Source organism: Pongo pygmaeus, chromosome 5 (assembly GCF_028885625.2).
Source record: "Pongo pygmaeus isolate AG05252 chromosome 5, NHGRI_mPonPyg2-v2.0_pri, whole genome shotgun sequence".
Lineage (NCBI taxonomy): Eukaryota > Metazoa > Chordata > Mammalia > Primates > Hominidae > Pongo > Pongo pygmaeus.
This window is the reverse complement of record NC_072378.2, coordinates 14445434-14589612: the sequence shown is the minus strand read 5'-3', so window position 1 is coordinate 14589612 and position 144179 is coordinate 14445434. Positions and strand designations below refer to the sequence as shown.

Below are 144179 nucleotides of genomic sequence, written 5' to 3'. Positions count from 1 at the left end.
ATATAGATGCTCATCATGAGAATGATCTGGCGTCAGCATAATCAACTATTTGTAGGAAAAACATGAGAGAGAGGAAAACAGGTGAGCCAACACACCGGTTAGAATGTACACACACTGAATTTGGACATGCTCCATACTCTTCTTCACTCAGGTATCCATCAGAGTGCTCACCTTGTCAGTGGCTGTTGCTGTAAGTATGTGTCTTACATCCAGCGTCTTCTCTAGGTCTCAGATGCAATGAGGTGTTTCCAGGCTACTCAGTTAAGTCCCACAATGCTGATAGGGCTATTGGAACAGTCAATCAAAGTAAAAGAAAACAGAAAAAGTGATGGGAATCAGAAGCAAAGAGACATGCCCAAAGGCAAAGAGCTCTGTAGAGGTGGTGGATTTGGACTTGTGGCACATGACTCAAATATCTTCTTCCCACGGGCCCCCCAAATTATTTGTACAAAAGACCTTTTGACCCATCAAGGAGAGGTCCCTGCAAGCTTCACTTTTCTGAAAGGCAGTGCAGCATGGTGCTTCACAGCATGAGCTCTGGAGTTAAGCCAACTTCAGTTGTAATCCTGGATCCACCATTTACTAGGTTTGTAAGTTATTTTTAACATCTTGGGTCTCAGTATTCTTAAGCTTAAACCTTAACCTTAAACTTTAACCTTAACCTTCAAATGGTCGTAAACCCATCATCAGTAAAATAGAAAAAATAAATTGTGGTGTGTTTCTATAATGGACTATTCTACAACTATAAGGATTAATAATCTATAACTACACACAATCCACAATACAACAGCACAATACAACTACTCGCAAGAATATGGCTGAATCTACAAGCATAATGTTGAGTGAAGGAAGCCGGATATGAAAGGGGAAGTTGTAAAATGGCATTTATTTAAAGTTGAAAGTTTGGGGAAGCGACTTTATGTGATTAGATGTTGGGATAGTGCTTGCCCCTGAGGGGTGCAGCTGGATGGAGGCGTGAGAGGCCTGGAGGTAGGTATTCTGTGTCTTGTTCTGGGTGATGGTTACTCGGGCCATTTCAGTGTGTGAAATTCATTGAGTTTCATACTTAAAATATGTGTAACTTTCTGTATGTATGGTATACTTTAATAACATTTTTTTAAAAGTAGATAATTTTGGTGCCCAACTCATAGAGATATGAGGATTAAATGAAATAATGAATGTATAATAAAACACCTAGTGATAGAAAATGCTTAATATATGTTAGGCACTTCTTATTGTTATTATTCTCATTACCCTGATGCAGGAATTGGTGACAAATATCGTTCATTTCTAAGCGACCTGTCTCATCTGAGTAAGCCTGTGACACTCTGGGGTTTTAAAATAGGACAGTAAGAGGCCACTTCCTTATGAGAAGCAAACCCCTTTCATCCATTGGGTGTCATATACCAGAGGCATATATTCTATGGGGAAAAGGATAAGAAAAACATTCAGCTCTGAGTACTCTGATTTGAGATAAGATAGCTCTCTAAGTATTTTCTTCAAATTGATTAAAAACAAAACAAAAACCCATCCTGTGTCTTCCTGAATGTGCAAAAATAACTTGGCAGAAAAAAGTAGGCTAGTTTCTGCTGTTCTTAAACTGGTTTACACTTCCTCTAGTTTCCTCCATAGATGAAAATAGCAGTTTAATCTCTTGACAGATAAATGCCTTTCAAAGTACTAGCTCCATTTGGAGCTGTTGCTCTTCATTGTTGATTTTCTATAATACAGATGTTTTTGGCATAATGTATTATATTCTCCAGAATGTCCTCTGTCAGCTCCGTAAAGAAGACAAACAGCAGCCTAATCTTGAAAACAGGGCCTCTCCATGAACTAGCTGACATAAGCTCATTTGAGCTTCACCCCACATAAGAATTTTAGTAAACAAACCTCACTGGTCAGCATATTGCTCTAGCATATTTAAACATACCACATGCTTTCGGCTCTTCTTCACAGTTCTGCAGCTTTTGCATGAAACAAGTTCTGGTTAACAGAATTTAATGAGTCTGAGCGGGGGAAAAAGTCTCTTCTCTACATGCAATGATAAAGCCACAGCGGGACAGCGTTAAACAGCAGGGCTGCAGCGGGAACCAAGGTTTGAGGTTCGAGTCTTGGCGCTCAGAACCACTATTTCTCAACTGCGTTGGCATAAAGAACCCTGAGGAATCCAGTGTGAACTGTATTCCTGACTCACGGGACCTGCTCCATGTGTATCTCTACCTAGTTCTCCTTTTCTCCTTTCTTTTACGTTTTGTGTTGGAACCTTATCTGTTTTTCTGGCTTTTCATTCATCTACCCAGTCTGTTCTTCCGGCTCTTGAGTCAGACTGCCTGATTTCCAATCCTGGCTGAGTCCCTAAAGACCTCTGGGACTTTGTACATGTTGTTTAACCTTCTTAGCCTTGGCTCTCCCATCTGTAATATGAGGATGACAGTAGACCTACCTCTTAGGGCTGTTAGGAGGATTACCTATGGTAAGGTGCTTGGCTGGCTTGGAGTAAATACTCAGCAAATAACGGCTGTTACTCAGTTTCTTTCTGATTTCATCTCCATCTCTATGAGCATAGTCACTTACGCCACCCCAATTAGGAAAATCTATGATAGGGTTTGGATGTTTGTCCCCTCCAAATCTCATGTTGAAATGTGACTCCTGATGTTGGAGGTGGGGTCTGGTGGGAGGTGTTTGGGTCATTGGGGGCAGATTCCTCATGAATGTCTTGGTGCTGTCCTCCCAAAAATGGGTGAGCTCTCACTCTGAGTTCAAGAGTAGGGTGTGGGTAGGATCTGGTTGTTTAAAAGAATGTGGCACCCCCTGCCCTTTGGTCTCTCTTACTCCTGCTCTTGCCATGTGATGCACCAGCTCTCTCTTCACCTTCCGCCATGACTGGAAGCTTCCTGAGGCCCTCACCAGGAGCACATGCCTGCAGCATGCTTCCTGTACAGCCTGCAGAACATGAGCCAATGAAACCTCTTTTATTTATAAAATGCCCAGCCTCAGGTGTGTCTTTATAGTGATGCAATAGACTAATACAACCCATGATCCAGAGAGATGTGAGTCAGTTGGATTCAAGGAATTTTAAAATAGAAATTAAAAGCAGAGTTTAGGAGCTAGTGGTTTCTTTTGTTTGTTTGTTTTTTCAACTGTGGCAGCACTAGTGACATTTTGGACCAGATAATTCACTGTGGTAGGGGGCTGCATCCCTAGCTGATGCCTGCTAACCCCCAGGAATAATCCCCGTTATTTGTGACCATCAAAAATGCCTCCAGACATTGCCAAATGTCTCCTTGGGGCAAAAGTGTTCCTGAAAAAGAACCACTGGACTAGACCAAAGCACTAATTGTAGAACTACAGCAGGAAGGCATGATGAATGAATTATAAAATTTGGGGGTAGGAGAGTTAGCCCAAGGAAAGTGCCTTCCTGACCTTATCCTGAAGCTTCAGAAACTCATAGGAGTGGAAGCCTGTGTCAAGATCCTACCCACACCTGTACTGACCATGGCAGGTCACTACCTTAATAGGCAAAGACTTCCTGAAAACTTCCAGCTCGTAGGAATGTGTGAAAGCAGAACAATAGAAGAGGAAGGAATTCCCTTCCTAAAAGGCTGTAAAAAAGATCAAATCCCTAATCATACCTCAGCTTTTTAGATCTAGTCTATCAAGGAATAGTTATAGCATCTCATAAAAGTTTCTTAGTTTTGTTATTTTCCTTCGCAGGTTTAAATCCACATTAGATTGCTCAACTTTCAGCTTTATCTTGATGGTGTTAAGTTCATAAGAATTAAATTTCAGAGCTTTTCCATTTCTCCACTTATTTTTATAAAACCATAGGGGGAAAACGCAATAAAAATTTTCAAATAATTGCAGAAACATTGCTGTTCAGACAAAAATGGCAACATCACCCAAACTCAACTGTTGGCTGACAGCACCATCATGCAATAGCTCTGAATGTTCATTTTCCAGCTGATTCATACAGATCTGGATTTGGCATACAAGAACTGGTTGAGAGGTGTCAATGTACAATGTGTGAATGGATGGAGTATACAGAAATTTTCAGTGTTCAAAGGTTGAAAACTACTAGTAATTATGACAAGGTGAGATATGGAGCACTAGGTCACAGTGTATATTTTATCTTAATTAGAATATAAAGACTTCAAGGGGAAGAAAGGACTTTCAAAAAATTCTTCAGAATCATCCTTAGTATGCATGCAATAAACACCTATTAATTTCTAATTTAGTGGGTAATGGGTGGAATAAAATTAAGAGTTTCTTTGAAACAAGGATGCAAGGCTTAAGAGTTCCTTAAGTGTTTAGATTCAAAATTATTTTGTGCCTGGTTAAGAAATGTCATATGTATTACATATAAGTATAGATATATAGCTATCTTTAGACATATGAAGGCAGATAAATAGATATACCTGTCACTCAAACAGAAGGGGTAGGAAGGACGTTGGTGTGTGGCACAGAATCTTAGTGCTGTAGGGCTTTTTGAGAGACTATAATGAGGGCTTGGGGAGTAATGAGGGACCCAGAGAGGACCTTCTTTTTGTCTCTGATCTTTGTTTTTCTCTGGCATTTGTCCTATTCTTTTCTCTCCAGAGTGATTTTCTGCATCTGTAAAAATGCAGGAGATGGCCTCCTTTAAGCTGCTGAGTTCACTTGTCCTCTAGCACCCAACCAGCCCCATTAGCCTAACTACCTTCATTCCAATTTCCAGGAGAGAAAATGTAATTGGTCCAGCGTGGGTCAAGGTACACCCCTGATCCATTCCATTATAACCAGTCTAGTGGGGAGCGAGGAGGGGGTCAAGTATTCAAACTTGTCTTAGGGCTCAATCCTACGAAGGTAAGGTATGATTTTCAGAGAAAGGAGATTAAATTGTTGAGGACAGACAACCCCAAAGATGTATTACTTGTATGTTAATAATGTATTGTAGTGAAAACCTTAAGGACATGTTTAGAGATCTTTTCTGGTTCCATTTTCTTTTCCTTGCTAGACCAGTTTGGTAGGTTTTAAGCATGGTTGTTGACCAATTGATTAATCAGAGGTATGACTCATGAGAAAATAAAAGAAACCTGTGAGAAAGTTTGATAATGGTATGATTTGGCTCTCTGGATCATAAGGATGTAATTTGTCCTTGAAAATGAGTTAAGGTATATTTGTCTTGTAGAGCTTTTGTAACAAATCAACACAAACTAGGTGGCTTAAAACAACAGAAATTTATTCTCTCACAGTTCTGGAGGACAGAGATCTGCAATCAAGGTTTTAGCAGGACCTGGCGCTCCCTCAGAGGTTTCCAGGGGAGAATCCTTCCTTGCTTCTTCCAGCTTCTGGAGGCTCCCAATGTTCCTTGGCTCATGGCTGCCCCACTCCCATCTGTGCTTCTGTCCTCACATGGCCTTCTGCTCTCCATCAGTCTCTCCTCTTTGGGTCTTTGATAAGGACACTTGTCTTTGGATTTAGGGTTTACCTGTATAATTGAGGATGATCTCATGTCCACATTCTTAATTATATTTGCAAGGATCCTTTCTTCAAATAAAGTTAGATTCAGGGTTTGGGGATGTGGACATATCTTTGGGAGGCTGCCATTCAACCTGCTACATAAGGTGAAAATGGACTGACCAGTGGGGCCTTCTTGCAGTTTGTTCTTGCTGTGCCCATATCTTGCTCAGGGCAGGGCAGCTGCACTGGTGTAACTGAAATTTGGAACCCTTGTCTTGGGGCAGGCCTGGATGGTGGAGAGGACACAGTTGGCTCAGCTTAGAGCAGCAGGGACATGTAGGCTGGTCACAGGCCCCAGGCTGGTCCTTTCTGGCTGTACACATCCTCCACATTTTCATCAGTGTGTCTTACAGATATTTTTCCCCCTGTATTTGCTATGTCCTGAATACAAGATTGAGAAGCATTGGTTAGGAAGCCACTTCATTTGGTTAGGAAGCCACTTCATTTTATTCTCCCTCTTGTTTATAGTCTATTTGATCTTTCGTTTAATTCATTTTTGAAATGTCTTCTAGTTGCAATTGATAGTTGTTGACTGAATAAGACACCCTTAAATTTTCCTTCCAGTGGTTTCTTTTAGTCTGCTATAGAGAAGAGCTATAGTGCCAATGGGTGGGAGTTCTCAGGAAGGAAAGTCTGGTTTGATGTCATAAAGAAGATTTTAATCACTAGGGCTGGCCAACGATGAAGCAGGCTGCCACATAAAGCCCTGAGCACTCCATTGCAAGTGGGAAAATAGATGTGGCAGATCATCCACCAGGGGTATTGTTGAAGGAGTTGTCCATCAGTGGAGAGGGTGGACATGCGACCTCTAAGGGGCTCTAATTGGTATTCTTCTGAACAATCATCTGATACGGGTATGGATACAGAATGCGATCGGTTCAAACTGCGAGGCGGGAAAGATTTGGCTTTTACTTTCCAGGAATTTTAAACAGGAGGTTTGGATTATATTGGCTTTTCCTGCACATAAAGACTGCTAAATTTAAACAGTTTGCCATTTAAGAGCTGGGCGATAGGAGATGACTTTAGAAGCTATGGAAACTAAAAAGAGCTCACTCTAATCAGGAACAAAAGGGAAGGAACTTTTCACAGACGTTTAGAATGTCTGGACCAAGAGATCTGGCTCCTTCAGTCAACAGCTTAGAGTGCTTATATTTTAATCTTTATTTCTATTTTATTTCTCTGTCATATAAATTTAAGGAACATCTTACTAGATTTTTCTCTGACAGTACTTTGCATGTTCTCCTGTAATATCGATTATCACATTATATTCTAATTTATTCAGTATTCTGTATTCCCCATCTCTAATCCTTAGCACAATATCTGGCACATAGTAGGCCCTCATGAAATGTTTGTTATTAAAACATTGTGAAAAAATCAATCCTGGAAGAACAAAGGGGACTGTATATGCTTAATAGTGCATCAAAGCACTGGCTTCTTAAATGAGATCTGTAGACAGAATTTACCCATGCATTTCTCTCTCTCTCTATTTTTTGAAGGATAGAGTTTCTTGATTTTTCTAATAGACTGAATTAGGAAGGATAAATGAATCAGAACCTTTTGTGTGTGTGTGTGGTAGACTCACTTGTATAACGTAATGCCCGTGTCTCACTGGAGTCACCCTGAACTTCAAGGACTAGATAGGGTCAGCACAAATTGCCCTCTTTTGGCTAAAGTGTAGGCAGAGAGAACCTAGCAGTTGGCTAGGTCAGCTGCTCACTCCCTTCATAATATTTTTCAGCAGTAAAATCAGGTAGATGGAGGTATTATCCTTTATAGTACTGGGGACGGTATAACAATTATGATTATTATTGTTCTTATTTCTCAAAATGTTACACTCAGAACTTAACAGAAGTCATTTTGAAGAGCAGAGATTAGAACTGGCAACATGGTATTTTTCAACTGCCATGTGTCTCATGCAGAAAAAGTTCTTTACTGGGCAGAGTCACCAAAGCCTGGCTTTCTAGACAATTTTGTAGCTGTGCTTTGAACTTTCTTTGATGGGTTCTTGCTAATTATTTTGAAACTCTCTTCCAGGATGCAATTCTTTTTTGAAAGATAATAGCAGGACACAAGACAAGGGCTCGTTTCAGATGATTCATCTAAATCTTATTCAATGACTCTCAACTATGAAAATAATCATAAGAAAATTCATTTTACTACAAGATACCATGTATGTTTTTAAAAAGTAGAGTGTAGGACTCACTGTAGTAAACAACATTGAGTTATATTTTTGAATCGCACTATTCCAGCTAATTTGCACATTGTCTTCTTACCCAGCTCCCTGATGCCTGTAGGCACCAGCTTTCAAGGCTGAACATTATCCACAGTTTGCCCCCTGGATTATGGAAGACTTTAGCCTCAGAAAGGAATCTCTGTTGTGAGATAGGAATCTTATAGAATCACTACACAAAGTATTGTTTGATTTCTCTCCACCCGGTATCCTTAGCATCCTGAATAGTGTCCTACACGACCCCACCCTCCTTGCTACATAGAACATTTGGGAAAGGGTCCTAGGATGACTGGTCTTGAAGTGAAGCGCTGGCCTTATTTCCCTGTCTTTAAACCAAGCCATCTCCTATCTGGAGTACTAAACATGCAAGGTTTCACACAGGTCTCAGATACAGCCCCGCATGAGTAAAGTATTAAAATGCTTAAACAACTCAAGAGTGAAGGAGTGAGGCTGCTTCTTGGCGTCCATCCAAGTGGTCGATTTGTGCTCAAATCCATGGAGGCCTTTTCAGGGAGCCATCACTTCTGGCCATGTGTGAGCTGTTTCTGACTCTGAGATGCTCTCTGCTCAGACCTCAGAAGCATTATACCCCCAGTGCAGTGTTTTTGCCAAACGTCTACTCTTATTCCTAATATTCAGACAGACATATGTGGCCTAGAGAGACTTCTCCAGGGAATAAATCTCCCTTGTCCCCCTTCCCACCCCCCTTTCCCCATCAGTATTCATTTTTCTGATTAAGCAGATTCAGTGACATATGAACAAAAAGGAAGGTGACACTGCTTGGTATATGAGAATTCTCAGGGAAATGGGACATATAATTCATGAGTGATGGGATTTTTCCTGTTCAAAAATAGCATCTGTTATGTTGTAGTATAATGACCTATTTGCACTTCTGTCTGATTTACCTGATGAAGAACTTCTGTAGGGTGGGAAGCATGCCTCATTCATCTTGTACCTCCAATGCCAACCAAATATCCAGCATCCAATATCCAAACTACAATAATTCAACTTCTGCGTAGAGGTGAACAGCATTACTAGAAGAGAGCATAGTGAACTGAATGGTGGCTACCCCCAAAAGACATGTCCAGATCTTTACCCCCAGAATCTGTGAGTGTGGCCTTATTTGGGAAGTGGGTCTTTGTAGAGATAACTAAGTTAAGGATCTCAAGATGAGTTTACTCTGGATTATCTGGATGGGCTCTGAATCCAATGACAACTGTCCTTAAAGAGACAGAAGAGGAGAACACTCAGAGAGAAGAGGAGAGGACCACGTGAAGATGGAAGCAGCGATTGGAATGGTGCAGCCACAAGCCAAGGAACACCTGAGGCCACCAGAAGCTTGAAGAGGCAGGAAGAACTCTCCCCAGGGTCTTCCAAGGGAGCATGGTCCTGCCAACACCTTGATTTCAGACTTTGGACCTCCAGAACTGTGAAGGAGCACATTTCTATTGTTTTTAAGCCCCCAGATTTATGGTAGTTTATTATAGTAGCCACAGGAAACTAGTACAGCGGGTGACTTGCCCTTGAGAACAGCCATTAAAACTAACACACAGGGTGGCTCATGGCACTGAAAAGAAGAGACCAAGAAAAAGGCTACCTGGACTCTGGTTGGCAGAGCACAGGTAACATGGACTGAATTGTTAAAAGAGGCCAGAAGGGGTGGATCTTGAGTTCTAGGAGCCTTGAAGAGCTAAAAGAAGTTTCAACCTAGGCTGAAGAAATAGAGTAACAGGAGCTTATAATTCACCAGACTGCATGCATGATTTAGATCTGGAGTACGCACTGCAGTATGCAGTTGAGTTGACCAGAAAAATACTTGAAGGCTTTGCCAATGGGGAGAGAGAAGCACCTTGGAGAAGAATGGGGTTTGGGTAGCGGGAGGATGGCCATTTCTCAAGCCAGGCCTTTGAGAAACCATTTTGCCAGTATCAGGGGCTAAAAGAAAAGGATCCAGGCATGGAAGGATTTTACTCCCAAGTAAGCAATGAAAATAAGCCAGTTTGGGGGCCAGGCGCGGTGGCTCATGCCTGTAATCCCAGCACTTTGGGAGGCTGAGGAGGGTGGATCACGAGGTCAGGAGATCGAGACCATCCTGGCCAACATGGTGAAACCCCGTCTCTGCTAAAAATACAATTAGCTGGGCGTGGTGGTGGGCGCCTGTAATCCCAGCTACTTGGGAGGTTGAGCCAGGAGAATGGCTTGAACCCGGGAGGCGGAGGTTACAGTGAGCCAAGATCATGCCACTGCACTCCAGCCTGGTGACAGAGGAAGACTCTGTCTCAAAAACAAACAAACAAACAAAGGCCAGTTTGGCCCGTCTGTTCCTGGCATGTCTTGTGCTGCTCCAGCCTGAGGCCCCTCTGCCTCACAGGGACTCAGTCCTCATGCACACAGATGGGGCAGGGGAGCTGATAGCACTGTGAGGAGCCAAGCATCCTCCTTCAGAGATGAGAGTGGCAGGGATGTCAGAGATGTCCTCAGCACCAGGGCCAAGTTGGAGAGAGCAGACTGTATTTTGTTATAAGATAAATGCAAGACACTGGAATTCCCAGCAGTGTAAAGGAGCGGAACGTATGCTGAATCGACTGCCAGGAGACCTGGGCTATTGCTCCAGCTCCATGATGTAGCAGCTGGATTACTTTGCAGGGAGTAAGGTAACTTTCTTTTTTTCTTTTTTTTTTTTTTTGAGACAGAGTCTTACTATGTCGCCTAGGCTGGAGTGCAGTGGCGCGATCTCGGCTCACTGCAACCTCTGCCTCCCAGGTTCAAGCGATTCCCCTGCCTCAGCCTCCCAAGTAGCTGGGAGTACAGGGGCATGCCACTGCACCAGGCTAATTTTTTGTATTTTTAGTAGAGATGGGGTTTCACCGTGTTAGCCAGGATGGACTCAATCTCCTGACCTCATGATCCCCCCACCTCGGCCTCCCAAAGTGCTGGGATTACAGGTGTGAGCCACCACGTCGGGCCCATAACTTCTTTGTCTTTCCTGCAAGGAGCTTGGGGAGATCACTTCCAAGATCTGTATAACCCTAAGAGTCTACAATCGCTGCCTGGCTATTGAATGAAATGGATTCAGCCTGTGGAAGTGTCTTCTTGCTAAGTCACTCAAACCAACATGAAAAGTTTTCTGATATACACCATCCTCCCCACCACCAAAAGCAAAACAAAATAAAATAAAATATCATATGATCTATAGGAAAAGTATATTCCTAAGAAAGGACTACATGATTATAGCATGGCTTGAGGTGGGAAGTGAATGAATGAATGTTGAATGATAAATGGATAAGGGTTGATTCCCCTTTTTGCCAAAAATATAATATAATATAGTCATACAAAGTATGTTCTTAGGAAAAGGACTGCATGATCATAACATGACACAATGGGAACATGAATGTTAAATGAATGGGTGAGGGATTTAAAAGGATTTTTTTTAAAAACATAGAATGCTTCATGACTTTGCATGTCATCCGTGTGCAGGCCCTATGCTAATCTCTGTTTCATTCCAATTTTAGTACATATGCTGCCAAAGTGAGCACTGTAAAAGGATCTTAAGGATTTTTGCTAAGTAATACACCAAGTCTATTTCTGCCCGTTATCTGTATGGTGACGTTTAATTTGTTTAGCTCTACCTGTCCTTTTATTTTTATTTTTTTGAGACAGAGTCTTGCTCTGTCACCCAGACTGGAGTGCAGTAGCGCAATCTCGACTCACTGCGGCTTCCACCTCCCAGGTTAAAGTGATTTCCCTGCCTCGGCCTCTCGAGTAGCTGGGACTACAGGCACCTGCTACCACGCCGGGCACAAATTTTTGTATTTTTAGTAGAGACAGGGTTTCGCCATTTTGGCCAGGCTAGTCTCAAACTCCTGACCTCAGGTGATCTGCTCACCTCAGCCTCCCAAAGTGCTGGGATTATAGGTGTGATCTTACTCTTTAAGTGAGAAGTGAAGTGACTTGTACGTAACACCCATATCAACTCTTCCCTCTTGGTGCCCTGAATCAGCTAGACAGTCTTTGGCTACATTGGTGGTCAATAAGTGTTGGTGACTCATTGAGCATGGATTTCTCTCACCTGTGCTTTGGAATATACAGAAAACCAAAGATAAAGAGCTGTCTTGAATCTATTCAGGATCCTGTGTTTTGCTCTTCAATGCTTTCCACCTTCTTTCCTTGGACAAGTGTGCCACCTGACCTTATTATTCATGCCTTGTTGACTGACCTCATCGAAAGAGTTGTAACAAACTGTTTTTAAACTGTTCTTATTTCTGGGGTAAAACATCTTTATTCCACTTGTAAGAACAAACAAAAATTATGGCACTATGCACATTATAATGGAGATGACTGGCCTTCTCTTAAAAGAAATAGGCTACAAAACAGAGAAAGCTCAAAATGATGGCAGGAGGCCAGGCCAGGTAGCATTGAAAATCCCTGTCTCCCTGGCCTGCAGTGTGACACTGCCTGGTAGGAGGTGATTTGGAGCCAGGTGTGCCGTGCTGTGGCTGTAGCCAGTGTAATTTTTGTGGAAAAGTCTCAACTATCACATTAACAGGCCATTTGACAGACGCTGTAAGCACCCTGACGCTGGGGTGTTGGTCCAATTTCTCCTCCTGTGGCTGAGTGTGCGTTCAGATTTAATCAATTGGTTGAATTGATTTGATGATTGGTTTTGGCAGGCTTCTTCTCCCTATGTCCCTGCTTTCCCCCTCCATGCCCTCTGTCACCACTGAGCCCTATTGGAGGGACACCTGTTATTGAAGACACTGCCGAATTATGTGCAGGACAAATACACACCCACATGCACATGCACTTTCATTACACTCCTGGAAAAACAAAAGCAAAGACAAGAAAATAGCACTTTTGGCTAAGTGAGATGAGGCTTTCATTGCTCCAAATTCTGTGAGTTTGGGTAATGAGCAGGAAACAACCACAGTTCATGTGTTCTGAAGCCATGAGGATATTTACCTCCTGTTTGGACTGGTGGATACATATTTGGATCAAGGAAATCTATGTAGAGGACAAAAGAGCTTGAACATTCATTCATTCATTCATTCATTCACCCATTCATCCATTCATTCACTTGTCTTAAAAGTCCCAGATACTCTGGGTGTTTGGAGATGTTGAATAATAGCTTCTGCCTTTCTTCCCTCCACCCTCTCCCTTTTTCATACAGTTTAAAGAATGACACACAGGAGCACAGAAGTAATTTTAACAACACGAGAAATGCTATCGTTGAGGAACAAACCAAATATCATCAGGGCACAGAAGAATCACCATGTAACTGCCTGTAGATGGCCAGGAAACCTTTTGAAGGAGATGATAATTGATCTGAGTCATAAAGAATAAAGAGGAGTTTGTCTATCTGGGTATAAATTAACTTGGCTTTCTGTCATTTGTCCCTGTCTTTCTGATTTCCCATCAGCTTGTTGAGGGCAGGAGCTGTGTGATTGGCTTCTTTATGCAGTGGGAACCTGGCCCAGTGCCTTGTGTATGGGAACCACTTGCCATATTTTAGCTGAATGAACAAATCTATAAATGACAGGTACTGAGATTCTTTATGGAGTGCACATTGACTAGTCATGGTCAAGATCTTCTTTTGGATTCAGGTGACAGCAGGAAGGTTTGTGCTGGAAAATATACAGGGTACACAAGGACTGGGGGGCCTAGATGCTGTCTAGGTGGGCCTGGATACCTAGAAGGTGACCCCAGGACTAACCATGGGTACAGAGTCAACTAACTGTTGCACTCCACCTCTGGATAAGAGAAGATCACCACTGCTTCATTCCTCTGGTTGGGGGCGGTGGTGGACTCCCAGCTGCAAGACTCTGCCTAAGGGGTGCTTCGTGAGGAAGCTCCTTGGAAGTCCTGCCTCTCTCTAGGTCCTGGACAGCATGTGGGTGGCCAGGGATTGACCACACTGAGTGTGATATGGATCAGAAGGATGGAAAAGGCAACGACGACAAGTGATTGTCTCTTCCTAAGTTTTCCTGTCTTTTGTTGCCCTTTTATCTGCAGAGCATGGTCTAATAAACAGAGAAGGCTCAGGAGGGTCAGAAACATGGTGTTCGCTGAGTCAGCCTCATTTCTCAGCCTACTTGCCAAGAATTCCCAAAAAGGAAGCATTGGAGGATCATTCCAAGGCTTGAGGTAATCAGATCTTTCCAGAACTTGAATTAGGTGGCTTGGGAATAAGACATTGAAACAAAAAGAGCCCAGTCTAGGAATCAGAAACCATTCTTTCTGGTTCGAGCCCTAGTTTACTGACCGGTGAATGACCTGCAGCAGGTTATTTAACTTCTCTGGGATATAGTTTCCTCCTCTGTTTGCAAAATCTAGCACTCAAAATCATTTATACATTTTGATTTATCAGGCACTCAACATATATACTCAATGTCTATGTGTAGCAAATACAGTTTCCCAAGTAGAAATAAAGAATACTGTTTTTCAAAAGCCGTGGGGCTTATGAATATTTTTGTAGACTGCACAATCTCTGCAACCATTCTTACATTTAACTGTGTCTCTGGAAAGTGAGTTCTTTCTAAAGGGATAGAAGTACTAAATGGTGATATTCTATAGCTAATGTGGAAAAATTTATCACAACACTGTGTGATTTGTTCCAGGGACTACCTTTCCCAAAACAGAGAAGCCAGTAGCCTAGATGTCTGATCTAGAGATGACAGACATCAGCTCCTTTATTCATTTGTATGATAAAATGTACCAGCTAATGAATCGGATTTTGAATTAAAATACAAATAGGAACTTTATAACATTGGGATTAGTGATGTTGATTAATTTAATTTATACTAAGGTGTAGATGATTGATACCTACAGCCTATCCTCAGGGTATGTTTTAAGTAATGATAAGGAAAAAAAGCAAAACAGGAAAACTGATGGGAACTCCAAGGGTGGTGGCAAGGTTATAGGAAGAGGGTTAAGGACATGGCAAGGAGAGAATGAATTTTCCAAGGATAAACTTCTTTTTTACTTCCTGCTTTTTTCCTAAGGTCAGACAGAAACCAGCGGTATGGGATCCAATTTCAGAAAATGTCACAGTCTCCTTTCTTTATGACCCAGGCTAATTTTCAAGACCAGAGCACTACTTCCTCAAAAATCAGATAAAGCTGCCAAAGTCGCTCTTGAGGGATTTTATGAAACTAACATTCTTTTCTCCTTTTACATCATGCATTTTTTTGGTGACTATAAAACACACCTTAATCGTAGAACATTTAGATACCACAGCAAAGCATAAAGGAGAAAAACCCATCCTCAATTCCACCATCTTTAATATCATAGTGCATTATGTTTTAAAGGCAAAAGGGAGTTTTCAGGCCTGCATCATGGCAGTTTAAAGCGAGGAGGTAGCAAAGCCACTGCAGCAAAAACAGAGGCAGGGCCTGGGCATGTTATGTTAGCAGAACTTGGGACCAATTTTTTTTTTGGAGGGGGAGTGAAACTACATTGTATACTCTCAATGAGATGTGTGTGTCTATATGATGGAGGGGGCGTGGCATGTTCGGTTACCACTTTTTCCATCTTATATTCTTAGTAACTAGGTTACCTGAAGAGTCCATTTGCCACATTCAAATCAGAATTGATTTTTAAATTAGTTGACGACTGTGTAGGTAACACAGATCAGAGAAATTCTGTGCATATACGTGGCATTGTTTGAGTGTGTGTGTGCACGATTGTGTGCGTGTGTGTGTGTGCACGTTCTTGTACCTGCCCAGAGGTCAAGTAACCAAATTTGGAATGGAGTGGGTTGAGAAAAGCTTCTCTGTTTTCCTGCCTGTTCCCATCACTATGACTTGCAAATGAAGCCTTTCTTCACGAAGTAAGTCAGGTTGTGGGCGAGAGATTCAGAAGACTGGAGAGTTTTTCTGCACCGCCTGCTCAGCACCAGAGAAACCGGAGGACCCTTGGCTGTGCCCACAGTGGGAAAAGCCCAGGCTCCAGGTGAGGCCTCGCCTCCCCCTGGGTGGTTTGAAGAAGGGGCCGATGGCGATCATAAATGTCATTTGCATACACGGAGTCCTGGGGCTGCGCTGACCACAGGAGTCGCGGTCCCCAGGATGCAGGAACTGCTCACAAAGCAGGCATTTATGAACTGGTTGGCTTTGCGTTAATTAATTCCCCATTCACCAACAGTAACAATCCCTTCAATGAGTGTCCAGGCCCCGGAAAGCCCTGGTGTTGATTGGAAGTGACAAGTGCATCGCAAAGTGTGACTGTGTTAATATGGAACAGTGCAAAGGGACCCAGAGCCCCTCTCCTGCCCCGCGCCTTCCTTCCCATGTCATTTTTGAGGAAGAAAGAGGACTTGGCTTCTTAAGGCGTGTTTAATTTGGTTTTTCCTCTTTGGTGGTTTGCTTGTCAGCTGCTGTTTTCTCATCTGCTTCTTCTCTGGGATGGGTTAGTTCTGATGTAGTGAGTTCTGTCATGAGTCCATGGAGTGTCGCAAGGACCTCGAAGGGCCAAGAGCCCTGACAGGTCACAGGGGGCTGATAAGCCAGGGCTGATACACACACACACATACGCATGCGCACACACACATACGCGTGCGCGCGCACACACACACACACACACACACACACACAAAGGGATATGGACTCTCTGGGGAGGCTGAGCAAAGCCTGGCAAATTCGCTCATTGTTAAGAATTTGGGAACCAACAAGAGACTTGGAGTTCCACAGGTCTTAGTAAAAGCTGAAATGGCAGGGAAATTGTAGAAAGTGGAGCTGATTGTCAATTCCCGAAGGCCAGGAAAACATCTCTTCTTTCACAAGCAGCTCTGTGCCATGTGCTTGCAGGCTCTAAATAAACGTTTGTTGGCCGGCTGACTGGCAGTGGGTTAGACACTTGCCCCTGCGATCCTCCAGCTTGTTTAATTGCCCAGTTATTTGGCCTCTTTCTTTCCAGTTCTCTTACTAGCTTGCCAGTTTCTGTGTCAGTTGCTGGTTCTAAGGACTCATGCACTTATCAGGCTGGGCCATTTTAGGTTTTGCTACTTATTTACACATTGGCCAGATCTTTCTGAGTTGATACTGTCCTTTATTACTTTTGAAGATTTTCGGGTTTGTTTCTTTCTGTGTTTTTGCTTGCACTTTTGGGAAGTAGATTTAAAAGACTTCATTCACCCTTTTCTAGGTATACACTGTGCTAGAAGATGCCAAAATGATTAAGAAAGATCTCCCCCTTACCACTAGAAAAGAGGATTAAACATAAGCACATTCACAAATAACTGTAAGGCAGGATTAAGACAGGCCAGCTCTGAAAGAGACGTATAAATAAGGGTGATGGGGCTTCCAAGGAAAGCACATCACAGCTGCCGGATCAGTCAACAAGGGCTTCCTTGGGCATCTGCAATGAGTCAGGAAAGATGGTCAGGGTTTTGTCATGTAAAGGGGGCATTCTTATCAAAGGGAGTGGGAAACATCTGAGGCTGTGTGTTCTGGGAAGGAGTGAGGAGTACACTTTGGGGTAAAGCATAGATTTGGGCAGGAGAAGTGGGAGGGACCAGGGATTGAGGACTTTGTCAGCAAGGGTGAGATGTCTGCAGTAATTTTTGCAGACATGCAAACCAGTTGGGAGATGTTTATTTGGGTAAGTGTGGCTGGGACTAGGGTGAGTCACGTGAGGGGCCTAGGGCACAAAACTTAAGGAGACTCGCTCTCAGGTGCCACCTCTGCCTTTGCAGGATCCTGAGTCAGGTCTTCTTACTGCGCTCCCAGCATGGTCTGGGAGTGGGCTGACCAGTGAGCAGCAGTTTTGCATATTCGCAAGATTGCTGTGAAAGCTCTGCATAGGAGGGACTGGAGATGGTGGGCGCTGTGTGAGACTGTGCAAATAGAGTTAATAGAGACAGAAAAGATGTGCAACCTGGATGGTGTGAATGGTGTGCTCCTTTAAAAGAGTCAACACAGGCCAGGGACAATTCCACATGCTTTTCACATGTTAATTAATTTCCTGATGAAAGATAAAGCTTCTAGCCAGGAGTCCAGAGAGCTGAGTTCTAGTCTAGCTCTTCTTTAAGGAGTCCTGGGAGCCCCTGTGGCCTCAGCTCTTTGACTTGTGAAATGACCGAGTAACAGAACATTTCATAGGTCCCCAAGAGCTCTAGAATCTCATGTCACTCATGGCGTATGTTAGTATCAGCTGACCTGGAAAGAGAACTCAAGCCTTGGGGACCCCAATCTTGGATCTACAAGATCTCTCAGACCAGAAGCCCTGGGGGGTAAATCCCTCCGTCCAGAATCTTGTCTTTCATCGATTCAGTGTAAACTACTTCTTAAATTTCTAGGTTTCTGGTCCCCTTTAAACACTGACATTCCAGTCAGTTTGATGTTAAATTCTGCTTTCCCCTTTCGACCTTGTGTTACCTACCACCACAGCCTGGCCCACATTTTTCTACCCCTCCCTCCTTCTCTCCTGTCATTAACAAAACTCCCGAGACCCTTGCAAAGCCCCTACAGCAGAATTATCCCAAGAGAGAAACAGTGGATTTAATAAGCTTCCCCTTAGATGGCCTCAAATCCCTTCCAGTTGATTAGGGGAAAAAACAACTACACACAGGACAGTTTCCTCATGCAGGAGGTGAGAGAGAGAAAGAATAAAGAAAGTTCCTGAAGTCCTGGGCCTCAGGGACCAAATTAAGAAAGCAGCACCACTTATTCAAAATCAGATGAATGTCAGTGGGATGTTTGTCAAACAAACTTGTCATTATTTGTCACAATTTGAGGAAGTATCAGTCAATAGTCACACTTGAGCGCATAACAGAGTTATTTATAGCTGCCAGTCTAGAGTTTAACTCATGTGGGGCCAAGGTTCGATGTTATAAACAGCTTTGTTTATAATGATTGCGTGGCTATAAATAGTTTGATTCCCCGGGTGTCACAGAGCAGCCCCGGGATGGGCTGCCAAAACCAGCGCCAGGAAGCAGGCTGCAGCAGGGAGGTGAATCCTGGTGGTGTTTTTTTTCCTTCTCCGAGGACCCTCTCTGTGAGTCCTTGGCCAGGGTATTTCATGTTCTTCCTCAATGTCCCTTTTGGAACGGGGAGTCAGGCTCCCTGGTGTTCCTGGGAGATGGTGGAAGTTACTCACTTAATGAATTAACATCTGCCCCAAGATCTGCTGTTGAAAGGGAGCCAGTGTGGGGAGCACCGCCTCTTTTGTGCCTATTCGCGGACAATGAGCTAATTACAGTCTCTCTCCTGCTGGAGGGTGGAGGGAGATATCCTGTTATTCCAGTGAACAGGCAGAGCTCTAAAGGTTTGTTTATAGCTTCAGATTTAATTTGAATGACAGCAGCATCTCTTCTAAAAATAAGAGGTTGTCAGAAATTTAGAAATTTACTAGTTTCTTGTGTCAGCAGAACCTTATCTAAGGAGTGGGGAGCTGGGAGATTTGTGGGGAGCAGAAGAGAGGAAGGGGAATATGTATACATAAATTTTACATGTAAAATACATAGGTATGTCAGCTTAAAAACTGATCATTTTACCGTTTGGCACGGGGCAGTATTCTCAACATCTTCCAGATAACCTCCAACCCCACCCTCCAAAAATGCAAATCTATTTGTCATATGGAAATTTCTTGATCGGTACCTATTTCCATCTCACGCTCAAAATCCTTACAGTCAGTTTTAATACTATTAAGCTAAATCTTCTTTTGCTTTTTTTTTTTTAAGAAAAGGTGTGGCCATGAAAAAAAATTTATTGGATCTTAATTTGCAAGATTAGTTCTGGTTCATTTTATTACAGTAATTTAACACTCATAATGATTTTCTGACACATATGTTTTAGCAGCAAGATCTACCTCCTATTCATTTTTCATTTCAATGCAACTGACTTATATTAGGCAGGATGGTACAGATCTGAGGGAACGGTACCCCGTGAGAAACTGACATCATTCTGCCATCTTGGCATCCTCCCAGACATGTGTTGAGCCCAAGAAGCCTGCACCCAGGTATATCCAGGGATTCAGGACCGAAGGTGATAAGCAAGAAATCCTTCTTTAAAAAGGAGTTACATGTTTTTCATGTATAGGATTATTAACATCATTACCATTATCATTGTTACTGCAACTCTGGCTAAGGAAGTTGTGAGTTGCATCCTATTTGAATGTCTCCCACTGGATGGGAAGGAAGCAATGAGGGCCTCCTAAGTAAACCAACAATCACACTGCAGGGAAGGTGAATCATGGACTCCTAATACCCAACGCCACAGGACCCTGACCTGGGTGCTAGGGAGGGCATCCCGGAGGAGGTGGCCTCCGCATTGAATCCTACAGGTGGTTCCTTAGGGTGGTAATTGTACCTTTTTGTTTCTGTACAGACACCTGCTGGCATAGTAGGCACATGCTAAATCTTTGTAGAGAGAGTTAATGAAGGTATATTCTTTTTAGGAAGTTGACAGTCCCTCTGGAACACTATGTCATACATTAGCAATACATAAAAATAAACATGAATTTAAATGGTTAAAAATGAAAAATAAGAGAGAGGAGAGAGATATTTGTGGAGTGTGTGTGCTGGAGTGTGTGTGCCGTCTGATTGGTGCTCTGGAATTCCTAAACAAAACAATCAACTCCCTGTTGGGAGTCGGCCCTTGCGTGGCAACAGTGTGCAAGGCCAAGGTGTAGGAAATGAAATGGAGCAGTGAGCATGTTGAAGTGAATTGATCTGAGTGGAATGACAGGCATCATCAGCATTTCCTCTCCATTTTTACATGAGGCTTTACCCGTACATGAGGCCAAGACCTCATCCGTCATGGGTTCCAATTCTGTGTTCAGGAAGGACGTGGCATTAAGCTGAAAGGAAGAGGATAAGTACAAGGAGATGGACATTATATTAAGTTTCTCCCTTAGTCTTTCAGTTCTTCTCAAATACTTTTTCTTGTGGTTATACTTAGTTTCATGATTATTTCTACCATTTCTAAAAGAGAGATTCTCAATGTTTATTTTAAAACAAAAAGGACAGATGTTTTTCCACATTGTTATTGGGTGAAGGGGGACTTTTAATATTCACATTATCAAGCATCTAATTTCAGAGAAGATTCTTAGAAGTGGAAATGTGTTTGCCCAGTCACTCATAGCTCCCATCTCAGAGATATTATGACCATATATCCTGGACCTAAATGTTCCCATTTAAAGGAAAAGGAACAGAACAATAAATTTTGCAGCATAACATGTAAATCTGATGACGGTTTATGCTTAATATTTTTGTTTATTTCTGTTTCTAAGAATTTTCCTCAATGCCGAGTACCAGCTGAGGAGGATGTGGTATAAATGTATTAAGCAGCTTAGGGTCTCTGGCCACTAATTCTTAGGATTGTAGATTTTTAGAGCTTCAGGAAACAATTAGAATTTTCTACTTTAGTTCTCTCTTTTTTACAAATGTGGAAGCTGAGCCATTTGACTTCTAAGAGACAGAGTTGGGATAGAATAAATGTCTCTTGGCTCCTAGAAAAGATAACTAGTATTTGTTAGACACAAATAGTTGTGCCCTTTACAAAGGTGCAGTGTGGTGGTTAAGGATGAGGGCTCTGGGGCCAGACAAGCCTAAGTTTGTATGTTGGCTCTGTCACTATTTGTGAGGCAGTGAAATGTTACTTCTCTTCTTTAAGCCTCAACTTTCTTCATCCATAAAATGGGAACACTAATGACACAACAACAGAGGCGTTGGGACGACTGAATGAGATAAAGCAGGTCAAGTGCTTTGCGATGGTTCCTGACACATGGGACATCTTTAACATGTGACACAAACCACAGTGAAAACAAAACCAAAAAGCAAAACAGCCACCCTACAGCTAGGCTTTTTGTTCTTTCAGCCTGGTAGGATCTGTACAGAGATGTTACTGGTGAAGCTTCTTTCTTCTTCACGTCCTTTTGTACATGTTTATTTCCATGGGGGCTGGAGAAGCCCTCTGAGATAGAAACACACGAGTCATGTTCACCATTAGGCTTTGGGTACAGTGACAGATCTGATGGATGGGTGGGTAGGGATGGGGAACAGGGAGGGGAGGTCCTGGTGAGTCATCACTATGAGCAAGAGGGGTCTGATATGCTTAGCTGGTCCAGAGGGGGAGGATCTGGGCAGTGGACCCCACTTTGTAGCTCAGACTGCACCTGCTGGGGGTGCAGCTTTGCCCTGGGCATTGCTTTGATCAGCAATTGGAACTCAAGGTGAATGAGAGCTCCGTGAAAGGGACTGCTATACTGTCTGGCCCTGAGGACTCAGATGATTGGGACCCCACCCCTGGGATGAGAACACGGGCAGCAGGGGCACAGGTTGGCAGCTTTGAGGACCCGAAACTTATTGGAGAGAGTTATTTATTTCTGTAAATACCTGGATCTCTTGTAAGTCAAGCAAGTGGGGACTTAGGCCACTAGAATTTGGAACAGTTGTCTTAATCACACAAGCCACGTGATTTCACTCATATCCTGGGAAATATTATTTGCACATAAAATTATCCCATTTAATCCCTCAGTAGCCTTGCAAAGTTTTTATGGTATTTTGCATATCAGGAAAATGGAGGCTCAGAGAGATGTAAATCACACTGAAGTTCACAGATATCAAAATAAAGCCTAGAATGAAAATAAATATCATTGGTTTTATAGTCTATATCCTGTCCTTGTCCATTGACCCAGCTGAATTTTACTTTTCATGCATTTTCCTTCCACCTCCTACCTTCTTTGGTTTGTGAATGGAGAGGTAGCTGTGACTTCCTGTGGCTGAGAGAAGCAGCAGCCTGTCTGGTTACCTGAGTCAGGTCTGGGGCCAGGCAGCATGCATTCTAGTCCTGCCTGGGACACTCACTGGCTTCAAGACCTTGGGCAAAGCAGCTGACTGCTTTGTACCTCAGTTTCCTCATCTGTAAGGTAAGGTGTATTAGGATTCTCCAGAGAAACAGAACCAACAGGGTGTGGGTGGGGGTGGGGTGGAGAGAGAGAATGAGAGAGAGAGAGAAAAAAGAAGAAGAAGAAAAGAAAGAAGAAGGAGAAGAAGAGGAAGAAGAAGAAGAAAAGAGAAGAGAAAAGAAAAAGAAGAACTAGAGAAGGAGAAGGAGGAGAAGAAGATTTATTTTAAGAAATTGGATTGTGGAGACTAGCAAGTCCAAAACGTTCAGGGCAGGCTGGAGACCCAGGGAGGAGTTGATGGCGTTCCAGTGAGAAGGTATTCTGAAGCAGGTTCTCTCTTCCCCAGGGGACCTCAGTCATTTCTCTTAAGGCCTTCCACTGACTGGATGAGGCCCACCCACATTATTTAGGGTAACCTGCCTTGCTCAAAGACTACTGATGTAAATGTTAATCTCATCTAAAAATTACCTGCACAGCAATACCTACACTGGTGTTTGACCAAATATCTGGGTCCCATGGCCTAGCCAAGTTTGTGCATCAGATTAACCATGGGGTTAATGAGATGTACTACATAAGGTTGCTATGTGGGTTAAGTGAGCTGATATAGGTGAAGAATTTAGAACTGTGCCAGGTACAGATAAATTCTTGATAAGCGTTATCCATCATTCCTTCCAAAAGGAATCATTCATTCCCAGGGCACAGACTCTCCCTCTGTGGCTTGGACATGTCATCCTGGCCACTGGGTCAATGCCCCTGAAGTCAGCAGGCTTTGCTTCTCTTCCATTTACTTCTTGTGGCTGCCAAGAGTCTCTGTGCCTTGAGTGTGGCAGCCTGTGTCTGGGAGGACACTGAGCTTTCCTGGTGCCCACATCAGTGAGGACACTAGGTGCTGCCTCTCAGTAAAGGCCCAACAGGGGAAATGCTGCAAGGAAACGTCTGGGGATGGAATTCTCCTGAGAGGATCTCTGTTGTTGTTTATACTCATGGCAAGAAGCAAACACATTGATCTTTCATCTTCCTTGGCAGGGTGTGCTGCTGCTGCCAGCCCGTCTGCCCCGCTCCTGGATCGCCCCCACCCCCCAGACTCAGGTGGATGGCCCTTCAGCAAATGCCTTTCTTGGAAAAAAATGAGAACTTCTCACCCCTTGCCGCCCACCTCCTTTTCAGTTCAAAACTCTGCTCTATCTCCTTTGCCCAGCCGCACCTTTGGTGGCCCTTTCCTACCTGACAAAGGGAGATACCTTTGAGAGTCAGGCCTGCATTGCAAGCTGAGCGAACGTTCTTTTTGGAAACAGGGGAGTGTTCTTTTGGCTTTGGTTGATGAAAGCAGGTGGATTAAAAACTAGGATAAATGCAAAATATCCTGGAGGACAATGGGGAAGGAAAGCTGCGGGAAGGAGACATGGAAAGGAGGGTGGAATGGGAGATAGGAAGGGGCTGGCAGGACCAGGGAAAAGGGTAAACCACGCTTTCATCTTGGAGTCTGATCTGTTTCTGAACTCTGAAGGGTAAGGCCATGAATTTTAAAAGGTGTCTCTGCAGTATCTCTGCAGCTGACAGCTCCAGTCACAGAACCAGCCCTCTCTGAAGCTCAGGAGTGCCACAGGAGGCAGAACCCAGGGAGTCTGGAGACCAGGAGGCTGGGGGAGCCCAGCTGGCCCTTGTCAGGAAGCAGGACCACTCGCAACTCCAACGCACTGGCCTGGGCAGACTTCTGGATGCACTTGGACGTGGCTGGGGCTGAGTATCCCCTGGCAGCTCCTGGAGGTGTCCACAGGACTGGTATCAGCGGATAACTTTCTGAGCAGATCTCAAGGCACAGCTGGATGTGCTTGTCAATGGCAAAGTCACACAGACACCTGCTGCAGTCCCTGTTCACCTGTGCTGACTGCTGAGAGGACAGCAGGCCTCCCGGGGACTGGCTGTTTTCTCACCAGGGTTTTGAGGAAGGTCGTCTTCTAGAAAGGGCTGGGGGACCCTGCTTTGAGAGCTGCTCCCAGAGGGGAAGCCAGGTAGTTCCAAAGGTCCTGGAGGAGGCTCAGAGTCTGCAAGTCACCCAGTAGAGGGAGGGATGTGAGGGTGGCCTGCTGAGTGCTCTGGGCTGGAAAAGTGGCAGTGACTATTGTCCTTGGAGCTCTGGGAGAAGTGTCAGTGCATCTTACTTTAGGAGAAATGCATGCTCTTGAGAAATGGAATGTGGACATTTGAAAAATATGTATTATATCTTTATCAATATGTCTGATTTTTTTTTTTTTTGAAACCCTGGAGTATTGGAATCATGACTTCTCTGTTTGTGAATTGAGCATTAGGAATATTGAGTTTTCTAAAAGCAGGGATATTGGTAATGGAAGCAAATGGACACTTCTGGAGCTGTCAAGTAGCCCAGAGCAGGACCCCGACAGCCACCAGAGTAGCCCAGAGCAGGACCCTGACAGCCACCAATGACACAGCTCCTTAGCTCGCTGGCTGAGCCAGGAAAACAGAAGCCCAGAGCAGGACCCCGACAGCCACCAGAGTAGCCCAGAGCAGGACCCCGACAGCCACCAATGACACAGCTCCTTAGCTCGCTGGCTGAGGCAGGAAAACAGAGGTAGTAGTCCTGGGCAGAGGGACGCCACACACAGCCAATCCTGTGGAGACACTGGGAGGCATCTGGGAATCCCAAAAGAACCTACCCCTCCTCAGCTCTGTGTCCTGCCTAGTTACATCCTCAGAACTGTGAGGTACCCCTCCAGCAGCTGGAAGCCTGTGGAGGGGACTCGCTGTGTCTCAGCTTTGGGACTCCTGAGCCCCCGTTACGAAGGAGACTCTTTTTAGAGGGTATGCGGGGCAAAACACCTTCTTCCTCATTTATTAAAAATTGTCCATTGGAGTAAAATATACATAACATAAAATTTACCATTTTAACCATTTAAAATGTACATTTCAGTGACATTAAGCACAATCATAACCTTGTGCAACCATCACCACCATCCAGCTCTGGGTATTTTTTCATCATCCTTAACTGAAACTCTATACCTATTAAACACCAACTCCTCATTCTCTTCTTCCCCCAGCCCCTGGCAACCACCATTCCATGTTCTGTCTCTAGAAATATATGACCACTCTAGTTGTTTCACATAAGTGCAGTCACACAGTATTTGTCCTTCTGTGTCTGGCTTATTTCACCTAGCATGATGTCTTTAAGGTTCATCTGTGTTGCAGCATATATCAGATGTGATTTATTTGTCTTTTTATTATGGTAAAAATATCATAAGATGTATGATTTTAAGCATTCATAAAGGCACAGTTCAGTAGCATTAAATCCATTCACAATGCTGGGTAACCATCACTGCTATCTATATCTATCTATCTATCTATATCTATATCTATCTATCTATATCTATCTATCTATATTTATATATATATCTTTATATATATATATATATATATATATATATATATATAAAACTTTTTCATCATCCCCAGTAGAAACTCTGTACCCATTAAACAACAAGTCCCTATTCTCTTCTCCTCCCAGTCTCTGGTAACCTCTATTCTGTTCTCTCTCTATATGAATTGGTCTATTGCTATGGACCTCATATAAGTGGAATCATCCACTATTTCCCACCTTTTGAGCACAGATTAGATTAGAACACAGATTTTCAAAGTCTCCTCAAAGAGACAGAAAGCCAGCACCTAGTGGAACTTAAGGGTTGCACATGGATATGTTGGGGATTTTCCAGCCTGCATCAGGGAAACAGAACAGGGAGCATCCCAAAGCAGCCTGGACAGGACCCCCTGGGCTTGAGAGGGAAGGTGCTGTGAGAGGGATGGCCTGGCAGGTACATCCAGCCACCAAGGGAGGCCCTGAGAGACTCACATCACAGTGCTCCCCTCGTTTGGATTCCAGCCTCAGTGAGCACCCTTCCGAAAATCTGCCTGTGCAGAGAACGCATAGGGTAGGGCTTTTGTCGATGGCTTGGCACTCATGCTTGTCTTGGCAACACAGAGGAATGGCCAAAACATAAATGGAGAAGTTCCTGAGTTTGAAAAATGTCTCTGCCATTTACAATATGTGAGACCTGAAGCTCAGCTTCCACCTCTGAAAAATGAGGACGAGAAGAGTCACCATCTCATAGGTATGGGTAGGCATGAGAAATAAGGAAAATCACACATAATGCAGAAAAGTGTCCTGCTGAATGCCTGACCCACAGTAAGTCTTCAGCCGTGATCATAATCGTAACATTAATTCATTGTGTTGTTACATACCAGTTTCTTACAAGTTTTGCTAGCATGAGTTACTATCCTCAAGTCCAAATAGTTTTAAGACATTGAAATTGAGTTTGGGAAATGCATGCCCCAGGGTCAGGCATTTCTGTGAATTTGTTGGGGTGAATAACCAACCACTTGTGCATCTTGAGAAATCAGTGGTTTGTCTCCCCGGTGACATCTTGATCTCACGGCTCATTTTCCTTCCTAAGCATTGATAGAAATAAAGAATTGGGAAGTGTGAGCTCATTTTTGGGTAATAAATCTTAAACTGCATTCTTATTTTAGTTTATCATATTGCACAAACTGCACATTGGTGGATGGGAGACCTAGTCAAAAAGGTGTAGATGGAACAATTTTAAATCTCCCCAGACAGCCAAGTTCACAGTGACGGGATCCATAGTAAAGCATGCAGTGGGTCTTCGAAGCCCTGTGATTTGAACATGGGTCCCCCATCCTGCACATCTGCCCTGGGTGTCTTCAGGGATTCTGCTCAGGGCTGTAGCTGCTGCCATTACCTCTGCTGGTGGGATCCGGGCAGTGGTCTTCATGGTCTCAGGAGGTAGTTCTCAGGAGGGGTTACCCACGGCAAGGGTTCAGATATACTCACGTGGGGGCAGTCTCTTTGCAGCTTCAGAACCCTGACCCTTTAATACCTGGCCTTTGGAGTAGAAGCCCACCCACTGCTCTTATTTCCCCCGGCCTTAGGGTGGATTCTGTCTCAAAAGCTTCCTGGTTCTTTTGTGCCACCTCTCTTAGGTTATCCGTAGATTTTTATTCATGGCAAATCTCAAAGCCAGAGCCCTGTGGGCTTGGTCCCTCTCCCCTCAGGTGGCCCCTCTGCTCCTGTGTGCATTTGCTCAACCCCCAGGCTCCATTTAGCAGTGGGCGTGTCAGGGCGGGCGGTGAGCGCCCATCTGCCCACCGATCCCAGTTGGGTGGATTAATTAATGATTATAGAGGACTTTGAAGGTTGCAGGGCTAATTATTTAGCCAGTTCCCTCCCTTCCCCCAAGTCCCCTCGACGGCCTTTTGTCTCTTTCCCTCATGGGGTGTCCTTTGAAGTGAATAGGAGAAGATGAATCAGGGGTCAGTTATTAGGGCTGGCCATTACAGATGGCTGGCTGGAGAGTCCCGTCTGGACGCTGCTCCGCTGCAGGAGCTCAGTTTCTCCACGGAGCCCAGCAGCACGGTGGAGCTTTCTTTCTATCAGAACTGGCCCGGGTTCCCAGAACACTGTGGCTTCCCAGTCTCCCAGCTGGGCACAGCAAACAGCAGGTCTTCATTGGCTGTGGTGTAGCCTGATGCCCTTGTGCTTCTGCGGCTTTTTCTCCCAATCTGGACGTGAAATCCTTTACTTACGAATTCATTCTCTCCTCTGTCTCTTATTACTCTTTCCCGGAGCATGGCCCCATAGGAAGAACATGTGAGTTCTGCTCCCATTTCCAGGTTACTTCCAGGTTGCAGAGAACTAATTCTAAGCCATATCATGGGAGCAGTGAGTTTAGGCTGCCTTGCAGAGCCAGAAGACCATAGGGTATCTCTGCCTTTTCTTTCTCCCCACAAACTAAGATATTGAAATAAAGTAGATTCTTCTATTATTGTAAATTCTTGAATTGTGTATACTTTTTTAGTCAGGAAAATCTAAGTGTAAAATAAATATTATAGTTAGTAGGATTACGCTTCCAATATCCCCTGCCTGAGCTCCAGAGTGGGTCCTCTGTGTACCTGTGTATGTATGAAAGGGGAGACATCTGTGGCTGAAAAACCTGAGTTACATTAATTCATGCATTTGTTCATACACATCTATCACATTTATTGAGAAGCTACTCGATTGTAGAGGTGTTAGAGATATAAAGCAGAGACATCACTCAGTTGTAAAGCTATTTCCAGTCCAGTAGGGAGAAGAGTATAAAAACATATCAATATGGCAGAATAATATTTTGAGTTATTGTTTTGTAATTTGCTCTATTTTTACGTTCCCTGTGACCAACAGGTAGACAGGCCCTTTGCCTGTCTTTGCTTTGGGATATTTTCAGGGCTGGAAACAGAAGCTGTTTGAAGTCAAAGGCTTTTGTAGAAGTCCCAAGCTCTTTGAAAAAAATGATGTCAGCAGGCTCTGAGGGCAGCAGGGTGGAAGAGAGGTGACTCCCGGGAAACGAAGCTGAGCATGAGGGCTTTGAGGGTGACCAAGGAAGGGAGGGAGGAGGACAGAAAGGTGAGGCCTCTTGGAAAGGTCACAAAGGTGTGGGTGTAGCAGCCCTGGAGAGGCTGGGGAGGCACTGGGGGTTCCAGCTTCACCCCAGACTCCCTAGATGTGAACCTGAGGCAGAGAGGCCACTGGCCCTGAGGCCCATGTGGGCTGGGACCATGCCGGACTCTGGGGACCAGAAAGGACTGACAATGGCCAGTGAGTGGAGGGGGCTCTCCAGCTCTTTGGTGATCTGCACAGTTCCCCTGGGCCAGTAGGCTTGTTAATGATGGTGCAGGGATGTCTGCTGCCCCAGAAGGGTGGGAGATCAGAGTGGGATCTAAGATTGTTTAAAATAAAAATATGGAAAAATGGACTCTGATATTATACCCATGACACAACTCTGACACAATTTAAAACAGGAGGTGGTGGAGATACAGTCAAATTCATAGAGATAGAAAGTAGACTGGTGGTTTCCAGGGGCTGGGGGAGCGGGGGCACTGGGGGTTAGAGTTTGGTGGATGCAGAGTTTCCATGTGGCAAGATGCAAAGAGTTCTGGAGATGGCATAACGATGGGAATGTACTTATCCTGCTGAACTGCATACTCAACAACAGCTACGATGGTTAGTTTTACGCCATGTGTATTTTATCATGACTCACAAGCTATAGAGTTTGGCCCCAAGAGTGCCAGGAGCAAAGATGGAGGTAGATCTAAGTCAGCTTGGGGGCAGTCATGGAGGGCTTTACTGGTAGGTGCCAAGTGACTGAGACCCAATGGATGGGCTGGCAGGAAAGAGGTGGAGGGGGTGTGGAAACAGAGAGTGGGACTGGGGAGGTCGGAAGGGGGCAAGGGAAAGATGAGCACGCACATACACACATGTGTGTTTTCACACTTAACATCCACCTGCACACACACCCAGCCAGCAGAGCACCCTGGGTGCATCTGAACAGCGTGGCTGGAGTTTAGAACATTAGGTGGGATGGCGAGTAAAGGGGAGGGATCAGCCTGGTTTAGATTTTATCTGTTAGGTGATGGGAACCATTGAGTATTCTTGGTGGTGGCTGGGGGATGGTGACATAATCAGATGGGTGTTCCCACAAGATCACCCTGGCAGCTGTGTAGAAGATGGGTTTGAGTCCAGAGGCTGAGCCCTGCCTGGGACTGTGCCTGCAGAAGAGGAACAGCTTCTGCCTGTCTCAGAAGCCCCCTACTCTCCCAGCTCCCTGGGAGCATGAGAGTTAGCATCACCTGTCTCCTTTCCAGACCCCAGGGGCAGCTCAGCCATCTGTGGCACATCATCTCTGTGTGCTTGACCATTCTGTTGTTTTGAGAATCTCTGCTCTTATCTCATAGCCCTAATAGGGAGAAAGAGTGAGCATCACACACAGATCTTTCCCCAAGCATTGCCATTCATCCATACCCCCCATCCCCGTTCTGTTTCTTTTATGAGCAGAGATTCATTTCTATGCCCTGAAACCTACCCTTCCGAGGTCCGTCTATTGCTGTTTATGGAGGCAGAATAGTGCTTCCGTGGGTTGGGCAGACTCAAAGATCTCACTGCCTTGGTTTGAAGTCCAGCTCTGACAAGTTATTTAAACTTTGTTATCGTGTCTCTAAAATCAGGATGTTGATAGTATCATCTCACTGGACTGTTACGAGGATTCAATGAATTTATCTTTTAAAAGCACTTAGAATGACATCTGGCACAGAGTTGATGCTGTGTTTATTACTAAACATCTATTCCAAGAAGTAATGATGGGGATTACATGGGACGCTATTCCTGAGGGACTTAGCATGGCACCTAGAATACAGTAAGCACACAATACATATTAACTGTTGCTGTTACTGTTAAGACGTTTAGAATTGTGCTGGAGTATGACATGTGCGAGATGAGATGAAAGGAGATGAGATAGGTTTGGGTAGGGGGATTGAATTCATGCAGATGCTTTTGAGGAAACTAAAGCAGTCCCCACAGCCCTCCTGGTGGTCTCTGTCCAGTCTCTCTGACATCCCATCTGTCTCCACACTGCTGCTGTTGCAGATGCCTTCCTGACGAGCTGTGGATCTCAGTCAACTCCCTGACTTACTTAGAAACCTGGTAGCGATCCTTGTTATGGGTTGAACATTGCCCTGGCAAAAGTTGCATTGAAGTCCTAACCCCGAGTAGCTCAGAATGTGGCCTTATTTGGAAATAGAGTCTTTGCCGATGCCATCCGTGAAGGTGAGGTCCTATGGAGGAGGGCAGGACTCTGATCCAATAGGAAGGTCCTTATAGGAGGAAGGCCACGTGAAGACACAGGCCTGGGGAGGGGCCGCAGGAAGGTGGAGGCAGAGATTGGGGTGAAGCATCTCCAAGCCAAGGAATTGTACGAGTTGCCTGCTGCCAGCAGAAGCCAAACAGAGACATGGACCAGAGTATCCTGCAGAACCCTCCAAAGGGGCCAACAACCCTGCCTACATCTTGATTTTGGACTTTGAGCCTCCAGAACTGTGAGACACTCAATTTCTTTTCCTTTAGGCCAGCCAGTCTGTGTTGCCTTCTTACAGCGGCCCCAGGAAACGAACAAGAAACCAGTCCAAACTGCTTAGCATGATACTTAGGGTTCACTCTCCTCTAGGCACACACACACACACACACACACACACACAAAACCACACCAGGCTATTTGTAATTCCACAAATAGGATTTGAAAAGTTATTTGTGGTAGGAAGAAATTATTTGATACCGATGATGACTGCTCCCAGAGTGCTAAGATCCTGGTGCCTGGAGCTCTTTTTGTTTGTGGGGCACCTGCACCCCAGAAGTCAGTGAGTGTGACAGAGTGAGAGGATGCCCTAGAAAAGGAGGAGTGGAGTGGGCCTGGGAAATTCACAGGGCTGGGGATTTGGGCCTTGCAGGCTGTGGAACCCAGGAAAAGAATAACCTGGGGTTGGTGCCCAAGGGACTTTGGCAGAGGTGGGCAAGGGTGTTGAGGGGGGATTTTTGGAAAGAAACACCACCTGCCATGTGTTGTGGGTTGTCCCTGCTCTCTCTCTCTATCACTGGTAAAATCCTTGCCCCCTCCCTACTGGTGGCATTCATTCCCCTCCCCTCCGCCTTACCCCTCCCTCCTCCTTCTTCCTCTCTCCCCACTTTCCTCTCCCTTCTAATGGGTGGTAATGGAGTACCTGCTTGGGGACAGCTGGAAGTGAAATCAGAGGCCGGGTTATCTGAGTGATCCAAGCCCACACTCACATTCCCTAGTTCATGCTGTTCCTCTCTTTTCCCTTGTTCATGCTGTTTTCTACATCTGGGATGCTCCTCCTCTCTTTTCTGCCCAAAACCCCACTTGTCTTTCAAGTGTCCTCACTTTTGTGAAGATTTCTGTAACCCCTCCCCTTTCCCTACTCCTGGGCAGAATTACAATGAACCCTGCCTCTGAAATCCCCTAGAGCTTCTCAGATCTTTCTATGGCACCCCACAAAGAAGAGGAAGCTTGGGTCGTCATTTATCTTTACCAACCCTCCACCCACCCTCACACTAAGCCCAGAGGCCAGCGCCTAGTGGGTCCTCAGTGATGGGTGGGTGTGGGACCTGTGAGTGAACAAAGGGAGGGGCTGTGGGGTGCAGAACCAGAAAGGGATGGGCACTATGAGCCAACAAGGAAAGGAGATAAAAATGAGGAGTGGGGCAGGAGAGAGGAGTTCAATGATGCCCTTCCTTTAAGCGCCCCTCAGAGAAGTCGAATTTGCATCTTTAAAACCCAAATAACCAGGGAATGAATGGTGAGCAAAGCGGGAGATGGAATTGTGGAGATGGAAAGGAAACAGAGCCAAGGACAGGAGAGGAAAGGGGTTAAAAACAGTCTTGCGCTAGAATTTTTTAAAAGGTGGCCGGGTGCAGTGGCTCACGCCTGTAATCCCAGCACTTTGGGAGGCCAAGGCAGGAGGGTCACAAGGTCAGGAGTTCGAGACCAGCCTGGTCAACATGGTGAAACCCCATCTTTACTAAAAATACAAAAAATTAGCCTAGTGTAGTGGCGGGCGACCCTGAACCCAGCTACTTGGGAGGTTGAGGCAGGGGAATCACTTGAACCTGGGAGACGGAGGTTGCAGTGAGCCGAGATTGCATGATTATACTCCAGCCCGGGCATCAGTGCGAGACTCTGTCTTTAAAAAAAAAAAAAAAAAAAAAAGACAAAGATGGAGGTGGGACAAATACAGCAGGAAGAAGAAGGAGTGAGAAGGAGTGCAGGAGGGAGGCTGAGATTTGAGTTAAGAAAAGGTGTTGGGTTATGTTGGGACTAGGACAAACAAAATCCACAGCCTCACTCCACATAAGGCAGGTGGAGAACTGGCTGCGCACAGAAGCTCCAGAGCCCTTTTTGTGGAGCGCAAGGAAACGGTGGATAATAATATGCTGTAGAGATAAATTAGTAATACTAAGCTACCTCACCGGGGTGTTATGAGTGTTAATTAATTAATTATTGTTTGCAAAGCACTTTGAAGGTGGAAAGGCTCTATAATTATTATGAATAAAATGTCAGAGATAATCATCTGGCAGAATGCAATGACCTCATCAGCATCTCATTTGCATGGCATGAGGCAGAGCATTGGTTCTAGGATTCTCTGTCAAAGGGCGTGCCGACAGATACCTGTCTCCACGCCCTGCCTTCTCTTTCTCCCCACCGCATCTCTCTGGCAGCCCCAAAGCTGCGGCCTCCGCTCCCTTGGCGGCGAGTTCACGAGTTACCGTGTAAGGTGATATTTTTATGTGTCAGAAAGCTACATATGCAATAAGCTGGTGGCCGGATGACTTTACGATGGGTAGCATTCTAATGTCACAGGCCCGAGGAACACTCTTCACACTGAGCAGCTTTTGGTTTGGCAAGCTGTTTTGTTTCAGAGGAGATTAAGAACACGGTGGTCTGGGGCTGCCCTTCCAGAATGGGAAGGGCGTGGGCTTTGCAGGCAGGGAGAAGAGGGACTTTATCTGGGAAGAGGTCAGTGCCTGCGATGTGCCAGCTCAGGGTTTGGAGGGAAGGGCAATAAACAGACCACAGTGCTGGCTCATGAAGCTGACATGCTAAATATGGGAAATGGACAATAAACAAACACCTCTGTGTCTCTATATGTAATGTGTCCGGTGGCAGTAAAGGCATAGAAGAAAAACATAATAGAGGAAGGCAAATGGAGGGTGAGGGGAAAAGCTGTATAAGCTGGGTATGTAGGAGACCCATACTAGGTGTACCCACTGGTGTGAGGTCTGCGAGGTGTTCATCTGGGAGGAAAGATGTTTGAGGACGGTTACCTTCAGCCAGTGTCCCCCAACTTGGTTTAGATGACGAGACAAAAGAACTGTGTGGAGTATTGACCAACCCTTGCCCTTGTATTAGAAAAGCAAAACAACCCTGCCAACCAGTTCCCCTTCAAGCCAATATGGAAGAGAGAATGTTATTTTAATATTAGATAGGCATGGTCGGAATTACAAGCATGTAAAGGAACACAAAAGCAACTATCAAGTGTGGACAGGATTTCACACCCATTTATACCCAAAAGACAAAACATTGAAAACTTCTTTTATCTCCTTGAGAGACAAGAGGACTCACTTTATTTTTTGTCTCACGTATTCCCTGTGAGAGATCTCGCAGCTAGTTCTAGAGGTAAGCGTTGACAGTTCCAAGGGTCAGAAAGCCAAGGACCTTGTGTCGTAAAATAAACCCTTGAGCCTTTTTATCAGGCCTAGTGTGTTCACAAGGAGACATCCTACCTAGGGGAGGGTGGGTAGGCAGAGGCCTCCTTCCTCAAAGAAAACATTTCCCCCTTACACTCCTGATGATAGTTATTAATCTTTTTAAACGTCAGCTGAATTAAGCGCTGGAATCGTGCTGTTACTGCTGAGACACCCATTCCTGTATAAACAACTAGCTACTGACTCCAATACTGTGATCTTAGAAAAAACAACACCGGCTTCAGGCCAGCTTTTTTTGTTAAGCGTGGATTTGGAGCAGTGATTCTCAAACCTCAGAATCCCCTGGAGGACTTCTGATAACACAGATCACAAGGCCGCCCTACCCTCTCTAGAGATTGTGACTCACTAGGTCTGGGGCGTGGGGCCTGAGAACGTGCATTTCCAACAACTTCCCAAGTGATGCAGTTGCTGCTGGGCCAGGGACCACGCTTTGAAAACCACTACATGTGAGCAAATGAACCTGTTTTTGGAGAGAGGGACTGGGGAGAAGGTGGTAGATAAAGATGAGAGGAGACAGATGTGGAGGGGAGGTGAAGAGCATGGCATCTGATACAGAGAGCTCAGAGTTATGGACTGATGAGACGCACCAAGCTGTTGGGGACACAGCATGGCTGGGAGCTCCGGAATGGGGGTTATCCTTAGTCAGGACTGCCACTCCCTGCTCTGGCTGTGGGCTACACTCCCTCTCCCTTAATAGTGCCCACCCTTGAGGAGAAGTGCCTTCAAGGATGCATGCTCCTGCCTCTGGGAATGTCAAAAGATAGTTGGCAGGAAGTGCCCGGCACAGAGGCGGGGGCTCAGTTGTTATTGATAATTAGGAGCTCAACAGGAACTCGAACCAAAAAATTGTCCTCAGAGTGCCGAGGTATTTATTTGCACAGAGAGTTTGCCAAGTTCCTTCTGACTTCTCTTTCCCTTGCCATCCCCCACTGTGGCTGGGAACCCTGCAAATCAACGGCTTTGAACTGGGACTTCAAAGAGAAGCCGAGCTCTGTTCTTCAAACAGGTTTATAAAGAGATTTTGATACAAGACAACAATACTTGTCAGCAGTGCCCAGTTATCGTCCTTCCCTTTGTAGTTTTATTAGGAAATAATTTCCCGGCCGGTGAGGCTCCTGCTGGCACGCCTTGTTTCTCTACTTGCGACTGGATCTGCCCACCAGAGGGGCTGCCCCTCGTGCTGCAGCAGTTTTGCCAGCTGGGGTCCTGAGAAAGACGTCACCAAAGGGTCTCCCGGCAGCCAATTTACCATCTGCCCCCCCGCCCCCGCCTCCTCTCGCCCTTTGTAGCAAAAATGCAATTTGTTTGACCTCTGGGGAGGTTTAAAATCCCAGCTTCTCAAGTGCCCCCCCATTACTATTTTTTTTTTTAAGAAGGAAGAGAAAGAGGAAACTGACCAGAAAAGAAAAGAATAATTTAAGTCTCCCTTTCTATCATGTCCTGCATTTTGGGTTGGCAACAGATTTCCCAATAGATGAAAACTAAAGAGCCGAGTTCCTTTGGGAATCAAGCAGGAGCATTTGGAGCCTGCATTTAAGCCTAGGCAGGGTGTGGCTTCCCAGAAGTGACTGTTTCTTCCTCTTTCCCCAGTGCTGTTTCTTTCCCGATATTTTGGCACACAGGACATTGAGTCTACTGTGTGTGGAGCACCTTGGCAGGTTCTGAGCAAGACAGAAATGACGGACACCGGGTCCTTCTGGTCATGTGTCTCTGCATAGGTGTGGTGAGCTGGTGGGACAAGCACGCTCCATAGGGGCTCTGCACAGAGGCCTCTGCTCACAGCAGAGGAAGGGACCCTGGGCTTTGGGGGCACAGCTGTCCAGAGCCATGCACCAGACCTGCTAGAGGTGGCTCTTGATCATCAGCTGAGGGAGAGCCAGTGGTGAGGGAGGGTGTGCTGTGGTGGTGGTTTTAGGATGGGGCCCCTGGGATGCATTTCCACACTAGAAAAGGGTACAGACAGAGAGGGAGGGTGGAGTTGTGGGCGGGAGAAAATAACGGGTGGATTCTGATCCTGGGAGAGGTAGGACAGAATAGAATTGGGGCAGAAGGGGGCACCTAGCCACAGAAAAACCTACATTTCACTTCGTTTTTATGAAATTGGGGAAGAATCGTGAGAGAAGGCGCTGATTGTTGAGGGGGTTAGGGAGCAGAGAATGTGCACATGGTCACATTTTCTGCCCTTTATTCTCGCTGGGAAATAGGAATTAAGGGTAACTGCTGGGCAGGGGAGGGGATTTAGGAAGTTAGAGGCAGAAGCATCTTAGAGATCATTTAGTTCAAAGCCCTCATTTTAGCCAATGAGGTTCAGAGAGATGGAGGCATCTCCCAAGATAACACGTTGATGGGTGGGGGAGCAGGGACTTGAACCCACGTCTGCTGCATCCCAGGTCAGAGGCCACTGCTTTGCAGGGGGCTTGCTGCCTTCCTGAGGGTGCAGCCCTGTTGTGCGTCCACCTGGGAGGCTGGAGGAGCCGTGGCAGCTGGACGAGGCCTTCTGGGATTCTTTGCCACCTCAGTGATGAGGTTGGCTCTAATGCCCTCCCTCAGCTGAGAGGAGAGAGGTCAGTGCACAGGGGAACCTGCTGCAGTCACGGGTCACCCAGGGTCACGTCAGGCCACTGCACAATGCGCAGAGCTCCATGCATGCAGGAGGCACCAACCCGATGCCATTCCTCAGACTCCGAAGAAGTTTGCTGACCTGGTATTACTCACCTTCTCCTCAATAACTTCCTGCTGTTGCCAGAGGAAATAGTCAATTTCTTTCCCCAAGAAACTGCAGCATAGAAAGCAGTCTCAGAACTTGTAGTTTCTGAGGAGAAATGTGCAAGACCACAGGAATAGCAGAGACCTGCTGGTTCCTACCCAGGATCTATGCCCATGTTATTATACCCATCGGACAGATGGGGAAACCTACACAGAAAAATCAGTGATTTCCAAAGCTTCACCCAAAGGCAGTAAGAAAACTTATAGCTTAATGTTGCTGCATTTCTTTCTGAATCTTCCTCCTGCTGATCACTTTATATTTCCATGGAGTGTAAAGCCTTGACGGAGAAGACAGACTGAAGATGAACGATGAGCCCTTTTCCATGGGATCTGGCCAGAGTGGACTCAACCCTAGCCATGAACATCATTTTTGAGGCAACCATTTAAAAAAAAAATTAAGCTATCATGGAATAGAATCACAAAAGTTGTAATATATTTTACATATTTGAATTTAGGGAATGGCAAACTATGGCTTGCAGGCCAAATGTGTTACAGCCTGTTTTTGTACAGCCTGTGAGCTAAGAATGGTTTTTATATTTTAAAAGGACTTTTTTTTTTAAAAAAAAAAAAAAAAGGAAAAACAAAGAACATTCTAGAAAGGCTGTGTGCAGCCCATAAAACCTCATATGTTAACTAACTAGCCCTTTATAGAAAAAGTTTGCTGATCTCCGATAACATATAGTGCTTTTATTACAAAAGATACAACTGTGGAATTGAATTATTCACAAGATAAGCATAAAATGTATTAAAAAAATTCATTTGTTCTATGAGTGGTCGTATGAGCTTATAATAAAATATAAATCCCAAGTCGTTTGGCCACTGCTGTTTATCCCAGTCACATCAGCTAACCTCTTGACCTTCACTTGAACGTAGGTCACAAGTGAGCCTTGGAGGTCTCTGTGACCTTGAGGCTTGGCCGTGCAGTCCTCCTGGCACCCGGCCCAGGTAACATGCTCTGGGTTTCCTTTGAGCTGGAGACGAAAGTGCAGGGCCTGCTACCCCGGTGTGGCATCTTAGTTCGCCTGGCCTGCATCATGGAGGTCATTCACAGTGGGATGAGGGAAGCCCAGTCCTTCTGCATTCTTGGGGCAGCTCAAGCACCGAATGTAGCAGAAGTGGCCGGGGCTGTTGGGGGTGTGACTGATACCCTGGCTCTCTGTCCAGTATATGCAACCAAAGCCTTGTAATGTCTGTTGTAAATTCACAGAAGGGCTGTGTCAATCTGGTCAGGGATAGCTCTGTTTCGGAACTGCCACACCCACTGCACAGAGGGTGCCAGTGTGCTCTGGGGTCTCCCCATGAAGACGGGCGGCCAAATGAACTAACATCTCGTGGCACAGCAGCTGGCCAGGAGGAACCCGGCACAAACACGCTGCACTGGGACAGGATCTGGTCGCCAAGTCAGGGAGGGTGCACACCTAACTCTCCTCTACTCAGAGCCAGAAAGGCAGAGCAGTGGAGATGAAAGGAGGAGGGTGGCCAGTCACAGAGAATGGGGTTCAAACCCTGCCTCTGCCATTGATTAGTCATGCAGTGTCTGGAATCGTCAGTTTCTTCACCTGTGAGACAAGGATAACAATAGGACCCACCCCATGGAGTCACTGGGAGGTTGAGAAGAGATACTGGACGCAAAGACGTTGGGCAAGAAGGCAAAAGCAAGAGTCACCAAGTCTCTCTTTTCCATCCTGTGAATGGTGGGCTTATTTCTGCATAAATGCTTAACTTAAGGTCTAAGGGGAGTCACCAATGAGGAGAAAGAAAGAGAGAGAGAGACAGAGAGGGACAGACAGAGAGAGGGGCAGAGAGTGCACATTTTGGAATGCAGAAATGGTACAGAAAAAAAAATTCTAGAGGGAGAAATTGTAACGAAACCAAAATTAAGCAGCACTTCTTAAATTGTAAGCATCATAGAGAAACAGAGCCAGCAGGCACCTCAGTGATCACACAGTCCAACGTATCTTTAGACCTTTGCAAAGGAAAGGACGCAGACAGCCTGTGCTCAAATCCCAACTTTGCCATTTACTTTGGGCAAGTAGTTGCAGTTTCCTAAGCCTCAACTCCCTTGTTGGTGTGAACATTAATTGTTGGCTTCAGGATCACGCTGTGAGTGAAGTTGAAGGCTGGTGCCTCCAGGTGCCAGGAGTCACTATAAATTGGGCGACCAGGGCGTGTGTCTCCATCCATGTCCCCCATAATCCAGGTTTAGACTTAATAGTGCCCAGAGGAGGCCTGAACAGGCTTTTCTTTGTGCAGGGCAATAGACTTTCAGAGACTGAATTCCATTAAATGACGCCAGCAACAATTCAGAGCTTCTACCCTACGTCACTTAAGTCAAACCCGTGCAGCTCATTTCCTGTTTCTCTTATGGGTTGCTTTTCTTTGCTTTTGGTTGGGGAAAAGTTAGTTTTGAAAACACCCCTTGTAATAGGTGTTGCAAAACACTTGAGCTTCGGGTATGAGCCTATTAAATTCTAATAGCTCTGTTGGCAGGTAAAATGCGCATATAGATTTGAAAAATGCTCATGCCATTTGCCTTTTGGACTGCTGGGGCCATTCTGAAGAGATTTCATGGTTAAGGTCAAGGAGTTTGGAGGGGTGGAGTTGGTCTCTCCAATTCATTTCCCCTCAGGTTGTTTTCCTAGGGAATTATGCATTGCAGGATGGTTTATCTGACTAGCAAGAAGCTAGTCTTGCTAAACATCTATTCCTCTTCAACCAAGAATATCTGTTTTTTCCTTGTCAATACCACTAAGGGATTATGCCACCTCTCAGCTTTTCCTATTCTAACTTTGTTCAAATAGTTTAATTCTAAAAGCTGCTGATTCCAAGAAAAAAAAATCTACCAAGAAATCCTACAGTGTGGGTTTCTGGTACTAACCAAATAAGGCCATTTGATTGTGCAAGTAAATACCCCAGGCCCAAAAGTTTTTGCTAAGGGAGGAAGATCTGGAATAGAAGACAGGCTGCAGCTTTTTGGGAGAAGGAGAGAATGTGCTGGGGGAAAAAAAAAATCCCTTGCAGAGGATTCTGGGTTAGACAGAAGAGAGAAAGGAGTAACAAGATCATCAGTGCTCACTGTTACCTATGATATTTAGCAGAAAGATCCTCTAGGGTGAAGTACTGGAACCAATGCATTCCAGAGCCAGATGTGAAACGGAAAATGTTGGGACTTAGGGAACTGCATCCTAGGAGACTCCTTAAAATGTTTCATCTCATATTTTGGCCTATGGTGAGGCAGCAAGGGTTGAACTGTCCTAATATCCATTGAAGTTTTCAACATGATGTAGAGTCAAAACTTCAGAAAATGTGTTTAGACTAGACTCTTTTACTTTGTGGGAATTCAGTTGAAAGAATCACTAATTTTTTCATATGGCTAGTGTCATTGATTTACAAAGAATTCTTCTCGCAGGCATACGTAAAATACAGGAAACCCCATAATTAAATACCTACTCTGACCACAAAGTCAGACTGTCTTAAGCTATCTCCTTCATGCACATGCACATAGAAAGAAAGATCCATCTCTGAGCATCCATTGAAAACTTGCAGATTTTTTTCTTTACCCCTTCCTAGAATTGCTGTCAAATTAAGCTCCACTTCAGAAGACAAGCAACAGTGGGAGAAACTCTGAGTCAACGGCTTTAACTTTGGCAGCATTCTTCACTGATTCGTGAAGTAGGCTAGCAACCTCATTTCCCCTTTTAACCCACGTCCCATGCCACGTGTGTCTGGAACAAAAGAAATTTTAACATGGACAGCATGAACGAATGGTGAGGATGGAGGTGGGGTGTTCCTTCCTGACTCCACTCCTAGGAGTTAAGCTGCAAATACTGTCACCTTCATGCGTTTGATTCTGAGGCTTATAAAGATTCTAGACTATGAGATTAAATGGGGCCAGTTCAGCTGCCTGAATGGGCTCTTCCATAGATGGCAGAGGGGCAAGCTCTTGCAGACTGGAAAAGCTTCCTAAGAATTGCTTATACTATACTAGTGCCACCCCCAACAAGTCCATTCAGCAGACATCACATCCCCCAAACCTGGTTGTGGAGGGCTGAGTAATGGCACCCAAAGATATTTGCATGTGAACTCTTGGAACCTGCAAATGTTACCTTGTATAGCAAAACGAATTTCGAAGATATGATTACACCAAGAACCCTGAAAAGGGAGCATTATCCTGGATTATCTGGGTGGGCCCTAAAAGTAACCACAAGTATCCTTATAATAGGGAGGCACAGAGACATTTGAATACAGAAGAGGAGAAGTCAATTGGATGATGGTAGCAGACATTACAGTGATGTGGCCACAAGCCAAGCAATGCTGGCAGCCACTGGAAGCTTGAAGAGGCAGGAATGGATGTTCCCCTGGAGCCTCCAGAAGGATTCAGCCCTATCAGCATGTTGATCTTAACCTCATAAGATTCCTTACAGACTTCCATCTCCAAGAACTGCTGGAGAATAAAGTTCTGTTGTTTTAAGTCACTGACTTTATGGTAATTTGTTGCAATTGTAATAGAAAATGAATACATTCTTCTTTTCAGATTTGCTAAAGAATGAGGGAATGCATCCCTCTGGTTCTCACTGGGCTGCTATTGGGACACTAAGGGATACCTGCATAGCCACATCTGCCTGCCTCATGTAGAATACTCTGGCAGCGAGTTCTTAGGGAGATAAATGCACGTTTTCCCAATCTGTCCACTCAGCTTGTTTCTCAGAGCTGAGCTCTTCTGAGAACTTTGGTGGGGTGAGGAGCTGACCTCAAGAGTTGCCACAGTACCTCCCTTTTCTTTTTGCAGTCACTTTTTGCCTCTTCCCCACTTCCACAGTCACTCCCCAGTCATTCCCCAAAATAGCCTGGTTCTGTGTCTTATTCACTGAGAGGCTGGCGCCATTAGCTAACTGAAGGAAGAGATCTGTGTAGTTGAGTCAAGTTTACTCTTCCCTCTTCTCACCTGGCAAGCTTCTTTCTCATCTTGTTAACCATGTACTTTTAACACTTGCCTCTCAGAGAAGGTGTTATCCTCCTTTCTTGACAGAATCATTGAATTTCCAGTTCAGAAGGACCTTTATTAAGCACATTAATTCCAACTCCAGTAAAGTAATTAACTTGGGGCTTGGGCAGTCGGGAGAGGTAGTAATGGGGCTAAGGGACCCACAGTTGTAATACCACCCCAGGTAATTCTGAGACACATGACCTGTGTGCTGCTCTTGGAGAAACAATGGCAAGATTGCTAAGTCAAAAGAGTGGAAGCAAGCAGTGGGGACCTTCATTTTTTGGAACAAATTCTACTTGAAGCCACTGTCGTGTCCCTTTCTTCTTGTTCCTACAGAAGTAGAAAACAGTACCCGGAAGATTGTCCTTCCAATGGCCATGGGCTAATCTGTCTGCTTTGGCACATTCTGGGCAGATTCGTGGCTGAGTTTTGTTAAACCTGGGACCTGTAGGAAACCCTGGACATTTGTTGCACTTGGGCAAAGCTAAATTGCAAGAGCACTTCATTGAGATGCTGAGCTATCTGGGAAAGGAGCAAGCAGTCAGGCGAACCAGAAAGACCCATTGAACCAACTTGGAAGATGGGCATTTTTGATGAGAGCATTAACCTTCTCTGGGCTGGCTGTCATTTCCAAATGACAGCAGCGTGCCTGGCATTTCCATGAAATCTTTCATCTGTAAGAGAAGAAGGGGAAGCAAGGGTCACATCTAAGATACTAAAAGCAGGAAGGAAACCTTTCAGCAATTTGGTACCCTTTGGCCTGTGGATTTTTTCTCCCACTGAGGTGGTGCATATTTAAAAAGCATAACCTAGGAGATGTTTTGAAAGAACAAGTTCAAAAACTGGCTTAGACCTGCTTTTAGAATGTTAGAAATTGCCTGCCCTGGTGGATGGTCAGGACATAAATTCTTCTGGGAGTTGGGCCCTGACAGGATTCTTTTGGTTGCAAGTGACAGAAAGCCAAGTTTGTATTTTCTTAATTAAAAAAGAGGAGCTATAGGTCTCAGGTATCTGAACTGTCTCATTACAGATGAGGCTTCAGGCACAATTGAATACAGAGGCTGAATGATATAATTGAGGATTTAGTCAGTCTCTCTTCCCTGTGTGGATTTAATTTCTATTCAGGCTCTCCCTTTCTGCTTGCAAGAAGGCTGCCCTCAACTGGGGAAGACACATTTCCAAGTTCAAATCCAATCCCTGTGAGAATCTACAGGCTTCCATGACTGCTAATGTGAAAGTCTAGGAATTAGATGCTCTTGGTCATAACTGGCCTGATTTCTCATCTCCAGGACAATTATGTGGAGGGGGTATTGACCTATGCCTCTGAAATTTTAATGTGCATATGAATCATCTGGCAATTTTATTAAAAGCCAGATCCTGACTCTGGAAGTCTCAGGTGGGACTCAAGATTCTGCATTTCTAACAAGCTCCCAGGTGAGGCAAAGCCTGCTGGTCCAAGGACCATCTCTTGAGTAGCAAGGATATAGACTGGGCATGTTGGTTTAATCTAGGAGGTATTTTCCATCTCCATAAGCTGAGGATGGTCTCAGCTTCAACTGAGGACATGAGCTGAGATTTGGGATAGTTAGTGGGGAGTGTATCCTCTCAAAGAAAGATGTAATACTGTCTCCACCCAAAAGACAATTTGTATTCTGATGGCAAAAACAGCGTATTTCCACCATGGGCACTCTGGGCTTTTTTGATGAACTGTAGTATAAAACATCAGCCAGTGATGTCTGGGGATGTACGAATTCTATCTGTGCCTCAGTAGTACCCCTTGCAGCAATGAAAGAAATGACCTTTAGATGAAAGACGAAAAGATAAACACTCTTTAAGCATTTGCACAAGCTTATTATTATTACTATTAATTATTAATTGAGGAAGGACTAACATGAGCTTGATGTGGGTAGAGATTTTGTTTAAGCACTAGCCCAGAGAGGCCTGGAAAGGAAACCAAAGGAAAAGCATGAATTATAAATACAGATCCTGCTATAAGAAGATGATGGAAGCACAGGCGCCTGGAATGGAGAAGGGGTCTCAAGGCTGCAGGCTCCGGAACTGTCATATGGAGTTAATGTGCAGCTCGGGAACTGGTCCACAGTGGCGTGGTAATGTTCATTAGGGGACCAGCATCCAGCCTGCTGGAGAAAGACAATCAATGCGAGAGCAGGACCACAACTTTGAGAATCTTTGAAGGAACTTACATTTCTTTGACACTCATTATGTAGGGAGAAAACAAAAATCAAAGGCCTAGAGTTTTGTATTTTATTTAATTGCTTTGAAGATCATGGTAAAGAGATAGTTAGACCTAGGGTATTCTATATTTAGTTGGTAAATTGTGACAATATGAGCTGGTATTCTGGAAAGCATGCATTTAGAATGTGGCAGATAAAGGAATGAGTTGCGTAATTTAGGTATTTGAGTATCGAAATGTAATAAACAATAGTAATAATAACCATAATAATCCCAGAGTGACAAGGACCTTGCAAGTTATAGAATGTTCTGGTTAGGTTACCAGATGGAGAACTGTAATTAGACTCATTTTTTTGGTAATTTAAGAAATGAAGGCAGCATCATTTTTGGCCTCTCACCACCTTCCCTTTATTTCTCAGCATCTCGATGCCTTCTGGCTGTAGCAAAAAATTTCTCTCTCTTTCCCTGTCTCTGTCTCTCTCTCTCCTTCTTCTCACACCCCTATTTTTATCTCTCCTGGAGCCTGAGGCGTTAGTGTTTTGCTGCTGGGAATCCTGGCATTGTGCATGTTCCTTACATGTTTCTTACACTGAGTGAGCCCTGTGCCATCTCTCTTGAATCTTCTTGGTGGGGGATGTCAAGAAATTAGCTACAGCGGAATGAGTCGTCAAGGAAGTTTCTAAAGCTGTAGATACGTTTTTGTAGTGATCCTCTTCTATCCCTACACATATCCTGGTTTCCATAATAGAACAGTTAAGTCAGGGTAATTTTTTTTTTCTTGCTTGAATTCAGCCAGCTAGGTGGTTCTGGAGTCTTTCTTCTACAAGTTCTGAGTGCCTAGAGATCTGAGCTCTAGAAGACCACCCCCTCCCACCCTCCTCGGGCTGCTACCCTCTGACTTCCTTCAGCAGAGATGTTTCCTGCCTCTGCTAGCATCTGTGAATACAAATTCTCTCTTTATGGATGTTCTACCCACTTCCTCCTTCCCCTTTTATCGTGTATCTTAAAGGACCCAATTCTGCCCAGAATTAAGTCCAGCAGGAGCTATAGAATTAGACCAATTCCCTACATTCCATTTGGAGTGACAAGTTAACAGGAAACAGAACAACCACGAGTCATCACGCTCTGTGGTACTCAGTCCAAGTGCAACTGGTCTTGAAAAATAGTGGGGAGAAATGTGGTCCCAGGGACTTGAGAAGAAATGCCCATTTTGTGGTGCGACGCCCTCACATCCTGATTTTTGCTTATAATGGCGTTTAGCACTGGTTGACAACTACTTTCATCTGGGATTTCCGTTGTTAGATGGCACACTTTCCCAGGCACAAACTGTGCCTGCCTCTTTTGCCTCTGCATTCCAGAGCCAAGTACAGTGCTTGGCTGATGTAGGTGCTCAAAGCTCATATATTGAATAGATTTATTAATTCATATTTTGGGGGCAGGGGTATAAGAATGAGGAGAGTGCACCCTTCCACGTTTAAATTAGCAATCCATTAAAATGAGACTTTTTGGAAAATAACAAATTTTTAATCTGTTCGGTGTCTAGAAATTAAAACTAAAAAAAAAAAAAAAGGGTAATGGTACCTGGAAATAATAAAACATTAAAGGATCCTAAAATTCTACACAAAACATTTAAATTACATAGTTTTGTTTTTCTTAAGTAAATTTCTTACTGAAATACACCAAATAGATAAAAGTGCACAAATCATGTGTTTACATCTTGATGAATTTTCACAAAGAAAACAAATTGGGAGACTACTCCCAGATCAAGAAACAAGCCTGCCAGTATACCAAAAGCCCCCCGGGGTGTGCCCTCCCCTTACTTCCCCTACAAAGATAACTCTTCCTAACTCCTATTGCTCTAGATCAGTTTTGCCTATTTTTGACCATTATATAAATGGAATCATGCACTATATTCTTTTGTGTTTGTTTTCTTTTTATTCATGGTATTATATTTAACAATAGTCCATTCCTTTACATTGCTGTATAGTGTTCCATTGTATGAATATGCTACCATTTGTCTATCTAATTGTTGATGCCATTTGTTTCCTTTTCAGTTTTTGCCTATTAAGAATCATGCTACTGTGATCATTCTGGAATGTCTTTGAGTGTCCATACATTATACTATATACTATATACTCAGGAATATAAATGCTAGGCTAAAGGCTATGTTTATTTTCAGCTTTAGTAGATACTGCCAATTTGTCAACTGGTTATACCCATTTACACATCTGCCACCATTGAATGGAAGTTCCATTTTTCCTGTTTTCTGGCCAAAAATTTGGAATTGTTATTATTTTAACTTAACCATCCCAGCAAGCATGCAGCGAAATCTTGTGCTTTTGATGAGCTCACTTGATGACCAGGGGCCAAACACATTTTCATATGCCTGTTGGCCATTTGGGTGTCCTGTTTTATAATGTGCCTATTCATGCTTCTGTATATCATTTTGGCATGTAGTATTTATTAATTTTTTTAAGAAAGTTGGAAGGATAAATTTTCAACTTTAGGAGGGACTTTAGACCTTATGATGGTAGCTTTCCTACTTAAATAAATTTTTTTTTTTTTTTTTTGAGACAGAGTCTTGCTCTGTTTGCCCAGGCTGGAGTGCCGTGGTGCAATCTTGGCTCACTGTAACCTCTACCTCGCGGTTTCAAGCAATTCTCCTGCCTCAGCCTCCTGAGTAGCTGGGACTATAGTTGCATGCTGCCACGCCTGACTAATCTTTTATATTTTAGTAGAGACGGGGTTTCACCGTGTTGCCCAGGCTGGTTACGAACTCTTGAGCTCAGGCAATCTGTCTGCCTCGGCCTCCCAAAGTGCTGGGATCACAGGCATGAGCCACCATGCCGGGCCAATAAATGTTCTTTTATAGCACCAGAGTCCTTTCTTCAGATGGAATCTTAGGCAGAGGACTAACATGCAAAGAAGGTTAAAGCAGAGAAGTTCTCACAGAAGGAAGGATGAAGAACTCAGATCCTTTCCCATCTGTGACCCCTCGTGTGTTCCACTGAACCTTGAAACCACTGCCTTATGGCAAAGGTAGTTTTTAAGAACCAAGGTAACCAGTGAGCCAATAAAAACCCTCACAGATACTTAAAAAGACCTGCTAGCATGAAACAATAAAGGTAACAGCAGAAATAAGAATATGAAAGGCATTTTTACAACTTGAATGGGTTATAATGAGCATTATGCTATTAATTTCCATTTATGCTTTCTTGCTCAATGGAGGCTTTTCATGGTCTCCTTTCCCATAATCTCAGGATGCTTTCAAATTTGTTTCGATTCATTGAGTGAAATGTGCACACCAAGAGGCTGTGTGTGAATGTATGTGTGTGTGTGAGTTCACATGCGCCTTTCATCCAAATGTTCAATGCTTTTCTGATTTTATAACTTAGACATGTCCTGAATCCTGCCTTAGTCCATAGACACAAAAGTACTTGGATATTTCAGATGGAAAAATTATGTGGTGAGCTTTATTTAACCCAGTTGGGTAGGCACTTTTTGTTTCTGATGCTAGAGTCCAATGCTCGTCACAGTGAAGAATATTTTACTAGCCCTTCTCCACCCACCCACCTCCCTGACTCTAGAGAGCCGTTCAGGGCTCCAGCTTCCTTCTCTTCCTTTCCCTTTATCTCTCCCAGAGCTTCAAGCCCACACTCTATTTCTTTGCTACCATCTGCTTTACCTCTCTTTCCTTTTTTCCAATCCCCAGTTTCCTTTTTTCTAATTATCCCCAACGGGAGTGACTTGCAACCTGTAGATATATGAACCTAAAAGATACATGGAAGCAAATGTGCATACAGTGGAATATGGCAAAGTGAAAGAGTTCAAGGTAGGGAGAGATTGTGGTAGGCTTTCCAAAAGTGGGCAGTCAATGGTGGTCCCTGAAACGATTTTAGGTAGTATACTTGATGAAAAGTTTTGTTTCTGTTTTTGTTTTGTTTGTTTTTTGAGACAGGGTCTCACTCTCCCAGGCTGGAGTGCAGCAGCACAATCATAGATCACTGCAGCCTTGAACTCCTGGGCTCAAGTGATCCTCCCATCTCCGCCTCCCGAGTCACTGGGACTACAGGCACCACCACCATGCCTGGCTAAATACTTTTTTTTTGTAGAGACAGGGTCTCATTTGCCCAGGTCTTTTTGCCCAGGCTGGTCTTGAACTTCTGGCCTCAAGCAATCTTCTCACCTCAGCCTCCCAAAGTGTTGGGATTAGAGGCATGAGCCACTATGACCAGCTGATGAAAATGTTTTTAAAGATTTAAATAGTTATATATTCACTTTAGAGATATTAATAAATTTCTTCTATTTGTGGTAAGATATATTTGTTTTCAGATGGATAAAATGTTCCTTTAAATATTTAAGTTTAGAAAATGATTGTACTTCTCTGGAGAAACTTGTGAATTAGTGATGTTTGGAAAATATTGGCTGGTTCATGCTCATTAAATCAGAACGTCTTATTAGAGGACTGTATTCTCCGATCAAGTCTTCATAAGCAAAATGAGTAAATAGTATATCAAATCCTGCTTCCTCAGTATAACGAGTGTTAGAATTTATATATATATGTAAGAGTTTATAACTGATTATACTTCCCCCAGGAGTCTCTATGACCCACTTTCAATGAGTCCATGAAGTTAAACCATTTTCATAATACTATTATTAAGATGTTACTTGCTTTTTTCCCAGTATGTTGTTGACATTTGCACTGCTGATGCAAAAGCAATGGGGGGTAAAATGCCGGCATCTTAGGATGAGTCCAGGCAGTGGCCCTGGGCTGTGCGAGTGGTCATTGTATACTTCACTACACTCCAGGGAAGTGAAAAGCCAGGATTCCCTATAAATGACCTTGATAAAGCAGTAAAAATGATTAACTTTATAAAATCTCAACACTTTACTCTTTCTCATATTCTGTGTAATCTTTATAAAATCTCAACACTTTACTCTTTGGCATATTCTGTGTAATCAAATGGGAAATATAAATAAACATTCTGCTGTGTACCAGTATACAATGATTGTTTCAAGGATGACACTCACTCGTTGTGTGTGTGTGTGTTTGCTTATTTAATAGAGATGAGGTCTCACTTTGTTGCCCAGGCTGGAGTGCAGTGGCACAATCATAGCTTACTGCAGCCCCGAACTCGTGGGCTCAAGTGATCCTCTTACCTCAGCCTCCAGAATATCTGGGACTATAGATGTGCACCACCGCACCCAGCCGCAAAGACTCATTTTGAGTTGAACTACCCACTTTTGTTCATGGAACACTGTTTTTATTTAAAAGAACAGCTGGCAGACAAACTATAGTTATTTTGACTTGGGTGTTTCGCTGGTATGTTCTCCAAAATGAACGTAATGGGCCTGTTACTTCAAGAAAAATATTGACTATTTATAGCCAATGATAAAATTTAGGCTTTCAAGTGAAAATTAGAATTTCGGAAAACTTGTATTCTCCACCTTGAGCTTGACTATTTTCCACTACATAAAGACGCATGATGAGATTGGTTGTAATATTTGCAAATGTGATTTCTTGATAGTTTGTAACAAAATTTGCCAACATTTGTAAGATTTTAGAATTTCAGTGAATTATTTCTTTTCTTCAAATGGCCAATGCATGATGTTACAAAACCACACGTCGGCAAATGATCCATTTAAAATGTAAGATAGACCAGTGAAATTTAATGTAGTATAATGTAAAAAGAAAAAGTCATTGTTGATGGTTTCAAATTCCACATTTTATAAGTTTTAAGAAAGTACCATTTTCAAGTTTTGGTGTAGCATCAAACAAATATACAATTACATGAAAAGGCTATTAAAATGCTTCTCCTTTTCACAGTGATACATCTATGTGACTGTATGAGGCCAGATTTTCTTCATCTAATTCCACCAAAACAACATATTATAAAGTTTGGGTGCAGAAACAGATATGAGAATCCAGCTGTCTTCTATTAAGCCAGACATTAGAGATTTCTAAAAATGTAAAACATTACCACTGTTGCTAATTTCTTTGTTTTTAAAAAAATATTTTTATTTTGCATGAAAATGTTTATGTTAGTATATAATGAGGTTGTTATTTTTTAAAAATCTAAATATTTTAAACATTCTTCAGTTTTTATTTTTAACACAGATATATCAATAGATATAGCCTACATAAAAATAAGTCTTTTAAGGTCTTTGATAATTTTTAAGAGTATAAAGGGGGCCCTGAAACCAAAAATTATGAGAACCAATGTTCTACAAGACAGATTCTTGTCCTGTTGATCAAAACACTCCATTTCTCATTAGGTGACCATGGTCTAAGATTTGCAAGTGTGTGTGTGTGTGTGTGTGTGTGTGTGTGTGTGTGTGTGTGTGTGTATGTTTGATGGGGGCATGTGATAGCATAGGGTCTTTTCATCATATGTATATAGTGACTGTTTTAAGGGGAAAGTTGACTCTAGCTTCAGTTACAGAGACGTATCTAACAACTTGTTTTCTGAAAATATACCTAGAAGACTTTTTGGGTGAAACTGATGGTTGAGACAGGAACAAATAATATAGATGTTGATTCAGAAATTTAAAGATATGATAAAAGGTATGGGTCCTCTTCCTTTTCAAAATGTATTTGGATAGACAGCCTCTACAGTGGCCCCTAGCGGGCCCTGCCTCCTGAGATTCATACCTCCATGTCATCTCCTCCCCATGAGTGTGGGTGGGGCCTAGTAATGGCTTCTGATCAATAGAATACAGCAAAAGAGATGGGATGTCCCTGCTGAGATTCCATTACAAAAGGACTGTGGCATCTGTCTTGTTTCTTGGCTCCTTCTGGGGAAAGCCAGCTGCCACACTGTGAGCTGCCTGGGGAGAGGCCCATGTGGCAAGGAACCAGTAGGTCCCCAGCTAACAACCTATGAGAAACTGAATCCTGCCAGCAGCCCCATGAAGGAGCTTAGCACTGGGTTTTCCTTCAGCAGAGCTTTCAGATGTGACACAAGTCCCTGACGGACACCTTGATTGCTCTTTGTAAGAGGCAGAGGCATCAGGGGAGCCACACCTGGATTTCCGGCCCACAGAAACTGTGAAATAATAAATGTTGATTGTTTTAAGCTGCTAAATTATAGGGCAATTCATTACACAGCTATTGATAGCTAATATACATACACATGGATTTTCATGTAAAACTTGCATATAATTTCAAGAGACTTTGAGACATCCGTGAAGCCCATTAATGGACAATCTATGCATCTCATTAACTCATTTATGCCTAGTATTCCATTATTGGAACGCTAAGCATGTGGTAGTCATTTATATCCTACTGCTCAAGGTCATTGCCGAGGTCTGATTTTTCACACAAAAAATTTGCAACCTCCAGCATAAATGGGTTAATTACCCCTGCTCTAGGAATACCTTAAAAGAAAAGGCAGCAAAGAAAATAAGAACAGCAGAGTGAGGAATGGAAGGGAAAATCCAGACAGTACATTTAGACCAGGGGAGAGAAGCAAGGACCCAGTGCCTTAATGAAAAGAAACGTTCACAAGAGCATTCTAAGGGGTTTGATCCCTGAGAATGGCAGCTAAATAAGTGAGGAAAACACTTTTATCATGAAATAAAATTGGGTGGATATGTTTCCAAGAGAAGAAAAAATCTATATTCTGTAGGGATTTAGGTATGTAGGAATAACATTTTCAACTCAGCTTTGTGGGTGGGCAAAGTGTTGAGTAACAATTTAAAGGAGACTAAAGGTGGATCTGTCGACTAAAACATAAGCATGTGTTAGACATTTTGTGTTTAAATTACAAAAGTTCTAGTATTGGCCTATGTAATTTTCAAGTCCAGAGCTTGAGTTGGCTTCAGACATGGCTGGATACAGGGATTTAGATGATGCCATTAGGTCTCATCCTCGACTGATGATCTTTTTGGCTGACCTTCAGATGGCCAAGGGTTGGGTAGAGGGAGAGAGCTCCAGGCTTCATAAAGCCAGATAGTGATGCTCAGAGAAAAAGATTACCTTCCTCTCAGTTTCCAGATATAAAATTTAGGGAAGATCTCTGCTGGCCGTTCTTGGGGGGCCATTTTCTCCTTAGGTACCCCAGCAATACAAGGATTGACAGAAGGATAATTATCCAAAGGAAAAAGAGGTACTGTTCTCAGACAAGGAGAAATGATGTTGGGCAGATAAGATGACATGTGTCTCCCGTAGTGAGTGACAATAACTAGGGGCTGGGAAGCTTATTTAATATTTAAAGTTATGCCAACCTAATTCAATAACTTGAGACTTAACACAGCTGTGCAGTGTTTGTGTATCAGCAGTCCCTCATTACAGGAAATTTGGATGGTATATATGAATTGGCTTGGGATGATGGAGTCTAATGAAGAGAGAGTCATGACAGGGACAGCACTGGACAAGGTGTTTCAGAATAAAACCATGAATTCAGAGGTTTAGATTTTATGGAAAAATTCAATCATTTCTGCTTCCTGTGCATCAGCATCTGTTGTTTTTCTTCTAGAACACAAAGTGACTTGCAGAGCCCATATCCATTTGAATAATGTGGGAACAACCACTGTAGCAAGGGCTTAGCTGCCAGGTCCTCTCTGATGTGGCTTGGTAACATTTCTACCACTCTAGAATTTCTGGAAGAGGCCATAGCTTATCGGGGGTCTCCTAGTATTTTCAGAATTGAGAGTTAATTCTTGATTAATTCCACACATGGAAAGAGATGATACAATTATTCAATTTTAATATTCTCAGGTTATAAAGACTTATCATTGACTAAATTAAGAATCATTGTGAAAAAATGACAATTCATTTGAGACCATCAGTAATGTAGAAGTTGGCAGGCGAACCCTTTATGGTGGGCCATCTTTCTTGCCAATTGGCATGCAAAGAAGTGTCACAGTGGGGTTTGGTTGGGGATAGGAAAATGCTAAATAATACCATGATAAATAATTGACATATGATCTAAATTTTGTAAAGTTTTTCAAATTTGATTTGGAATTTGATTTCAAATCATTATGACTTGCAGACAGTATAAATGTTAGAAGCCAATTTAAAAAATTACATTGTACTGAAATTGCTTGTTTTAAGAAGTAAAAATATGATTTTTAATTAGAAAGACATGGTCTCAATTGTATTTTATGCCCCTGTTCTAAGGCCAGTCTCTTACATAAGCTTCTTTTTTTGTTTGTTTGTTTGACATAGAGTTTTACTCTTGTTGACCAGGCTGGAGTGCAGTTGTGAGACCTGGGCTCACAGCAACCTCTGCCTCCCGAGTTCAAGTGATTCTCCTGTCTCAGCTTCCCAAGTAGCTGGGATTACAGGTGCTCGCCACCATGCCCAGCTAATTTTGTATTTTTAATAGAGACAGGGCTTCACCATGTTAGCCAGGCTGTTCTCGAACTCCCGATCTCAGATGATCCACCTGCCTTGGCCTCCCAAAGTGCTGGGATTACAGGCATGAGCCACCACACCTAGCCTTAGGTAAGCTTCTGATAGTTCACTGCTGGCCCTTTTTATGGGTACACTGCCTTTTGGTGGCTAAGATGCTTTGCAGGGACACGGCACTTTTATTAGTCCTCTTCAGACTTGAATTAAGCAGAAGCTCATAGTGTATTTCTGATCCAAACTCAAGGAATCTAACTGAAGTGCTTCCCACTTGATATGTGTATCTTGAGAATCATATCAGATATTAATAACGTCCCTTGCCTAAAAGGTTTGTAAGCTGTGCCCGTCTTCCAACATCTGTGTTCCGTACTCCACTTTTGTATTTTCACCAATGGTCTACCCATAGCTTTTAGTTCTTAAAATAAATATTTGGGAAACCTGTCATATTTATGTTCTCTTCCCTGCCTTACATTTTCCATGCATGGATATCCCCAAAATTTTGAAAGGAAGAAGTACAAGAGAGAAATTTTTTTCAATAACCACACTCTTCAAAGCCAGAAATTATAGGAGAGATTTACTCGTCTGTCCTTGCACTGCTATCAAGAAATACCTGAGGTTGGGTAATTTAAAAAGAAAAGAGGTTTAATTGGCTCATGGTTCTGTAGGCTGTACAAGAAGCATGGCTGGGGAGGCCTCAGGAAACTTATAATCATGGCAGAAGGCAAAGGGGAAGCCAGCATGTCCTACATGGCTGGAGCAGGAGGAAGAGAGAGAAGGGGGAGCTGCTACACACTTTTAAACAACAAGTTCTCCTGAGAACTCACTACTATCATGAGAACAGCAAGGGGGAAATTTGCCCCCATTATCCAATCACCTCCCACCAGTCCCCTCTTCCAACAATGGGGATTACACTTAGACGTGAGATTTGGGTGGAGACACAAATCAAAACCATATCAAGAAATGTGCTCTGGCTCCTCTGAACTATTCCTCTGATTTCTGGAAATTATTTTCTTGGAGATTCTGTCTGATATTGACTTTTGGGAAGGAGGGTAAAGAAACATTTATTTGTCCCCAAAAATATCTTCTCAGTGACTTTTCTGTTGATTCATTTTGGCTCAATTATGAGCTATTGAATAAACTCTGTGCCCCCAAAGTGCCAGGTGCCAAGAGTACAAAGATGCAGAAGATGCAGTTCTTGCTTTCTAGAACATCATAATATATAAAATCAGAATTAAGGGAAGAAGCCGAGAGAACCAGCATCTACTGGCTGTGTGGTTGGAGAGAGACATTCTCCCAAGTGCTCTCATATGTATTACCTCCTATCAATTTCAGAACCACCTATGACCTTGTGCATTACTGTCCTCATCTTGGAGGCTCAGAGATATTAAACAATTAGGATTCAAATCGAGATTTGATCCCATGCTTATTTTTCCTATATTATGTGACTCTTTCCTCCAGTGCTGTTCAGTGCCCTATAATTCAATCTTAGGAATTGCATTTCTGTCTCACTGCTAACAGTGGTTGGAAGAACATGCTTCCTTAGAGCCTAAAAACTGACCAGTTCTTGGGAGGCTGTAAATCTCAACTCTCATATGAACCTTTTGGGAATTGAGTTCATTGAAAGCTTACTGTTTCTGAAGGAAAATTATAATGATAGCACGAACACATGTTGTGGCTTTTAGCAAAATATCTTTTTAAAGGAGATTATGGGGACCTCGAAAGAGCTTCTTGGGCAAAAAATAGGTTTTTACAAGGTAACATTCAGAAGCATTAAGGAATCAGGAATTAAGGACATAGGTGTTTGAAAATATTTCAAACATGTTCCATAAATCTTAAATCACATCTGGATTTGCCCGGCATTATCAACAGACCCTTTATTCAAGCTCAGTTTATCCAATAGATTTTGTCAAATTAAATAACTCAATCACATGCTGTAGAATTAACATTATAGCAACTATCCCTAAATTCAGTAGGCGAACACTGATCTAGTACAGTATTTCAAAGTGTTCCTATAAGGCAGTGTTTGACTTGAATACAGATTAATCAGTGATTTGTGTTAGTAAACACAAACCTAACATTCATTATTTAAACACACAGGAATAATTGTATGAATACAAGTACGTAGCATGATGGGCAATTGGGCTATTACGTGAATAATATATTAGTTAGTGAGCGTTTAGTTTTATTTATCATTCAGGCCTGGGGTGCTGGTCTGCCTCTCTGGGTCCAGCCTGCAGCTGGCACAGAGCCACAGCTGCCACAGAGTCAATGAAAAGGGTGTCAAAGCTGCAGGATGGAGCCTGTGTTTGTTTAAGAAGGAGCCTGATGACATCACGTCGGCCTCCAGCTCCAGAAGGCTCAGGAGCTGTGAAACGGCACAGCCTCCTAGCCCAGTTGTTGCAGACCTCCAGCAGGGATTTCTGTCTTCAGGTCGGGTTTCAAGGTAAACCAGGTTGGAGCATTCAAGGAGAGACTTGGGACATTATAGATTTTTATACTGCCCGAATTGGCTGATTAGCTCCATACGTGGTATTTGATTAATGTCTGAGAGCTCTAATTAGCAATGTCTAATCGGCTCCACATACACTGGGATATCGATTCCTGCCTCCACAAAACTAATCTAATTGTGCTCCTTATCATTAGCAAGTGGTTGGTGTACGGAAATGATGAACCCACCTGGATACTGGAAAAGCCGCCCCATTAAGGCAGATTTGGAAAAGGGTAGAGGGGTTTCTGGAGGTAGGTCAAGAAGCGACCTTCCAGTGGCATCAGGAAAAGCACCACGTTTTATCTCCTCGAGGCTGTTTGGCTTTTCTGAGGGGGAAGAGCCACAGATATCCGGAATAAGTTTTTCTTTTTAATTTTCCCAGAAGGGGAAAATAGGCCTAAGGAATCCAATACATTATTTGGACCACAGAGAAGAAAAAGGAAAATGAAGTTTGCCGACATCTCTTGTCTTCTGGAGCGGTTCTCTGACCATCTGTGCCCACCTTCGTGCTACACTCAAAGGATAGCATTTGCACTACGTGATGAAGACGCCTCTGCTACTCCCTTGGGTGGCTTCTTGTTTTTCAGGGATTGTAATGCAAAATATACTCCTCCCCCCCAAAAGTAATAATAATATTGGCATAACACTAAAAAATATACACAAAGATAATATACCTCGACTTATGTGGATTTTTATTTTCTGTGGTAATAACTGCAAACTCATGCTTTTGTTATAAATAAAGTTTCGGTACTACAAAAGAAATAGCACTTGAATATAAAATTTTCTTTTTAATTCTCAGCAAGGCAAGTTACTTCTATAGAAGGGTGTGCCCTTACAGATGGAGCAATGGTGAGTGCACACTTGGATAAGGGAGAGGAAGGGTTTCTTATCCCTGACGCACTTGGCCTCTGCTTCTGTGTCGTTCCCCTATTGGCTCAGGTTAGACCACACAGGCTAAACTAATTCCGATTGACTAATTTAAAGAAAGTGACGGGGTGAGTGGTTTGGCGGGAAAAATGGTTATGACACAGCAGGTAATCGGAGTAAGTCAGGGTGGAGCAGGTAATCGAAAAAGGTTGCTTTATGAGGAAGTTAAGTTTAAAAGTAGAAGGCAAAGAATTGAACATACTGACATACTGATTCTTGAAAAGAAATTTAGAACTTATATCTAAGACTTTCATGGCACTCTGAAGTCAAAAGCACCATCTAGTAAAGATGGTCTCCTTAATTTCTCTACCCATAGTACTAGTCTTAATTTTTCTGAAAATATTAAAATCTAAAATTTGATCACCTGGAAATTTTCTTGAGAGAAACCCAAATGGGGTCATGCTTTCAGCCACAGGGGAAGAATCCTCCATAGCCCTGTCTGCTTAGTTCCACCTTCTAGTGAGTATTACTCTACAATACCTTTGTGCCATCTTTCCTCTTAGCACCTATTTTTGTGAGAGCACTTCTAATACTGTGTCGTGATTATTTATCTGTCTGCCTCTTTTATTGTACTGGAAAGTCCTTGAGGGTAGAGGCTCTTGAATTCATTGGTGAAAAACACTGGTATGTCTTAGGTACTTGTCACCCAGTGATGAGGTCACATTTCCATTAATACTGCAGATTGTAATGGGTAGGAGCCCCATGTCATTGGTAGCAGCCTCAACCAGCCCCTGATGTCGACTGGCCTCTCTACTGCTCTCGGAGCATCTCATGGTGTCTCATGTTCATGGAGCTCAGTTGAGGTTAAGCCTGTGCTGCGGACCCCCCTCCACCTCCCCACCTCTCCTTCCTCGGAATCCACATTGAGTTCCTGCTGCTGTCTCCCAACAGGTCCAGGACTACCCACTTCCCTTGGAATGGTGTTGCCATCACTGTTCTGGCACTGGGGGTAAGGTGGTGTGGCTTTCCTTCACCCAAAAGAAGACATTATGGCAGGAGTGAGGGGGAGAGTGGGATGAAATGGAACGAGTTTGGGAAGTGAGGTGGGCACTAGATTATGCAGAAGCTTGTGGACATGGTGAGGAGTTTGGTTTTTATTCCTAAGGCAGCAGGAGATATTAACTAAAAGAGGCCATGATTTGATAAAACTGATTTAAAAGTGTACTCCAACTGCTGAAAACATAGTGGAGTAATCCACCAATATAATAAGTAGAGACACCCATAGGCTATTGCGACCGCCCAGGCAATATAATGGTAGCTTATACAATGGTGTTAGAAGCAGAGATGAGAAGAAGTGGATGTGTATTGGAGATAAAACCAATGCAACTTCCTGATCTGTTACGAATGAGGAAGAAAAGGAAGGAATTCCATTTGACTTCCAGTGTTTAGTTGAGCAAACGAGTGGTTAAAGGCACCATTTCCTTAGAAGGGGAATGTTGGTGGAGGAATAGAGTTTGGGACAAATCAAGAGTTCCTCTTAGGTGTTTAATTTGAGAGACCTATTGGGTAGTCAAGTGGCCATGGCAAGAAGGCAGTTGGACATGCAGGTATTGAGTTCAAGGAAAAAATAAGGGCCAGAGATATAACTTTAGGCGTCATCAAAATATAGATGGTAGTTAAAGCCCCGACAATGGATAAGATAGCAGAGAGAGAGAGAGAGAGAGTGAGGCTATAGAAGAGAGAAAGATCCACAACCAGGTCCTGAGAGAAGAGAACTTGGGTGGAGAATGAAGGTTGGAAAAGAAGTTTGAACAAGAGCATCAAGTGATGTAGGAGGAAAACCAAAAAACAGCAGCAACTTAGAACCCAAGAGGGGAGAGAATTTCAAGATGGGGCGAGTAGTCAAGCGGAATGCAGGAAGCCTGAATAAGGAGAGTAATGCTCACTGGTTTCCTCCTCAGCCCAGCCTGAGGTTATTTCTTACGTCCACATTTCACCATCCAAGACAGTGGAAATAACCTCAACAGGGTAAGCACATTAGAACACAGTATTCTAACATTAATGGATTTCCCAAGGGGTATTTTATTTGTTCTTAAATAACACAGTGTGCAGGACACCCACATCCTAGTACAGCCTGAACCACAAAGAGCCCTGTTTACAGTTCTCCTTTTATCCTAAAGTTAGGATGACTCTTGAATGTCTGTCTCTCTTCAAGAGAAACAAAGGTTTACTGGTACAGGGTACCCTAGATTTACATAGAGAAAAGGCATCGTCTTGCCACACATTCTCTAGAAAGATAAGCAGGATGACAACAACAACAACAACAAATCACCAAAAGCTTTGGCTCAACCATAGGTAAAAATTTACAATTAGAGAAGGCTTTTGTTCTCATTCTAAAACAGCATTACTGTCACTTCACAGCTTTGGCTCTGAATAATGGTGGGTGTTTGCTTTGCATTTGGGTAATTAAAAAGCCCACCCAGTTGTTTATCCCAAGCATGGGAATAATCTGACCCAAAGGTGACTGAATTCAGGTCTGTAATTCTTTTGCTAAGTTTCGAAATGACAGTTTTTGTACCTTTAAGCTAAGTTATTTTCTCAAGGCCTAGGATAAGGCCCTGAGTCCATTATATGACCAGTTACTATTTGTTGCATGAATAGATGAACAAGGAGGCTAAGGGACAAAGTGGAAAAAACACTTCAGTTAGAAAATCTGGATTCTTGAGAAGGTCATTTCTACTTTCTGAACCTTAACATTCTCAAATGTGCCACCTTAAAATCCAAAAGCTTTAAAGTCATATGTTGAAAAAGCACAGTTCAACAGGCAAAAATAATTAAAACAGATTCTATTAATTTCTCACATCTCACAAATGAAATTAAAGGAGATGCAAATAAATTGCCCATAGAACACATTAAATTTCTCTTCCCTCATACCCCACTGTTGCTTTGATCTCTCTCTCTCTTTAACACCCTCCTAACTGTAGCTGATGAGACTTTATTATTCTCCAACTTGCCTACTTTAGCATTTCAACCTGTGCCCCTTTCCAGAAAGGATTCTACATTGTTGGGAGAAAAGAAAAAGGCGAATTTGGGCTTGCACTGAGAGGATTACCTTTGGTGGTCTGGAAGTGGTGGTAAGTCCTGGACAATTCTCACATTAATCATTTTTGCCTGTTTAAAATGGGAAAAATAATGCCTACTCTATAGGACTACTAGGAGGCTTAAGTAAGTATGTATGCTTATAAACTCTCCACAGATGCATGATGTCATTATGATCTTTGCTGCACAAGCATTATTTAATGTCCTAAGTGTGATTTTTTAAATCTCACTCTCACAAGAGATAGGTTTCATCTTCATAATAAACATGCATCTGCTTCCCTTTTTGAACATAAGATCCCAAACAAAAAGGAAATTGATGTCCTTATAAAAAGGAGCCAATGCAAGAAGCATCTAGAAGTAACTTTAGATGCAGTGTCAAGAAGTTTATTAGTGACAGTCATGTACATAGCACAGTGTAGAGTAATGCAAATCTGTGCTTATACCACCCATTTAAAAATAATTTTAGTTAGCACATGAATTTGTTGCATATAAACAGCACCTTTGACAAGTTATTTATTTAAAAGGGTCAGATTCAGGCATTGTTTCTAAAGTAGAACTTCAATGATAAAATCTGAAAATGTTATTCTTTCAATTAAAAAAAGTGAGTAGGTGTGTATGTGTGTGTGTTTATCACTGGTTTCATGAGTATTGCTGATTCTCATAATACACAGATTAGAAAATCTGACCAACTCTGTATTAATTATCTATTGTTGCACAACAGATTACTCTAATACTTAGTTAAAACAACAGACCTTTGTTAGTGTGTGGTTTTTCTGGGTCAGGTACATAAAAGAGGTTCAGCTGAGTGGTTCTTGTTTGGAATCTCTTATGAGTTTTCAGCCATGCTATTAACAGGGGTTTTGATCATCTGAAGGTTTAACTGGGGCTGAAGAGCCTGCCCCCAAGATGAGTCACTCTTGTTTAGTGGTTAGCAGGAAACCCCAGCTCCATGCTGGCTATTGGCAGGAGGCCTCGGTGTTTCACAATGTGTACTTCTCCATAGGATTGCTTGAGTATCTTCACAACGTGGCAACCGGCGTCTTCCACGGGGACTGATCTAAGAAAGAACAAGGAAGAAGCCTCAGTGCCTTTTATGTCTTAATCATGAGGTCAAATACCATCCCTTCTTCTATATTCTGTTTGCTAGAAGCAAGTTACTAAGTACAGCCCATACTTCGAGGAAGAAGAATTAGACTCTACTTTTTGAAAGGAAGAGTATCAAATAATTTTTAACATGTTGCAAAACCAACATAAGTTCTTTGGTATAAATTGCACTTTTCTATTGTTGGTATTCCGAACAAAACATTTTTCACAATTGCAATAGCTACCTATATTATTGGATTCTCAGAATACAGCATATAAATCTCTTTATTGGTTATGAAGAAAATGAATTCAGAGGCATAAGTAGCTTTCTCCAGGTACAGAGAAGTTCAGTGTCCAACTCTAGACTTAGATCTAGAATTCCGATATATAATTTCATATGCAGTCAGATTACATCTAAATAATAATAGTAAAAACAGGGCTCTTCCACTGTACTGTAATTTACTTTTCCAACTTTTGGCTACTTACAAGATCACAAACATCTGGATTTAAATTGGAAACATCTCCTCAAAAATCCAGATGTTTCTAAATATAGGTTTTTTTTTTTTTTTAAGCCATCAAAAACCCCTTGGTGAATGAGTAACTATGCATGTTGAATGGTTATCCCATTAAAAATCTAACTCCCTTTCCCAATTTATGTTATTCTAGGTGGAAAGTTTCTAATGTAATCCAATGTTAAATTAGGAGTTTCGACTGACTGAGGCAACAAGATATAAGAGATGTCAGATAGAAAAGTGAGGTGACAGACAGGACACCAAGTTGGAAATTTTGAAAGAAACTCTCCTGAAACCACACAGCTTCTGTGCCTCTCCTCCAACATTCCTCACCTAGGCTGAGGTTAAGAAGGGGGATGTTAGAGTGAGGCATTTGAATGTTAGAAAAGCAATCCCCCCCACCGCAAATAAGGGAACGGCCTCCACGCCAGACTGCTTAGAGTTGATAAAAGACCTCTGTAGGCCAAAGGCACAAGGAACTCGTACCTGGCTCATGACTTATAAGACTTTACCTATAAGAATTAGAAAACTCACGAAGAGTTCTTGAATTTTCACTAAGAGGCAGTGAAATCATAACTTCCACAGAACAGGTTTAAAGGGATAGCGGAAAATGAAAATAAAGATACTTTTATAACTACCCCTCATGCAGCCTCTATATTTAACACATGGATCCACTAAAATATATCACAGACATTTTCTGCCTTTTAAACAAAGTATGGTGAGTTATTAAGAAAAGGTTAAGTTATTTTCAATGTTATCATGACTAATGCAATAATTTAAAAAACCTTGGATTTGAATACTACATTTTCAAAGTAACTCAATACAATGATGTCCCCAAGGCTTATGGAGATCTATGGGGTTATTTACCCCGGACTCATAATTCTTACGTGTGTGTTTCCAATTTTCCTGACACGTCATTGGGTTTCTATATTTTCCATTGTCACTTTCACTAATTTCTTCATGCTTCTGTATATTATCTCCTCTCTCTTCTTTTAATTAATGTTTGGGAGATAAACTTGTTGGGATTGTGAGTGAAATAAGATTAAATAGTACCATGATATTTATTTATGAATTGCTTGCTAACCAACATTCTACATAGAGAAAGGTGCTGGATAACTTATGAATAAGGGAATTCTGACTCAATTTATGTATTAGGTAAAAATTAAAAACCAGAGGTATGTACATACAAGGTATTCATTGACATTAAGTATTTCATAAGTAATTTTGGCTTCATTTTTAATAGGATTTTTCTTTATGTACTTTTAAATTAATTAATTCAGCTAGTACATAGTGAGTACCTATTATGTGCCAGATGCTAAGCTGGTATCCATTAATGCTGCATTGGATTAAATTATTTAGTCAACTGCTTCTATTTGAGTTCCTGAGCTCAATCCTAACTGTGCTCTGTAACTTGGGCCAAGAAATGGATTTTCCATGTCTTTTGAGAATGGCAAATCTCTTATGCCACTTAAGAAGATGAAGAGACAATGCATTTAATACCAGATGGGGAATGAATTCTGATCCAACAAATGGCAGAGGATTTGCTGTGAGGCCTGACAGCAATAAAACTCACACTTTACTTTCATATGATGCTTTAGTTTTCCAGATTTCTTTAACTGTCCTTGTATTATACTTCCACAACAGCTTTCTGAAAGGTAAGAGAACTCTGAATTCTGTTACAAGTGAGGCTAAATGTTCTAATTGCCCAGAGCCAGTAACCAAGCCAGGGCTAGAGTTCATCTTTATTCTGTAAAATCCAGTCTTTTCTTTCTTAAATCAGGGCTCCAGCCTGGGCTTTGGAGGCTTCATTTCTGCTGGTATAATATTTATTGGGCTGATTTTGATGCAATGCAGATCACATATTTAGAGATATAATTGGACATCCTTATAGCCAAGTGGTTTCTCCAGAGCTTGAAATGCACCGTCAGTGCCTGTGTTTGGGAACCTATATATTTCTGACCTCTGCTCTACTTAATAAAAGAGTTGAGTTACCAGAAACAGAACTGAAGGCCAAGAGTGGTTTTCATGCATTGAGCCCTTGGCATAGGTTCCTGGCAGCAAACCTCTGCCCTTCATGCAGCAGGAAGCTGAGGGAAAGGCCTGCTGCCCAGGACTAGATGCTTTGGGAGAAGACATTCCTCACCACCAGGTCAGTGTAGAGGCTTCTGCTGAGGCAACAAGGAAGGACTGAGGCTGGCAAAGGTCCAGGGTGTCCTAACTGCCATTGACTTCGAAGTGCTGCTTCCACTGCAGAGTGAAACTACAAGAGGAAAGAGAAATTGCCTACCCTACTGACCCTCCCCACTTCCAGAAGCTCGGCTTCTACCTATGGAGCTGTCGGGCTCCCTTTTCTGGTCAGCACTGGGGAAGTCAGTGATGAGCAAGCCATTGAGGCTGAAACACACATTCGGGGTTTGCAGCCAACTCCAACGTTTCCCTCATTGCACATATTGTGTTAGGACAATGGTCTGATCAAATGTTTCCTAATTTCATTGTGGACTTCCTCTCTCTAATGAGTCCCTTTCTCCCAGCTCTAAATAAAGAAGATGCTAAAAACGTGACACACACTACAGATGGGTCACCCACATCTGGGCTTTTCATCTTAAAGACGGGGTGGGGGTGGGGAGGACGGTTAAGCAAGATGTGGCTGGCTTTTCTTATAAAAGGGGTGAGTGGGGAAAGGGGGGGTAGAGAGATGAGGGAACGAGGCCGAATCATCCACCATTGTTACTGAATGACAGACGTATCCATTGGGACTAATTATAATAACGATCCCAGTCCATAACTGACTCAGAGCTTGAGTGTCCCTCTCTATGCCACATTCTCAAATGTGGGCACCTGGATTGCACCTATGAAGTTGACGTTTACCGGAGAAACCCATGTACAGATGGATATTTGCATGTGAAAACCGGATAATTGTGTGTGTGAGAGCAAGAGAGTTTCTGTACACAATTACCAGCCTCTCCTCGAGATGTTGGGAGCAGTTTCTCGTCCTTTGGGAAACTGGCCTGCAATTTGCTGGTGCAGATTGGAGTTTGGGAAGTGTATAAGACACGTTCCCAGGTTTTAGGGAAGAAAGTGTGATGAGTTGAGATGGATGTATTGACCATCTGTGATGCACTCAGCACTGTAACATGGTGTGTAAGACCACAGACTGTGCCATCGGATGGACCTGGATTCCAATTCCAACTCCACTACAGCTCTCACTAATGCAAAGTGCAGGACAGTGTAGTTTCTTTGAGAAGCTATAAATAACTATATGTTTGAGCATTGGGTCTGCATGGTATTATAGCAGAATCACGTAGGTCTCTGTATTAGGCAAGGTTCTCTAGAGGGACGGAACTAATAGGATAGATGTATATATGAGGGGGAGTTTATTAAGGAGTATTTACTCACATGATCACAAGGTCAAGTCCCACGATAGGCTGTCTGCAAGCTGAGAAGCCAGTGGTGGGTCAGTCCAAGTCCCAAAACCTCAAAAGTAGGGAAACCGACAGTGCAGCCTTCAGTCTATGGCCAAAGGCCTGAGAGCCCCTGGCCAGCCACTGGTGTAAGTCCAACAGTCCAAAAGCTGAAGAACTTGGAGTCCAATATTCGAAGGCAGGAAGCATCCAGCACAGGAGAAAGGTGAAAGCCAGAAGACTCAGCAAGTCTGCTTTTCCATCTTCTGCTTGCTTTATTCTAGCCAAGCTGGCAGCTGATTAGATGATAACCACTCAGATTGAGGGTGGGTCTGCCTCTCCCATTTCACTGACTCAAATGTTAATCTCCTTTGGTGACACCCTCACAGACACACCCAGGAACAATACTTTGCATCCTTCAATCCAATCAAGTTGATGCTCAGTATTAACCATTGCAGTCTCCAAGGGAACAGAGTTGGCACAGTGAGGTTAAATCGTTGGCAGAACAAGATTTGAACCAAGACTGTCCCTTTTAATTGTCCTGCATTTAGCCATCTCACATGGGTGTTCAGTGAGCACTTGGTGAATAATGGGACTCAGAGCACAAAGATGTTTATCATTCTTTTGCGTGAGAGTTTTCCTTGTCAGTTTGTGAGCCACACTGGGTCCTGTAAAGAAGGAATCTTCAAGCCCAGTTTTAGGGATGCATGTAATTTCCACAGCCAGTGCTTCCTGTGGTCAGTATTGAGGATCACAAAAGCCACAAGATGCCACAAGGAGTCTGTCAATTTTCTTTTTGTGTGTGTATGTGTCGTCCAACCTGGAGTGCAGTGGCACGATCCCGGGTCACTGCAAGCTCCATCTCCCGGGTTCACGCCATTCTCCTGCCTCAGCCTCCTGAGCAGCTGGGACTACAGGCACCTGCCACCAAGCCCAGCTAATTTTTTGTATTTTTAGTAGAGACGGGGTTTCACCATGTTAGCCAGGGTGGTCTCCATTTCCTGACCTCAGGTGATCCGCCTGCCTCAGCCTCCCAAAGTGCTGGGATTACAGGCGTGAGCCACCATGCCCGGCCAGGAGTCTGTCAATTTTCTACCCCCGGCTTTACTGTGTGTTTGGCTGAATCCTCTGCCTAGAGTGAACCACGTCTTTCTCTCTTTCTCTTCTACTCTTCTCTTCTTCAAGCTCAGATGAAGCCGTACCTTTTCTTGGAAAAACAAACCCATGAGAAAGGCACTAATCCTATCCCCGTTGTATGGATGAGGAAACTGAGTTACAGAGAGATTAAGTAACCAATCCAACATCATAGAGCCAATAAGTAGCAGAGGCAGGATTTGAATACTGACAGATTGGTTCCAAAACCAGTGCTCTTAACCATTATACCATGCAACTGCTCAATTAGAATAGCCGTGTGTGTGTGTGTGTGTGTGTGTGTGTGTGTGTGTATATATATATATATACTGAGCTGGACCCTCAGTATATATAGTCAGTGAATTTTTAATGAAGAAGATGAGGAGTTTATTTTGGCCTTGGAGAGATCACCAAGTATTCTTGGGTTTAAGGCACATATTGGTAGTTTTCTAACTTTACCAGCAGAATATAGTCAACAACTGGGAAGAGTGGGCCTTGGTGGCATTTTTATGCCACCAACTGGCTTTAGGTGCACCAGCTAAAAGCAGTTTCTCGCTGGAGGAGCTGCAAGAACCAGGGGAAAGTGGCACTATTCGTGCTGTGGTGTAAGACATGTTGCAGAGTCACATGTTCTGTTGCCAGTTTTGGAGGAACGCCATAATGTATTTACTGTTGCAGCTCTGGGGCTTCTCCTAAACTCCTACTCCAATCCCCAAGGTCTTTTTTCCCCCCCTTCTGCAACAGGCTCTAGGAGATCAATACACTTCCCTCTCCTTCAGAAGCTGCCACCTTCCTTTGGGGTTGGTTTCCTTAACACCTCCCGAAGACAAACACAAAACACCTTTTTGTCTTTAAGGCTTTTACTGCTAATCACAAAGGGAAAACAGAGCATCACAAAAATGGCAATGATGAGAAGCAGTAGGTGGTCCAACATCTTACAAAGTTTGCGTTGTCTGGATCTTTTGTAGTTTTAAATTCCTTCTGAAATCATGAAGGAAAGCCTCAAAGATCTTGTGCCCACTTCTGAAGGTTGAACTCGCTTAATCTTCCCACTGCTTTCTGATTTCTCCTTTAGTGAGGTCATAGGAATAATTTTTTTCATGTGACTCTTCTTCCCAGCTGCAACATGTAGTCTCTGGGTATCCAATAGGTGTTTAACTTCTGTAAAGACTTCCATAGTGAGTTACTCTGGCTGGTTCAATGTACTGCTCTTTCTCTGGGTCTTTCCCTACTCTCACTAAGGTCCCCAAAGGCAGGAACCATTAATTGTTCTTCTGTCTCCCCTCTTGTTGATGGGTTTATGGCCCAAAGCCTGAGCTTATTGTCTACACAAGCAATGTAGAAATAGTTTATGGCTTGACTTGGGTCTTTATCCCTGAAAGTAATTCTCTGATGGTAAATTTGTACTTCTATACTTATCATGAATCGAAGGGCCTTCAGGGGAATGTAATTTTTGTTTAAAACCATCTAGTAGATGTTAGCAAATACAAAAATAGGAGAGTGGGTTGAGCCAGTCTGCTTGGGTGAATGTCTGCTTGGAAATCGCATACTGGGATATGCTGCATTGAGTAATAAAATAAAAGCTGTCTGGAGTCCGATAGATGTGGAGGTGCGAGAAGAGGGTGTACAAATGTTCTTAGAGATAGATGTGGAGATACAAGAAGAAGACGTACAAATGTTCTTACTGTGCTTATACCATTGAATGTACTTTGATGATTTGGTGCCAGAAAAGCAGAGAAACACAACTGCAAAGAAACAAGAAAGGAGAAAGTAGGATCAGAGGACCTGGGGAAGGGGCAGCCAGACCTGAGAGGCAAAGCTTAGAGATCAGACATCATACTTGGGCTAGGAAAGGCAGCATTTGATGAGGCAAGGGAGCAGGGAATGGCTTCACCAAAGTATGACCTGAGATTGAAAGCACGTCAAGAGAAAGCCAAGAGCCATGTGAAGCAAGTAAGAAATATCAGCTCCAAGATCTGTTCTCCCTTCAGTATGGGTGGCCTTTTCCTGTTCTCTTGTCTGCACTTTCTCAGGCAGTTGTGAATGATGAGGCCACCCAACAGAATTGATAAGCCCTCGAAACCTCCGTATTGTTATGCTCTTTTTCCAGCTAAGCAATTTTTTCATGATGTGGGGCAGAGGGTTGGAGCAACGGTTCCCAGCAGACCACCATGAGCTTCTCATGAGAGAAGCTGCCCTAAAAAGATACACGATTGAGAGCAGATGATGATAATCGTTATCATCATTTTGGCAAACTTAGAGGAGAACGCATATAGGATACTAAAATCTTATGGTGCTGGCGATGCATTTTGTGGGAATCTGGCATTGATTCAGAAGACAGTATTTTTTCCCTGAGACTGTTGTAATTTCAACAACTTAAAATACATGCCCACTTTAAGACAATATGTCAAGACTATAGTGAGTGAAATAATAATAATAGCTATTGTAATTTGAATGGAAATTTCTTACAGTAGTCTGATTAGCAGAGAGTCTTTAGTCAAGGACGTGCATTAACATCATCTATTGTACGAATGATAATCTACAAATGCAATACTATTAATACAAGAGTCGCTTTGTAGATTTGTAATCATTACATTACATGTCCATTGAGTGTATGTAAAAGCAGTTAAGTATTTCTCCAGTGTCCTTCTCCTTAAAGTAGCCCATATTTTAAGCTCATCCAGCTCTGCTTCACTTGCATGAGCATCTTCCTCAGGCTCCTGGAGAAAGTCTGATGCTTGGTCTGACATCTCCTATTTCTTTCCTTGGCCAATCTCCTTTTCAACGTAAAGACCCTATCCCTTATTTCAAGATCCTGATTAGTTGTCATATTACTGTGGGTCTCAAGGACCTCACTACCTGTTTTGGATGGATCATCCAACTCCGAAGGGCTATCAGACTCTCTTCCCAGAGGACATCCATCGAAGAACCCCTGTCCTTCATCTCAGCACACTTTCTCTTAATACTCTTCTTACTGAATCAAAGAGCTGGGAGCTTCCACCTCAGCGTGGAAGAGCCATAGGTGCCAGACTCCAACCCATGAGCGCAGCTACAGGGGGCTTCAGCCTGGAATGCCCTAGGGGCAGAGCTGTTCAAAACCTCAGGAGCCTACCTCTTGCACCAGGATGCAGGACATGGAGTCAAAAGAGATGGTTTTGCAGCTTTAAGATTTAATGACTGCCCTGTTGGGTTTCAGACTTGTGTGGGGCTTATTGTCCCTTTCTTTTGGCCAATTTTCCCCTTTTGGAATGGAAGTGATACCCAATGCCTGCACCATCATTGTATCTTCGGAGTAAATGACTTGTTTTTGAACTCACAGGCTTATAGGTAGAAGGAACTTATCTCCAATTGAGACTTCGGACTTGAAACTTTTGAGTTAATGCTGAAATCGGTTAAGACTTTGGGGGACTCTTGTGAAGGCATGATTGTCTTTTGAAATGTGAGAAGGACATGGGATTTGGGGGGCCAGGGGTGGAATGATATGGTGTGGATGTTTGTCCATGTTGAAATGTGATTCACAATGTTGGAGGTTGGATTATGGCAATGTATTCCTCACGAATGGCTTAGCACCATCCCCTTGGTGATGGGTGAGTTCTTGCTCAGTTAGCTGATATGAGAGCCAGATGCTTAATGAGCCCAATTCTTCCTGTACTCTCTCTTGCTCATTTTTTCCATGTCATACACCTGCTACCCCTTCACCTCTCACCATGATTGTAAGCTTCCTGAGGCCTCACTAGAAACTGAGCAGTTGCTGGCACCATGTTTGTATAGCCTGTAGAACCATGAGCCAATTAATCTTGTTTTCTTTATAAGTTACCCAGGTAATTATCAGGATTTTTTTTTTTTTTCAAAGTCTCACTCTTGTCCCCCAGGCTGGAGTGCAATGGCGCGATCTTGGCTGACTGCAACCTCTGCCTCCGGGGCTCAAGCGATTCTCCTGCCTCAGCCTCCTGAGTAGCTGGGATTACAGGCACCTGCCACGACACCCGGCTAATTTTTGTGTTTTTAGTAAAGACAGGGTTCCACCATGTTGGCCAGGCTGGTCTCGAACCCCTGACCTCAGGTGATCCACCCGCCTCGGCCTCCCAAAGTGCTGGGATTACAGTCGTGAACCACCGCACCTGGCCCAGGTATTTCTTTATAGCAATGCAAAAACAGACTATTACAGCGGCCGTTATGCTGCCTGCCACAGCTATGTAAATAGTGCTCACTACATGATATTAATAGTGCATGTTATAGGGAGTCAGAATTATATTTCTTTTCTATACAACTTTTTATTTCTTTGGACCTAATATTCGCCTCTTTTTTCTATTTGCTTGTGTTTTACATGTATCTATTATTAATTCATCCCTAAATCATCTGATAAAGCTGACAATCTTAATTCCTAAACATGCCAACTATTCTTTTAGCTCCATCTCTCTTTTCTTGGCATCATTCCTCAAGAGCTCTCTGTCTTTCTTCTCCAATTTGGGTTTTGCCTTTTTGGGGTGCAGCATAGGTGTTTTCTTGTGGTTTCTCTTCACTACCATCCTGATTTTTTTCTCTCTCTCTTCTGTTTTAGATTGTCTGTTTCCAGGATCCCATGTCTTTGTTGTTGTTGTTTACTCTCCCATTTAACTGAGTCACATCAAAGTCTTTCTACCAGTTCTGTGATCCTGGCCTCCTGTGCGATCTGTAACCCAAACACCTGGGTTTTTCCAGGAATCTTCAAGGAACAAGATCTTGTATTTGTGGCTTTGTCTGGGGCAGGTTTAAATTTCAACAGTCCCTGGTCTGCTAACTCAGCCGCAATTCACCTCTCTTCCAGCTCTCAGCTTTTGTTGATATCAATTGTGTACTGTCATCTTTCAAAGTCTCTTTGGCCGTGTAGGCTTGAGCCACTTTTTATTTCTTGCTGATATTTTAGTGAGATTTCGGCAGGGAGAGGAGAAGAATGGGTGTGTGGACGCCTCTGTGCCGGGAACTGATTACTTGGCTTCCATACTTGGTTCAGCTCTTCCACTGAAGGCATGGGATTGTTTATTTTTCCCACAGATATTTTGGAAATATTCTAAAATGGAAGCTATTGCACTAACTGCCACTACATTATTTATTTTGTCATGTAGTAGGGTATCTGCTGAGATGGCCAGACCCCATTGCTCTATTTTTTTAATAGTATAATTTCTTTTTTGCTTTGCTTCAAAGACTCTAAATTATTTTCATAGGTTTATATATTTTTCTTTTTCTCTTGAATTAAGACAGAAATAATTTTTCCGATGACTCTGTTATCTCTGTTTTGTATTAAAATTCTCCAACTTCACTTAGTGGCTCCAGCAGGACAATCTAAGGTGTGTAATAGGAATGTCTCAGTCTCACTTGCCCGCTCATACAAATGAAACCATGGTTATAAAAATACTCTTGCTGGTTGCAGAAAACTAAACTGCATCCAGGATTCTTTTCTCAATTTTTTTCCATGAATCCCTAGGGATATTAACATGTGTCCACAAATCAGTTCTGGTCATTTATGACTTCACTGCTGTGCTAAGCCAGGACCACACAGTAGCCCCATGCTGGAAATTTCTGCAGGGTTCACTCTGTGGTGAGAACATTGCTGGTACTGCTGGAGGTAGCATTGTCCATGAAAACAGGCTCCTCCTCTCTCTGACGCAGAGGAACTAGGCGTCTCTAGACTCAGCGTCAGTCACCCTTGCAGGTGACAGACAAGCTCCAGTGTTGGGTGCTTGGGAGTGGAGATTCTCAGGCCTTTCTGTGTTATGACTTGCCTCTTAACCCTGGCATGGCTGAGCTTTGGTCTTCCAGCTCAAAGCCTAATAGATCTGCAGGGATGGGGCTCCCATCAAGCAGCAACCTCCACTCACTTGCAGTAGGTCTTTGTTAATCCATCCATGAGATATCTCCATGGTAAGAGGAAGGATATTCTCACCCAGCTTTACTGCCTGGACCCAGTGTAATCTGACTCTATCAACTCACATACTCTCACCACAGCATCCATCTTCCTTAAAACTTCCACCCTTTCCTGGGAATTCTCTCTCTCATTCATTAGGCATGCTTCTATATCCTAGAAACCCAAGGGGTATTAGAGTTCAATCCACCTTTTCCTCCATGAGCTCCTTAGTTCTTATGTGGATTGAAGTACAAATAGAGGCAGGGGAGAATCCACCTTTCCTAGCCGTCTGTCCCAACTCTTCTGGCCAGCCATGTCCACCACACAGTGCAACAGAATAGCTGGAAGGAAATTTTGTTTCGGACAGTGATCTCCAAAGTGAGTTTCACAAGATGGTATGGGAAGGAAAAAGTATATAATTTCTATTTATTGATTGATTCAGAGACAGAGTCTCATACTGTTGCCTGGGCTGGAGAGCAATGGCATGATCTCGGCTCACTGCAACCTCCGCCTCCAGGGTTCAAGCGATTCTTCTGTCTCAGCCTCCCGAGTAGTTGGGATTACAGGTGTCCGCCACCACGCCTGGCTAATTTTTTGTATTTTAGTAGAGACAGGGTTTCACTATGTTGGCCAGGCTGGTCTCAAACTCCTGACCTCGTGACCGGCCTCCCAAAGTGTTGAGATTACAGGCGTGAGCCACAGCGCCCAGCCAATTTCTATTTATTTTTTAATTGCATGCTTTATAAAAATGTGCATTCATGTTTTACGTGCGTGTGTAAACATTACGATCTATGGTCAAGCATTTTTTCTGAGTGGAGTACAGTCTTGTAACAGTAGGTAATCCAGCAGTGTCCACAAGATGGACCTGTGGGGCCCCAGACACCCATTGTGTTGGTTTATTTAATAATTTCACTTGAAGGCTCACTGTTGTAGTGTTTCTGTGTGGATATCAAGACTGCTTACTCGTTTTTACTTATCATTAGGGTGACGAAGGTTTTTGCTTTCCAGTCTCAGGAAATTCACACAATATTTGCCTACCAAGGCTTTTAGGTTCATAAAGCAACATTAAAATTTAAAATAAATCGCATTGAACTTCTTGTATTCCTACTGTTATTACCTAAATTTTGTCACCTGTGGCGAGATAAATTTTCAATTTTTTTTCCACTTGTGAACCAAATGCTTCCTTTAGATTTCTTTACAATTGCTATGTGGCTAATTGCTTTCAGCTACAGAAAACCTAGATATGCATGGGTTTCTCTTTGAATTAGGCCTTCAAAAATTTGAAACAAAAAAATTGACAAACGAATCTATTTACCACAGCAAATGGAACTGCATATATTCCTATTAAGGTCCATTTATGCATTGCTGGTAGACGTTGCTGACTTCCCAGACTATGGGCCTGGCTTATCCAGATGGATTCATGTGAGGCCACGTTGAAGAAGGGTAGCAAATAACTCAATGGCATAAACACTGAGCTGCAATATTCACGTGGCAAGAGGGCATGTGTGGAGAGCATGGTCTGGGTCTGACTTGCTAGTTGCATAGTCTCTAAGGTCAGTGACTCAGGTGCCATAGAGCACTGCATTTGGGATTTATGCTGTCTAGAAGTCATGTGTTTCTTTCCTTACTCCTTTAAGCCATCACCAGCCTCCAAGAGGACCCCTGGTGATCCCCACCTCCTGGTTTTCATACCTGTATGGACTCCTCTCACATTGGACAAGGGGGGTGGTCTGTGTGACCAATAAAATGTGGCAAAAATGATTGCATGTCACTTCCAAGATGAGGTTATAAAAGACACTGTGGCTTTTGTCTTGATCACTTTCCTTCATTCTGTTTCTCTCTTGGATCATTTGATTCTGGGGAACTGAGATGCCATGTCATGAGCAGCCTTGTGGTAGGCCCTGTGCTAAGTGCTGGGTATACAGGGAGTGCACCATAATTGTGCCTGTGAATAGCCACTGCTCTCCAGCCTGGGCAACATAGCGAGACTCTGTCTCTAAAAATTTTTTTAAAAGTTAAAAAATTTTTAAAAATAGAAAAGAGATGTTGACAAAATAAATAATGTGGGAAACTTAATAGGCAGAACAATCTGAAATTCAACTAGAAGAAATAATAGAATTTGTATTGATATTCTGAGGCCATACTTAGCTCCAAGAAGAATTGCTGAGAGTAGAAAGATACCTGCTAGAGGAGTGAGTTGCTTTATGATCAAATCATGTATTCATTTTTTCATCCAATAATTTCTATTGAGTATCTGTTGTGTATTAATTACTGGGGTAAGTCAGAGGTAGCTCTAACCTTTATAAAGCTTAATTGTACAGAGAGAGAGAGAGATACTAATTGTACAAAGAGAATTAAATCACTATTATAAAATTATACTTAAATAAAAAGTTTCCTTTAAATACTGGGTATACAGAGATAAGATACATTCGCATTTAAAAAAAAGTATTCAGTTTTTCAGAGGAGACAGCAATGTTCTCAAGCAGTGCAGTGCACCATAGTATGTGTGACAGCAGAAGAGTGGATAAACCTTCCCTGTGGCTTCAAGGAAACCATGCTTGTCTCAGCTTTGGTTCATTGAAGAATTGCCTTTTAAACTGGAGAAGAAAAAAAATAGATGCCTTGAGGCAAATGGGGAGGTGGTGAGGGGAAAGGAGTCTTTTCAGGCAGACAACTACAGATGTAAGGGCAGGAAATTGAGTTCTATATGAATTTAATGGGAAAAAAAGGAACTTAGAACTTTCTCTCATGGACCCCACTGGTAATATAACAGATGTGTAAGAGAAAATGTCTGTCCTCTGAAATCTTATGCCTTCCCAAAATTGAAGCCATAAGAGATCCCTTGAAACTCTTGAGAATGCTTGAACCTGATGCTGTCCAATATGGCAGCCACTAGACCTATGTGGCTATCTGGTTCTTGAAATGTGGCTGGTTTGAATCAAATGTACTGTTAAGTCTAAAATACCAAAATTTGGAGATGTCACAAAAAAGGTAAATTATCTCATTAATAATTTTGCATTGATTACACATTGAAATGATGTTTTTGGTGTATTAAGTTACATAGAGCACATTGTTAAAATCAATTTTACCTCTTTCCTTTCACTCTTCTCAAAGGGACTGCTACTAAGTTTAAAATGCTATCTGCGGTCTGCCTTGTGGCTGGCATTGCCTCCCTTGTGGACAGTGCTGGTTTATAGGCTGCTGTGGCAATGGCCCAAGAGAGCCTCTGGCACCAGCATTGTGGATGGGAAAGAAGGAAGAGGGCCCAGACATATTGAGAGGACCACAACCCATGTGCTTTCCTCGACACTCACTCTGTGCTGAGGGGGTCTAGTGTAGGGCCTGGGGAAAGCTGAGCTGGAGAAGAGATGGTATTGGGCTCAGATTCAGAGACGGGTGCTGTGTGCAGGCAGCCCTCTGACATGGGTGCCGACACCCATTCCTGGTGACTGGTGCAAAATAATGCATTACTCCACAACCTCCCACCACATCGGACGCTTTTTAGTTCAGAATTCTTTGGAACATTTGCTTCCATTTTGCTTCTAATATTATAGCATGGGTGGAAGAAAAGAGAAGGGCTGTGCTCTTAGAAAGGGAAGGGATACTTGGCAATAGAGGGGAAGCCTATCTAACTTCTTTAAAGGAGTTGAGTCTGGTTCTGGGCACATTCCATTTGCTCTGCTGGAAGGTCTGACAGTCTAACAAGTCTCTATCAGGCTGCATGATTTGGGGTCTTCACTGGGTATATGTTAGGGCAACCCATACCTTATTTTCTTGACTTGTAAAGGCCTGGAACTAGACTTTATTGGGCTGAAAAAGGAAATAGGAATTTCCTGGGTCTAAAGACTTTATGTATTGACCCATAATTGGAGGGACTGACCAGATCAATTGCTGGAGGTCATCTGAGTTGTTGACCAGGCTCTGAAATGGGATGCTGATTCTATTTTAGTCTCTCGTACAAATTGCTCTGCAACCTTGCCAAAGATAGCAGCATCTCCCTGTCTTTATATCCTATTGGTTAACCAATTTCCGGATCTGAATAGCCAGGATGCTCTGTAGATTTACTTTAAAACATTTTTTAAGTGCAGCATCAATAAGAACATCGTGCTTTTTTAGGTAGAAAGCACTTTGGAGGAGAATAATTGATTGTGTTCCAGGACCTCTGAGTGGAACTGTAATATTAATAGAAGAGAACATTGCCCAATTCTGGGAATGTTGAAGCAGGTGGAAATGAACTGGGGGAACAGCATCTTCCACGCCCCTTTCAGGTTACTCTAGACAGTTAAAGCATATGTGGTCTGAACTATCTCCATACAGCAGACCCAGGCTGGCTAGCCCTCCTAATCAAAGACTTCGTGTAGAGTTTTAGGAACTAACTTTGTTTTAGTTTGTTAGGTTGCCATAACAAAGTACCGGAAATTGGGTGGCTTAAACAGCAGAAATGTATTCTTGAATAGTTCTGGAGGCTGGAAGTCTGAGATCAAGGTGTTAGGAGGGTCGGTTTCTTCTGAGCATTTTGAGCGTGACTCTATTTCATGTTTCTCTCCCAAGCTTCTGGTGGTTTGCCGGTAATCTTTGGCATTCCTTGGCTTGCAGGCTCATCATCTAGATCTCTGCCTTCATGTTCACATGAGGTTCTCTCTGTGTGCATGTCTGTGTCTAAATTTCTCCTTATAAGGACACCAGTTATATTGGATAAGAGCCCACTCTGAATCATTGTAACTTGATTACTTTTTATTTCATGGTGGGCAGGTCTATGCAACCCTACTCCCAAAGTCTGAGGAAGCTAAGAGGCTAAAGAAAGAGGCTGACAAATCCAGTTTCTTAGAAAGAACTGGGACTTACGAACAGAAGCCATGTCTGTGTTTCAGGGGATGGCGAGACAAGATGGTGGACCCCTGCACCATTATCCCCCAGACCCAGGGCTTATAGACCATAAAAAAAGGGGTGGTTCAGAACGGGTGTGTGGGACAATGGAAGTATGATAACATCAAGGTTATCTTACCTAAGGGCAAGATTTACAGTAAGTACCTAAGTTTACGCAAGAAACAATAGATGAACTGGAAATCTTAGAGACCTTCCCTGGAACTGTGGTTAATCAGAATCCAGCATGGCTGATTAGCATCCAAGATGGAGTCACTTAAAACTCCACACTTCTGTAAAGAACTTGTCTCCAATAATCTTACATTCTAAGGAACTGGGGATTAGGACTTCAATATAAAAACAACGTAAACTTGGGGGAGAAACAATTTGACCCATAACAAACTCCATTCAAGGAAAGTATTGATCTCTTTTGCCTTATGTTATTTTTATATATACCTGGTGGGCCTATTGAGTAACCTCCCCTTGTTGATGGATCCATGTGAACTGATGTTACTTTTCTATAACTGCTACGTTTGTTTTCTTTTAACATCTTTTACTCTTTAGGTTCTCATTCCTTGAGCACATCCTACACTGATACCATAACTTTTCACTTATTAAAACTGCCTCATTTGGTTATTATGATTCTGATCCATTCTTCCCTAAAGGGGAAAGAATAACAAAGAAGAGGCTTTGTTTCTAGTGGTATAGCTGGTATGATGGATACTGTACAGGACCCTCCCAAATGAAACAACTAAAATACTATTTCTTTAAAGATATAAACACCTTTTTCTTTTTTTTTTTTTTGAGACGGAGTCTCACTCTGTCGCCCAGGCTGGAATGCAGTGGTGCGATCTCGGCCCCCACGCCCGGCTAATTTTTTCTATTTTTAGTAGAGATGGGGTTTCACCATGTTAGCCAGGATGGTCTCGATCTCCTGACCTTGTGATCCGCCTGCCTTGGCCTCCCAAAGTGCTGGGATTACAGGCATAAGCCACCGTGCCAGGCGATAAACGCCTTTTTAAATACACTACTGAGCTGAAATGAAAGTAAGACACCATCAGAGTTTTTCTTTTCCAATACACTTTTTATTTTGGAATAATTTTAGATCTACAGAAAAGTTGCAAAGATAGCACAGAGTTCCAATTTCAGTTTCCCCTAAGGTTATTATCTTACATTAAGATGACATATTTTTCAAAACCTCCATATTGCACCTGTAATCCCAGTTACTCAGGAGGCTGGGGCAGGAGAATCGCTTGAACCCGGGAGGCAGAGGTGGCAGTGAGCTGAGATGGTGCCATTCCACCCCAGCCTGGGTGACAGAGTAAGACTCCATCTCAAAAAAAACAAAAAACAAAAACAAAACCTCCATATTAACATTAGTACATCACTATTAGCTCCAGACTTTCTACAGAGTTCACTCTTTTTCCCACTAATGTCCAGAATCCATTCCAGGGTACTGTCCATGGTGTATTGAGTTGTTCTGTCCCATCAGTCTCCCTTGGCCTGGTCTATGCCAGTTCTTCAGTCTTTCATTGTCTTTCATGATCTGAACAGTTTTGAAGAGTCCTGGTCAGGTATTTTGCTGGATGTCCTTTAATTTGGATTTATCTGATATTTTTCTCAGGATTATAGCATTTTAAACAAAGTAAAAACGAGGACAGGGTACCGAAGTTGGCTTTCTCCCAAGAGCTTGCTGCCAAACCTTGAAGACTTGAGTCCTTGAGCATTCATTTTGACAGCCTCACGGGGCATCTGGGGCAGGACATCTAGATTTCCCAAGGTGAGGAATATAATAGAAAAACACAGCCCACCCCCCACCCCACCACCTCTGTGTCAAGCTGAGAGTGCAAGTCCCTGTTAGATTGATGGGAAATAAATTCCACCATTCAGAAAAGGACATTGAGAACACCTTTCTGCCGCAACCCTAGGAGCTAGGTAGAGGAAAAAGAGATTTTCCTGTGAGGATGTGTAACCATAAACCATAGTTACTTGTGAGCTTTCCATCTGAATTCATGCTTCCTGTGTGGGCTGAAGACACTTCATGCAAAAAAGAAAAAAAGAATAATTTAAAGAGATCCTGGGTTGGTATCACCACAAAGTGTATTTAGTATTTTTTGGTGTGTGTGTGTGTGCATGTGTGTGTTATCTCAAAATATAATATCTAGAAATAACATATATATACACACATATATATAACAGTTGGATTTTTTTAAAAAATTAATGATTGAACAGACTAACAAAATTTTGAGCCAGAAGACTGATCTAGACAAAGCATTCCGCCTGGGTTCCTGTGAGACAAAGAATTAGAAAAGATGAAAGGAAGATTAAAATAAAATAAGAATAGAATGAGGTCTACCAGTCCCGTCCAGTGGAATTTTCTCCAATGATGGAAGTTCCTTAAAATAGCTGCATGTGGATAGTGGCTAGTATATTGGACATCACAAGTTTAAATGTTGTCTAATCAGTGTTTCAGAAGGAAATGATTAGAATGGGGAAGAGGCACTATCCAAGAAGAAAATGGCTGAGAATTTTCCAGAATTATGGTAAAACACCAATATTTTTTCTAGAACCTGCCCCCGCTCCAATCTAAGTAATATAATAAGAAATATACACTTTGGCCCACCACAGCCAGGCTGTAGAATATCAATGGACAAAAGAAGATTTTTTACAAAGCAGCCAGCGAGAAAAGCCAGATCACCCACCGAGGAATCGTGGCCAGGCTGATGGGTGCTTCTCATCAGGAACAGAGGAAACTGGTGCACTGGGGAATAATATCTTCAGTGTGCTCAGAGAAAATTTGTCCACTTATAATAATTTATCTTGCAAAACTACAGTTTAAGAATATGAATAAAATGAAGACGTTTACAGACAAACCACAACTGAAAAAGCTTATCACAGAAGGACCATCGCCAAAGAAAATTCTGGAAGATGACTTTAGGCTGAAGGAAAATTATTCCAAGTGAAAAGTATGATATACAGAAAGAAATAGTGAGGCAAGATGCAGGTAAATCCAAATTAAAACTGGTTAAGCAATAAAAATAAAGTCTAGTTTGTGTAGGAAAAGAGGCTGAAGAAATTAAACTATTATGAAACAATAGCCTGTAATATGGGAGAGGTTTTATCAGAGTTAGACATATAAATATAGTCCTATTAAAAGGAAGAGTAGCACTGACGAATACACCAAAGCTTTTAACTTGCAAACAACCAGAGGCTAAAAATAGAATTTAAAAAATTATAATAATTCAGAAGGGATATAGATGATTTGAATAGTTTAATTAGCAAGCTTGATCAACTGGACCTATATAGAATATGACACCCAGCTCTAGAAAAAATATATGACTTTCAAAACACATGGAATATTAATGAAGATTGCCCCAGTGCTAGGCCATAATGTTAGATTTCAAAAGATTGTAGTCTCAGACCACAAATGAAGTTAGAAATAGTATATTAAATAAAATGTAGAAAACCCTCACTTATTTGGAAATTAAACATATATACACACACATAGACACACATGCTTCCAAACAACTTAAGGGTCAAAAAATATTAATGAAAATTTAAAAATACTTGGAACCGAATGGTATTTAACATATTGTAAATCAAAACTTGGGAAAGCAGTTGAGCCAGTCCTTAGAAAGTTAATGCCTACACTAGAAGAGCAGGAAGGACCAAAATGATTGAGCTAAGCATCAAACTTAAGAAGTGAGAGAAAGACAGCAGAATGAATCTACCAAAAAAGTAGAAAGGAAAGAACAGATATCTGTTAATACAGCCTACAATGGTTATGACATTTTTTTCATCTATTTAACCAATATTTATTGAGCAACCAGTACATAGTAGGAAAAGACAAAGTTCCTAACTCTCAAGCTTCTCTTCTCATGGGGGAACAGACAGTAAACAAACTGAATGAATGAACAAATAGCTTAATTTCAAGTAGTGAGAAGCACATTGAAGCTGAAGTAGGTACGGCAGAACAAAGGAATAGAGTGATGAGAGGTGAGGAGTTGATGGTGGCTATTATTTATTTATTTATTATTATTATTATTTTCCCTTCAACTTTTAACTTCTGGGATACATGTGCAAGATGTGCAGTTTTGTTACATAGGTAACCGTGTATCATGGTGGTTTGCTGCACAAATCATCCCATCACCTAGGTATTAAGCCCAGCATCCATTAGCTATTCTTCCTGATGCTCTCCCTCCCCTTACCCACCCACTACCCACAGGCCCCAGTGTGTGTTGTTCCCCTCCGAGTGTCCATGTGTTCTCATCATTCAGTTCCCATTTATAAGTGAGAACATGTGTTGTTTGGTTTTCTGTTCCTGCGTTAGTTTGCTGAGGATAACAGCTTCCAACTCCATCCATGTCTCTGCAAAGAACATGGTCTTGTTCTTTTTTATGGCTGCATAGTATTCCATGGTGTACATGTACCACAGTTTCTTTATCCAGTCTATCATTGATGGGCATTTCAGTTGATTCCATGTCTTTGCTATTGTGAATAATGCTGCAATGAACATACATGTGCATATATCTTTATAACAGAATGATTTAATATTCCTTTAGATATATACCCAGTAATGGGATTGGTGGGCCAAATGGCATTTCTGCCTCTAGGTCTTTGAGGAATCATCACACTGTTTTCTACAGTGGTTGAACTAATTTACACTTGGTGGTGGCTAGTTTAGACTTTAGGATGTCTTCTGTGGACAGGAACCCATATAGCCATGAGGAAAGGTAAAAGGCCCGCATTCTAAATCATAGAGTGGTGACGGACTCCCTGCTGGATGCCTTCCTGCATGTGGCCATTCCTGGCTGGGCCAGGGCAATAGATGGGGATATTGCCACTCTGGACAAAGGGATGAAGCTGGCAGATCATTTCCCTCCAGGACTTCGAGCGCTTTGCCCAATTCCTTGCCATTCTTCAGACCCATGTCTTCATGTTGCCCTTGACTCTCCTGTTCTCCTGGCTTCCCTGCCAGCCTTCTTGAGAAGGCTTCTGTGCTGTGACCATTGTCCCTCAACCTACTTCTGTCAGGCTTTGTCCTGTTCCCCCAGAAGCCTGGCGGGGTGTACAGAACACTGGGCTGGTGGTCACTGCAGCCCAGTTCTGAGCCTGGCTGAGTGGCATTGGCTGAGTTGCTGCTCCCTGTGTCTCCTTTCTTCATCTGCGAAATGTGCGGGTGAGTACATGATCTCTAGGAACCCTTCCAGCTCTATGGTCTCATGATGCTGGGAAATTAGTCAGTGTTAGGGGTACCCAAAAATGTATCCATGTAGAAAAATGTGTATCCTTCCCAGGTCACTTTTACCATTTCAACACTTTTATATACCCTTAGCCCAAAGAAATGGAGTTCTATCAACTTTTCAGGCAAAGTGAGGATGATAGGGAGGGGAAAGGTAATGTTGCCATTTGGGGAACTCAGTGGCCTCCAGAAGAGCAAAGAATCCAGGGTTTAATTGCAATTGGGAGGATCAGCAAAGAATTTATATACAAGGTGGAATTCAAGTAGGGTTTTGAAGGATGGATAGTACTTCAATAGGTAGGAAAAGGCCTTCCAGAATAAGAGACCAATATAAGCAATACCCAGAAATTAGGGAAGAGGATGGTGCATTCACCCTGTTTATATCGTGTCTGGACAGGAGCAGGCAGCAGGCAAATGTTATAAGTGTGTAGGGTCTGGTTGCTTGTAGAGTGTGTTATAGTAGCAACCTCTTCTTTCATGCCTGGTTTCTGCTATGTGCTTTATATACTTTCAGAGGCTTAATCCTCAAACCAATCTTTTGAGGCTAGGTCCTACTGGAATCCCCATTTTAGGGATGGTGCAACTGAGGCTTAAGGACAATCTATAGTGATAGAGCTGGGATTCAAATGCAGGTCTAACTATAATTTATGCCAGGAGTAGGGGATTCAACAGGGCTGAGGTAAATGAAAAAGCCAAAAGTGTGAGCTGGGAATTTTGGAAAGGGAATCAGCAGATCTGAAGAAATCCTGGGTCTGTGCTTGTGACGAGGGAAGTCGTGAGTCTGTTGACTTTGGTGGTTTAGTGCCTTTTTGGAGTGAAAAGTTCACAATGAAAGTTCTGCTTGACAGATGATAATGGCTCTAGAGGGAATCATGAGGGAAGACAAATGTGTACTCTGCATTATCTTAAATGCAGTTTCTGGAGAAAGAAGAATGGCATGAGGTTTGTCATTCTGTCTCTTGGGGAGACATCCCGTGGTGTGTGCAGTAATGGGCTGATAAGCTGGCTCTCTGACAAACCACACACACACATACACACACTCATGCATGCACGCACACCTTGATTTGTAGCATTTGTTGAGTTCATGGTGTACGTGCTCCTTCCATGGCTAATTTCAAGGTACCAGTGTGATGTCATGGATTTGGGAAGAGAGGCACACAACTAGCTCGAGAGCCTCTGCAAGCAGGGCTCAGCACACCCCTGGGGTTATATCACAGGGTGGACCTGCAGCCTGGGGCGGATGCTGGAAGGATGAGGAAATGCATTGCTCCTCCCTCCAATGTCCTCTTTTCTGACAGATGGTCCTCTTTTCCTCTGCGGAGGTATAAAAAAAGAGACGATGTGAGACTGCAAACAAGAACAAAGGTCTAAGAAATCAACCCCTTGGGGCCACTAAAGGTCCATCTCCTAATGCCTGCATGAGTACACTCAAGAAATAAGAGCTGAAATGAGTGAAAGCATGAACAAATGAACCTGCCTCTAAGAGGCTCCATTTCTCCCTTAATGTGTAGTTGAGCTGAGTCTGCTAATTTCCTTCCAGTGGCCAAGAGGCACATCCAGGAAACTCAGGCCAGGCAGTATGCTGCAGCAGTATAGAGAACAGTCTTGAGAGGGGCCATCTGGTCTACCACTTGTTAGCTGTGTGACCCCAGACAAGTCACCCACCAACTGTCAGCCTCAATGTCCTCACCTATGAAATGGAGGTAAAGTACCTACTTCACAAGGCTAGTGTGAGGCTCAATTATTATGAATAAAGTGCTTAGAACCATGCCAGGCACATAGTAAGTGTCAGATGAGTGTTTGTCATCATCATGATCATTATCATCTGTAATTATTGCTCTCAGTTGCTGGTTTTTCCTTTCTACGTAAATGGTAGCTACAATTAGCATGCACAAGTGACTATTTATTTTTACACTTTAGAAAGTACCCTAGGTTTAAAATACCATCTCAATTTGAATATTCCTCAGTATAACTCTTCCCTGCCTAGGGCTCAGAGTTGGCCATCATAGCCTGGCCATTTGATAAAATGAGACGCTCCACTCATTTGATAAAAACATTTGAGCAGGTGAAAGAGTGATTGATGTTTAGCAAGGAGCATTGAGTTCAGCAGCATTTAATAAATATGCAGCTATGTCCATTTCTTGTGGTAGTAGTGGGGCTTGAGGGGATAATCTGGATAAATTAAATCTACCAATAATTCCCAGGCCTTATTTGGCCAGGGGCTTCACTATCATTCCTCATCTAGGCTTCACAATTTTTTTTCTAACCTAGAGCTACAGATGGGTGTTTTAATGGTTGGCTGGGTAGGGTCCTCCCCTCACCTGCTGTGTTGTCCTGGGGTTTCTGTAATGAGCAGCAGGCAGCCTGGAGGTTCCCCTCCTGGGACAAACAGCCAGTGGGCAATCAAGAGTTAACTCCACTCTGAAGGAAACCGCCTCCTGCCACCCCCCCAACCCCCCCACCCCACCCCCATCTCATTACCAAGATACCTGGAGAACACTCTGATTTAACAAGAACAGGTAGCTGGATCTCAGTCAAACTAGCCAAGGAGTTCTGCCCATGACATCCAGAGGCCCCAGGGAGAGCAAGGGCCACTGTCCTGACTTAGATGGAGCCAAATACAGCAAATCAATTTCATCCATGTTCACCATCTCTTCTGCCCTGATTTCCTACCTGCCACCCACCCTCATTGTTCTAGAAACACCTCTGGGTCACCTCCATGGACAGAAATATGCCTAATGTGTTCTACGAGTATACTTTATATTCCCAGAGTCATAACATAGGAGAATGTAGATGTCCCTCAGAGTCATCCAGTTTTATTTGATGCCTGATTATTCCACACAAGACCCCTTATAGTGAGCACCCAGCCTCTGCCCTAATACATCAAGAAGGGGTGGGCTGGGGTGAGGCAGGTAGGTGGAATTACCTCTGCACTCCACCTCAAAGGCCTTGCAACAGAGCCCAAGCTTGTATCATTTGTTTATCAACAGAATATTTGTTAAACACCGACTTTGTGCCAGGCATGGTTTTAGGCACTGTGGGTTGCGATAATAAACAAGCCAGAGAAAATGCTGGCCTTCATCAAGGTCACATTCTAGAGGGGGAGGCCATAAACAAGCAACAGATGAATATATAAAATGATTTCAGGTCATGAGCCAGGGAAGAAAAAGAAAGGAGAAAAAAGGAGTAGAGAAAAATGGAAGTGGGAGATGGATTGGATGTGGTGGTGGTGGTGGTAGGGTCTGAAACCTGGACAGAGGCATGTAGAGGGCGAAGAAGCAGGTCACATGATGACTGGATAAGCAGGAATAGCTGGTCCAAAGGCCTTGTGGGGTGAGGGAACTTGGCTTTTTGGAGGAAAAGCAGGAGGACCCGCGTGGCTGGAGCAGAGTGAGTGGGCAGGGGCTACTAGGTGGTTGGTTTAGCCTGAGGAAGTGGAGCAGCAGGCAGCACTCAGAGTATGTCGGGTCAGTGGGCATCGGGGACAGTCTGGATGTTATTCTGAGTGTGACTGAAGGGTGCTGGGGGTGATGAGCTCTGATACATGTTTTAGGAAATGCCCTCTGGCTGCTGAGTGGAAAATAAGACAAGAGGAGGGCAAAGTGGAATCAGTGAGTTGGTGTTTTGTTTTGTTTTTGTTTTTGTCTTTTTTTGAGATGGAGTTTTTGTTCTTGTTGCCCAGGCTGGAGTGCAGTGGTGCTATCTCAGCTCACCACAACCTCTGCCTCCTGGGTTCAAGTGATTCTCCTGCCTCAGCCTCCTGAGTAGCTAGGATTACAGGCATGTGCCACCACGCCCAGCTAATTTTGTATTTTTAGTAGAGACTGGGTTTCTCCATGTTAGGCTGTTCTCGAACTCCCCCGCCTCAGCCTCCCAAAGTGCTGGGATTACAGGCATGAGCCACTGCTCCCAGCTGAGTTGGTTGTTTTTGATCAGGTATGGTAGGACACAGAGACACAGAAAGGAATGTTCTGAAGGAAGAAGTTATACCCACAATTCCTTAGAAGCAGGAGGCAGGCCATACAGGGCCAGGCGGGGAAGCACTGGGTCACTTAGGAGCCTGAGGGAACAGAAGACAACAGCCGTGGGCAAGAGCCTTGACCATGGTTTTCCCAGGAGGGACAGGTGAGGCTTAGGATTGGCCAGGGTGAATAATTCCAGCAGGCTCTGCAGCATGGGGGCTGTCCCTAGTTGTCTGGTACCTGGCCCTGGGGTCATTAGGATGGGTAGATGGTGGCCTAGAGTGTGAAAACCCAATAAAGGAGATGGTTGGGGTGTAGGCTCTGGTTTAGTTGGTTTGTATTTGAAAGACACATTGAATGATGAGTTGTTCTCTATTTCTAGGAATTGGCTAGCCCTGGAAGTAACAGTCCCTTCAGGGTAGCAAGACCCCAGATGTCAAAGCATCAGAAAACGAAACTAAAAGACACGGTTAATACAGTAGAACAGTTCTTAAAGTTAGTAGTTCTTAAAGACCCTGCCAGGAGAGAGACAAATGAATGATAAGATTCAAACTTGTGGTCTAGAGGAGAGAGTTTGATTCTTGCAGTGCAAAGTGTATTATCTTCAGAGACTTTTCAGGAAAAATGGCAAGAGCCTAGCTGGTGGAGAGAAATCAACCTGTAAGCAAAGCCACCTCTTCCTCCCCTGCCATGAGCCTCCATAAGAGCTTCCACTTCTACTTCCTTTTGCCTTCTTCCCACCATGGAGCCAGCAGACACCTGAACTCTCAATGGAAGATTCTGCTGGTATCCACCTGAAGCCTAAGGCAGCAGAATGTTCAACCCAGAAGAAGACAGTTCTGGGGCTCTGTTCACCTAAGGGTGCAGGGAGTCTGGGGAGGGGGCTTCAAAAGCACACTGTGAGAGAGTCTTGAGGAAGACTGCAGGAGATAGGAGATGCTGAGGGGGAGGATGTGTTCACGTGGCCTCCCTGGGAAGGCTGAGAGGGTGAGTCCCACCATGTGGCCTAAGGAGAGAAAGTAGCTAATCCAAGGCACAGGTCCCCAGCCCCATCCAGCCCCCCAACTCTGGGATACGGATTCCAATTCTTTTGTAAAGGTCTACTAGAATTCAGTATTTAGTCTGGGCCACGCTGGCCAGGCAGAATTGGGAAAGGGGTAGCCCCTACTCCAAAGCCACCTGGTAGGCAAATGGACTGTCCCATTTTGGATTGCTGTGTAGAGAGAAGCACCAATTTGTGATCAATCTTCCGTCCAAGGGGATGGCTAACCGTCTCTGCCCTGATTTCCTACCTGCCACCCACCCTCGTTGTTCTAGAAACACCTCTTGGCCTCCTCCATGGATAGCAATGTGCCTAATGTGTTCTACGAGTATACTTTATATTCTCAGAGTCATAACATATGAGGATCTAAATGTCCCTCGAAGTCATCCAGTTTTATTTGTTGCCTGATTTTTCTACACAAGATCTCTTATAGTGAGCACTCAGCTTCTGCCCCAATACATCCAGTGTTGAAGAACTCAGCTTCCTGAGAAGGCTGGTTCAATATTCAGACAACTCATTGTTAATACTTGGTTCTATATAGGGAAGTCTTTCAGCACATACACCCCCTCCCTACAAGCTTCTCAGTACTTGCTTAATCACTCTGGAACACACAAGATGACTTTAATCCCTTTTCCACAAAACAGACTTTGAGTTATTGAGTTTTTGTCTTCCATCAGCAAGCAAGACAGTTGCTTCATTTGCTTTTCATGTAGCTTGGTTTTATGTTCCCATGCCCTGTTAGTGTTTCTCCCTGAGATATATTTCAGATTGAATACTTGACTCTTTAAATATGGAAATCAGAAATGAATGCAGAATTCCAGCTCATCAAAAATATTTTTAGGCTCTGATTCTTCCACATCATCCCTGCATTATCACACCTATCTCTTGTAGAAGTAATGAGCATGCTCTTTGCAAGTCATTGGCAAAAATATTGAGTTCACACACAGGGCAGTGAACTATTTCTCTGGCAGAACACTGGGACACTAGGAACCCCTCACCAGGTTTGATATCAGTCCATTAATGGGTGTTCGTTGGATAAAACTTCAGAACAGTTAGAAACCCACTAAAATGTTCAAAGATTCTCTGTCTTACCCACAAGTGTATCATTAAAGATATGGCCACTTGTTTTGCTGAAGTCCAAACGCCTGAAAGGAAATGTGTGTCCATTGTCTTCATCAGCCAGCTCCCTACTGAGGAATGGAAATGGGCTGGGCTAACAGGACTTGTTCTTGTGAACCCATGCTGGGTCCTATAATCACTTCTTTGTCATTTGGGTGCCCATTATAGCATTGCATTGGTAATGATTCTGGAATCTTGTCGGAGATCCATATCAAGCTCAATCATCCGTAGTTTACAGAATCCATTTTCTATCCATTTTAGAAAATTGGAAAGATAGTGGCTGATTTCCAGGCTTCTAAGGTCTCTTGACGTCTTCCCAAACAACAGACCTATCCTGTCCTCGATCTCAAACTAGTCCCAAATATAGCTGAAATGTATTTTGGTTTTAATTTTGCCTTTTTGTTTCTTTGCTAGCTGTAGGTCATTTTGTCAAAATTCTGTCTGTGTTACTTTCTTACACACTTTTTGTGTCCTTCTTCCTATTCTGTCCTTTAAAACCTGGGTTTCTAGAGCAGTCGTTTGCAGGTAAGGGCGAATATTGGAATTGCCTGGGGAGATTTTTAAAATTGCTCATGATGGTTTCCCACCCTAGACAAATTGGATAAAACTTTGAGAAATAATAGAAGCATTTGTATTTTTTTAAGGCCTCAATGGACAACCAAGGTTGAAACTATAGCAGAAGAACACAGTAGTTTTGTTTGTTTGGTGGTTTTCACAATTGTTGAGGTTTTCTTTCTCTTTATCATTGGCCTCACCTGTGTCTGCATGGTGAGATTTGAATGTTTGAGAAATTTCTGAAACATCCTGACCACAATGAACCTTTCTTCTTCATGCCTCAGGATTATGTGTTTTTTTTTAACCTTTGAATTTTATCTCTGAATCATGCTATTTTCACCTCTGCTCTTCTGAACTTTGTGAACTCAATGACCTTTTCCCTGATTCTCTTATCTCATCCTCTTGGCTAAACGTTACTTTAACCTACTTGGTCAAAATGTATCTAGGATAGTGGTTTTTCCGTTTGTTTGCTCGATCTTATTAGAAATTTAGTAAAGCAAGTTTTCTGCTGTTCTGCTTTTGGCTAAATGAAATGCAGATGTCTAGAAAGTCGAAATCTCCCATCATTACCAACTCATACCTATATGGTATTTAAGAAAAATGTGCTAGGACTCTATCACCCTTTCTATTCATCCAGCTTAGTAGCCTCATCTCTATATTAGAGATTAGTTGAGCAGTTGTTAAAATACAAATTTAGGATCCAACTCTCCAATTTATAATATAATAAGATCTCAAAAAACTCCTGGTTTTTGTTTGTTTTTTTGTTTTGTTTTGAGACGGAGTCTCGCTCTGTCACCATGCTGGAGTGCAGTGGCACGATCTCGGCTCACTGCAACTTCCACCTTCTGGGTTCAAGCGATTTGCCTGCCTCAGCTTCCCAAGTAGCTGGAACTGCAGGCACACGCCACCACGCCCAGCTAATTTTTTTTGTATTTTTTGGTAGAGATGGGGTTTCACCATGTTGGCCAGGATGGTCTCGATCTCTTGACCTCGTGATCCACCCACCTTGGCCTCACAAAGTGCTGGGATTACAGGTGTGAGCCACTGCACCTGACCCAAAAACTGCATTTTAAAGCTCTCCTAAGCAATTTTGATGATTAACCGGATTTGAGAAACACTGACCTGCCCACAACAATATCCTTCTATCCCTGTCTTCTCATCTGTTCACTCTTTGGCACGCATCCACCTGCAGGTTCCTGAGTTTTCACATAGACGTCTGTCTTGTTGACATAGCTTTCTATTCAATCTCTTCCCCCTAACAGGCCCATTTGTCATGCTTCCATCAGTGTATTTCAATTTCGTGTCTACTTTTTCCCAAGCTTGGTGAAATAAGGTCATATTTACTGCCCTATCTTGTAAGAATTTTTTTTTTTCAGATTCTCTCCAATTCATTTAGTTACTCATGCTCTTATGACTGGCACAAGTAAGACAGCTAAGGTTATAACAGTTTTTTTCTGTTTCCTTCTGCTTGATTGTTTTCTAGTAAAAAGAAAATCACAGATAACATAACTCATTCTTTTTTTTTCCTATGTCATATCTTCTGATTTTCAGAGCAATTAGTTTTATGAATTTATCTGGGGATTTTTATTTCTCCTCATCTATATGTTTTATTTTTAAACTTTTTTTGTGGAGACAGGATCTCGCTATATTGCTCAGGCTGGTTGTGAACTCCTGGGCTCAAGCGATCCTCCCACTTCAGCCTCCCAAAGTGTTGGGATTACAGGGGCAAGTCACAACACCTAGCTTTCTAATATATACCTAATATTTAAGACATTTTCCCCTCTCTTTTAAATTTTCCTTGCTTCTTAAAAACTGTATGTTATGAAAATGTTTAAAATGCTGCAAAGTAGAAAGACAGTATAAATGTTCATATGCATCACCTGGATCAACAGTGTGTCAGTTGGTTCCTTTGGAAGCAGATGTTGCGATGGAGTTAGGATAGCAAATGCCTTGGGAGTGACACCCATAGAAGGAAATGGGAGGGGCAGGATTGGGCCAGGGGAGCTGTCAGGCAGTGATGCTGACCTGACAAAGTTTCTGCCAGCCCAGCAAGCAGGTCCAGGGTAAAGCTGGTCTTTAGAGAGGTTCTGTGTTGGCAGAAATGGCTGGACCCTTGGACCATGGTCTTGCTTAGTCATTAGCTGGGGCCACCTGAAGAAAACTGTGACCTCTGCTCAAAAGCTGGTATACCTGAGGAAGTTAACTGCTAGAAGATGGCAGCAGATGACACTCCTCAATGCTGGGCAAAAAGCCCACTGGTACATATACCCTTCTCAGGCCAGGGTTACTGTACTTTTTAATTCACAGTCAAAGTTGAGCAATTGGGTGAGAATGGACCAATATGCATCCAAGTGGATTGCCCATGTCTACCTGTGCTCCTCCCTGCCGCCATGTGTAATGGAAGCTCTCTCTCTCCTCATGCTAATTAGGGTCCATTACCAGTGCCAAGATGGTGACTCCTTTTATTGTCTGCTGGTCCTTGGACATAGGAGTTCAAAGTGCCCAGGCAGGAGCCCAATCTTGTGGTTCAGTGAGTCCCTTTGGGGTCCAGGTCTTTTAACCCTGCAAAGCCCAGAATTCCATGAATGGGAAGAAAAAAGATTCCTAGTAGGTCATTGGGAATGATGGTAAGTGGGCCACTACTGGATACATCCCTTTGTTCCCAGATCCATGTGTTTAGCCTGTTGGGGTCACAGCATCACACAGCATCAGATAGAGGTGTCTGATTCACTGCATGTCTGCACGTGGAGGGTAGTGTCCCACCTTTCCAGGTGTCACTTCAGCTGCTTCCTTAGCAGGCCATTTCCATTTCTACAGGGATCAGATGGGTGAATTCAGCAGAGCTATGTAAGGGAGCACCACCTCTGAATGTGTAGATCTTTAAGGGGCATTAATGTGTCATCTCCCATCCCCAAATGTGATGATGATTTTTTATTTCACTGTTTTGGCTGCGGGTGGTAGGGAGGGCAGTTACAGAGGCTTCTGCATTTTCCCACTATGCTAAAGTTTACTCCAGACCAAGGATCTAAAGTGAGGATTGTCCCCATTGTTCAGTATGTCACTCCCAATATGTGTGAGAATTGGGAAAATAGCCACTGGGTGTGTCCCTGGGCCCAGTGGACTTACTGTAAGTTGGATTTTGGTAGGACTCTGTTTATTACCTGACCCCACATACCCTCACTCTAACAAGGGGCTGGGTCTCTGGAAATGTCAACTCAGACCCTGTGTCCAACTGTCCTCAAAAAGTCCAGATATTCTCCTTTCTCTAGTGTACAGTCACCCAAGTAAATGGCCATATATCCCTTTGGGGATATGGGCCAATCCTTTGGGGAAGGATTGCGGGACTCATTATAGTCTTCAGGGTCTCTCCTCCTGGGACCTCTGCAATTAACAAATTTTGGATCTGAAAGCTGCCTCAGGTCTGGGAACTGGACAATGGATCATGACTTTTTAATTGGGATGTTGGTATGGTTTGGGCTATGTCCCCACCCAAATCTCATCTTGAATTGTAGCTCTGATAATCCCCATGTGTCATGGGAGGGACCTGGTGGGAGGTAACTGAATCATGGGGGTGGGTTTTTTCCATGCTGCTTTCATGATAGTGAGTACATCTCATGAGATTTGATGGTTTTCTAAAGGGCAGTTCCCCTGTACGTGCTCTCTTGCCTGCTGCCATGTAAGACGTGCCTTTGATCCTCCTTTGCCTTCTGCCATGGTTTTAAGGCCTCCCTAGCCATGTGGAACTGTGAGTCCATTAAACCTCTTTTTCTTTATAAATTACCCAGTCTCAAGTATTTCTTCATAGCAGTATGAAAATGGACTAATACAGGTGTCCTCTCCCAGCCTTCTGCTCATCCATCCTCCTTTTACTTTGACTCTATGTTAAGTAGTACCCTTATTGGCTGCCTATATATTTTGCCCCTATGGATGCTGTATTCTGTTAACCATCTTCACAACTGTCTGTCCTTTTGGCTGCTGATCCTGTATTGCTGGTTATTTCAATAATTGCAACCACTGGCTTCTGATATTAATGACTGTTTCTGTTTTTTCAAGGTTCCATTGTCCCTGCTGCTATCAATGAGCCAAATTTTGTGACAGCTTCTCTTTACTATTAGCCCTGGCCTGAAGAGGACAGCCACTGCTGAAATTCTCGGTGATGCTGGTGTCCCTCCTGATAGGCTTCCTGATTGTGTGCTCTCTAGTCCTTCTTGGTTAACATAAAACTCCAGTGGGTCTTCTGATCTCATATAATATGTCCACTCTACCATGCCCATTTCTCTAAGCCTGTCAATCTCCTCCTCCTCCATCTCCCATGACAATTCAGGCATTTCAACATTGCTTAGCCTGGGCCATGGCTTTTTTCCAGCCTTTTAGGAACCATCCTAGCAGCTAGTTTGTATTATTTCCTGGGGTTCTTGCTAGGTTATTAAGAGCCATAACCTGAGAGAGTGCCCCCATGTCAATGTACTCTTCTATACACAGTCTTATATTCCAGCCCCCAACTAAGAACCCTTAGAATCCAGTCTCATGGGTACTCCCCAACTCCTACTGTGCATGTTAGCTAATTCTTGCAGATTCTTTGGTGTTACAGTCCTTCCTTTATCAGAATTAGTATGTCCCCTTCTGGGTTATAGTCAGACTTTACCCCAGTTATTGGCTTACCAGCCAAGAGGGGAAGTGGGGGCAAGGTCTGGTGGACAGAGGAATAGATGGGGCATGGTTGCCCTGAAAGTGGAGGCTTCCATAGTTTCTTAGCACAAGAAGGAAGCACTAGTTATTAGTATGGAGGAATGAGCCACCTCTGCAGGTTCTACATTCACAGGAGTTTGGGGAGCCAAGGCATTGTGGGGTATTGTCCCCATCCCCCATGTCAGAGCCCCAGGCTTTCCCAGCCAGGACCTCAACTTTGGCACACCAAATGTGCCTAGGCTTAGCATCCAGTGTCTTGGAGCTGGGCCTCCCTCTATTAAAACCTGAATTTGGTCTTTAGCTTTTTCTGCTCTGCTGCTGCAGGAGATAAAGACCTTCTTATAAGATTCAAGGAGGCCCTCTGGCTTTCACACTTCGGTTTCAATGGTTTGTTAACTGCGTTTAGCTTTTCAGTATACCTCTGTAGGGTGGCAGTGCAATTTAATAAGCATGAGGCCACAGCGAGCTTGTCTGCATTCTACCTTCCCCACTCCACACACACATATCAAACATCTGAATTATGGCATCGGCCAGCTCATGCCTAGCCAAGGCAATATTTTCCCAGGTTACCAGGGTAAAAGTCTTAGAAGTTGGGCTACCCCCTTGTGTCAAAGACTATATAGATGACCCACATACCACATGGGATGAAGTCCTCATTGCTAGTCAGTTGTGAGTGATCCAGTCCTTAAGACCCATCCTTTTAGGGAAAAAAACTTATTTTTAGTGGTGGTAACATATACATAACATAAACTTATCTTAACTATTATTAAGTAGGCAGTTCAGTGCCATTAAGTACATTCACATTGTTGTCTATCTCCAGAGCGCTCTTCATCTTACAAAACTGAAACTCTATATTGATTAAATAACTGTCTATTTCTCCTACCCACCCCAGCCTCTGGTAACTGCGATTCTCTTCTCTTCCTATGAGTTTGACATTTTTTAGATACATGTAAGTGAGATTATGCAGTACTTGTCTTTCCGTGTCTGTCCTCTCTCACTCAGTGTAATAACCTCAAGGTGCATCCATGTAGCATGTGTTAGAATTTCATTCGTTTTAAAGGCTAATTGGCATTCCATTGTATATATAGACCATATTTATCTATCTTTTCATTCAACAATGGACAGTTGGCCCAAGCCCTATCTTACTGCCTGCTTTCTTGAGCTGCTCCTGATACCACCTCTGGGACACAGATGATGAGGTGGCATCAGGCTCTAAATCACCTGGGAAAGGAAAATAGGGAAGCAGGATTGGGCAGGGGAGCCGCCAGACTTCTGCACACATCTGCCAGAGTCTGCCAGCCCAACCCAGAGGTCTGGAGCAAAGATAGCCTTTTACAGGAGGCCATATTGGGCTTAGGTGCTGAGCCCTGGGACCACAGCCTTGCTCAGGCATTGTCTGGGGTCTCCCAGAGAAGAGTATGGCCTTGGCTCAAAGCCAAGGTAGATCTCAAGGAGTTCACCTCTGAGGGCCCTCCCTAGCTGCCATCTTTGCAGCTAGGCAGGGTCCTTTCTTAGAAGCAGGCCAGCCTATCTCTCTCTGCCCTAAAAAGTTTATTAACATCTGCCAGACTTGAACCATTAAAAATTTTTTTTTGTTATTTTTTCTAAAATTGTTGATTTCCTATGTATCTTTTCTTGTTTTAATTTCCAACTTTTAAGTTCAGGGGTACATGTGCAGGATGTGCAGATTTTTTACATAGGTAAACGTGTATCATAGTGATTTGCTGCACAGATCATCTCATCACCTAGGTATTAAGCCCAGCATCCATTAGTTATTTTTCCTGATGCTCTCCCTCCCCTTACCCACCCCCTACCCACAAGCCCCAGTGTGTGTTGTTCCTCTCCGAGTGTCCATGTGTTCTCATCATTCAGCTCCCACTTATAAGTGAGAACATGTGGTGTTTGATTTTTTGTTCCCATGTTAGTTTGCTGAAGATAACGGCTTCTAACTCCATCCATGTCTCTGCAAAGAACATGGTCTCGTTCTTTTTTATGGCTGCATAGTATTCCATGGCATACATGTACCACATTTTCTTTATCCATTCTATTACTGATGGGCATTTTGGTTGTTTCCATGTCTTTGCCATTGTGAATAGTGCTGCAATGAACATACATGTGCATGTGTCTTTATAATAGAATCATTTAAATTCCTTTGGGTGTATGCTCAGTGATGGGATTGCTGGGTCAAATGGTATTTCTGTCTCTACATCTTTGAGGAATCACCCCACTGTCTTCCACATGGTTGAACTAATTTACACTCCCAACAACAGCGTAAAAGCATTCCTTTTTCTCCACAACCTCGCCAGCATCTGTAAAACATTCTTAATTGAGTCAGTGAGCTACTGGGCAAATTCTTTCTTTTCTGTCCACATGAAATTTGTTCTATTCTCAGCCAAGATTCCACCATTCTGGCATCTTAAACCATGGTCCAGCAACCTAGATCCTGCCCAAATATTGTGTATAGAGCCAACTGCTCACCTCCTCAACTTCCCTCTCTTGTTCTGAATCCCAGCTATTTATGTAAAGAAGCAATGAAAGCCTTATCTGTGCCTCCAGATCCTCGATTTCTTTCTTTAAATTTCAAAACCTTTAAAAATATATTTCTGGTCACTTAAAAGATGTTATTTGTACTCTTAAGAATAGTTGAGATGGATGTAGTTTGCAGGTGTAATAAATCTTGGGCTTTCTGTCACATCCCATGTACTCAATCCAAGAAATTCAGTCATGGCTGTCGTACAAAGACCTCCCTCCCCCTCCCGGGGATATTGAGAATCCCAATACCACAGCATGCCCCTTTCTTCTTAAGCTATTAGGGAATTCCCTTGCATTCACCAAGAACTGGTCAGACTCCTCATCATTCAACTTTTTGTCCCTGAATTTCGAGCCTCACCTTCATCGGACAAGTCTCATATCACTTGAAAGGCTCTAAAAATGAAACATTTCTTCATTTCCTTAATCTCTTCCTCTTGATTCCAGTTTTAATTTTTTCACCACATTTTGAACCTCCTGGTTTTCTTTTTGCATTGACCCTTGCATTTTCTTCCAGAATACCCCTAATATATAGCACACAAAGAGACAGTTCTTGTGCCTTTCACCTGGTTCTCAGTTATAAACAGTGTGTGCATTTGCAGTGGATGCTTCCCCTTGGAAACGCCCCCCACAGGGTGCAAGTCACAAGGATAACCCCTGATGGCTTCCATTCCTCCTGGTTAGCTTGAGAGTCCAAAGGGAAGAATACTGGCCCTCGGGACTCTGCTTTGTAACTTAATTGTCCAGATAATGAGGCAAACAGTCTCAGACTTTGGTAGACCTTGCTCTCTGGGTTACTTTTTACAGCTATGCCCATCATTCAGTATCTTTCATGATTCCGCTATCCAGAGAGAGTCAGCGATTCTGCACCATTGAATCATCAGCAAAATAAATGTTTGCTTAATGTTGACCAAATTGTCAATAATTAATACCTCTCTGCTGTAGCTACCAGATTGCAAAACACTGAGGAACCAGAGGGAAAAGCTCTAAGGATTTCAGTGAATCATTCACCTTCTCCCACATGCCAGCCTCTGCTGCAGTGTTAAATTTAATTTTTATCTCCCTGGGCTTAGGCCAGCAAGAACAATTCTTCTAAATTGACTATCTCCACATGCAAAATGGGATCAACATTTTTGTTCGAGCTGAACAATCAATTCTTACAAAAAAGTAAAACAGTCAGTTTGACTCCTTTTCTTCCCCCTTAATTGTTGAGCTGAATTGACTGATCAAATAGCGACAGACTGTAAGCTAATGAAAAATACTGTTGGCACGTAGTCACATAATGCAGGAAGCTCTTCTACAGGAATCCTGATGGATTCTTTATTATCCTGTGAGTCTGCAGGATATTTGAATACTCCCAGTGATGTGGAAGGCTCTACTTCATGGAGCACTCTACTGAGTCCATTTATTAATAATTCATCTGGGTCCAATTTCCCTGGAGTTTGGTATGGAGACATTTAATGAACACACACCTAGTTTCACCAAAAAGTGTCCCTTCAGCTTAGTGTCCCAGAACAGAACCCAGAAATTATGGTTTTAGATCTGTCTTGGACACCTCCTTCAGTGTCCACCGTTTTGCTCTGGAGTCCCCTCCCTCCCCTACCCAGTACCTCATGCCATCCCCTCTCCTGTCTCAACAATGCCAATTTTTTTTTTTTTTTTCCAAGATGGAGTCTTGCTCTGTCACCCAGGCTGGAGTGCAATGGCGCAGTGTTGGTCCACTGCAACCTCTGCCTCCCGGGTTCAAGCTATTCTCCAGCTTCAGCTTCCCGAGCAGCTGGGACTTACAGGCGCCTGCCACCACGCCTGGCTAATTTTTGTATTTTTAGTAGAGACGGGGTTTCACCATATTGGTCAGGCTGGTCTTGAACTCCTGACCTTGTGACCTGCAGCCTCGGCCTCCCAGAGTGCTGGGATTACAGGCGTGAGTCACCGCACCCGGCCAACAGTGCATATGATTTTTAAGTTGCATCACCCAGCACCATCTCTATTCCATGCATATATGTCTTCTAGAAACCTTTCCTTGTGTGCCACATATCTAGATAAGGGCCCGTTGGACACCCTCCAAAAAAGCCTTCTCTACACTTAGAATCTTCCTGGGAGCAACACTATCTTTATGGTCTAGAAGGGAATGAGGAGGCTCCGTGACATGATGTCATCATGACCCCACCATCACCGGCAACCACTGTTGATTTTTTTCTTTAACTCATTCATCCACCCATTCATTCTCCGTCTTAGATTTTAAGACAACACATATGATGCATACAATAAGAAAAGAAAAGAACAATTTAAAGTGGCTATTTAAAAAACCGAAACAAAAATGTTAACAGGGGATGCTAAGGACTTTTTTTCTTAAAGATGGGACTAAAATCTAAACAGGTAGGAGGCTAAGCAAAAGCACATAGGACAACACAGTATATTTTTTCTTATAAATATATCACAAGTTTCTTTCTAAACTTTCTAGTAGGTGCTTAGTTTGATGACTAACAGGACTCATAAAAATTAATGAGCACTTACTGCATACCAAGTGTTTGCCAGGCATCATGTTAGGCAAAAAATGATACTTGAGTTATAGGATTCAATTTACAAAAACAAAAGTTCCTATTTTTTAACCATATGATTGGCAAAGCTAAAAAAGAATGATGATACCTGGAATGAGGGAAACGGGCGCCTTCAGACCCAGCCATGGGGACCGGCAGGCACTGCAGACTTGCTGCGGGGCTTTCTGGCATCTTGTATAAATACAAGGCCCTGTAATTTCATTTCTAAAAATGAATCCCACAGAAATGGGTAGACAAATGTACAGAAATATTGTCAAATGATATTTATTGCTGTCTTATTTTTAATAGTGAAAATTGAAAACAATCGAAATGTCCCTCAGTTGGAGATGTACTGAGTAGAAAGCCATGCAGGAATTAAAAATGAGCTGTAGCTCCCGGGCCTGTCGGGGGATGGGGGCCAAGGGGAGGGAGAGCATTAGGACAAATATCTAATGCATGTGGGGCTTAAAACCTAGATGATGGGGTGATAAGTGCAGCAAACCACCATGGCACATGTACACCTATGTAACAAACCTGCGTGTTCTACACGTGTACCTCAGAACTTAAAGTAAAAAAAAATGAGGTGTAGCTATGGCCACACTGACTGCAGACATTCATGATGGATACACTTTTTCAAATGTTAATAGATAATGTATAATGCACTAAGATTTTTGTGAAAAGACAACTACTTGAAAAAAAATCTTCAAGGATATGCATTTGAAAGTTAATAGTAACTGTTTAAAGATGGTGACATTATATAATTTTTGCTTTTTGCTTTATGCTTTTTAAAATATCACCCGAATTATTTTAGAGTGCGAATCTACATGACTTCTATTATCAGAAAGAAAAAGAAAACCTTGTTCATGCCTCTCAGAGATGATCGAGTTTATCCAGTCCAGCCTCTGTATTTTATAGAGGAGGAAACTGTGGCCCAGAAAGGCAGTCGTGAAGCTTTTTGTGGAATTTCTGAAAGTCGCTGTGATGACCGTGTTGGTGCTTGCGTGGTACCAAGAGGTTCACGTGAAAGAGGAACACTGGGGGATGCTCTGCAGCATTCACTCGACCAGCAATTATGGCTCAGCCTTGGCTTTTGTGCTTGGCATGGGAGGAACTCTGAGAAAACTTGGAGTGTAGTCTCTGCATCTCGCAGCTTGCTTTTCGTCTAGTAACTAACAATCACAGCAGTGAAGCCTTCCCAGCAGGGGTGCTCCCACCTCTGAACCCTCTCAGCAGTCCCTGCTGACCCACCTGGAGTTTGATCCTCCACCCTTGAGTTGCTATTCATCTCCAGGTGGATGCTGCAGCCATCCCCACCCGCGCCACCAACTGTAATGTATGCTGAAAAAGAGATTTGCCCTGTTTCATGTCTCTGCATCTTCAGCAACTAGAACACATTTGTGCTCATGCAGGGCAAGTAATAGAACACTGCCCTGTAAAATGGAGAACCCAAAGCAAAAATCCTGTACAACATTGTGAATATGAAAGGAAAGCATTGGTGTCCCTGTGTGATGTGGTCCATTGGGGAACTGGATTCACTTTTCTCAGGCTCAGGAAACTGGTCTGATTCTGATTCTTTTTTGTATTGGGTTGCCAGGAGGAGGGGAGGATGGAGGCGGTTCTTCCATAAATCCAGGCTTGGAGATAAAAGCAATTCCTTTTACTTCAATAGCACTGGTGAATCATTTATTGGAACAACCTTTTTATTCTCCTCACCTTTAAAAAAACATATCTCCATAAAGCATTTATGACGAAAGAAACTTCTTGATGGCCTGGTGTTGCCAGCTGGTATTTTAGGCTCCCTGCTAATGAACTTTGTTTTGCCACAGTGTGGTCTCAGGAAGCCTAAAGCTAAAGAGAATTGAGAGTGGTTGCTGGCAAAGACCTCTGCTAATGCAAATGTCCCGAGAAGCTGACTGGTCATCTCAGAGCTTGGGAGTAGGGGTAGAGGCAGAGACTTTATAGGCTGGGTCCAATTAGGACCTGAGTTATCAGGTCCAGGCCTTGAAGGAAAAGACAGACACAAATGCAGTGTTGCTCATCTTTGCTCTGGAGGGTGCCTGTGAGCTGGCAATATCTATATGCAATATCCAGATTTTGTGGAAAAAACCTAGAAAAGCCTCTGAGTTTGTCCAGACCCCCATAGCCCAAAGCCTATTCCTTATCCTCCCACTCCCAAAACTGGGTAGGTCAGAGCCTGTTTCATGCCTTCTTTGCCCCTACTTTTCCCAAGCCTGGGCTTTAGAAGCACACACTTTTCATTCACAAATATCCTCACAGATTGTCTTTAACCAGTAGAGCAGCACTGAAGCTAGGAGCTGAACAAGATGGAAAAGGGTACCACATTATAAGAACCAGGATCCTGAGAAAGACCATATCCAAAATCGCCTGTCCACACATGGACACCAACGCCTGGCATTTCCCTCTACAATCACGCTGCCCTTTGTTCACTCATAGTGTCAGGCATTGCATGGCCAAGGATTTACTAGAAAACAGATCCTCATAGGACATAGGCTGATGAAGAAGCAGATATTCATCAAAGGGTTGCATCGATAAATGCATGGTTTAAAAACACAGTAAGTGCACGGTGGAAAGGTACATAGTGCCAAAGGTTAAAAAGTAAGGGTGTTGGCCGTCCCATGGACATCCAGGGAAGGACTTGTCATTCATGCTTTTTCTCCTTAGTTCAAGGAACCGATTCCAGTTACAATTAGCACAGCCCATCTAGGGTGGGGCCTTCAAGAACGAGAACAGGTCTGTGATTTGTTGGATGCCTGCTTTGTGATGGGATCTTCACATTCTCATCCACATGATTCTCAGAAAACCCAGGAAGGTTGGGCCCATTACCCATGACAAATGAAAACCTCACTTCAGAAAGGAGAAGTGAGTTGCCGGTGGTCAAATGCCTCGTGAATTACAGAACAAAGGTTTAAGCCCAGCCACATTTTAGCCAGTAGCGATTTATTTACTCCTTAGTGGAAAGGGATCATCTGAGGAGCTGTTTCTCTTCTGGAGCATTCAGGAGGACTTGGAGGGCAGAGGGCAGGAGGAGCGAATGGGGCTCCCAAAGAAGAAAGGAGGAGAGAAAGGATGCATAATCAAGACTCTGATCAATTTAAAGTTAACTTTAGATTTTACAGCAGTGTCAGTCCTACCTGATCCAACCGTCTGAGAGTTAAATGGAAAAGCATAAAGCTCTTGCCATAGGTGGAACACGCACTGCTCTGACGGTTACGGGGGCAGGGCATAGTAAATGTGTTGACCCCACTGGCAGGTACAAACACCAGCTAGTCAGAAAGGATGGCAGCCTCGGAGCCACGGGAGGCCCTGCTGCCCCAGCATTAACCTTCAGCCTTTGAATCAGGGAGGTCCTAAGGTCCTGGAGAGAGGAGTCCCCCAGGATAGGGGACATGGGCTAAGGATGTGAGGTGAGGGACAGTGTCTGTTTACCAGGTGATATAACTATATTTCAACATTTTAACAACCACACCTGGACCCACCTATTGAACAACAGCCCCGATAACTGTTATTTTAATTACAGTTTAGCCAGAGGTACAAACAAAAACAAATCAACTCCCCCCCCCGACAATATATCAATGCCTGTTATTTGGAATGTGGCCTGAAATCTTGTCTTATTTAACCCATAGAGTAATTAAAAAGAAATACAGTCCAACCTTCAAAATTGAGTAGTTTTACAAAAGAATTCAAAAGTCTGTTTGCCTTGTAAAAAGCAAATCACAAAATCTGGCATCTTAGGGCCCACAATTTGCATGTGGCAATGGCCACCTGGAGCTGCGGAGAGGCTGCACCCTTATACAGGGTGGGCTTCCCCAGGGTGATAGGAACCCTAGCTCGCCCTGTTGTCTGCCTGGCCTTGGGGTCCAGTGTGGGTGGACATTCAGACTGCACCCTTGTCTCATCACAGAAAATGATTTCCCAGGCTGGGCATGGTGGCTCACACCTGTAATCCGAGCACTTTGGGAGGCCGAGGCAGGCGAATCACTTGAGGTCAAGAGTTTGAGACTGCCCTGGCCAATATGGTGAGACCCTGTCTCTACTAAAAATACAAAAATTAGCCAGGTGTGTTGGCACGTGCCTGTGATCCCAGCTACTCGGGAGGCTGAGGCAGGAGAATCACTTGAAACCGGGAGACAGAGGCTGCAGTGAGAAGAGATCACATCACTGCACTGCAGCCTGGGTGACAGAGTGAGATTCCATCTCAAAAAAAAAAAAAAAAAAAAAAAGGATATGAAAATGATATCCCCAGGCCTAGTGCCTATGTCTATACCAAAATAGCAAGAGAGAGACAGAAGAGCCTGAAGAGCAGGCTGTTTCAGGAAATATTACAGGCAAAAGTATATTTTCTCATGGAATAGAAAACTCTTCCTACTCACTTTTCATATCACCAAATTGTGTCTTGGCCAGAACACCAGACTTATCTGACTTTACTCACTGTGCCCCCCTACCTGGCTTTCCTGGGCCTCTGGGCTTGTGACCCATCATGGACCATGTTCCACTTGGCTCTTCTGATGCTTCCTCTGCCACCTGGCTTGGATGGAACTGGAGACGTGAATCTGCATCCAGGCATCACACTTGGAACAGGGATGGGCAAACTCCTTCTATTAAGGGCAAGACAGTAAATATTTGAGGCTTTGTGCACCCTTTGGTCTCTGTCACAACTATTCAACCCTGCTGCAGTAGCTCAGAGGCATCCGCAGACGGTATGTGAACAAATAAGCCCGGATATGTTCCAATAATGCTTTTTTTTTTTTTTTTTTTACATAAGCAGGCAGCAGGCAGACAGGATTTGGCCCACGGGTTGTAGCTTGCTGACCCCTCTAGAGCAGGGGTCCCCAACCCCCAGGCCATGGGCCACTACTGATCTGTGGCCTGTTAGGAACCAGGCCACACAGCAGGAGGTGAGCGGAGGGTGAGTGAGTGAAGCTTCATCTGTATTTACAGCCGCTCCCCATCACTTGCATTACCAGCCGAGCTCCACCTCCTGTCACATCAGCAGCGGCATTAGTTTCTCATAGGAACGTGAACCCTATTGCATGTGAGGGATCGAGGTTGTGGGCTCCTTATGAGAATCTAATGCTTGATGATCTGTCATTGTCTCCCATCACACCCAGATAAGATCATCTAGTTCCAGGAAAACAAGCTCAGGGCTCCCACTGATCCTGCATTATAGTGACTTGTATAATTATTTTATTATGTATTAATAATAGAAATAAAGTGTGTAATAAATGTAGTGCACTTGAATCATCCTGAAACCATCCCCCCACCCCTGACCCCTAACCACTCTGGTCCATGAAAAAATTGTTTTCCACAAAACTGATCCTTGGTGCCAACAGGGTTGAGGACCGCTGCCCTAGAGGACGCATGAGGTAACCGAAGATATTGCCTGGCACATGATGGTATCTCAGCCTGAGCTCCTCACAAAAGCAAAGCTTGAGACAAAGACTGCCATGCAGGGTGAGTGGCTTATTTAGGAAACATAGCCAAGACAGGGGCACTAAACAGGGAAGGAGAGAGATTCAATACGCAGATGTGTCATTGAGTTAGCTGCCTCTAGGGCAACTGGAGGCTTGCTCCCCAGGACCCTCTAGAAGCGTGATGGACCATGTCTCAGAATCTCTTCCTCAAGGGGCATAGATGTATGGGATTGTTTCTGTCCCCTGTTGACCCAGCTCTACCCCTAGGGTTGTCAACTCTTTCTCATTGCTGCATCTGTATGTGGGCTCTGCAGATGTTCTAGAAACAGAAGTGCCGGGGACGAACGTGAGAAGCATGAGGTATGTGCCTACGGTGAGGCATGATGAGGCTGTGCCTGCAGGAAACCTACATAAAACCAGTTGTTGAGGTAGCGACTGGAATTAAGAGCGAGAGATTTGAAAAGCAGTGGACAGATAGGTCTGGCTCAGTGACCATTCATTTATGCTGAGGTCAATTGTGATGCGGTTCATTATTCTTAGGAGGGAACTGAGGGGGACAGCAATGGTTTTCAAGCTTGTCACGCTTGGAAATGGTGCCATGTGGTGAGTCCTCATGGAAAAATCAGCTGTAGAGTGCCCTTTTAAGAACTGCTAAGCACTAGTTGATTAAAACATGTAGACATTACTTGTTTCTTTTTAATTTCCATCATATAGTTTATTTACATAAATATTTATTAAATGTAAATCATCGTAACAATCCTGTAAGACAGTGATCATCATTCCTATTTTACAGATAAAGCTTGAGCACAGAAAAGTGAAATAACTTGCACAATGTAACAAATATTTCCTTTTTTGCCTTTTAATTTTGAGACAAGTTCTCTCTCTGTTGCCCAGTCTGGAGTGCAGTGGCATGATTACAGCTTACTGCAGCCTTGACCTCCCAGGCCCAAGTGATCCTCCCACCTCAGCCTCCTGAACTGCTGGGACTACAGGCATGTGCCACCACACCCACCTGATTTTTAAGAAAAAAATTGTAGAGACAGGGTCTCCCTATGTTGCCCAGGCTGGTCAGGAACTCCTGGGCTCAAGTGATCTTACCACTCTGGCCTCCCAAAGTGCTGGGATTACAGGTGTGAGCCACCATGCCTGGCTGCAAATATTTCTTGTCTCTTTGTGTGCTTAGGTGCTTCAGTTACCAACTAGCAGAGGGAAATTTTAAATCCAGGCCCTCTGATTCTATGTTCTTTGTTTTTTCTAATAGTGATTTGGAAGGGAATGGAGAGACCATTCTCTTCTCCTTCTCCCCTTCTCCTTCTCCTTCTCCCTCTCCTTCTCCCTCTCCCTCTCCCTCTCCCTCTCCGTCTCCCTCTCCGTCTCCCTCTCCCTCTCCCTGTCCTTCTCCCTCTCCCTCTCCCTCTCCCTCTCCTTCTTCTTGAGATGGAGTTTTGCTCTTCTTGCCTGGGCTGGAGTGCAATGGCGCAATCTTGGCTCACCGCAACCTCCGCCTCCCGAGTTCAAGCGATTCTCCTGCCTCAGCCTCCCAGGTAGCTGGGATTACAGGCATGCGTCACTACGCCTGACTAATTTTGTATTTTTATTGGAGACGGGGTTTCTCCACGTTGGTCAGGCTGTTCTCAAACTACCGACCTCAGGTGATCCGCCTGCCTTGGCCTTCCAAAGTGCTGGGATTATAGGGGGAGCCATCGCACCCGGCCAAGAGACTATTCACTTCCAACCCTTCACCCAGTAAAATAATTTCTCTTGGTGTACCCCTGGTGATGAGGGGAATGCTAACTTACCTGTCAGCTCATTTTATTTCTAAAATGTACTTAGTATTCATTTACATCTTTCATCAACCATTGATTAGAAGCAATTTGGACATAGGAGAGGATATCCAAGTCATGGTTATGTGGTCCAGAAGAGAGTCATCCACCCAGCAATTTGCATGGCATGTATGGGATCCTTAAAGCAAGGCCACTGGGTAGAGAAGGATCCTGAGAGGCTGAAAAGCAGGTAAAGGAGGGTGAAGACAGGTAAGCAGAGCTGTGCAGTAGCCTCGGAAGTTCAGACTCTTGGGAAAATCGTTGTCTCCCTTAAGGGCGTGTGACTTTTGAAAGTCACCCTTGTTGGGCTTGGAGAAAGTGCTGGAGAAGAGAATGCTACTGGATTCACTCCACCAGGGCCCTCTGAGTCACACTTAAAATTAGATGGGGCAGTAAGAGGGTAGCTCAAGGGGAATTGTATCTGCCTAAATTAATGCTGACCTTGTTGGAATAACTCACACTCTTCAGTATCTGCAGCTGTGGAGTCCCGAGGGAGTTGTCTGGCTACATGTGATTTTACATATCTGACAGCTAAATCAGAGATCCAAATGCCAAATCCTGCACTCAGGAACATTATGTGGATTTGTGACACTCCCAAGGGGACTTTGGATCCATAAAGCAATGAATGGATTACAATGAGGCATAAATATAGCATTTTCATCTGTGACATACAATCTTGCTCTATTATTTCTCACATTGTTATGGGAAGGAAATCTATACCCACTCTCTCAGGTCTGTTCCCAGAAATTAAAAGAATAAAAAAGAGGTCTAAGAAAAAGAAAAACCTCTTGATGCATCATGAATAAACTAAGAATAGGGTGTGATAATTCCATGGAGGTAATTTGCAATATAGGGTAAACTCTGAGATCACACACATTATCAGGAAACAACGATCTCAGGCCAGCATGTCAGCTCAGTCACCAACTAGCCAGTTGGCTTGGAGCAAATCACTTCATCTCTCTGGTCCTCAGTTTCCTGATTTGTCCAGTGGACTTCAATGTTAAAGGCATGTACTCTCAAGAATGGGCAAGATGATCCATTGTGTGGTGCCAGAAGAAAATATTAGAACTTTTTTTACACTTTTAAAATGTCTAATTTTGTATATGTTTTTAAAATGCCCATTTATATTAGTACACATCTGTTGTCTATAAATGAATAAATAGGCATATATTGAAAAGTTATATCCAAAAATGCATTCCTTCTAAAAGCATGGGAACAAGAAGTTTGGAGGCCACTGATTTAACCTATCAAGGTTCTACTGTAGATGGGAAGGCCCCTTTGTATCTGGTAGTCCATGATTCTGTGAATTTGAGGAGAATTCTCTCACTTGTTTTCCTGAGATCCCCCACTCCCCATCAGGGCTGAGTACATCAGCTGTCCAAGGAAAAAGTTGTGTGCCCATTTGCGATGCGCCACAGATGTGTGGGCTCAGAAACCACAAGATGAAATTAGTGGACCTCTTGGAGTTGTGCCTTCCATATCAAGAGTCTTGCAAATAATTATAATAACTTTCATTTGCTTCGTACAAGAGAGCTCACAAATCAGTTTCATAAGTAATTTCACATGTGTTTCACTGAGAACTTCAGAACAGGTATTTTCCTATGTATGAGAAAAGAGGTACAGAAACAGCCACCCACCTGGTATGCGACAAGGCTGCCACCCAAATTCTGCTCCTCCTGATAAAGATTCCAGGGCTCTCTGCACTTATAACCAAGTGCAAATACGCTCCCTGGATCCCAGGGGGAATTAGGTGATGGTGTGTGAGTAGAGCAGTGTAAACGCGACCCCCAGCTACTTACAAAGAACGGCAGTGCTTGGGGCCCACAGTGGGAGGATCAATAGCATCATTCGTGTGTACACAAGACCTCCCATTATTCAGGGAGGCCTGGCAGAGGGAGAAAAGCAGATGCATGGGCTCCTCGTGCCACCAGCTGTCATGGCTTGCTACGCTGCAGTTCCTGACAAGTGCTGTTGTGACAGTCTTCTACACAGTTGCAGGGAGCAGCTTGAAGGGAACAGCAGCAAAAAGCCTTGTTTACAGAGGTGTGAGAGAACAAAGAGCACGTATATACTTAAGAGAATGTAATTTCAAGGACTTTGGTCCTGCCAGGTGTGGTGGCTCTGGAGGACAGCAGGTACTACCACATCTGTGAACTGGTCACCCTGTGCCCTGCCAGGAAATGGGACTTGAGGTGCAGGAGAGAAGCTTTCCCTGTTCCTTGTCTTCATTCAGTCTTGTGATAATGACCTGCAGAAACGTTTATCCTTTTTCCTCTAAAGTGGCGTTATGGTAGCTAAGACGCGTGATATTTCACCGCTAACCATGACGGCTCTTACGGGGTTGTAATAGAATTTAAATGTTTGTTTCCTCCTCTGCATTGCAAATCTCTTAAGGGTAGATATCCTGACTTGTTTATTTCTATATCCCCAGACCTTTCCCCTACAGAGTCTGACCCATAGAAGATATGTAATACTTGTCTATTTAGTGAAGGAACTGTAAATATATTTACGTATTAGCTGTCCTTTTGGGAACCTCTTTTTTTTTTTTCCTGCATTAGCCTTAAAGTAGGACTCAACACTTATTAAAATTCACCATAAAGGATTACTTTAATGAATACTTGCCATGATGCGTATCACCAGCAGAGGATTACTATCAGGGTATGTAAAGAATGCCTACAAATCGATAGAGAAAGACACATACTCCAATTGAGAAATGGACGGACCAGCGATTGAACAGGAAATTCAGAAAGGAGGAAACTTAAATAGTCTATACAAATATGAAAAAAGAAAGATTTCCATATTTGTAATGGCAGAAATGCAAGTTCAAGACACTGAAATGCTGTTTTACTCCTTTCAGAGTAGCAAGCATTTTAACAACCTGATTTGTTGGCAGTGCTATAGAGCTGTGAATTCTCTTACCAGTGAGTGTACATTGATTGATACAACCCTGTGGCACTGTCAGGTACCATCGAAATTGTGCACCCCCAGCAGAAATTCCACTCCTAAGATACATTCTGGCAGTTTTTCTCAACCATTTATGCGGAGAATGAAGCCCTAATGTCCTGGGGCATCCATTGTGTGAAATGAACTAACTTCTCATTTCTACATCTAGAATGATGTTAGTGATATACCATCCATGGGCAACTTAAAAAAATACTCATTCGAACCATCTTCTGTGTTCTGTGGCTTTGAAATTTTGCATTTATTATTTTTGGACTGCCCTTGACCATGGGTAACTAAAACATTGGAAAGCTAAACTGCGGATAAGGGGAAACTACTGTATTATTATACATTATAATATTAAGTATATTATACATTTATAGAATATATAAAATAATCCATATATTAAAATAGAATACATATAATTATTATGTTATTGATATATTTATTCTTTATATTAATCCTTTTATTTCTCTGTGTGTTAAAATAGGTAATTTCAAGAATGTACCATGTTAAAAGAGTAAATGAAATATACCCCCACCAGTCCATTTGTACTGATGCAGTTGTGATGAATGACTCCTCTTACGAAGGGAAAGAAGTTTTTTTTTCGTCAAGTTTTTCTTGAGCAAATTATTTTAGACAGAATCTGATCATTTCACTCCCCAGTTCAAAAATGTGTGCTGGTTTTTGAGTGCTGCTTGACAGAGTCTAAATTCTGAAGTCTGGTGTTCAAAGTGCTCCACAAGCTGGGTCCAGACCAATTTAGAAGCAGCGCTTCAATCTCTTGTCTTCAAGCACTTTACATTCCATTCAGATTGGAGTGTTTGCCATTTTCCAGACATACCCCCATGCTTTTCCATTTCATGCTGTTGCTGATCCCATTTTCACTTCCTGAGAACTCCTTCCCTCATTCTTGCAATTTGACGTTATATACCAAAGCCTTAATAACATGCTTACTCTTTGACACAACAATTCTACCAGAAAAATAATTCGGGTTATGCGTAAAGATTTAGCTTGAGGATGTTTACTCTAGCATTGTTTCGAATGTCAAAATATTAAAACTAACCTTAATGTCCTCAGGGGATGTTTAAATAAATCCACTGCACATGGAACACAGCACATAAAAGCATAGGCTCTGGAACTAAAAGGCAGACTACCCCAGCCAAGTCCCTGTTCTGAAACATTCTAGCTCTGTGATCTTAGCCTCTCTGTGTCTGCATATCCCTAATCTGTAAAATGGGAATAAACCAATATTTCCTTCACAGAGTTATCAGGGGGATTTAATGTGTCAATATTTGTCAAAGCACTTAGAATAGCATCCGGCATATTGTAAATTCATTTGTAATTGGCTGATGTTTCTCATCCATAAACCCCTGAGGTGAGGAAATGTTGCAGTCTATTTTGATGTCCTGGTTAAACCTGACATTGTACTAAGAATGAGTAAGGGTTAAAGGCAGGAGTGGGGGCTCCAATCTTTTGGCTTCCCTGGGCCACACTGAAAGAAGAAGAATTGTCTCGGGTCACACACAAAATACACTAACACTATTGCTAGCTGAAGAGCTAAAAATAAATCACAAAAAAATCTCATGTTTTAAGAAAGTTTGTGAATTTTGGGGGGCTGCATTCAAAGCCGTTCTGGGCTGCATGTGGCTTGCAAGAGTGGGCTGGCCAAGCTTGGTTAAAGATATATGCAAGAATCACTGATATTCTAGCTGAGTGCTTTTTAATTGGGGGTTCTAAAGTAGTGAATTTGAACTTTAATAATTCATGGCAGGTGGCAGGAGAGTGAAGTAGGAGAACCCCAGGGTTGGAAAGTGAGTTTTATAAGGAAAGTATAAAGAAACTGATTTGTTCTAGAAAGCCAAGTCGCTCTAGAAGGAGTACGGAGTAATAGATTATTAGAAGTACTTGGGTTCTGGAGTTAGAGCAAGCCACTCTAAACTTGAACTGTACCACTAACTACGTGGGTGGCTTTAGGCCACTTTCTTTCACCTTCAGCCTGGGGTTTCTCTTCTGTTGAAGAAGTGCAATAAGATCCACCCTTATGAGCTTATTGTAAGGTTTAGAAAGAATAAGTAGTTCATGTTCCTGTGTTCCAGGCACTGGTCTAAGCTCTTTCCATATTATCTCACTTAATTCTCACAACACCCCATGGGATACTATTGTGGGTTGAACTGTGTCTTCTGAAAAGATCATGTTGAAGTCCTAATCCTACATACCTGTGAATTGTGACCTTATTTGGAAATAGGATTTTTGCAAATGTAATTACATTAAAATGAGGTCATGGTGCTAAATTCAATATGCCTGGTGTCTTGTAAGAGGAGAAGACACAGACACAGGGCAAACATCATGTGGTGAGAGAGGCAGAGATTGGAGTGATGCAGCTATGAGCCAAAGAATGCCAAGGCTTGACGGCCACCACCAGAAGCTAGAAGAGGAAAGGAAGGAGTCTTTTCTGGAGCGTTCAGAGAGAGCGTATGGCCCTGCTGACACCTTGCTATGGAACTTCTGGCCTCCAGGACTGTGAGAGGAAAAATTTCTGTTGTTTAAGCTGCCCAGTTTGCGATGACTTGTTTCAGTTGCTCTAAAAAACAAATACAGATACCATTGTTTTCCCTGTTTTACAGATGGAGAAACTGAGGCAAAGAATAAGCAAGTAACCTACCCAAGTTCTCACATAACTAGTAAGCTAGCTAGGGTTTAAAAGCAGGGCAGACTATGGAGTCTGTGCTCTTAATTATTAGCTGATATTCAGTTGGGTTCTGGGTAATTTCATCATTTTCCTGGAGAACACAAAGTTTTTATTTTCAGCTTTTAAATGTTGATATACTTCACCATCCACCATCCCCAAGAGGCATTATTCTGTGGAAGGAGAGTGATCTCGTCACATGGTTATCTGAAGTCCTGTCCTCATTAGCCCAGCTGAGTCTATGTTCAAATCATGCAACTTTTACAATATTCACACAGCCAAGCTTCCAGCCCAGCTGGGTCACAGCAGGCTGGTGACAGATACTCTTCCTCCAAGGCTCTTGGGTAGAATCCTCAAATGGCTTCTTCAGGTGATACCAGAGAGAGGCCTACCTCCTAAGACTGGTTGTGCTTCCCCTAATAATTGTATCACAGCAACTACGGCTAAAGCAAGCTGCTATAGGCAGAATATTTTACAGTGACTGTTAGAGGGTCCTACTGACTTAAAGAGAGAACAAGAAAGAGAATAAATGAAATCTGAATTACTCCCAAATTCCATTTCATCCAAAAGCTTTACCTTCCTTTTCCATCAAAATGATTTTCTCAACGGCAACCATTAGAAAATTTTCAGATTTCAGCATCATATTTATTTACTTCACTCTCTCTCTCTTTCTCTCTCGATACTCGGGAAAATGCATGCCCAAGAGAAGAGAAAAGCAGAGGCAATCCAAAACTGGATTTCCAGTCTAGAATCTTCTAGGCTTTTCTTAATCAGTTAAACCTTAAAAGGCACAAAGGCTTACTAGGCAGCTACCATCTATTTTTCTGTTTCTTTTGGCCCAATAATCTGCAGCTTTACCAAGAACCCACCCCCAATCTGATTCCCTCGAGAATGTGCTCTGGCTCTTGGCTTTTGGATGCAGGGCAAAGAGAAACTTATTCATTGCCCTCTGCAGGCACCAGGCTGCAGCAGGTTGTTATTCAAGTTGCTAAAGGCTTCCATCCCTGGGGGAAAACTCCATCTTGCCAACCGTGACCCTGACTCAGGGTGTAAGCTGAGCCCAGGCACACCTGTACATCTGACAGATGAGGCAGGCTCTGAAAAGCCTCTGCTGACAAGCTTATCGGAGTGCAGACACCTGCAGAGGGGCCCACACCTTTCTTCGTGAGGGCTCCAAAAGCAGCCTTGATTCATCAGGTCTGTGTACTCTGTTGAAGAGAGATTACTTGGAGAATCACAAAGGGGTTGAATTATGCCAAGACCAAACATCATGCTTGGAAGGAAATACAGCCATTCATTCATATCATGGCTCTGTTTGATGGAATTCGTTACATACCCTTCAGTGGGTTTTGTTCCAGATAAAATCCTATCTTTGTCTTGGGGAGATAAGAGTGAGGACAAAGACAATTTAGATTGATTAAGCCTACTATGTTGCCTGGCACAAGAGGAGGTGTTTTATATTTAGCATCCTGTTTAATCTTCCCAAGAACCCATGTGATGAAAGTGCTGTTATCCTGATTTTACAGAGAAGAAAACTCAGCCTTAGAGAGCTTAAGTCACTTTGTAAGATTACACATCTAATTAGTGGCAAGGCAGGATCTGAAAGGGTTCTCCCAGCGTTTTATGTCCACTAGCAGCTGTTCCCAAGCAAACGAACTCAGGAAACCCAAGGCCCAGGGGTTTGGGGATAGTTAATTATGTTTGTGGTCCTTCATGAGTGGGGCTCATGTTGCTCCGTGTTGGCTGTATGGGGGAAGGTCGACCTGAGGCATGACCCTGTTACCCAGAATTCCAGGCAGATGGTGCAGAATGGCCTGGAATGGCCCGGAATGGCCCAAGTCAAAGCTGACAAAGATTGCTGTCGGTCTCTGTGCTCGCCTGAACTAGAGGCAAATGATCCCAACGTATCAAACATCAATTTATACTCTAAAACAGTCGTCCTCAAATGGGGGCAACTTTGGCATCCAGGAGACATTGGGCAATGTCTAGAGACATTTCTGATGGTCACAACTGGGAGGGAGTGAGATGCTACCAGCATCTAGTAGAAAGAGGTCAGAGATGCTGCTAAGCATCTTACAATGCACAGAAAAACCTCCTATATAAAAGAATTATCTGGTGCAAAATGTCAGTAGTATCAAGATTGAGACACCCTGCTTTGAAATACTATCCCACCATATATGTGAAGTTCTTAGCACAGTGACTGGTACACAGCGATCAACAAACATCAGGTTTGTCATTATCGATCACCAGGTTCCCAGCATTCGTATGTGAAGGCTGAGTTGACAATTTTTGGTAGGTGATCCCTGGGGTCCTCCCTGGGGAAAGCAAGGAAGAAGGGGATGCCTTCCTCCCCTTGGTGACTGTGCAAGTCACCCACTGACACTAGTTCTCATTAATGCATCAAGCTCCTTATGAATCAATACTTGAAGATTTTTGCTTTTATTTTTTAAGTAGAGTTGGCAAGGTGTGTGGCTAGCAGTGGGTGGCATGTACTTATCTCTGAAAAGATGTTTATTGAGTGTGAACTCTAAGACGTTGGCAGGGGGAGTGCTCCAGAGGTAGCATCTTACAGCGCACAGCTGCCCGGGGGAAAGAGCTCAGTCACTGGAATCAAACCGGCTTCTCAGAGCCGCCATGTCCTAAGGTGTAAAACAAGAGCCATAATTCTTACTTGCAAGGGTTGGCATGAGAATTAATTGAAGTAATGAATGTAAAGTGCTTAACACAGCAGGTGGCGTAATGAACACTTGCCTAGTACCTCTCATCAGGAAAAGAGTAGGGCAGGCTGGCCTCAGAGGATTGGCAGGGGGACAGCTTATTTGCTAAAATGGTGACCCCAGTGCTTTTTGGTGGGCTCTGTTCGCCTTCCCCCTGGTCACCACGTACCCAGGCAATACTTAAGAGTACCTGAGGAGTGAGCAAGGGGATGTTGGCCATGACCCTGTTCTCCTGCTCCCTGCCAGGGAGGCAGCTGTGGTGCAGGAGCTGATGCATGTCTCTCAGTTCCACCCACACGCTAGCTCTGTGATGCTGGGTGAGTCACGCTGTTTGAACCAGGATCTCCTTCCCTCTACAATGGATTACATTTGCCACTTCACAGTAGTCATGTAAGGATTAGGTGATGATGATGATGATGACGATCATGACAATGATAAATAATCAAGATGAAAAAAGTAACTGGTTATATCAGGAACTTGATGAAAGTTAATTTTTTTGTAGTTGTTTTTCTGTGAGAATAAATTCCTCATTATGCAAGTGAGGATCCGCTTTGATGGTTCGACTTCACCTGACTACACATTTCTCCCATTTGCCATGGGCATGGTCCTGCACAGATAGGCCGGCCGCCTCTCTCTATATATGCATTCTCATTCCCACCTCTACGTCTCTGCCAGGGGTGATCGGCTCAGAGTAGCCTTCCTTCTCTTTCCATCTAAATCCTCTCCCTCTTTTGTAGCACAGTTCTGGTTTCACCTCTCCTGGTCACCCCATCCTCCCTAGTAGCTTCAGTTACTGTCCCCTGAGCACCAGAGGATGACTTCTATGCCAAGACTCACGTGGCTGCCACTGAGGGCCACAATAAAGAACTCACAGGCTTCCTGCTTTGTTTAGAATGTTTTGTATTTAGGGATATCTATTATACAGAGGCAGTTCGTGTTCTTCCCTCACCTACCATATCCATTAAGTACTCTGTGCCCAGATTTCAACTAAGTTTTCTTGCTATAAAATACTAACAAAAGAATTAAGTTATGCCCACATGGTGCTTCCCTCCTTTAACCTCAGAAGCCATGTGATATTTGACTTTGTATCTCCAGTCTTGAACAGAGACTCAGAAATATGGTAGACACTTAAACATTGATGAATGAATGAACCAATGCCTGGTTTTGTGGTAGGAGATTTTCTTCCCCTCTATGTGACCACATTTTCCATCTCATGAAGCTCAATTGAGATGGTTGAAGATACAGACAGGTGGATATTCAGGTTCTTCACAGCATTCCTGGGATCATACTCGAACCTACAGGACTCTCAGCAGAATCCTGGATACAGGCACACCCTTGCTATTTTCACAGAAGGTGGAGAACTGGACCCTATTTTCCTTTTCTTACCCTTCTTTCTTGCTCTTCCCGGGGCAGAGAGAGGTATTGAGCATTCTATAGGTGCATTTTTTGATATCAGGCCATTTACAGTCTGTTGTCCGAAATAAGTGTCCCACATGCCTCTGACCCTCGAGGGACTTGCTCTGGTTGCCTTACCCGTACATGTTAGTGCTTGGTCATATTCAGTTTAGAACGTCGTGCCTCATCCTGTAGTCTTTCCGCTGGTTTTGTTTATTGGCTGTTTGTTTTGTTTTGCTTTTTTCTTTTATTTTTAAGGGCATTCTTTCTGATTGGGCAGAAATTCTCAGAAGGCATGCATTGAACTTCCCACTGTCTTCATCAGAGCTGAACATAGGCCTAGGCAAACAGCAGGTGCTCAGTAAAAGGTTGAATCCAATGGAATCAAACAAAACCCTATCTTTCTAATTCATCTTCCTCCAAGCTTCTGCGATGACTTAAGTCCAGGATGTAGCAACATAATCCTGAGTGTGGATTTTTAAAAGGGGGAAAATGAGAAGAATGGCAAGGTAGACAAAGATAGCAGGCACAAGATGAAAACACCAAGACTGACACCCACCCCACCTGGCCCTCAGCTCCTAATGAAAAGAAACCAAAGCCCTCGGATTCACTTCAATTGCTCTCTGGACCTGAAATGACTCCCTCCCCCAGGCCTGTAGGAAAATTCAATTAAAGGGTCCATCTGCGAGGCAGCAGCTGAAGGGGAATGACAGTGGGGAGGCCCACATTTTCATAAAAAAGAGCCCTTCTCCTCCTAGCCCGCCCCCTCCTCTACGCACCCTCCCCTGCTTGCTTATTAGGCCCAACCCTTACCTCTAAACTGCAATTCTCTCCAATTAGGCGGGCTCAGAGGAGCAGCTTTCATCTGCTCCTTTCAAATGCGTGCACGGGAAAGACAGGGTACATCCCACAGACACGAGGCTTGCTGGGAGAGAGCGAGAAAACCCACAAAAATAGCCCACAGAGGCTGGGAGCTAGAAGCCCCCTAGCCCAGTTAAGCCCCCTGTCTCAACGGGCTTAGTGGCTGTGCACTGCTGGGCATGAGTTCTGCAGGCCATCCAAACCGAAAGGCAAGACACTAATATTAATACCACTAATAATAAAAATCACGACCAGGCAAGCTTTCTGGGCTTCAGTGAGAAACAAAGAGAAAGGCAGAAGGGAAGGATTAAATGGGATGACCTCCAAAACAAGCCTTCACTCTCCTGAGCCTTCGCACCCACAGGGCTGCCTGCCTGCATTAGTGTTTGTTTTGGACGAAGGGAGCCGGGCCACGCTGCTGGCCGCAAGGACGGTGGCTCTGGCCAAGGGACAGGTAAGAAATCCACCATCCTGCGACTCACTGTCATCTGGCAGGCTTGACTGAGGCTATTTTAAACGTGAAGGATGGCCCTTCAGGGAGCGAGTGCCTCTTCCTTCTGTCCACATTCCCTTCAAACCCATCAGTGCTCATGACAGTCTTGTGGGGCAGGACTGAAGCACAGTCTCCACAAAGTCCTCCCAACCCTGCACCCCAGAATGTCCTGCTGTACCCTCTGAGGACTTCTTGTCTACGTTGGCAACTTCTCAGACCTCCTTCCCACTTCCTTCTGCTCCCTTTTGATGATCTGTGTTGAGAGAACATAGGTAAAAGGGCAGCTCATTGCCCTCCTTTGTACCTAAAGCTGGAGGAAGTGGAATCTTTGGCACATGAGAGTTGACTTAACATAGGCCCCGTATGAGGCTGGGCACTGGGACTGGTGTACATATTTGTCTGCTCAGGATTTTTGCCCTAACAAAGCACCACAGCCTGGGGGGGCTTCAGCAACAGAAACGTACTTTCTCATGGTTTTGGAGGCTGAAGCCCAAGATCCAGGTGTCCACAGGCTTGGTTTCTCCCGGGGCCTCTCTCCTTGGCTTGTAGGTGGCATCTTCTCCCTGTGTCCTCGCGTGGTCTTCCCTCTGTGTGTGTGGCTGTTCCTCCTCTCCTCTTATAAGGACATCTGTCCTCTTGGGTTAGGGCTCCATCCTAATTACCTCGCTTTAACTTAATTACCTCTTTAAAGAACTTATCTCCAAATAAGGTCACATTCTGAGTACTGAGGCTTATGACTTCAACACATGAATTTTGGAAGGGTTGTGGGGGAGACACAATTCAGTCCACAACAGTATGCCTTGGTCGTTCTGCCTAAAAAATGACCTATTATTCACCACTTTAATCACAGGACTTCAGAAGTTTTAGGGCTTCGAGGAGACATCAACTTTTCCAAGGACTGGAGCCTTCTAAGGAAAGGTATTCACTCATTGGTATTAGTGTGCTCCCAATTTATTAAGTGTAAAATAGAATTGGGACACTGCTCATAACTACTATATAAAATGAGATAGAGAGGATCCTATCATGTGAGTTCTATTAATTTAATCAAGACATAGTCCAGAACATCTATTTCTGGCCCTGAAGTAGCTAATGTACCTCAAGGATACATACAAATGGAGCAAACTCACCTCCCTTTCCCGGTCGAAATCCATCCAGGTCCCACCAGCCTCTTGAGACCCCTCATCATCCTTCAAATGTGGCCTCGCTCCACCTTTTTTACTCTGAGCCTTTGCACAGGTTGTTTCTCCTTCTTGAAATGTCTTTGCCTTCTTAAAACTGCAGAGCATTACAGAAGGAAAGGGGAGACTAGATTAGTCATAAATATTCTCTGGCTTCTGTTCTGAGAAGTCGGCTGTCCTCTCAATTAGACATTAGACTAGACAGGCTTAAACTCTTTCATTCTTCCAAGACTGTCAATGTCACAGGGTTCCAGGGAATGCCTAGCCCACATTTCTCTCTTTTAAGTGAGGGGCTTATGCAGACAGGCTTTTGATGACCGTGAGCTCCAGCATCCTGGTCACCCTCCTCTTTCAACAGCTTGGGCCACGCCCTGAGCTTGATTCCTCTGGTGAGCTGGGGCAGTGGAATGGCTAGAGATGAATGAAACAGTGAAAAATGATATGGTTGGTGTGATGTTAGTGATATTGTTGGTGTGATGTTAAATGTTGTTTGTTGTTGTGATAGTGTTAGAATAAATTATTTTTTATTTTGGCATTGTAAGTGTTCAGTATCCTTAGCAGTGCTATTAATTATATTGAAGAACACAGATCATAAAAAGATACTCATCTGGTAAAATATTAACGGTATGGTTTGGCAACTGTAAGTATGTTGAGCTACAAAAGAACTACAAAATCTATTCTGTTGATTGCGTTCATGGGAAACCAGAGTCTGCTAGAATTGTGTGTGTGTTTTTATTTATGGCTCATTTCTTCTTTTTCAAGCATATCACCTGCTAGTCTTCAAAAAAGTCTCACTCCCTGGGAGAACCCTAGCCTTGGAACAACCCTTTTTCATCCTGCCTCCGTATCCCATTTTAGTTCCTTATTTTAGAAAATAATTTTTCCCCCTGTTTTCTGGGGATTAGCATGGATATAGGGATTATAAAGTCCCAAACTGCATCTCAAGTTCTGTCGTTTAACTGGGCAACTTCTGGCTTGTACTTACACTATTCTAATTGTGTTTTATGAATTGGGCATAGCAAGGGCCTTGGTCTTCCCTCATTATTTGTGTACCACCCATCTCTCCAGATCATATAAACCTCCCCTCTGAGTATGCTAATATAGTGGTGCACATTATCTACCCCTTTGGACCTATTCAAGGAAGGTGTTGTACTGTGTTTATCTATTGATGTTACAAACAGCTTCAAAATCAATGGCTTATACCAACAACTATTTATTTGCTCACAATTCTGCAATTAAGCTGGGATTAGCTGGGTGGTTCTTCTGCTGGTCTTACCAATGCTCACTTATTCAGAGGCAGCCTTTTAGCAGCTCACCTAACATGGCAACACCTGGCATCTCTGCCACTCATTTAGAAATTAAAGTTTACTGCCTGTCCTCCACAGTGATATTCAGAATATTTAATAACCTATACTTGATGGTCACTGGCCAATCAGAATGGACAGGGCCATGATAGACAGGGTTGTGGAGATTGCCTGTAGTGGAAAGCTTCAGTGCTTCAGTTGCTGATCCTGGGAGAGTTTTTGGGAGCTCTCGAAGCTGGAGGAGGAGCCAGGAACACCAGAGCAAGGGCTCGGGGATCTCAGGAGACTTGAGGCAGTTAATAGGGAATGATTTCAACAACTTCATAACCAGTATGATAATAATTGTTTAAACCAACTTAAGCTCTATTGATGTCATTTTCCTGTAGGCATGTGATCTCTCTTCCCATCTAGACAGAAAATCCATTGAGGTCTAGAATTGTGTGTTAAACCTCTTAGTGTCCTGTGGAACTTAGCCAAGAGTCATGCTTCAATTAAGAGTTGTGATTCTGTGCCATGTGATTAGAGCTGCCAGACTGGGGACACTTGGTGCTCAGAGGTAGGCAGTGCCCGATTTTACAGATCAGAACATAAAATTGAGCCTTTCTGTACTCAACAGCGATCAGAATTAATTTCCTACTCCCTTTGAGATCTGGGTCCTTGTGCAACCAACCACCTGACTGGCTTCCTTTTTCATAACATCTGGAACGTGGACAATCTGGAAGGATGTTTCTTTAATGCAGATTAGCACTTGGGAGAGTTTTAGAAGTAGCTACTACATTCTACTCCCTCTTTCCCAACTTAAATGGGGGTGGCAATATTAAGGAGTAGAAGAGAGAGGGTGTGTGCATAACATAAACTTGGCATGCAATGTTGAGACCAAGAACTCACCCTTTACGTAATGTGACATGGTGTGGAGGTAATTGAAAGAATATTATTAGTACCACCTTCCGGCATATTATGGGCTTTTGTGGAGCTAGCCTGAGAATTTGGCCACTATATATAGCATGACTTTCTTAATTGTCTTGTCTCTAAAAGGAAGATGTTGTACTATGTGTATTTATTGATGTTACAAACAGCCTCGAAATCAATGGCTTATACCAACAACAATTTATTTGCTCACAATTACACAGTTAAGCTGGGATTAGCTGGTTGGTTATTCTGCTGGTCTTACCAGTGCTCACTCATTCAGAGGCAGCCTTTTAGCAGCTCACCTAAGGTTGGGTAGTCCAAGGTGTCTTCACTCACCTGTCTGGTGATTAGCCTGGGCTACCAGCCAGGATGCCCTGTGTCTTGCAGAATACTGAGTTTCTGACCGGTATAGCTGTGTTCCAAAAGGAGGAAGATCCAAAGCAAAAGCATTTATCAAGCCTTTCCTGGCATTATATTTGCTGCCATCCTGGTGGCCAAAGCAAGTGTCATGGCTGAGCCCATAGTCAATGGGAAGGGAGACTACACAGGATGTACTTCATGGAGGCCATGAATGTAGCAATCAACCACAAACCACATGATCTTTAAGGTTCTTTCAACTCCAACCTTCTGTTTTCCTGGGAACATGAGCTCTCATGTTTGGATATCAAGTTAGAAACACCAGAACAGCCTGCAAGTTCCCCACTATCACCAAGACAACAAAGTAGAGTAGGGGATGATCTTTTCCCTTGTGACACACAGCCCTTTCGTATATATTGACACTTAAAATTTTGGCCCTTTAACACTGCACTATGCATTCATTTTAGTCAGATGTGATTTGTGAAAAACTGTAATAGGAAGAGAAGAGTTTGAGAATGAAATCTGAACCCATTTCCATAGTCCTCAAGCTTGACTCAGACTACAGAGTGTTTGCACGTGGCATGTACATGGTGCATATTTAAGAAATGTTTGCTCATTGGTCTCTACCCAAGGTGTATTAGTAAAATAATAAACTGCATCTCCTCATTTGTGACAGCAGACTAAGTTCATCAATATGCTTGTCCTCTGCAATGGACTAAATGTGTCCCCCAAAATTTGTATCTTAAAATGGTAGCCTCCAAGGTGATGATATTAGGAGGTGGAATCTTTGGGAAATGATTAGGTCATGAGGGTGGCCTTCATGATGGGATTCATTCCAATATAAAAGAGGCTCCAGATAGCTTTTTTGTTCTTTTTACCATGTGCAGATACAATGAGAAGTCAGCAGTCTGAAACCCAGAAGAGGGCCCCCACCAGAACCTGACCATGTTGGACTTCCAGCCTCTAGAACAGTGAGGAAGAAATTTCTCTGGTTTATGAGCCACCCATTTTACAGTACTTTGTGACAGCAGCCAGAACTGTCTAAGACATCCTCTCTCTCCCCCAATCTCATTGAAATTACACGAAATATGTTTCAAAAGAATAAAGTTATATTAGCATTGGGAAACAGGAAAGGGTGTATTAAAGAAAGAAAATAGGTGGAATTAGATCAGGGTTTCTCAAACTTGGCTCTACTGAGACATTGGACTGGATAATTCTTTGTTGTGGAGGCTGTCCTATGCATCGTAGGAGGTTTATTAACATGCCTGGCCTCTCCCACTAAATACTGGCCATACTCCCCCTAAATTGTGACAACCAAAAATATCTTCAAACATTGTCAGATGCCCCCAGCAGAGACCCACTTAATTTGATGGACTGAGAGAATTGAAATCCAGAACCCATGCAGGAGGAGGCTGCTACAGAGGTGGGACCCTTTCAGAAACTCCCAAGTCACCAATACCTAGAGCACGAGTGGGCTGTGAAGGAGGTATACAAGGTGAGCAGTGGAAGAAGGGCTGTCTGCAGAACGGCTGGGACTGTTACAACCTTCTCCCACCTGGCCCAAGGGGACTGGCTAGCTTCGAGGTGTTTGTCCCCAAACCAGAGCTCCTAGACTACGGTTGTAGTCTAGGAAGGATCTGGGGGTGGGGGGCTTCTACTTCAGATGTTGAGGCTGGAGAGAGAAGCAGAGCCTGAGTTGTCTATAATAGCTTGGATGGAAGGAAAATCCCCCAAATGCAGCTCCTCTCAGAAGTGACACAAAGGCTCCCAGAACAAAGCCTTCCTTCCTTGGAACTGATGAGGCCTCCAGCCTTTGTACTGGCTCCCTACCATGCACTGCTCACTTCTACCAAAGCCCTCCGATTCTGAGGAAAGTTTTATGGAAGAAAGAAAGAGTAAATAAGAGTAATAATTGCAGAAGAAATGCAACCCAACTATGAATACTGTTGAATTTATTGATTTTGTTGAATTTTATTAATTTGTTTGTAAACAGTATGATCAACAAAGGATGATCGGATATTTGATGAAATCTGTAGGTACAAAAGAGAAGAAATAGAAAGAGAAACAAAAATCAATAACTAATGAGATTTTTCATCTTATAGATAATAAGGTGAATACAAATTTAAACACAGGGAAATGCCAATTAAATCATATTGTTAGAGAGTCAAAAAAAAAAATCTGGTAACCCAGTGTTGGTAAAGCTGTGAGGAAATGGACAGTCTCATGGACTGTCTCTGGAATGATAAAAATCCTTTGGGAAGTCAGTTTGGCAATACCTATTAAGATTAAAAATGCACAAACTCTTTGACCCAGAAACTTTTCTTCTAGAAACTTTCCTACAAAGATATTCATGTACACACTCAAAGATACATGTACAAGGATGTTCATGGAAACATTACAAGTAGGATCAAAAATAAGCAGCTTAAGTGGCTTTCTACAGAAGGATAATTATGATGTGACTCTTTTATGGAATATCATACAGCCTATGAGTAGGATGAAACGGATTTGAATTTGATTGGAAAAATGTCAGTTATGAAATGAAAACAGTAAAACTCCAAACAGTATGTATATGTGGTATCATTTATATACCAAAAAATCCACATGTTCACACGTGCATTTGTGCACACATGAGGTGTACAGAAATTGCACAAGGATCTGGCAGGGAGGAGTCAGAAGAGGAAAAAGACCATTTACATTTTACTCAAAAATTCCACATTGCTTGACATTGTTGTAGGGGGTTAATAATACTTTTTTTTTTTTTTTAACCTTGCAGCCCCAGCTGGAAGAATACTTTTGTAAGCTTAAAAACAACTTTTAAAAAGAAAAGTAACTGAGAGTAATAAACCTTACAGAACTCATAAAGACCATAACTACTTCCTTCAGATAAGATGAGGACACTGGAGCCCTAGCCTGGATCAAGAACAACAGTGTCCTGGTTTCCCATCTTATTTATGCACTTTCCATTTACCATGTTCCTTTTAAATGTCTAAGAATTTCATTGTTTATTTTAAGCCATTTATCACAGCTATTATCTTAATCGTAGTTGCGTTTGTTTAACAACCACTGCGGCTTATCGAGAATTTATCTAACATATTTTATAGAATAAGCATACCCTTAACAAGAGATATCAGGTATTATGAAGAAAACCTTACATAAGTTATTTCTCCAAGCATAAAATGTTCACATATTTTTAATTGAGGTTTCCCTGTAGCAGATCAAATGATGCATTTGTTTTGGTGATTAGTGCCAAACATTGACACAGTGAGAGAGGCGGTTAGACAGCAGCAGCAATGTGAGGGGGCTCTGGGGACACAGTTCTGTCCTGCACACTCTGGGGAGACCCACACTGTTCTCCAAGACTGCGTTCCAACAAAGGCGAATGATGTGTATACTTATGAGAAAAATGAAACCATTCTTATAAACAAAAGGATAATTAACTGCAAACAAATATAATCCTCTCTAAGAATATAAGAGAAAAAGGCGGACATGGTGGAGATTTAATTTCAAGGGTGTGGGATACATTTTCACAACTGACTTTCCAGGTAGGTAAGATTGGAGCCAGACTTTGAAGGGATGAGAGGGATCGAAGTATCCCTTAATAGATGTACGTTCTCTCCTCGAAGATGGCAGGGACAATTTGGTCAGGATCTCAGATCAGATTCCTTTTGCTTCATCTTCACTTACCCCATATGGTTAATCCCAAGAAGCCTGTGAATCTGAGCAGGAACAAACAAACAAACAAGCATCACGGCTGACCCACTTTGGAGATGTGGAAACTTAGTAAATGACATTTTTCTAAGACATCGACTGACAGTTTTTTTTCATGGCAAAAAACAGATGCTTTTTAGCGTTGGGAAAAACTACTTAATATTTTAAGTGGATGCAGTTTCACTTAGTTATTTAGAATCTGACCACCAAAATGTCTAATATTTATTTACTAGCTTTGATTTATCTTCAAAATGACATTTCTGTGTTCGAATATGAGCCAATTGGAAGAACTCAAACACAGGCCAAAGTTTGGTGTATTTCAGAGTCAATGTCCATTTCTCACAGTGGTGCTTTCAGCTCCCCATCTTGCCCAGGATTTGGTATAAATGCAGATAACAATGTGCTCATGCGAGCATGTATATGTTCCATGTCATTTAGAGCTAGAAACTTCCCAAGAGAGGGTACCACCCACGGCTATCAAAATAGCACCAAAATGCTCCACAGGGGAAATATCATGAATATGCAGAGACTCTTAATTTTCTTCTTTATTTTCTTTACATTACATAGAAAATCTGTCAAAACACTTTCTTTAAAGGATAAAGGGTTCTGCTTCTTTTTATGCATGCTGTTTACTTGGGGGATACGGAATCATTTCTACCAGGCACTTGATCTTCTCAGAAGTGTTTTCTGGGTTTGCAGGAGGGGAGGGCATGCAGAGCAGTGCTGATGGCATCAGCCTAAACCTCCCAATCTATAGGAATAAAGACAGCTGCTGGACAGACACATGGTGTCTGCTCTGATTTCACCTCCTCCCTGGTCACAACCTTTCACTGTGGTCATTCTGGTAGAAAAAGAGCAGAGCATACCTAGGTTTCAGACACCTGTAGCTTTTTTTTTTTTTTTTTTGAGATGGAGTCTTGCTCTGTTGCCTAGGCTGGAGTGCAGGGGCGTGATTTTGGCTCACTGCAACCTCCACCTCCCAGATTCAAGCGATTCTCTTACCTCAGCCTCCCAAGTAGCTGAGATTACAGGTGCCCACCACTATGCCCAGCTAATTTTTGTATTTTTAGTAGAGATGGGATTCCATCATGTTGGCCAGGCTGGTCACAAACTCCTGACCTCAAGTGATCCACCCTCTTCGGCCTCCCAAAGTGGAGCTCTTATCTCTAAGGAGGTAACCATGATATGAACTTCTAATGAACAAATAGAAATGTGGGCCTTTACTTCAATCCAGACATTTTCATCAGACCATGCACCCAGGGCTGCTCCCTGGGCTGTGACTTGTGCAGTCTCACAGGGTCCTGTGCTTGGTTTCACACTCTGCTCTCACCATTTTGAAGTCTTTACTAATTTTTTTTTATAAAAGGCCCTGCATTATCATTGTGTGGGAACTGGGTTCTGAACATTATGCAGCCAGGCCTGCCTGCAGCCTTGGATTCTTCACCCTGGTAGGGAAAGATGTATGTTTGGAGAGTTTTTTGTTGTTGTTGTTGTTGTTTGTTTGTTTTTTAAGACGAGGTCTTGCTCTGTTACCCAGGCTGGAGTGCAGTGGCCTGATCATGGCTCACTGCAGCCTTGACCTCCCGGGCTTAAGTGATCCTCCTGCCTCAGCCTCTGAGGCACGAGGATTACAGGCACACACCACCATGCCTGGCCAATTTATTTTAATTTTTGTAGAGATGAGGTCTCCCTAGGTTGCCCAGGCTGGTCTCAAACTTCTAGGCTCAAGTGATCCTCTCATTTTGGCCTCCCAAATCACTGGGATTACAGGCGTGATGTTTTTTGTTTTTGTTTTTGTTTTTGTTTTTTATGCTCAGCCTTGATTTTTATTTTATTTTATTATTATTATTTATATTTGCTCAGAGCATCAATGGAAAAGAAAAAGGCCCTAGTTCTCCCACTGCAGCTCACCTTCCTGTCAAGAGAGAATTCTCCAGGCAGGCCTTTTGCATTGCTTCTGCCCATAAAAGTATTTAACAAGAGCTCCAGACTGCAGAATTGGAGGCCCACACAACCTTGAGGGGAGGGCTTGTTTGAGTGATGGACCTTGGCCTTCTTCAGGTGGACACTGTCAAAACCCCAGATGGAGGAAAGCTTTACCCTTTGTGCTTGAGAACACCTTCATCATTTCTGAGCTTCCTAGACGTTTTATTTCCAAGGTCAATAATGGGATTTGCTTGAAAAGCTTCTGAGTTTATATGCTGAGATTATACATAAACAAACTCCAAATATCTCACCTTTTGGTCAACAAAAATATCCTGAACTATAAACTTCCTGCTACTCAGTCAGGCAAATGAGAAACACGATGTTGAGAGGGCTGTGAGTTGTTCCCATTCACTGTTTCACGGTGCTCACTGTTTCACTGTTTCACGGAAGCTTAATTGAAACCTTTTACCCATTTCACCAGGTAAAGAAATGTCAATCCCCTCTGCCTTTGTTGCTCTCCACATCTCGGAGTGTGGGTAGCAGAGCTAGCTGGTGGGCAGAGCTGTGAAAGTTCACAGTGAAAACAAAGGAACACTCAAAATTTATCTAACAGGGGCTCACACCTGTAATCCCAGCACTTTGGGAGGCCGAGGTGGACAGATCATCTAAGGTGAGGAGTTCAAGACCAGCCTGGCCAACATGGTAAAATCCTATCTCTACTTAAAATACAAAAAAACAGCTGGGCATGGTGGCAGGCACCTGTAATCTCAGCTACTCAGGAGGCTGAGGCACGATAATCGCTTGAACACAGGAGGCGGGTGTTGCAGTGAGCCAAGATTGTGCCACTGCACTCCAGCCTGGGAAACAAGAGTGAAACTCCATCTCAAAAAAAAAAAAAAAGTATCTAAATAGATGTTATCATAATTTTAATTTTTATCAAGGTAGTAACACGTACACAGTTTACAATGCCAAATAGTATTACAAGGCATATAAGGAAAAAAATAATGTACCTGTCATCCATACCCCTGAGACAACCCATTTTAATTCTTTTAGTGTTATTTCTTGTATTTACATCCACTTGTCTAAGTGACACACTTACTATTCATTCATTTTTCCAATTTGGATATTCTCTATTAACTTGTATAAAAGATATCTGGGAAATTTTATATGGAAAATTTCACAGATACCTTTAGCCATACACACCTGTTTGTGTTTGCATCCTACATCCTCCCAATATAGTTACATGAAAATACATAGCTAAATTATAATTAGATGATTATGTTATTATAACTATGGAAATTTTCACGTGAGGATACATAGCATATTATGGTTATATTTTCTTTCTGATAGTACAACTCTTTGTTTTTCCTGGAGTTAGAATTGTTTGTTTGTTTTTTTATTTGTCTTGTTTTCTGTGTTCCTATAACTAATACTTTTACCAGATTTCCCAACAAAAGAGATCCACTGATTTTCCTGGAAATATGTTCCCTGGGGCCTCTTCCCTCTCATTCTCTAGATGTGCTGCACAGCTATCATCCTGGTATCTGTCTCATCACTTCCTAGGAGATTGTAAATGTCCCTCTCCTTTGAAAGATCCCCTGTTCCTGGACCCCATGTCTTCCTTTCTTAATTTATTCTCTTGTTTGGGGGGAGCATATTCATCAAGGCATTGGAGGTAAAGTTTCAGGCTTGCATATTTGAAATATCTTTATTTAATCCTCGCACTTCATTGATCATTTAGCTGGAACAGAATTTTCAGTAGGAAAAATTTCCTCTCAGTTTTCAAAGGCATTGCTGCATGGTCTTACAGCTTCCAGCATTGCTGTTCAGGAGTCCACCCATGATCTTCATTCCTGATCCTTTGTAAGTAACTCCAGAGAGACCATCTGGGCCTAGAGATATTTTGGGGCTGGAGGAGGATTTAAAATTATAAACTCTATTTTCTTAACAGTTACTGGGCTATATGAGCTCTCTCTTTCATATTGGGTAAGTTGCGGTAGTTTGTATTTTTTTTTTTTTTTTTTTTTTTGAGACGGAGTCTCGCTCTGTCGCCCAGGCTGGAGTGCAGTGGTGCAATCTCGGCTCAGTGCAACCTCTGCCTCCCAGGTTCCAGCAATTCTCCTGCCTCAGCCTCCCAAGTAGCTGGGACTACAGGTGCGCACCACCACGCCCGGCTAATTTTTGTATTTTTTAGTAGAGACCAGGTTTCACCACGTTGGCCAGGCTGGTCTCAAATTCCTGTCCTCGTGATCTGCCTGCCTCAGCCTCCCAAAGTGCTGGGATTACAGGTGTGAGCCACCGTGCATGGCTGGTAGTTTGTATTTTTTGAGGAATTCATCTATTTCATCTGAGTTGTTAAATTTATGTGTGTAGAATTGTTTATAGTGTTCTCTTATGATCCTTTTAATATCTGCAGGGCTCCTAGTAATGTTTCATGTTGAATTTCTTTCTTTCTTTTTCTTTCTTTCTTTCTCCTTTTCTTTCCTTCCTTCCTTCCTTCTCTCCCTCCCTCCTTTCTTTTTTCTTTCTTTCTCTTTCTTTCTCTTTCCTTCCTTCTTTCTTTCTTTCTTTCCTCTTTCTTTCTTTCTCTCTTTCTCTCTCTCTCTCTTTCTTTCTTTCTTTTTTCTTTTTTTTCTGAGAGAGCTTCACTCTGTCACCCAGGCTGGAGTGCAGTGGTGTGATCTTGGTTCACTGCAACTTCCACCTCCTGGGTTCAAGCAATCTTCCTGCCTCAGCCACCTGAGTAGCTGGGGATTACAGATGTACACCACCACACCTGGATAATTTTTGTATTTTTAGTAGAGAAGGGTTTTTCCATGTTGGCCAGACTGGTCTCGAACTCCTGACCTCAAGTGATCCAACAGCCTGGGCCTCCCAAAGTGTTGGGATTATAGGCGTGAGCCACTGCACCTGGCCTCCCATGTTTAATTTCTTATGTTGGTAATTTGTGTCTCTTCTATTTTTTCTTTATCAGTTTTCTTAGAGGTTTATTGATTTTATTGAGCTTTTCAAAGAACTAGATCCTGGTTACATTGGTTTTCTCTACTGTTTTTTCTGTTTTTCATTTAATTGATTTCTGCTCTGTACTAGTGCCTTCTGTCTGCTTACTTTGGGTTTATTTTGTTCTCCCTTTTCTACATTCTTGAGTTTGGAGCTTAGATTATCGATTTGAGATTTTTCCTCTTGTCTAACGCATGTATTTAGTACTATAAATTTGCCTCTTAGCACTGCTTTAGTTGTATCTTAGAAATTTTGATATGTTGTGTTTATCATTCAGTTCAATGTAGTTATTTTTTAAATTTCCCCTGAGATTTACTCTTTGACTCATGGATTATTTAGTGTGTACATTAGTTTCTAAGTATTTGGAGATATTTTTGTTTTCTTTCTGATATTGATTTCTACTTTGATTCCATTGTAGTTGAAAACAGTCTGTATAATTTCACTTATTTAAATGTGTTGAGGTTTGTTTTATGGCCCAGGATGTGATCTATCTTGCTATATATTTCATGATTATTTGAAAGGAATTTGTATCTGTTCTTGTTGGGTGGAGCATTCTATAAATGCCAATTAGATCCTATTTGTTGATGGTGTTGTTGAATTCTTCTGTGTCTTATATCAATTTTTGATAGAGGAGTGTTGAAATCTCCAACTATAATTGTGGATTTGTCTTTTTCTCTTTTCAGTTCTACCAGTTTGTGTTCACATATTTTACAACTCTTTTATTTGGCATACACATTTACAATTGCTCTGTCTTCTTGGTAGATTGTGCCTTTTGTCATTATGAAATGTCTCTTTCTATTTCTAGGAATTTTATTTGCTCTAAGTCTACATCTGTATTAGTATAACCATTCCTACTTTCTTTCATTAATATTTGCATGATTAATCTTTTTCCATCCACTTACTGTCAACCTATTTATATTATATAGGCAGCAAGTTTCTGTAGTTGGTAGTTCGATTGTGTTTTTTAATCCACTCTGCCAATCTTCACCTTTACTAAAATGTAATAAACCATTTTCATTATTACTGGGCAAGGGTGGGAGCTCCAGTTTCACATCCAGTCACTACTGATATTGTATTGAGGGTGGCCTCAGTGGGTGATGGTAAAAGGGCTCACTTTCTATTGGGGTTCTTCTGATACTACCCTGCAGGCAGGGAGAGGGGCACCCCACAGCTTTGTGAGGGTGAAATTCTAGGCTGTCTACAGGGTCTTTTCTTGTGTGGGTAAAGGTGGGTCACAGTTTTTCCTGCAATGTATGCCTGGAGCAGAGCAGTTCTTGTCTAAATATTTTCTGTCTTGGTAGGCTGCACATTTCCTCAATCTTTGACTCAAGTTATTTTTTATGTCTGTATCTTTGGTGTTTCTTGGTGTAGGCTTCTTCAGCAGCAAGTCTAGAATACATGGGGCAAAAATAAAAACCCAGGAAACTCACCATCACATTGTTCCTTGAGTCTTGAGGTCCCTAGACAGTCTGCTTTCTTCTCTCTACCTTTCAAAGTCTTCTTATATTTGTTTCATATACAATTTTTAGGGTTTTTAGTTGTACTTTGCAGGAAAAGTAGGAACGACACAGAAATTCCTGATTCTAAGGTTTTGACCTAAACCGTGGGGAAAAAGGAGTTGTGGAAGAGTGAGGTGAGAAGATTGCAGGTTTTAAGAAGGATAGAACCAGAATTCTGTTTGGAAATGTGAAGTTTTGAGGTGTCGTTAAAGACATCCAATTGGAGATGTCAAAGAAGCCATTGAGATTTCTATCTCAAGTCTGGAAATTAGGGCCAAGTTATGAACTGGATTTAAATTGAGGGTTGTGAAATGATATTTGAAGATTTAACTTCCAAGAGAGCAAACATGCCAATTCCTGAGTCTCCCCAGGGTTTTACTGTGTGAATCAGTGAGCTTCGCTGGGGAGCATACTTGGGTTTCACATCCCCCTGTCCCTCAGAGTTCATCATTCATCCACCTGTTTTCCATTTTCCAAATATTTTTCACATCTCTTGTCTATTCCTGCATCACCTGGCATTCTTTAGGTTACTATGTGTTCATACCTTTTATTTTTTGTCCTTCTACCATAATTGTAGCAGGCTTTAGGAAAAGCAAGAAATAAAAGCCTGTGTTCAAATCACTATGTTCAACCACAGAAATATATTTATAAAACTCTAATTTGAAATTATATGTTGACTGATAAGACTGAGCTTCTGAGTCGCTCTTTCTACCAAAAGCTGACGAACCTCAGTTAGCCTGCTTTGCTCAATCCAATTTAATTGGGTAAATTTCCCATTGGTTTGGTTTATTAATTTGGTGCTGCCTGTTCTTTGTATACTTTAACCTTCCTTGGTCCTGCTCAGGGACTCCTAAATACATTTCTTTTCTTCTTCTAAAGACCATAGTCCTTGAATCCAAAACAGATCTATTAGAGTCCTAGCTGAGTGTAGTGATTCACACCTGTAATCCCAGTGATTTAGGAGGCTGAGGTGGAGGATCACTTGAGCCCAGGAGTTCGAGGCTGCAGTGAGCTATGATGGTGCCACTGCACTCTAGCCTGGGCAAGAGAGCAAGACCCCGACTCAACAAAAAAAACAAACCATATATTAGAGTCCTAACCCTTAGTAGCTCAGAATGTGACCTTATTCAGAGATAGTCTTTATAGATGTAATAAAGAAAAAATGAGGTCATTAGTGTAGGCCCTAGTTCAATGTAACTGGTGTCATTATGAAAAGGAGAAATTTGAGCAGAGACATGACACAACTAATGGGAAGAAACACAGAGAGAAGATGACCATCTACAAGCCAAACAGAGAGGCTTGGAGCAGGTCAGTCCCTTTATGGCCCTGAGGAGAACCAATGCTGCCCACACTTCGATTTTTGGACTTCCAGCCTTCAGAACTGTGAGGCAATAAATAAATTGCTGTTGTTGAAGCCCCCCAATTCATGGTACTTTGTTTTGTGGCAGCCCTGAGCAACAAATCCACCATCTGAAATTCCACCTACTCCATGAAAAATATGTCTGTGTTCATAATGTTTGCCCAAATTCTGTTTTTTTTTTAAAAATTAACCATTGATTGAAATAATCAAGTTGAAATTCTCCATTTGTTCTGCTGTGCACTTGCTGCTAAAAACTCCCTTTGCCAAATTTTAACTTTATTTAGAAAAGACACTGGAATGTTAAGGGGTATATTTTCCTTCCTTAACTTCCAAAGGCAGTTATTTGATTTTCACTTTCAAGCAAAATCATCTTCCTCAAACTTCCTCAGTTACATAATATTTGGAAGAGGCTGGGGGCAAAACTTATCTTTCACTGAATACAGCTTTATTCAGTTATTTATTCATTTCTACATGTGTTTATCTCAATGATTGTCTCTTGAAATGAACTCAGCACTGTCCATATACTGCTGATCAAGACTTCTTCTGTCTCTTCAGAACTCACAGTCTCATGGGGAACAGGCATAAACAATCAATCTAGTGCAGTCAGTGGGCCAAAAACAGTGTGTCCAGGGTGCTACAGGATTGTGCGAAGGCAATGACAGATTCTGCTTGGGAAGACTGAGCAAGCTGCCGTGACAGGGGACTTCCAGGCTATGTCTTCAAGAATGTGTAACCCACAAGGCTGAGTTGCGGAGGAGAGAGCATTCCAGGGAGATCAAGATATGTCTGCCAAGGTTTGACGCATTTAGGGAATAGTGGCTCGTTCAGAAACACAGGGCCAGGTCTAGCTGTTTTAGAGCATGTCGCATTGCATTGAAATCATCAGATCACCTACCTGTTTCTCCCCAGCAGTCTGTAAGTTTCTGGAGGGCATTATTGTCATTTGCTATATCCTAGTGTTTTGCAAGGTGCCCAGAACAGATATGAACCTGCAATAAGTATGTGTTCAATTGATTAGAAGAAAGAAGGAATAACAGATCAAGTATCTGGAAACTTTTTTATTTCGAATTTTGAGGGACATTTTATACAGCGTAAAGAAGCTTGAACTGAGGGTAGGAAGTGTGATGGCAATGGGTAGACGCAGGAGCCTCCGTCCATACTGGAGAGAAGCTGGCCATAGAGAGGGAGGAGGGGCCGCTGGGCACCTGGGCCCAGGTCTGAGTGGAAGGGCAGCCCTGTGGAGGGCAGGGGCTGGGGCTAACCACAGGGGAACTGTACTCATGCCTGTAGAGGGAGCGTCTGTGCCTTTGACCAGGGCATGCCAGTGAGTGAGTGTTCCTGGGCAGAAACTTGGGCTGTTAGCATATCTTTGGTTACCACACCCAGTGCATTAATCTTGCCTCATTGAAAGGAAAGATACTGCTTTCCTACCCTGTGCAGTTTCTGTGAAGCAGGGACCTTTGAGCGATCCATTTTCCCACAACCTGGCATCAGGGAAAGAGCTACGGAATCTGCCATTCACTGAGCCCAGGGCCTTGCAATGGGGGAACCCAGGGGACTGGTGAGGAAGCACAGACGGCTAAGCCATGGGGCTTCTTAGAATGGACATGAGCACATCCAGACGTTGCAGCAGAGGAACAAAATCTTATTCTTCTACACTCCTAAGTTCTCCAGGTGGGGTCCTGCAAATTAGACTGACAAAAGACAGGTTAACAAGAGAAAAGCAAACAGTTTATTAACTCATGCAGTGTGCATACATGTGCAAGAAGTTCAAGGATGAGAAACTCAAAGGGTGGTCAGAACTTGTTTTATATAGTATTTAACAAAGAACAGTACTTTTGTAGAGAGGTGACAAGACTAAAGAAAGGGCTTTTCAGGGGTGGCAAACTGTGGGAAGATTAATATGTGGGGAGAAACTAATGAAGGATAAGGGTTGTTCAGTAAGGTTAGTTACATAGATGCTTCTGATGCCATATCTGGGCTGTAAAAGTCTAGAGTTGTCTCCAGTGACTGAGAACCATCCTGCTTCTCCTAGTACAGAGGAGGGGGGCAGAGAGGTTTTCCTTGTGTTTGCTTCTTCTCAACTGCCTTCAGCTCAAAATGTCCTTTGGAGCTGAAGGCAGTTGAGACTTATGTCAAAGTGGCATATTTGGGGGTGGCATATTCAGGGGGGCATATTATGATTCCCTACAACATGGTGGGACTGTCAAACAGAGGGAGGTGTCCAGTGTGAGGAGGTCACAGTAAGATTCCTCATTAGCACTCACCTGTGAGAATGGGCAGAAGAGGACAGGTCAGCAAAGGAGGTGAGAAGTGGCAGATAGAAAAGCGGTGGGAAAAGTAACACTCGGAAGCCATGGGAGAAGGGAGCTCAATGTGCAGGGTGTCAAGAGGGTCATGTGCTCCAGAGAGGTTACAGGATGAAGACCAAGACCAGGCACTGAATTCGTGAATTGGAGGCCACTGGCCTTTCTACAAGCAATTTCTGTTCCATGGAAGCTGGGCTACCATGGAATGAAAGATGACCCAGGAGTGGCAAAGGGGAGAGACACATGTGAATTCATCATACCTCCATTTTTCCTATTTTAAAGATAATGGTTCTTTGTTCCTAATGGTACAAAGAACAAGAGAGATGAGATGGTAGTTTGAACAGGAGGCAGGATTATCTGGGGCGGGGTGGGGGGCAGGGGTTGTTCTCATGTATTATTAGTTTAGTTTTAAGGTTGGGAAATAATTAAATATATTTGTGTCCTGAAGTAAGGCAATGACACGGGGAGAGAGGCTGAAGCAGAAAGACAGAAGGAGTAACTGGAAGGGAAAGTCCATCAGGAGAGGCAGAGGCATGCAATCAACCACAAGGAAAACAGTTTAGCTTTTGATAGGCAGGAAAACACCCAGAACTCCAGAGTCATTTGTAGGAACTGCAGGGGAAGGCGGGGCAGGAAGCTGATAGCACTCTGGGCTCTACTGTTAGAGAAGGGAGGAAGGAAGGTCACGGGGAGTTCCAGTTCCTTCCATTACTGTGAGTTCACACAGACTGCCGGCTCCCTCCTCGGGATGGGTCTTGGAGAAACAGAGAGGGAGACAGAGGGAAACAGGGAAATAAAATGCATTCATGAAAAGACACTTTTTACAAAATCAAATGAGGTTCTAAAGAAAAATTGCAAACAAGTTATGGGTCAAAGAAGAAATTCTAATGGAAATTTGTTAAATATTTAGGTCTATGTGATAATGAAAATGCTCAGTATTAAAACGTGTGAGTTGGGAGGCCGAGGCGGGCGGATCACGAGGTCAGGAGATCGAGACCATCCTGGCTAACATGGTGAAACCCAATCTCTACTAAAAATACAGAAAATTACCCGGGCATGGTGGCGGGCACCTGTAGTCCCAGCTACTCGGGAGGCTGAGGCAGGAGAATGGCGTGAACCCGGGAGGTGGACTTGCAGTGAGCCGAAATTATACCACTGCACTCCAGCGTGAGCAACAGAGCCAGACTCTGTCTCAAAAAAAAAAAAAAAAAAAAAAAAACCACCACCACCAACAACAAAAACTCATGAGAAGAAGTGAGGGGTAAAGCCAAAGCACTGAATGCTCCTACTAGAAAAGAAGAAAGGCTGAAAATGAGCATCCTAAGTGTCCAACTCAAAGAGTTGGACAAAGAACCAAAGAATAGAACCCCCCCACCACACACATAAAATAGAATAAGATCCCAAAAATGATCATAGAAACCAATGAAATAGAAAACATAGTTCAATAGAGAAGAACCTAAAGAAAAGTCTAATTTAGTAAAACCTAAACTTCTTCAGAAAAACCCGCAAACTAGATGACTCTGGCAAGGCTGATCAAGAGAAAAAGAGAAGACAGAAGTACTAATACCATGAATGAAAATGGACACGGTGACAGATAAAGTAAGGTCTAAAAAGAAAGTGGGGAAAACTATGAACACGTTTATGCCAACAAACTGGAAATGTAGACAAAGTGGACTGAACAATATGCTTTTTAGGAATACAGGATAAAAACTATCTTCTTAAAAAGTAAATGTGATGCTTAATTTCATGTGTCCATTTTACCGGACCATAGAATGCCCAGATATCTGATTCAAGATTCTTTCTGAGTGCATCTGTGAAGGTGATTCGGGGAAAGATTTGCATTTGAATCAGTGAACTGAGTAAAGCAGGCGGCCCTCTGCATCGTGAGCGGGCAGTGTCCAATCCACTGAGGGCCTGACTAGAACAAGAAGATGAAGGAAGGTTGGATTCATTCTCTGCCTGAGCGTATGAACTGAGACATTGATCATCTCCTGCCCCTCGACACTCCTGGTTCTCAGGCCTTCATACTCGGACTGGAATCTCCACCATTGGCTCTCTGGTTCTCAGGTCTTCAGACAACATCTCTGGTTGTCCTGGGTCTCCAGCTTGCAGATGGCAGATGGTGGGACTTCTCAGCCTCTACGCTTGCATGAGCAGATATCTTTTTTTTTTTTTCTTTTTTTTTTTTGCAATAAACTTAGACTGGATTAAGAAAATGTGGCACATATACACCATGGAATACTATGCAGCCATAAAAAATGATGAGTTCATGTCCTTCGTAGGGACATGGATGAAATTGGAAATCATCATTCTCAGTAAACTATCGCAAGAACAAAAAACCAAACACCGCATATTCTCACTCATAGGTGGGAATTGAACAATGAGAACACATGGACACAGGAAGGGGAACATCACACTCTGGGGACTGTTGTGGGGTGGGGGGAGGGGGGAGGGATAGCATTGGGAGATATACCTAATGCTAGATGACGAGTTACTGGGTGCAGCGCACCAGCATGGCACATGTATACATATGTAACTAACCTGCACATTATGCACATGTACCCTAAAACTTAAAGAGCAGATATCTTATAATAAATTTCTTTATAGATAGATAGATATCCTATTGGTTCTGTTTTTCTGGAGAACTCTAACTAATACAGTAAACAATGATAAGCACAAGCTTCACTACTGCCATTACCAGGTGAGGAAGTGGGGAGGCAGGATGGATATAAAGAACTATAAATGACTGTCAGGATTTTGGTTCTCATGTAGGATGAGAAGTTCAAGGGAATTTATTTATATTGTAATTATTTACTTCCTTAAAAGGAGGACCTGAGCCAATGATCAGAGTGTTTCAAAAACCAAGAATGATGATGAATTCAATTCTGTGTTTTTGAGGCCCCCAAAAGAAATCTCAAGAAAAAAAAAAAGATCATTTCCATCAGGTCTCAGGAGAGTAGTAAGGGGTTGCCTAGCTGCAGGGGGGAGAAAAAATAAAGTACAGATTAAGCCCAGAGAAGGAGTCATGTGTCAATTGACGACTCTGTGGCACACAGTGTGGCAAGTGTCTTGCAGTATAGCAGGTTGCTGAGCTAGAGTGAACTTGTATTTTCTTCCTCTGCTTGGGTTTGTGAAGTATTAGAAAGTCACCATCTCAGGTGTTCAGAAGGAAAGTTATCACTGAAACAGTGAATGTTGCTGCCTACAGGCAGCCCACTACTACCAGAGAAAGGGGACATAAACAGACCTCTGTTTTTTGTTTTTTTGTTTTTTTTGAGACAGAGTCTTGCTCTGTTGCCCAGGCTGCAGTGCAGTCACGCGATCTCGGCCCACCGCAACCTCCGCCTCCTGGGTTCAAGTGATTCCTCTGCCTCAGCCTCCCGAGTAGCTGGGACTAGAGGCGTGCATCACCACACCCGGCTAATTTTTTGTATTTTAGTACAGAGGGGGTTTCACCATGTTGGCCAGGATGGTCTCGATCTCTGACCTCGTGATCCACTCCCCTCGGCCTCCCAAAGTGCTGGGATTACATGCGTGATGTTTTAAGGATCCTGTAGCAGGTTGGTTTCTCCTGAGACTTCCCTCCTGGGCTTGCAGATGGAAGCCCCGTGTTCTCACATGAGCTTTCCTCTGTGCATGCACTCCTGGTGTCTCTCTGTGTGTCCAGTGGGATTAGGACTCATCCTAATGGCTTTGTTTTAACTTAATTACCTCTTTAAATGATCTATTTCCAAATACAGTCACATTCTGAGGTACTGAGGGCTAGGACTTCAAATAATAAATTTGGGGAGGGGGAACATAATTCAGCCCATAACCGATCCAAAGGAGAAGCTTCTAGACCTCAAGAGGGGACTGAGGGGAAAGAAGGTTAGGGTTTCCCTGGGTCTGTGAGTTAGCACATGCCTGGGCAGTTCTGATCCAGTACTCTAGGGTCAGGGTGCAACCCACCACGTGAACAAGAACACATGGATACATGAACAAGAAGTGGCTGGAATGGAGACTGGCCAACTGGACCAACCCTCTCAGTCACTCATCTTTGGCCACCAATGCTCTCATCATTGTCACAGTGGAAAAAACAGACCCTAATTCCCCAGGCCCCGCAAGAATCACAGCTGGGGCTATGCTCCCAAGTGGACTGATGGACTGGAGCATACAGGTTGCACTTTGAACCACTCAAGTGACACACCCAATGAACTGAGCAGATAGTTATTATCGTCCACTTTGGGCCATTGAGGTAACGGAGTCTCAGCAGGGTCACATAACTTTCCAGAGACCCAGACTTAGTAAGTGGAGGAGCCAGAACTCAGTGTAAATCTGCCCAACTTCAAAGCCATGCATTTTCCATGGCATGCTGTAGAGACAGTGCTTTAAATATCTCATGAAATCATCTTAGTCTCTATGATGGTGAATTTTATGAGTCGAGTTGACTGGGTTATTGGGTGCCCAGATATTTGGTTAAACATTGTTCTGAGTGTGTCAGTAAGAGTGTTTCTGGGTGAGATTACTATTTGCATTGGTAAACTGAGTGAAGCAGATTGCCTTTCCTAATGGAGGTGGGCCTCATTCAATCCATCAAAGAGCTGAATAGAACAAATGACTTAGTAAGGGACCATTCGCTCTCTCTGCCTGTCTTCAAGTTGGGGCATTGGTCTTCTCTTGCCTTATTACTCAGCCTTCATAACTGAGTGAGTCAGTTCCTCATAATAAATCTCTTGATTGAATGATTGACAGATACACCTCCTATTCCTCTCCATAGCCCAGACTATTACAAACTCTCAAACACTTTGCTAATATTCTTCCACATGGATTAATAAGCTATTCACAAATCATTCTTGTTAGCTCAGTTTTAAAAAAGGAAAAGCAATTTGATTAATTCATTCTAATTCCTATGTCTAATTGAAAACAGTACAATATTTCCCACTTATCTGCTTTTTTTTTTCTGCCATTTTACTTTCCACGGTTTCAGTTACCTGTGGTCAACCACGGTCTGAAAACATTAAATGGAAAAGTCCAAAACCAAACAATTCATAAGTTTTAAACTGAGTGCCTGTTCTGAGTAGGGTGGTGAAATTTTGGGCTGTCCCACCCGGTACTGCTTGGGATGTGAGTTATCTCTTTGTCCAGCGTCTCCACACTGCAGACACCACCTGTCCGTGAGTCACTTAGTTGCTGTCTTGGTTCTCAGTTCTACTGTTACAGCACTGCAGAGCTTGTGTATCAGTCACCTTTAGTTTGACTTAAAAATGGCCCCAGGCCGGGTGAGGTGGCTGATGCTTGTAATCCCAGCACTTTGAGAGGTCCAGGTGGGTGGACTGCTTTGAGCTCAGGAGTTGGAGACCAGCCTGGGCAACATGATGAGACTTCATCTCTATAAAAAATACAAAAATTAGCTAGGTGTGCTGGTGCACACCTGTAGTTCTAGCTACTTGGGAGGCCGAAGCCCAAGAATCGCTTTAACTCAGGAGGTGGAGGTTGCAGTGAGCTGAGATCATGCCACTACTCTCTAGCCTGGGTGACAGAGTGAGAACCCCATTTCAAAACAATTTTTAAAATATGGCCCCAAAATGCAAGAGTAGGGATGCTGGCATATTGTTATAATTGTTTTATTATTAGTTATTGTTGTTAATGTCATACTGTGCCTAAAACTAATATTGAAATGAATGGATGTGTAAGTTTAGGAAAAAAACATAGTATCTATAGGGTTCAGTACTACCTGATATTTCAGGCATTCTTCTGGGGTCTTGGCACATATCTCCTACAGATAAGGGGGAACTACTGTACTACTCTTAGAAAAATGTCCTCTATCCTAGATTTTTATGACTTAAGATTGGCTTTTCCCAGCCGGGCGTGGTGGCTCACGCCTGTAATCCCAGCACTTTGGGAAGCCAAGGTGGGCGGACCAGGAGGTCAGGAGATTGAGACCATCCTGGCTAACATGGTGAAACCTCATCTCTACTAAAATACAAAAAATTAGCCAGGCGTGGTGGTGGGCGCCTGTAGTCCCAGCTACTCGGGAGGCTGAGGCAGGAGAATGGTGTGAACCCAGGAGGTGGAGCTTGCAGTGAGCCGAGATCGTGCCACTGCACTCCAGCCTGAGTGACAGAGCGAGACTCCATGTCAAAAAAAAAAAAAAAAAAAAAAAGATTGGCTTTTCCCTAAAACAGCTGAATGAAGGAGCTTTTAAATGTTTCTTTCAATTTTTTTTGCATCATAATATATAGAATTATTTATTTAACTAAAAATTAATTATTGGGCATAGGAAGAGAAAAGACATTGTTCTTTCCATTCTTAATATCAAATCGTGCTTATCCGGTAAAAGGATGAGACCGGTGTTTACGAGCGATCACTCTGTGCCAGACAGTGGCATGAAATCCTTACTCGTCACAGGCGATCTTTACAGTCATCGCCTTATTTAATGCCTTTCTTGGCCCCATGGGGGATGGACTGCTTCTGTGAGACCAGAAGGGAATCAGCTCCTTTGCTGGGAGGCTGCTCCAGTTTGTCAGGATTTTATAAATCCACAGAGTATCTTTAGCAAGCAAAGGGCTGGATTCCAAATAGAGCTGGATCCAGATGAACTTCTCAGGGTCGTCACAATTGGACACACGGGAGACAGCAGCACACGGTGTGCAAAGAATCCCAGCTGAGTAATTTCTCCCAGATGCTCTCCTCTCTGTCCTGCAGAGTTGTTGGTTTTGGAAAGCCACATGGCCATCAAGGGCTTCTAACTTCAGAGGATATCCTGATAACGCCTGAGCCCTGTGGTTGTCAAAACCGTGAGGTGAACATTCAGCCTTAATCACAGTTCTCTTTGGCAGCACTTAAAAATGTAGTTGATGAATTTAACAAGAAACACATGTTTTCATTTAAATTACAATTAGCAATTAGAGAGTTAAGTGTGCCCTAGATAGAATATATAATTGTTGTTGAGTTTGTGGCATAGCTACTTTACTGTTACCATTCTCTTTTTATGTTTTGCTTTATGATTTTATGGTAAATTTATGCAGAAACTGTGAGAGAATCCCGAGCTAAGGAAAGCTGCAGGACTGAAGTTATTTGGCTTCTAAATAAATGGTCACCAGTCTAGGCCCACTGCAGATTCATTGCCTAGCACGATTCTCTTTGTTTTAGGAAATGTGGAAAGACATTTTACCTACCCTCCAACCAATCTGAGTTGGATAATTTGTTAGTGATAGCTGCAGTGTAAATTACATACTTCTATAATTATCATAGAATGATAGACTAGCTCTATCTACCTACTGATCTTTATGATTTCCTGAAAATTCAGAAAAGGAAAAGCAAGCCACCTTCTCCTTCAGTATATTCCATAGTGAAATTACTATTTACCTCTGCTTTTCAGTGGAGATTATTAAGAGGAAAAAAAAAAGAGGCCAAGAAAAAGGGCCAACACATACTATTCGGGTGACAAGTCAGGTGCATTCCAGATGGTGGGGAGGCCTGGTTAATGGAATTCAAGGGGGAATCCACAGGGCTGGACGGCCAGGGCACAACCACTCCTGATCCATAAAAGGTTTCTGGAGCAAGGCAAATTGGCAGTCATAACGAATAATGAAGCCATCTAATGGGAACGTAATTCCTGGTGAGGAAATACCCCCTTCCCCCAAATAAAATAAAAAAGAGAGAGAGAGATATAGTTTATGGCAAAGTTACCAAGGAGACTGAGTACCAGACAGATTACAGCCAAGACAAGTAATTGCATGTAGCTTGGAGACCAGAATATATAACTCTTTGGCACTAGCTAAGGAACCACAGCAGTTTCTAAATTTTAGCAAAACCAGACACAGAGGTGAGGGGAGATTACTCTTCCAGGTTATGCCAGAAATCAGAGACTTTTGGCAGTGTTTGGGCCACATATAACTGTAGACATTGGAGAGAATGATTTCTGAATTTCTTTAAAGTCATATGCGCCAAGGGGAAGGGAATAATTTGGTTTCTTCAAAACAACCAATATTTTAGTTTCACTTGCAGACACATAGACCTGTCACTCAAATGGATCGTCTTTTCCTTATTTTCCTAGTGTTTAATTAATGTTTCCGGGTCAAAATACCAGAATGTGTTTTTTTTTTTTAAGTTTCCCTGTCTAATGCTGCAGGAAATAAATGGTTCATTGGACTCTACTGTTGTCCAAGTTCACTGCTCCACACGTACAGCAAAACTTCTTCAAGAAGACAGAAAGCCAGGTTCTACGTTATCCTTCTGCGTTGTTTTTCATTTCGTGGAATTGTTTGTCTCCTGCATCGGAGACAGGGAGTAAATTTTCCTCGACATGCTGACAGCCCTTGTGCAACATCTGCATAACGATGGAATTTATTTTGTTCATTATGACTGCTGCAGCGCATGGGGCTGTATTTCACTCCCACAGACGATTTCTGTTTTCATAAATTATCCAGCATGCTCCTCATGGAAATGGCTGGCAGTCTTTGGAGAACTGGCAAATAATCTCTGAGTTGTCTCCACTTCTTCATTTTGGTTATTTCTGTGTCATAAAAGTTATGACCTATCAGACAGAAGAAGCATCAAGAAGGCCTCTAATAAATACTATTCAACAGGCTCCAGACAAATCTAATAACAGCCATGGAGGCTTCAAAGAAACCCTAAACACCTCCCCAGCCCCGAGAGCTCAAAGACTAATGCACCTTCCTGTGGCGACCAGCACCCGTTTCTGCTTGAAGCATTTTGTTTTCTGTGTATTGATAGAAACTTCATTTTGCTCCCTTATAGACCGTCCAGCTCTGTGGCGATCTTTGTGTTCTTAACAATGCATCTCCCCTTTGATTTTTTTGAAAACATAACAGACATAAGTAGAAGCATTCTATAAGTGCAAAAACAAACAAGGACCCCCAAGTATCCTGGACAAAAGCAGGGCCCTCGCAGAAGTCCCATCAGATGTTCAACATCAATTAAGACCTCACATACCATTTTCTTCCTCCTCTTACTTCCATTTATCTCTTTCTTAGGATTTGGCACAAAAAAACACCAGCCTGGAACTGGAGTTGTAATTTGAAACAGTTGATCTACAGTTCAGGACACACTCTGAAGGGTTTCCCAGCATTGCCTTGCTGAAACATGCATAGTCCCCATGGAAGGGGAAGGTTCAACCAAGGGGTTACTGGACTTCAGGTGGATGGGAAGGGGGTTGACGTGAAATGTGACCCTAGGAGACATGCTCTGTCTCTTATTTATCCCTGAGGTAGCTTGGGAAGAGAACT

The 144179-nt window shown here is 43.1% G+C and overlaps 1 non-coding gene across 1 annotated transcript; it reads right to left on the bottom strand.

Annotated features, from left to right (window-relative positions):
- Nucleotides 1-11161: 11161 nt before the first annotated feature.
- LOC129039710 (U6 spliceosomal RNA) lies at nt 11162-11265 on the bottom strand. The gene has a single exon (XR_008503427.1). It is a non-coding gene; the product is annotated as a U6 spliceosomal RNA (small nuclear RNA).
- Between the last annotated feature and the right edge of the window lie 132914 nt (nt 11266-144179).